Source organism: Oreochromis aureus, linkage group 6 (genome assembly GCF_013358895.1).
Source record: "Oreochromis aureus strain Israel breed Guangdong linkage group 6, ZZ_aureus, whole genome shotgun sequence".
NCBI lineage: Eukaryota > Metazoa > Chordata > Actinopteri > Cichliformes > Cichlidae > Oreochromis > Oreochromis aureus.
In genome coordinates this window covers 3,135,119-3,275,522 of record NC_052947.1, presented here as the reverse complement: position 1 = coordinate 3,275,522, position 140,404 = coordinate 3,135,119, and the positions used below count along the sequence as shown (strand labels likewise).

General features: G+C 43.2%; 5 protein-coding genes across 12 annotated transcripts in view; 4 read left to right on the top strand and 1 right to left on the bottom strand.

Moving 5' to 3' along the window:
- Positions 1-5,640, top strand: part of si:dkey-28b4.8 (sarcoplasmic/endoplasmic reticulum calcium ATPase 2) — a 20,281-nt gene extending 14,641 nt beyond the window's left edge. For all 3 annotated transcript variants that reach the window (XM_031751518.2, XM_039613575.1, XM_039613574.1), the window contains 12 exons: positions 27-158; positions 451-576; positions 651-872; positions 977-1,088; positions 1,408-1,646; positions 1,722-1,942; positions 2,029-2,231; positions 2,384-2,469; positions 2,976-3,109; positions 3,181-3,298; positions 3,396-3,530; positions 3,622-5,640. In XM_031751518.2, the coding sequence (XP_031607378.1) occupies positions 27-158; positions 451-576; positions 651-872; positions 977-1,088; positions 1,408-1,646; positions 1,722-1,942; positions 2,029-2,231; positions 2,384-2,469; positions 2,976-3,109; positions 3,181-3,298; positions 3,396-3,530; positions 3,622-3,804 (1,911 nt within the window). In that variant the 3' untranslated portion in view covers positions 3,805-5,640. The remainder of the gene's footprint in view (positions 1-26; positions 159-450; positions 577-650; positions 873-976; positions 1,089-1,407; positions 1,647-1,721; positions 1,943-2,028; positions 2,232-2,383; positions 2,470-2,975; positions 3,110-3,180; positions 3,299-3,395; positions 3,531-3,621) is intronic.
- A 23,165-nt stretch (positions 5,641-28,805) lies between these two features.
- slc43a1b (solute carrier family 43 member 1b) lies at positions 28,806-54,504 on the top strand. 3 transcript variants are annotated; one of them, XM_031751522.2, is made up of 15 exons: positions 28,806-28,963; positions 30,317-30,475; positions 30,657-30,840; positions 31,550-31,605; positions 31,830-31,906; positions 35,626-35,718; positions 36,105-36,238; positions 38,584-38,726; positions 39,964-40,110; positions 40,642-40,677; positions 48,341-48,473; positions 50,373-50,502; positions 50,585-50,658; positions 51,296-51,419; positions 51,514-54,504. In XM_031751522.2, exons 2-15 carry the CDS (start codon positions 30,322-30,324, stop codon positions 51,733-51,735), a joined length of 1,707 nt encoding a protein of 568 aa, XP_031607382.1. In that variant the 5' UTR covers positions 28,806-28,963; positions 30,317-30,321; the 3' UTR covers positions 51,736-54,504. The 3 variants fall into 3 exon arrangements, with proteins under 3 accessions (XP_031607382.1, XP_039469325.1, XP_039469324.1); XM_039613391.1 differs by having other exon boundaries at positions 50,585-50,662; positions 51,514-51,754; XM_039613390.1 differs by having other exon boundaries at positions 28,824-28,963; positions 30,244-30,475.
- Positions 54,505-64,813: 10,309 nt separating this feature from the next.
- On the top strand, positions 64,814-95,797 carry zdhhc5a (zinc finger DHHC-type palmitoyltransferase 5a). Of its 3 annotated transcripts, none has more exons than XR_005613395.1 (12): positions 64,814-65,279; positions 71,085-72,929; positions 78,377-78,498; positions 81,023-81,180; positions 82,959-83,131; positions 83,511-83,613; positions 83,964-84,055; positions 85,768-85,894; positions 87,563-87,671; positions 88,691-88,800; positions 91,472-92,743; positions 93,698-93,826. XR_005613395.1 is itself a non-coding variant. In XM_031751519.2 (12 exons), the coding sequence occupies exons 2-12, from the start codon at positions 72,766-72,768 to the stop codon at positions 93,936-93,938; spliced, it is 2,517 nt and encodes an 838-aa protein (XP_031607379.1). In that variant the 5' UTR covers positions 64,815-65,279; positions 71,085-72,765; the 3' UTR covers positions 93,939-95,797. The 3 variants fall into 3 exon arrangements, 2 of the variants coding, with proteins under 2 accessions (XP_031607379.1, XP_039469346.1); XM_031751519.2 differs by having other exon boundaries at positions 64,815-65,279; positions 91,472-92,589; positions 93,698-95,797; XM_039613412.1 differs by lacking the exon at positions 71,085-72,929 and having other exon boundaries at positions 64,815-65,279; positions 91,472-92,589; positions 93,698-95,797.
- Positions 95,798-99,633: 3,836 nt separating this feature from the next.
- On the bottom strand, positions 99,634-106,659 carry tmx2b (thioredoxin-related transmembrane protein 2b). Its single transcript, XM_031751520.2, has 8 exons — positions 106,267-106,659; positions 104,479-104,539; positions 104,101-104,214; positions 103,328-103,404; positions 103,115-103,221; positions 102,960-103,025; positions 102,749-102,878; positions 99,634-101,873 (listed from the first exon to the last, which is right to left on the bottom strand). The coding sequence occupies exons 1-8, from the start codon at positions 106,453-106,455 to the stop codon at positions 101,694-101,696; spliced, it is 924 nt and encodes a 307-aa protein (XP_031607380.1). The 5' UTR covers positions 106,456-106,659; the 3' UTR covers positions 99,634-101,693.
- A 5,051-nt stretch (positions 106,660-111,710) lies between these two features.
- LOC116316864 (dual specificity testis-specific protein kinase 1-like) overlaps positions 111,711-140,404 on the top strand; it is a 30,869-nt gene continuing 2,175 nt past the window's right edge. The window contains exons 1-11 of one of the 2 annotated variants that reach the window (XM_039613761.1): positions 111,711-111,840; positions 112,212-113,093; positions 131,208-131,329; positions 131,989-132,037; positions 132,561-132,707; positions 132,901-132,983; positions 133,508-133,598; positions 135,244-135,327; positions 135,637-135,723; positions 135,836-135,929; positions 137,256-140,404. The exon at positions 137,256-140,404 is cut by the window's right edge and continues 2,175 nt beyond it. In XM_039613761.1, the coding sequence (XP_039469695.1) occupies positions 112,887-113,093; positions 131,208-131,329; positions 131,989-132,037; positions 132,561-132,707; positions 132,901-132,983; positions 133,508-133,598; positions 135,244-135,327; positions 135,637-135,723; positions 135,836-135,929; positions 137,256-138,493 (2,202 nt within the window). In that variant the 5' untranslated portion in view covers positions 111,711-111,840; positions 112,212-112,886 and the 3' untranslated portion in view covers positions 138,494-140,404. Of the gene's footprint in view, positions 112,121-112,211; positions 113,094-131,207; positions 131,330-131,988; positions 132,038-132,560; positions 132,708-132,900; positions 132,984-133,507; positions 133,599-135,243; positions 135,328-135,636; positions 135,724-135,835; positions 135,930-137,255 lie in introns of both variants that reach the window. The other variant, XM_039613762.1, reaches the window with a different exon arrangement.

The window sequence follows — 140,404 nt, the reverse complement described above, 5'->3', positions numbered from 1 at the left end:
ATCCTGTCTCTTTGTGTGTAATCCAGGCCAAGGGTGCGTATGAGAAGGTCGGGGAGGCAACAGAGACTGCCCTCTGCTGTCTGGTGGAGAAAATGAACGTGTTTGAGACTGACCTGAGAGGACTGAGCCCTGCTGAGCGAGCCACCGCCTGCTGCTCTGTGAGTGCACGGCTGAAGGCTGACATGGAAACAGAAACTCTGCCCCAGTCTGAAGCCCTTTAAGCAGGACGTGGGGTCTGTTTTCATGCTCTCCCTTCTGTCTTACACATCATTACCCAGTAAGCAAACAGGGAATCGTGTAATGTGAAGGTGGTCTGCTGAAGAACGCCACAAACAGCAAAGAAAAAACTGTAGAGACCTGAAAGAAAAGAGAAACGTTTGTTCTTAACATCGCTGTGCTGATGACAGTGGGGCGGAGTCTTACTAAACATGTGCACGTGTTTGTTTTCAGGTGATTAAGCAGCTTATGAAGAAAGAGCTGACTTTAGAGTTTTCCAGAGACAGGAAGTCCATGTCTGTGTTCTGTTCATCCAACAAACTCACCAGATCTGCTACAGGAGCCAAGATGTTTGTCAAGGTCGGTGCACACACCTGGTTCTCCACTTTTATGAAGGAACAGCCGATACTGAGCGCTCTAATCCTTGTACTCAGGGAGCTCCGGAGAGCGTCCTGGAACGCTGCAGCTACGTCAGAGTCAGCGGCTCTGCTCGCGTGCCTTTGAGCCCGGTGGTTCGAGAGCAGCTCCTGTCCGTCGTACGGGAGTGGGCGACGGGCCGAGACACGCTGCGATGTCTCGCCATGGCGACGAGGGACGCACCTCCTGACATCCACCGCCTCAACCTGGAGAACTCGGCGGCCTTTGCTGACTACGAGGTGAGAGCTGGGCCTTGTTAGATTACACGCGTGGTCAGATCGAGGGATTATCACGCTGTAGAGGAGACAGACACGTAAAGGTTTCTGTCGTCTGTTCTTCCCAGTCGGACCTGACTTTTGTGGGCTGTGTGGGGATGTTGGATCCCCCGAGAAAAGAAGTGCTTAACGCGGTGCGAATGTGTCGGCAGGCTGGAATACGAGTCATCATGATCACAGGTACTCACTCACACCTCTAAGTATCACTTGTTCTTCCGTCCTTCTCTCTGTGCCTATATGTAAATACAGGCAGCACTATAATGGTCTCCACTGTTAGCGTGGATCAGTCATGTAGAAATGTCGGCTATTTGTTTCTCACTGATGATGCTCATTGTTGAGGACGCACATCAGATGAACTTGATGCGGCCCGTGACCTTACACGGAGTCACTGAGCCTATGCCGGTTTGATGTTGAAAGCATGTGTAGGAGAGCAACACAGCAACAACCTAAACGAGACAAAGCTTGACTCTGACAACTCGTTGCTCTTCTTCTTCTGCAGGGGACAACAAAGGAACAGCGCTCTCCATCTGCAGGCGAGTGGGCATCATCACAGAGCAGGAGGAAGAGCAGGAGGGCGCGGGGGTCATCGGGGGTCTAACGGGGCGGGAGTTTGACGAGCTCCCCCCCCACCTGCAGCGTCAGGCCTGCCAGACGGCCCGTTGCTTCGCCCGGGTGGAACCGGCTCACAAGAGTCGGATCGTGGAGTACCTGCAGAGCCTGAACGACATAACGGCCATGGTGAGAGAGGGAGCGTGTGCTCATCACCTGCTCCAGCTGTCTGCTGTTGTCACTTAATGGTTCTCAACGGTTTAGACAGGTGACGGGGTGAATGATGCGCCGGCGCTGAAGAAGGCAGAGATCGGCATCGCCATGGGCAGCGGCACAGCGGTGGCCAAGTCTGCCTCCGAGATGATCCTAGCTGACGATAACTTCTCCACTATCGTAGCTGCCGTGGAGGAGGGCAGAGCCATCTACAACAACATGAAGCAGTTCATCCGATACCTGATATCCTCCAACATAGGAGAGGTGGTCTGGTTAGTAGGAAGAAGCGGCGTTATCACCTGTGCTTGTGATAAACCAGACGCGTTCTCTCTGATCACTCCTCTCCGTCTGTCCGCAGTATTTTTCTAACAGCAGCACTGGGCATGCCTGAAGCTCTGATCCCCGTCCAGCTGCTGTGGGTCAACCTGGTCACTGACGGATTCCCAGCAACCGCTCTGGGCTTCAACCCTCCAGACCTGGACATCATGTCCCGTCCTCCTCGCTCCCCAAAGGAGCCGCTCATCTCCAGCTGGTTGTTCTGCCGCTACCTCATCATCGGATGTGAGTCGCTCACCTCCCGCCATACTGGGAGCATCGTCCCTTTCACGTTTGAACCAGGATAAAGCTAAATTACATGCACAGCACAGGATTCCTGTGTTCTATGTGTTTAAATGCTTTGAAAGTGCACCGCAGTTGCTTGTGTTTGTCCACAGGTTATGTGGGAGCTGCCACAGTGGGAGCTGCTGCCTGGTGGTTCATGGCAGCCCACGATGGACCCAAACTGAGCTTCTATCAGCTGGTAAGCATCTTACATCTTCCCAAATATTAAAGAGCACCTTATTTCTAACGTGAGCACAACGGGAAACCTGAGGAGACAGGTTTTGGTGCTTTTATGGAGAAGCTCCAATCACAGGCTTTGTTTGTCTGCCTTACAGTATCATGTTATTGTGATTTGGTGCTGTATGAATAAAACTGAACTGACTGTTTGTTGATGCTTCAAAAGGTCAAAGGTGAGCTCTATGTACAGAGCGCTCATTGTAAGGGTTTGACCACAGCCCTTCATCACATCAAATGATCTGTGATACAGCGTAAATGTCCTCATGAAGCACTCTGACTCCCTCGTTTCTGTGCGTTCACACACCAGTGAATGCAGCAGAGAGTAACCTGGGGTTCAGTATCTTGCCCATTTGGCATACAGAGTGAAGGGATCCAACTACCAACCTTAGCAGAGGACCTGCTCCACCTCGTGAGCCGTACGCCCTCTGCAGGGTGTAGTAATGCTGTTTTGGCTTTTTCCCACCACAGTCCCATTATCTGCAGTGCAGCGAAGGCCACGCTGAGTTTGCTGGAGTGCAGTGTTCGGTCTTTGAGTCTCCTTATCCTATGACTATGGCTCTGTCTGTGCTGGTCACCATAGAGATGTGCAACGCCTTGAACAGGTAAGAAAAGACAGTCAGGTGAGAGGTGACGACGGCAGAGGAAAGTAATTAGCTTTTTTTGGACTGTCCAGTCTCTCCGAGAACCAGTCCCTGCTAAAGATGCCCCCGTGGTCAAACCCCTGGTTGGTGGGGGCTATCTGCCTGTCCATGGCCCTGCACTTCCTCATTTTATATGTGGACCCCCTGCCGGTAAGCACCGTGTCAGAGGACAGTCCTGGACGTTCAGTCCTTCTCTATGACTGCAGGAGAGCAGATCGAGCTGAACCACTGATGCTTCTGTCTCCAGGTGATATTTCAGATACGCCCACTGTCCTGGACCCAGTGGGTGGTGGTTTTGAAGCTGTCCCTTCCTGTCATCTTGATGGACGAGGCCCTCAAGTTACTGGCCCGCAACTATATCGAGCCAGGAAGCCACATCCAGGTCAGAACAAGTGATGTCAGCAGGTTGTCTCACCATAACACAAATCATCTCTTTTCTAACGCTTCTCTGTTGAAATCCACATGTCCCAAAGACTTTAGAAGAGGAAGAGGAGCAGCAGAGGGCGAGGGCCAACGTGGGGTCAGTTGGTGCTGTGGTGACGAGGCTCCATCAGTCGCTTAAGGGCGTGTCCTGGTCCTTTGTACTGATCTCTGCGCCGCTGGTGATCTGGATCTTCAGTCTGGACTCTGACATCACCAACATCTTCTGGGAGTGACAGGGGGATGTGGGTGGGCTGCCGGGGACGCACAAACACGGTGAAAGAAGGGAGAAGAGGTGTGATAGGTGTAAGGGTGGGGCGTGGGGAAACGAGCCACGAGCAAAGGTGATGGATGTGACGAAGGAAACATGTGACCCTCAGACAATCAGAGAAAGTGTGTGTATGTGACAGCCTCACTGATAACGGTGGTGTGTGCAGCTGATCTGCTTTGAGTTCACACTTCCACGTTCCTGCTGTGTCGCCACGTCACACCCACAGACACGTCACAGCTCATCGGTGGTTTCTTTACATTCTTCCAAAGAGTGCTGTTGGTTTGTGTGAACTTGGATATGATTTTTTCTTTCATGTACATGGAAATAGAGAGAAATGTTAGTGTTTGAGGTTTGGTGCATGTGTGTAGTTTACAGTGTGTGTTGGTGTTTTCCATATTTCTCCTGACATTCCCGGGTCCCTGCTGTGTCGATGCCACGATGCTTCACACAGCGCTTTTATGAGGAAACGAGTGGATTAGAAACACACACAGGCTCTCCATCCACACTGTTGTTCACATAGTAATAATGTGTGCTCTGCGATAAGTCCGTCTGCCTCTGGAACAGCAGAGTCCACCAGCCGGCTGCTTTCATAGTCTTGAAGCTGCACTGTTGTTTGGACGTCCTCACGTGAGCCTAATCCGAGCCGTGAGGACGGCTAGCGTTTTAAATGCATGTGAGTGCACGTCACACACTTCTGGCTTTGAGTTTTAAAGTTGATCCTGCAGACGCGCGCCGTCTCCCTGCAGCCGGAAGTGAAAGTGGGACGAATCTGATGAGGATGCACAGATTTATCAGAGGCTAACCCTTCTAGCATTTAAGACCTTGATTCTGATGGCCGACTGTCCTCTGCTGTCTTTTCTGTTGATCGATGCTGACACTGCTGACTGTCTTAAAGTTGACGTGGCGTTCGCTGGCTCTTCTCAGACAGACTGAGGGCAGAATGAGTTTGTCAGTTTACAAATACTGGTGTTCAGCACGGTTGTGCTGCCAGTCAGCCTCTACCTGACGCCCTTTCCCTGCTTTGTGTGTGATTGATTCGGTTCTGGATGTCAGGGATTCAAAGTCAGCACATCATGTGTTTCTTTCAGTTCGGTCCTCCCTTCCTCCTCACAGAAGCCATGTCTGCGTCGTTGGACTGAACGCACATCACACAGAGCGTTTCAGTTTGATGTAAACACAGATTTGAACGAGGGTCTGCCTTTTTGTCCAGCAATGCCATGAAGTCTTGAACTTAGCTGTCATTATGTAACACATGCAGCCTTCATTAGGAGGAATATCATTACTGAACAGACAGGGAGAGTTAGAAAGTAGCCCTAATGTTCTGACATCAAGTCATTTTGTAGAGAAATAAATCATTAAGATTCACACTAAAAGCTGATTTAAGGGAGTTTTGTATTTAAGTTGTTGTGTTTTTCATGGTATAACTGATTTTCTCAGAAGTGTGAAGCTGTTGGAGGTTTTGTTGTTTGGCACAGAATCTTTTTTTTCTCATTTCAATTTGTAGTTTTTCTCACAACAGACTAAAAGCTGGTTTAAAATAAAGACTGAGATTGTAATTGCTCCTTCTGTTCTTTTCAAATCAGTGCAGCAGGAAACAAACATGCTGATGTGGGATGAATATTTATGAACAGGTTTTCTGCAGATGCCACCCCATCTCTTTAAAACAACAACATTGCATCAACTGTGTTTACTCTGTACTTTGTTATTATTGCTGTTTCCTCCGCTGCTCCCATGCTCCACAGCAGAAGAAGTGAAAGGAAGGTTTCGACACACCTGAAATAAAGGTTGAATTAGAAAAAGATCACAGTGTCTTTCAGGTCATTGCATCTCAAAGTACTGTCGGCCTTCTGCTTGACCATCACTAAGATGTTACGGTACAAAGTTTGTGTGTGTGTTTGTCAGTGTTGGGTAAGTTACTTTAAATTAGTAACTTAGTTACATTACTAGTTACTTCTATCAAATGTAACTCAGTTACTTCAAGTTACTCGCTACTTTCAAAGTAACTAGTTACTAGAGAAAGTAAGTTTTACTCAGAATTCTCTTGTTAACGTGTTGCTTCCGTAACTGGATACCCAGCAAGATTGCCAGTCTTCTAGCTTGCTTACTTGCCACAAGTGCACTTTGCCACCTACCAATAGAAAGGAAAAAATAATGTGCACATTTCCACGAGAGAAATCCCACGCCTTGACCATCATCGACTGCCGCCATGATTCTAGCCTACGTCACAGCTTCACGTGCGCTTTTTACATCCAACACGAAAACTGCAGTCGTGGTGCTTTCGATTGTACTCAGAACTTGGAAATTCTGCCTTAATTATTCATTAAAAGCTTGATATTTTAAATGAAATAAGAAAGAAAAGTATTTCTTTGTGCTCCTTTCCCTGTTAATGCCCTACCTGGCCCCCTGGCAAAACTTTGCTAGACCCGCCCCTGCAGAGTTACCAGCTGTCAGCTACACAGAAAAGGATCCTGGTGTTATTTGTCTCTCAGAAACAGTTCATAACTTCAACTCATCCATGTCACCTAAAAGGTAAACCTGTTTCTCCATCACCTGTTCAGCTCTGATGATTCAGTAAGAACATCTCCTGGTTTCATCTTCATGTTTCCCTCTCACCACATATCCAAACTTTTTATTGACCCAAAAATATAAAAATATATTTAACGAAGCCAAAACATAAACAGGCAGACCAGTAAAAGCGGTCAACTCAATAGACTAAACTCAAAATAATAATTAACAAAACCTCAAACAAACATATGATAAACTGACCTGCTGAAATGACACACGGGGAACTTAAATACTGGTTTAGCTAAACCAAATGACACACACGGGGGAAAACAAAATGGCTGCCATATAACCAACTAATACAAAACAATTAAACAAACATGAAACATCCCCCAGGCAATGAAGCATGTGGGTCTGTCCAATTAGGCTGTCAGTGGTATTTCAGCTCTCCCAGCCCTTTGCCACACCTTTTGCCAGACAGAAGGAGAAGCCAAACCCCAGGTAACTCAAAGAAAGAAAGATGTATTAATATAACATAAAACAGAACTTTGACCTTGCAAGGTTAATATGTGTGCACGCCATATAAACATTGGAAGGTGTGATGGAAAAATAAATACATTTAATAAAGAAACAATATTGAACAATAAGTAGGATATTTTAAAGTAGTGACTGTAAATTAAACTAAAGTGAATCAACTGGTGGTGAGGTGTGGAGCTTACCATGTGTGGCATGCCATCACAGCTACCGTTTGTCTGCAGGCTTTATCAAATGGAAACTTCCACAACACCAGGAAACAAATATTTATATACGGTTCATGCAGTACAACATTCTGTACATAATATTACCAGTGTTTCATGAGAAACACACACACACACACACACAGGAGTGCCATTTTGAAGTTTATTTTTTTTATTCAGTAAAAAGGACTAGATGTTACAGTCCCTGATAATGCATTGCTTTAAATGGAGAAAATCTTGAGGGATGGCTGTTATGAGGAAAGGCAGCCCAGAAACTTTGCCAGTTTGGGACACATCGTCAGTAGTGGACCTTGGATTCATCGGGTGTTTCGGCCATTATCACTAGACACCCTCATCCAAGGGGGCCCTGCCAGGGTTGATCAGGCCCCGGAGTGTGTCACTGGTTTATGTTAAATTGTTATTTCTCTTCTTCTTTCTTCTGTTTAGTTTCCTACAGTTTATTTTCACTATTCACTGCAACTGAGAAATAATACTTACCTCTTTAGCATTTATGGGGCCTCACTTCTTCAAATGGATAGAAATGGTGATAGAGAGAAGTAAGACAAAAGGGACAAGATAGGAGAGAGCAGAGAAGAGAGGTGGAAGGGGGGCGCCCGATCTGGCTTCCCACACCTCCCCGCCGGATCAGGCTGTACGCTCTACCGCCCCGCTGCCTCCCAGAAAAGGGAAGAAGAGCAGAGGGGAGAAGAGCGGAATATTTCTTTTCTCTCGCGGTTAGCTGACTACCTTAGATACCCAAGTGATGTCTGCCCTTTTTAACCATAGCCAGTGACTGGTCCTCTCAGCAGTGTTAACTAGTTCTCTCATAGCCTGCCGTTGCGCCTGTCCTCTGATCCCAATCTCTCTAAGCAGCTGTGCTGGTGTGCTGGCAACAAAGCCCCTGCACCCCACTTCCACCAGGCACACATTGATCTTCCAGCCTCTGTCCTCTGCCTCAGCTGCCAAGTTGGCATACCGCAGCTTCTTACACTCAAACGCTTCCTCAATGGTACCGTCAGGTCAATGACATACGCAAGTTTTGGGGAGTTAGACCAAAGGAAGAGTTCTGGTCGCAAAGTTGTTGTTACAATCTCAGTGGGAAAAATTAGCCTCTGATCCAAGTCCACCTGCATCTGCCAATCCCTGGCAATCTTTAGCGGGCCCAGGTCTGGGGTTGAGGGGCTTGTCCTCGGCTTGTCTCCTTCCTGGATAAATGTTGATGAAAACTGACGCTCCTCTTGGTTCGTGAAAGGTTGAGCGTTCATGGATTTTCTTTTGCACTCAACTTTCTCGGCTAGACACCTGAGGACCTGGTTGTGTCTCCATGTGTATCTGCCCTGAGTAAGGCTAGTCCTACAACCAACCAAGATATGCTTGAGTGTTGCTGGGACTGTACACAGGGGGCAGGATGGGTCCTTTCCAGACCACAGCTGCAGATTTATTGGGGAAGGTAGCACATCGTATGTCGCTCGGATGATGAAACATTCCCCAGATTTCACTCCATGAGAGTTTCCTCTTTTCCACACTCTCCCAATTCACCCAGCGACCCTGTTTGGCCAGTGCCACAGCTCTGGCATGTCTGGCTGCTTCCTCCTGTCGACGCACCTCCTCCACCACCATTTTTCGACGTTCGGTTACAGATGCCTGTTGCCACCGAGGTGTTACTGCACCAAGACCAAATCCTCCTCTGCCCTGTTGGACGTGGCCAATGCCAAAGAGCGGATTTCACCTGTAGCACAGATGTGGCTGGGGTCCACTTACTCCCCGTTGCTAGGGTGGGACCAGTGCCTCTCACTATGGGGTCCCGGGAGTCCGTGAGTGACACCTCAAGCCGCACTTTTACACATTTGTTACGACCCCCTCTGCTAGGCGACAGGAGGGGAGAAACATACACAAGCCCTCTCACGAAATCTGAGTTAATAAAGGGTTTTATTACAAACATTAAACTAAAACCGACGGGCTGTTCAACAGACCACCGGGAAACAATTAATACACAATGAAAAGAACAGGCAAGAATAAAACTAAGGATTAACTAAGGTAAGCTGGCGGCACACAAAATAAAAGCTAAGGGTTAACTAAGGTGAGCCAGCAAACACAAGACAAGACTCTTATAAAACTAAGGTCGGCTGAATATCAGAGGTTACAAACACAGTTCAAATCAAACAAGACTCTAGTAAAACTAGTGTCAGCTGTATATCAGGTGTAACACAGCAAACAGGTTTAACCAACAACATTAACATGCAACGCAGACGAGGAGGACACTGCATGTTCACTTCAGAGCAGCAGTTCCCCATAGTGTGAAGGATCATCAGCCTTTTATCCTCCCAGGTGCAGACAATCAGCCAGTCAATTAGTCTTGGAGTGGTCATGGGATCTCCAGGCAGCCAATCGTCCGTGAGGTCTGGCACACTGCGATCTGCATAAAAGAAGGCTGGCACAGGACTCCCAGCAGCCAATCGCCCACAAGTCATGGCACACTTGGATTTGCATGAACACAAAAGGCAGTCACACTCCCTCCAAGGCCCAGGGCCGTAACAACATTTAAACTCCTCAACCAGGCTAGGGATAGACAATGCCAGTATCCTGTCGCTGTAGAGTCCAATGCTGCTGAGGCATTTGGGAAGTCCGAGCCACTTCTTAACGTAGGAGCTCACTAGCCTTTCTAGTCGATTGGCATGATTGAGTGAGACCTCGTACATTGTCAACAGCCACAGTAGTCTGGGTAATAACCCAAACTGGAAGCACCAGAGCTTCAGTTTCCCTGGGAGTGCAGTTTTGTAATCCGTTTGAGGTCATCAGCCAAGTTCAATTCAATTGAATTCAATTTTATTTATATAGTGCCAAATCACAACAAAAGTCGCCTCAAGGCGCTTCATAGGTACAGAGAAAAATCCAACAATCATATGACCCCCTATGAGCAAGCACTTTGGCGACAGTGGGAAGGAAAAACTCCCTTTAACAGGAAGAAACCTCCGCAGAACCAGGCTCAGGAGGGCGGGGCCATCTGCTGTGACCGGTTGGGGTGAGAGAAGGAAGACAGGATAAAGACATGCTGTGGAAGAGAGACAGAGGTTAATAAGTATGATTCGATGCAGAGAGGTCTATTAACACATAGTGAGTGAGAAAGGTGACTGGAAAGGAAAAACTCAATGCATCATGGGAATCCCCGGCAGCCTACGTCTATTGCAGCATAACTAAGGGAGGATTCAGGGTCACCTGGTCCAGCCCTAACTATATGCTTTAGCAAAAGGAAAGTTTGAAGCCTAATCTTGAAAGTAGAGATAGTGTCTGTCTCCTGAATCCAAACTGGAAGCTGGTTCCACAGAAGAGGGGCCTGAAAACTGAAGGCTCTGCCTCCCATTCTACTTTTAAACACTCTAGGAACAACAAGTAGGCCTGCAGTGTGAGAGCGAAGTGCTCTAATAGGGTGATATGGTACTACAAGGTCATTAAGATAAGATGGGGCCTGATTATTTAAGACCTTGTATGTGAGGAGCAGGATTTTGAATTCAATTCTGGATTTAACAGGAAGCCAATGAAGGGAAGCCAATACAGGAGAAATCTGCTCTCGCTTTCTAGTCCCTGTCAGGACTCTTGCTGCAGCATTTTGGATCAGCTGAAGGCTTTTCAGGGAGTTTTTAGGACATCCTGATAATAAAGAATTACAGTAGTCCAGCCTGGAAGTAATAAATGCATGAACTAGTTTTTCAGCATCACTCTGAGACAGGATATTTCTAATTTTAAAGATGTTGCGTAAATGGAAGAAAGCAGTCTTACATATTTGTTTAATATGTGCGTTGAAGGACATGTCCTGGTCAAAAATGACTCCAAGGTTCCTCACAGCATTACTGGAGGCCAAGGTAATGCCATCCAGAGTAAGAATCTGCTTAGATACCATATTTCTAAGATTTTCAGGGCCGAGTACAATAACCTCAGTTTGATCTGAATTAAGAAGCAGAAAGTTAGCGGCCATCCAGGTCTTTATGTCTTTAAGACATTCCTGCAGTTTAACTAATTGGTGTGTGTTACCTGGCTTCATGGATAGATAGAGCTGCGTGTCATCAGCATAGCAGTGAAAATTTATGCTATGTCTTCTAATGATGCTGCCTAAGGGAAGCATGTATAATGTAAACAGAATTGGTCCTAGCACTGAACCCTGTGGAACACCATAATTGACCTTAGTGTGTGAAGAGGACTCTCCATTTACATGTACAAATTGGAGTCTATTAGATAGATATGATACAAACCACTGCAGTGCAGTACCTGTAATACCTACAGCATGTTCTAATCGCTCTAATAGGATATTATGGTCAACAGTATCGAACGCTGCACTAAGGTCCAGCAGGACAAGCACAGAGATGAGTCCACTGTCAGAGGCCATAAGAAGATCATTTGTAACCTTCACTAAAGCTGTTTCTGTGCTGTGATGAGCTCTGAAACCTGACTGAAACTCTTCAAATAAGCCATTCCTCTGCAGATGATCTGTTAGCTGTTTGACAACTACTCTTTCAAGGATGTTTGATATGAAAGGAAGGTTGGAGATTGGCCTATAATTAGCTAAGACAGCTGGGTCTAGAGATGCTTTTTAAGTAAAGGTTTAACTACAGCCAGCTTGAAGGCCTGTGGTACATAGCCGATTATTAGAGATAGGTTGATCATATTTAAGATTGAAGCATTAATTAATTAATGGCAGCACTTCTTTGAGCAGTTTTGTAGGACTGGGGTCTAAAAGACACGTTGATGGTTTGGAGGAATTAATTATTGAAGTTAACTCAGAAAGATCAATTGGAGAAAAAGAGTCTAACTTAACATCGATGGTACTAAAAGTAGCTGTAGATAATGTTACATCTGTGGGATGATTATTGGTAATTTTTTCTCTAATGATAAAAATTTTATTTGTGAAGAAGTTCATGAAGTCATTACTAGTTAACGTTAAAGGGATGGTTGGCTCAGTAGAGCTCTGACTGTTTGTCAGCCTGGCTACAGTGCTGAAGAGAAACCTGGGGTTGTTCTTATTTTCTGCAATCAGTGACGAATAGTAAGATGTTCTGGCTTTATGGAGGGCTTTCTTATAAAGCAGCAAACTATTTCTCCAGGCTAAATGATGATCCTCTAAATTTGTGACACGCCATTTCCTCTCCAGCTTACGAGTTATCTGCTTTAGGCTACGTGTTTGAGAATTATACCACGGAGTCAGGTACTTCGGATTTGAGGCCTTAGTTTTCACAGGAGCTACAGTATCCAGAGTCGTACGTAGTGAGGAGGTAAAATTATTAACAAGATAATCGACCTCTGTTGGAGTAGTGTTCAGATAGCTGCTCTGCTCTATGTTGGTACAGGGCATTGAAGATGATAACAGTGGGTGGATTATATTCTTAAACTTAGTTACAGCACTTTCAGAAAGACATCTACGTTGATAAAGTCTACTCTCCACTGCTGTGTAATCAATTATTATAAATGTAAATGTTATCAGGAAATGATCAGACAGCAGAGGGTTTTCAGGAAACACTGTTAAATGTTCAGTTTCTATGCCATATGTTAAAACAAGATCTAGAGTGTGATTAAAGTGGTGGGTGGGTTCTTTTACATTTTGAGAGAAGCCAATTGAGTCTAATAACAGATTAAATGCCATGTTGAGGCTGTCATTTTTAGCATCTACATGGATGTTAAAATCACCCACAATAATTATTTTATCTGAGCTGAGCACTAAATCAGATAAAAAGTCTGAGAAATCAGAGAGAAACTCTGTGTAAGGCCCAGGTGGACGATAGATGATAACAAGTAAGACTGGTTTCTGAGTTTTACAGCTGGGGTGGACGAGGCTAAGCATCAGGCTTTCAAATGAATTAAAAGTCTGTCTTGGTCTTTGGTTGATTAATAGGCTGGTGTGAAAAATTGCTGCCACACCGCCCCCTCGGCCTGTGCTTCGAGATTTCTGGTAGTTAGAATGACTCGGGGGTGTTGATTCATTTAAACTAACATAATCATCCTGCTGCAACCAGGTTTCTGTAAGGCAGAGTAAATCGATTTGTTGATCAATTATTAAGTCATGTACTAACAGAGACTTGGAGGAGAGAGACCTAATATTTAATAATCCACATTTCACTGTTTTACTCTTTGGTTCAGATGTGGATACTGTATTGTTCTTTCTTTGTGATTTTTTTATGTTTAAGTTGTTTATTGCTGGTTTTTAGTTTGTTTTTTGTCTGTTTGGGAGCTGACACAGTCTCTGTGGAGATGGGTTTTTGGGGGGTAGCAGGAGGAGAGAAGCTGCAGAGAGGCGTGTAAGACTGCAACTCTGCTTCCTGGTCCCAACTCTGGATAGTCATATTTTGGGGGGTTTAATAAATTTCCTGTGCCTTTAAGAGCCTCTGAAGGTCCTTCCTGATTGGACAACTGGCACCTGCTGATTGGTTCCATCATCAAGTAGCTGTTTTAAAAACCCTCTCCTGCAGTTGTCCCCCGGCAGCAACTGACAGGAGCAGCAGACCCGTCCTTGGCGTCCAAACCATCTACGACAAATTTGTGTATGTGATTTCAGAGAATTGCTAAGCTTTGTGTAACACCTGCTTACTGTACTTCGAGAGGAGTAAAAGGAATTTACTTAAAAGGAAGTGCACTAAATAAGATGTACAACTAAAAGAAAAGTGCAGTTGCATTATTTTGGTCCATTTGTGAAAGTGCTTAATTGAATAGGCAGTAAAATAAAAAAAAAATCTAACACTCCATTTCACACACAGTTCAAGTACTCTGGCTGGTTTTAGCTTTTTTTTTTTTTAGACAATACCAAGTTCACACTGTTGCAGTGGTTACCACGTGTAAAATTAGCATATAGCTAACTTTTTAGTAACTCACCAGAGTTTCCAAGAAACAAAAGCAGGTCCACCTGGTTTGGTTGAGAGCAAAACACATAAAAGACTCTGAAAAGTACATAACAACTTTAAATTAGACATTGTTAAAAGCACATTTTAACACTTGATTTATATCGAAAGACTCACTGTATAGCTTGTTGATTGCTCTCCGTGTTTTGCTCTGCCTTGTCTAGCTTAAAGCAGGCAGTGTGTGCTTATGTTGCATTGACAGGACTATGAAAAATCACGGGGTGTTCAAGATGAGTTGGAAATAATGATATAAGGTGAAAAAATACAAGTAGCCATGTTTATACGGGTTACATTTGTATATAGTGTGTAGATACTTTCACTTGCAAATAGCTACTGAAGCAGAAGGGGTGAACTGCCTTATTATTTTCAGTACTTTTTTCTCTTGTTTATTCAGTTAGGGAGTTAGGGGTAGCACTTGTCTATTGTTTGGTGTTGTTTCACCTAGGGTTTAGGTAGCACCTCCTTTTTTGGAATAGCTTGTTTTGTTTGACATTTTGGCCTGTGATTACCCATAGTTAAAGCCTTCAGTTTGGTAATAAAATCACCTTAATCCCAAAGGTTGATTCTGTTCATCTGGACGTTTTCAGTGGGAGAAACATTTCTTCACTCATCCAAGTGACTTCTTCAGTCTCAGCTGACTGCAGGTTTCCCACCTTATAAACAGGACATTTGCATAATGACAGAAACTAGCACCACTGAAGGAACAATGGGCTGGGAGGTCAGTTTATGATCATTAATATGCAAATTCTCATGGCCATTGATCAACAACCACTGATCAATGGCCATGAGTCCCATTCACAGAGAGTTGGGGAATGGCTGCAATCACAGCATTGTAAGATGGTGACTGATGTACCCTTAGGCCGCCTCCTCGATTCAGAGATGGTCTTTCACTACAGATTTTCGCTTGGGCAGCGGTTGTCCTTCTCTCCTGGATCGGCTGGAGCTTTCTTTTGGGGCCTTCCCAGCTTTGACAAAAGTCCAGCTGGGATAACCACATTTACTCAGGGCCTTCTTGATGTGCTGTTCTTCTGCCTCCCTGGCTGCTGTGTCTGTGAGGATGGTGTTCGCTCTGTGTTGTAGCGTCCTGATGACACCCAGTTTGTGCTCCAGTGGATGATGAGAGTCAAACCTTAAACACATCAGCTTTTAAATGTCCCCCAGTACTGATGGAAGTCACTTGGATGAGTGATGAAACGTTTCTCTCACTGAAAACGTCCACATGAACAGAATCAACCTTTTGGGATTTACTTACCTGGATGACTGAGTATGCATCAAGACAAAATCACCTTAAACTGAAAATTGGCTTCTTGGTATGGCTTTGGGGACAGGGGCGGGGTCACCTTCCTTTTAACCCTTATGTTGCACTCCTGTACCCCTTGACCGGGACGTAACACTATTTCTTTTATGTATTTATTTATTTCACATTATTCTGCCATTTTTAGCTCCTTTTGTGTCGTTAGCTCAAAAAAGTTTAAAATCCAGATGAATGGTTTTATTTTCACAGCTGTCAGAGATAATTACAGCTTAATTACAGATGAAGTATAAACCGGAGATGAAACCTGTAATTAAGCTGTTTAACATCAGTTTAAATGGGTGAGCGGCACAGGGACAGTTAGCTCACCTCCGTGTCCTGCTGCGTGTTCACGGCGCTCTCTGTAACAAACACAAACACGCAGAGTTTCCGTGAACTCACATTTCTCAGTTTTTATTGTTAAATGTCTCTGGACCCGCTGCTCTGCTGCTGCTCAAAAACAAGGCTGCGTTACCATGGCGACAGGGGGGAACCCACCAGGGACAAAACGGGCGAGCGTGAAAACAAAGCGTCCGCTTACAGGTGAGCTCACCGTTTGTTCACAGCTTTATTAAAAACCTATTCTTTTGTCATGATTGGAAAGTTTGTTTCTGTTGTACAAATGTGACTGATTATGAAACAGTCACATTTGTGTTTGTGGCTAACTGGGCTGGACTGGTAATCTGACATACCGTCCCAACGCACTTCTGGCTCGATGAGCCAGCCTGAAGGGGCCTACAAGCGCTGAGAGCGACCCATTGGTTCATTTTCATTACTGACACTAGATAGCCCAATCAAATCTCTTAATGCCACTGGCCCCTCCCCTGCCATCGCTTTGCACTCATGCAGCCTGTAGAACAAGCTTAGTGTGGAGAAGGTGGAGCTGAAAATCTGAGGGAAAACAATAAATGTTAGCTGTCGGGGCTGTGATCAGCAGCAGCAGCAACAACTGGTCACCAGGCCTCTGGTATCTCACTCTCTTTATATGTATATATTAATTTCCATCCGCTTCCGCTTATCCTTTCCAGGGTCGCGGGGGGCGCTGGAGCCTATCCCAGCTGTCATAGGGCGAGAGGCGGGGTACACCCTGGACAGGTCGCCAGTCTGTCGCAGGGCCAACACACAGGGACAGACAACCATTCACACTCACATTCACTCTCACATTCACTCTCACATTCACACCTAGTGACAATTTGGATTATCCAATTAACCTATCCCCTCAAACTGCATGTCTTTGGACGGTGGGAGGAAGCCGGAGTACCCGGAGGGAACCCACGCAAACACGGGGAGAACATGCAAACTCCACACAGAAAGACCCCGGCCTGATGGTGGAATTGAACTCAGGACCTTCTTGCTGTGCGGCAACAGTGCTAACCACCGTGCCACCGTGCTGCCCTATATTAATTTATTTTAGTTTTTGGAGCGATCATGGTGGGCGCCTGGACCAAATAGAGATTGAAAATGTGATGTCATTCTGGAGTAAAACCGCAAAGGATTCTGGGAACGCGTGGCAAGCGGTACTAGCGCACGCAGGCTTTCACATGAAAACAGTCACACAGCGATAAAAAGAAACAAAGAATGGCAAGAAGCTGTTGTATTATTAACTGCAATAGCCGGTCGCATGACAGCCACGGGAAGCCTAACGGGTAAAGAGATCGTTTTTTATCGGATTACGTCGTAGAAGAGGAATTGTTCAAGCCGTGTTTCCGAAGTAACAAAGAGCCGACGGATGACCTGGATTGCAGCCATTCGAAGACCAAATATAACGTCCCAGAACACTCCAGCTCACATGTTAGTCTGCTCCAAGCATTTCCACAAAGGTACGTCTTCTGTTGTAGTTATTACGTAATTTATCATAACATAATTGTTGATGTAGGTTACAAATAAGTCTTATATTGATTTGGATTGAATTCATTGCGCTATGCCGCTTTGTTCACTGTGGCTTTGCGGGCTAATGTTTGTTGTGTTTTGTAGGAAAACCAGCCTACAAAATGCAGGAATGTGATCCAGACTGGGCAACTCTATCAGCCTGGGTCAGACCGAGTTTAAAGCTGCTACCACAGCCAGATTTGATTGGTTAAGAGAGAGAGCGACATCAAAACAGCCACGAAACGTCCTGCATATATGTGCCCAAGGGTTGTATTGAAGCAATCAAGTGATGAATAACTGTTTTCCAGTATGTTGTTTTGCAATGTTTTTTTTTTTTTGCATTGTTGATTTGTTTTTCACCGAAGCAGCTAATAAAGCATGATGGAATACAATTTTGCCTCTTTCTTGTAAGATTCTACAGCTGTGTCCCAAAACGTCGGCTGCATCCTTCGGAGGACCCGGCCTTCGCGGTCTACATGGGCCGGGTCCTTCAAAGACTGAGAAGGCCGGAAGTGCGAGGCTGTGAAATGGGACAGTCTAGCCTTCAGATTTGCATCACCGCTGTGTCGGTGGAGTTTAATAAACTCGGCCGTCTGCTCCTTGCTATCTAAAATATAACAGGACACTGGCGTAAATTCTCGACCGTCTCACACTTCTGTTTAATCAGTTTTCTGTTTAACGTTTATTCAGCTGTGTGAAAATCCCGGAGGAACCCACCCGATGGATTAATAAAGTTTTATTTAATCTAATGATCTAATAACTTTGATCTCAGCCAAACCGATTTACTCACGAACAAATAAAACACCGAAATAAGGCAAACAATTACATTTTTAAGTTATCCGAGTGACTTTGACAGGGGATTTCTTTAAATCACCCTGCCGTTCTTTGTTCAGCTGAGACACCTGAGTTAGAAAACACACAAACACTGCAGATTTTCTTTAACTCGCGAGGGCAGCCATGAAACAGGATCTGTGCCTCATCTCTGTCTGCGTTTTTTATTTATACTTTTCTGTGTGTGTGTAAAGATAACAGAGTTATTCTCAGAACTCAGAGCTGAGGTTCCCCTTTTCTAAGTCTGTATCTTCCAAAACAGAAAGAGGAAGCTGCAAGTTGTTTATCACAGAAGAGTTCATGTCAAAAGTTATTAGGTGAAAAGTCACGTAGACATGTGCTTAATGATAAAATAAAAAGATACATTTCATATAGCTGATCACATTATACAATATTCTCTTTTAACATTCCCTCCTGTTGATCACGAAATGAAATGTACAATTCATCAGTGAGTAACTACTTGTCTTTCACATTCTCAGTTACTACATCATTAGTTACACTTCATCTTCATCTAACAAATAGGAAAAGAAGTCTTCATGATCTTCATCGGTTTTGGTACATCTGCATATGCTGTGAGTGACAAACTTATCATCTGTGAAATTACAGCTTTAAACAAGGAATAACTCAAAGAAAAATAAAATCAGGAAAAGTCCAACGACAATCAACAGTCTCTTTAAAACTTGTTAAAGTTGAGGGCTTCTTCCTGGATGAGGATGTTGATGTTGTTGTGCACTTTACAAAAGTCATTCTCAGGGTGTTTCCCATATATGGTTGTGTTAATACGCTCGGCATGTGCGAGCAAACATAACAGTCTTTCTCTGCAGTTCTGTTAAACACATATCTGTACCAGGCATCTCTTTTCTCGGCTCGTGTATTGTTGTCTTCCTTCTTCCTGGGTGGATAGTGTGATGAGCAGAGCCGTTGCCAGTAGTGAGACGCCAGTTACCACCTGAGAACACTACATTTTACTTAAGGCATTTAGGTCATTTCTATTTTTTCAAAGAACTCACACATCTTACATATTTCAAACTTTTAAGTTAGGAAAAAACTTTGCATTGCTCACAGCTCATAGCTCACAGCTCTAAAACCAGACATTAGTAAATCATGTGCCTAATCATTATGTGTCATTGTGATCCACAAGTATGATCACAAATTTGTTTTTCAAGCCAACAAAACAAACAAACAAAACCAAAAACAAATTGCCTATGGCATCAAGGCTTTGCGTTCATGTTAATTGAGTGTAAGCTGCTTTCTTCATTGCAAGTGTTTGTTACAATAAGGTTTAATTCATGCATCTTATCACTGAGTTCTAAATTCAAACTATCTCACTTCTGACTCTTTCCAAAAATAATTTCACATATAACAATTTGTGTATGTGTGTTTTCTATTCATTAATATAGTTGTCAGTTATTTCTGTCATTATTTTTACCTTCTTTTGTTTGTGATGTGGTGGACATCTCTAAACAATCATGAGTTCAGCCTTCAATTTCAATCCAATTATATCCTGTATTCTCGCACTCGAACGTCTCCTGGCTTCACCTCCCATCAGTCCTCGTCCCTTTTTTTCCACAGTGTTCTTGTGTGGCCTTCAAAGCTCCAACAAACACAGTCTGTTTCTTCTCTGTTTTGATCTTTCAGTATTCTTCTTTTAAGTTAGGTTCCAGCCTGGCAAAATATCATGTTCAGTGCCTTCGAACAGTCATGTCACACTGTTCTTTACCAGCCACTGTGCATGTTGCATCACGTGCTTTTCATGCTGCTGCTGCAGTTGTCAGTCAGTCTTGTTTCATTTGCTCTGTCTTTTGCCTGCTGTTAATTCTTCAAGTCCACGATGTTCTGTCGGTCTTCATCATGAGATTAACTGTCCTTTGAGCTTCTTCTCAGGGTCGAGGACAAAGTGAGAGGTCAAGCTATAAAATTTTAGCCAAAAAGTGGCTTATTTTCCCAATTATTACTCTATCCTTTTTGTCGCTGTACTCAAGGTTCCAGGTCGAGAGAAATCCACCTGTACTGACACACTAAAGCATACAATTAATATCATTTTCATTACTTTTCTTAAAACATTCATTCACTTCATCCACCTAGAGTTTAACTGGTCTCTCTCTCTGGGTTCTCCCTGACACAGTCAGTTCCTTTTATGGGCATGCAGTTCCTGTCACACACACGATTTCCTGTCACAGACACACCACAGGCACACATTTCCTGTTTCTGCAGACTAATCGAACTCTTTTGTTTTTCTTTGTATTCATAGTCTATAAACCCTCTTTAGTTCTACTAAATCTTCATCTAAAAACAATACACCCTTGTTCCACGCACACTTTTAAATATTCTAAGCTCTTTCAGACATTATGAATCATCCCACACACACTGCCTTTTCTCTCAAACTTCCACTTTTTCACTCACTCTACTATCAACCTTCGTAGTGTTATTATTACCTATTTATTATTTGGTACAAGTCACACAGAGTCACTCAAATCAAATACTGACAGCATTCACACAGTTAAAATCACTCAAAATATGCTTTCATACGAGTATTTTGGACATGCTTTCCATAATCAGAAAGAGCAAGTCAAAGAAAAACAACTGAAACCTCAAATCATTCTCACAGCTTCTCACAGCACACACATAACTAGAAGAAAACTAAAACACACCAGCATTTATGGCTCAAAAGAGGTTACTACTTAACGTAATATGTTGGTCTTAGGTCCTGTACACTGCACTCAATATATATATCAAACTCAGTCAATTACTATACATCCACAGTAATGAATTCAAACTCTATTTATACAATTGTAGTGAGCAAAACCAGCATCTCAGTCACAGGCATTTAGCAACATTTGCAAACAATAGTTATAAAGCTCAACAACACTCTAAACCGAAAGCAACAATCTCCATGTGCGTCACCGCTCCTCATTTGCATTCACACACACACACACACACCATCTAAAAATAGAAGTCAACAGGCAGTGCACTGCTGACACAGAGACTCCTTTTACACAAAGATCTCTTATTTTATATTACACAGACGTCTTTTATTTACAATCGCTCTCAGGCCTGACAGCTTCTCAAACCTGTAGCTTTAGCTGTTGTATTCAGGGTTTGGCTTATTAGTTGTTAGTGTAGGTTTGCTCTTCATCTCAACAATGTCTCATCTAAGATTACAGGTTTACAAGCAGGTCAAGTGTCTCTATGCACCTGATTAGTTTAGTTATTTTCCTTATTTTCTTCATCTCCTATATCATTGTACTGAGTTTGAGCAAACCTTAAGCTTGAATCAGACTACTTTCAACAATTATCCACCTCACATCATAACTGACTGAGGTGCCTCTTCTTATTAATATTATGTCATTATTAATGTTATTATTGTTTTGTTTTGTTTTTATAACAGCAAGAGTATATTACAATATTTATTAGTATATTACAATATACTACTGTACTACTAATATACAATAGTTTATTATTTTATATTTCACTGTGTATCCATCATGGGCCTGTGTGATCTGCAGTTTCACACCTTCCCAAGCTGGAGACATTTGCTTTTTCACACTCTTTCCTTGGCTGAACAATGACACAGCCTTAATAAAACTTATGCGTTTCTCTAATTTATTTAATATATTTTGTGTGAATTATCTGCTTTCATTCATTCTATTCATTCTGGGCATGGTTATCTACCCAATTTTGTTTCATTAGTACCAATTTACAGGTTGTTATCCTTCCTATTATTAGTTTGAATATAGTAGACATAAGCTCTACTTTAATTTAACCTTTTGTTTATTCCACTATGCATTCCTCTTGTATTTATGTGTATTCAGTCTGGTCTGTATCCAGCCCTTTTTAAAAAAAACAAAAAACTTTGATCTCTAATCTTTTACTTGATGAGGGATTATTATGTTCTTCCTGATATGGGTGAATGTATAGTGGGACGGTTTGTTTTCTTAGGCTTTCTCCATCTACAAGCACTAATTTGTCCGGCGCCTGGACATTTCTTTTCTAACCACTGCTCGTCAGCAGTGAGTTTGGTGGGCTGATTCCCCATTATCACAGAACTGCAAAGCTTTCTCTGGTACTAGACTCGGGGGTGGTTGCTGACACGCCCTTCTACTCCGGGCTATTCCTGGAGCGGTGTCAGTTTTATGAGACAAAGCCCAACCAATAAAACAATAAAAAACAATGGAAGTAGTTCAGCAGCTTTTTGTGCTGTAAAATCAACTTACTTCCAAAACATATATACACAAAACACATATACATACACACAGATAGACATTTGCGCGCTAATTTGTCACGTATTTCACGGTCACTTCTGAAACCAGTCTAAACACAGTTCCTTGTGGCGAACTTAAACCTTATTTGTCCCGAAGTATTTGACGGCTACCTCTAAAACCAACCTAAACTTAGTTCCTTCCGGCGAACTCAAACCTATTTTACGCATATCATGAAGTAGTTCCGGCTACAACAAACCTTTGCACATTTCACGAAGTAATTCCGGCTAAAACAAACCTTTATGCGCATTCTTCTAAACCCTTCCGCGGTTTTAAAACCAAAAAGTGTTTTCTCACCCTCAGTCGTCTTTTGCTGGTTGTTCAGGTCATCTGGATCCCAACGTCGTGGACCAGAACTAAATCACCGGCCTGGACCCGAATTCAACGTTCCAGGACTCTCACCTCTACCTGGAGAGGGCTGTCGACAGACTTTGGTGCTGGTTTATCACGACATCAGGATGCAGCAGTCAGACCTTATTGGAGTCACAGAAACGTGTCTGTTGTTTCCATCGCTAGGCCATCATTTAAATGACAGGGGATTTCTTTAAATCACCCTGCCGTTCTTTGTTCAGCTGAGACACCTGAGTTAGAAAACACACAAACACTGCAGATTTTCTTTAACTCGCGAGGGCAGCCATGAACGCAGGATCTGCGCCTCATCTCTGTCTGCATTTTTTATTTATACTTTTCTGTGTGTGTGTAAAGATAACAGAGTTATTCTCAGAACTCAGAGCTGAGGTTCCCCTTTTCTAAGTCTGTATCTTCCAAAACAGAAAGAGGAAGCTGCAAGTTGTTTATCACAGAAGAGTTCATGTCAAAAGTTATTAGGTGAAAAGTCACGTAGACATGTGCTTAATGATAAAATAAAAAGATACATTTCATATAGCTGATCACATTATACAATATTCTCTTTTGACAGACTTATATATCATGTTTAACCTGAGTAGCGAAAGAGCGGGGGTCTGAAAACGATGAAGCCGGGAGTCCGCTGCTCTCGCTGGCTCGAGCGACCAATTGAACCCCCCGGTTTGCTATCGAGCGGGTGGGTAACAGACGTCTCCGAAAACGTCGGCGCACTTTTGCAAATATGTGATGTCTTGATAAACCAAGCAGATATTTGTAATTTGCACAGCCACTTTCTCGCCTGAAAATATGTTAAAAGTTTATTTTGTGACCCAGAAAGATTAATAAGACTAATTTTAAAACTTAGTAGCGGCCGCCATTGTTGGCAGCTGAAATTTGGCTGGACCGCGCTATGAATTCTGGGATACGGTGGGCCACGAAGGACACACCCGACCCATCCTTCAAATTCGGGGAAATGAAGGACGCATTTGTCGGCCGCATTTGAAGGAGTCGACAAATTGGGACAGCCTTCGTCGCCGGGCTGTGACGTAATCGGCCTTCAAATGCGGCCTCCGGAGGATGCAGCCGACGTTTTGGGACACAGCTTATAATAGAATGAAACAATAATGCCAGTTATAAATAAAGACAATAAATTGAATGAATTACGAAACACTCATTTTATTTCTATTAGATCTGAAAATGTTGTGTAATACTACAACCTGAAACGACAAATAGATGCATTTGCCTGTACAGGAGATAAAGGAAAGAAACAGCTGTGAAATGGAATAGTCCAAATCACCAAAGTAAACTGGACCTGGGCTTGTTGCAGGGATCTGAAGTTAATAAACGTGAAGTGCATACACTCACACTTAGGACCATATAATAATAAATATGTGCGTGATGAAAGTTGGGCAGCTCGCTAACGTCCTTACTCCACTCTGTATGCTCGTACGGGTCTGACCCTTTCAATCCTTTGAGTTTTTCCTCGTACTTTTTTTTTGGCCTTTTCGTCAAGTCTGTCTTTGTACGGACCTGCCGTGTTCTCCCTCGTTTTGTACATAACTGTTTTTGGGGCAAATAAAATTCAAGTAGGGATTAAAACCGCAGAAATAATGACTACCGGTGCTGGAAATGCTAGCGCTTGATGCAGTGTTTTGATTTTGTTGCCATGGGTACCCACAAAGCAATGCACGAAAGTCACGTGGTCTGTCAGTCTCGTTATGCCAGGGCAGATTTTGTTGTCCAGCCCTGGTGAGTAACAGGAAATAAAAAGCTGTTTTATTGTGATAACACGCCTCTGTATCTGTAAGCTGGGTCAAAGGGGGAGGGATGGTTTGAATAAAAGCGTAAAGAGCCTGACTGATGTTAAAATGAGGGAAAAAATCATTTTAAAGACCAAAGATCAATCTGAAATATAGCATTTATTACTTATGGGATCACATCCCTGCTCCTTTCACGGTGCAGTTATAGAGGAGTTCACATAGTTGAAGCACTGAAATCAATAACTTATCCTTTAAAATTTTTTTTAATATTGTCATCATTCATTCACAACATACTACACACTCATTTAATGTAAAAGATCATGTTTGTTTTTTAATTATGTATTTATTTTTTTTATTTTCAGTTGTTACAGACGGGACAGACATGACTGGGGGATAGGACAGGGAGAAAGAAAGAGAGGGAGAAAAAGACGAAATAAAGGGGAGAAAAGATAGTGAGAAAGGGGGGAAGAAAAAGAGAAAAGCAAACAAACAAACACAAAAGAAAAAAAACAGAAGAGAAAACAAACAAAAAAGAGCAACATAATAAATACAACACCATCACAATAAACTAGCTAACAGTAGATAACAGTAGATACTAAATATTAAATGTTATTGTGCAGCACGCAGGACCGACAGTGCACAATGTGCTTTGAGGTAGCAGCCAAGAAAGGTGTAGTTTGTGTCTGTGCACACCTGTGTGGATCAGCACGCTTGTATTCAAAAGGTTTCTCCATGTAACAATCTGCTAGGGAGTGTGGGGAGCCACAGCCCCGTCCCCCAGGGCATGAAGCAGGTATGGAGGAGATCCAGGCCCCAGACATCCAGAGGGCCCAGAGTACGAGGACCCAAGGAGGACCAACAAAGGGACAACCATGCCACCCACCTGGGAAGAGCTGAGAAGAGCCCCAGGCGAGGGGTCACCCAGCAGCCACAGAGCAGAGGCCTGAGGGCGCCCCAACCCCCAGAAGGGGCCCAGCCAGGCCACAGGCGCCAGGCCCCGCCAAGCGGCCACCGGGAGTGAGCCGGTACATACATGAGTGCCCAGCCCCAGACACCAAGAACCACCAAGCACGGATGCCTAAGGGCATCAGCCACCGGCAGGGAGTGTGGTGAGGGGAGATAGGCCTCCATACCTTGGAGAGTCTGATGTTCCCAGAGAGGTGGAGTCTGAGACCCGACCTGACATATAGACAGAGATGAACAGGCGCACACAGACACAAACGTGTATTCCCACCACCATATACACATAAGTAAATATTCTGCACTCATGGAGACAGACAGAAATAGACACTGTACACACAATCACACTCCCCAAACATACTCTATATCCCAGGTCCAGGTACCCTCGCCCCCAGAGGGGCAAACCGTACCTAGATCCAGGAGATGTAACCCTTCTCTCTGGGGTGGAGGCAAGCAGACCGCCACCTTATCTGCAGTAGCAGGGTGGCCCCGCATCCCAGACCCCAATCTGACGGCTAACAGAACGGGGGTGAGTGAAGACCCCAAACCTCCCTCCGCCAGCTCATATGTAGTGTTGCTGCGTGTTGTACTAAAGTGCATTTAAAACACAGGAGGGCATGGTGCTTCCTGCCAGAGAGCAGCATGGCTCCTCCCGAAAACCCTCAGTGTCTATATGCATTTAAAATTGAGGGTTGGGCACCAGCACCAGAGGTGGGTTTGAATACACAGACCATCCTCTGGACGCTGTATAACGTGCCCACCCCCAAGGCCCTATATGTATGTGTTATGAGAGTATGAGTAATGCGGATGTCTAGGTCGCGGAATAAAACTGAGGCACAGGCGGCCAGAAGGGGACAGAGGGGGAGTGCCTGCCCTGCACCCCAAGTCCTGCGTGTGTGTGGGTGTGGTGGAGCGAGAAGAGGGAGGCAGCTGAGGATGGGGAGGGGGAAAAAAGGGAGGGGCAAGTGGCCTCCCTGGGGCCAGCTCCCCCTCTGACCCCAGTAGGCATCCCCACACCCTGGAACCCACTGGGGCAAGGGGGCCCAGGCCCATCCGGACCGGGGCCCACAGCAGCAGCACCGCCCAGCCCCACAGAGTCCAGGGCAGCCCACCCGACCCCACCGCAGAGAAAACTGCACCCACCCCATCATCCACTCATCTCCCAGACTACACAAGACAATAGACACCCAGGTTGAGTTCATTCTCCACCTCTCCTTTATCTCTCCCCCACCTGCAGAGTGAGCTCCTGGAGAGAGGAGACCTCCTGCAAAGATGTAACAGCCTCCCCACAAGTTGGGCCGATCCACCAGAGGTCCCCCGCACCAGGGCTGAGCCTCCGTGCACCCACCCACCCACCCACAACCCTGGTAACACAATAATCAGGACCCAAGCCCTGAAGGCCCTGCCAGAGCCCCAGCCCGGGGGAAGAGTACCCCCAGACCCCCAAGCCCCCACGCCCGTCCCGGACCCACCCCGGGGCAGCCAGGCTACCAGGCCAGTAACCAACGTCTGCCAGCACAGACCCTCCCCCATCTCCGCTGTACGCAGCCACAAGGAAAACACCATCTAAGAGCCACCAGAGCCCCTAACCAGGTCATGGCAACAAACCCTGGGTTAGGCCCTGCAGGGAAAACGTCCCTAGGGAATCCCCAGACGCCCTAAGCCCGTCCCTACCCCCATATCAACCACAATAGCGAAGGCAGGACCAAACCATGATCCCCCACCCCCCTAGGTGATGAAGCCGATCAAAGAAGCCCAGAGGGATTGATCAAATGTGATGACAGAGGCTGTATCAAGACTATCAGATGGCTTTTAAATTGGTTAGAATTAAGATTAGTTTTATTTTTCCAGTTAATGAGGACCGTTTTCTTGGCAATGCATAGAGCCGTAAAAACAATGTGGGCTGTGTTTGTTTCTGCAGTTACCTCATCCAAGTTGCCCAGCAAGCACACTAAAGGGGAGGCTGGAATGTTACATTTCAGACACTTTGATAAGTCTTCACATATCTCGTGCCAAAACTTCTGCACTGGTGGACAGAACCAAAGAGCGTGGATGTAATTGTCTGGTGTATTGCCTTGACAGTGTGAGCAGTTGTTGGAAGACGTAAAGCCCATCTGGAACATCCTATGACCTGTATAGCGCACTCTATGTAGTGTTTTGTATTGTATTAATTGCAAACTGGGATTTCTGATCCATTGAAAGGTTTTTAAGCATATCTGAGACCAAAGGTTTTGGTCTAAGCTGATCGATAAACCCACTTCCCATTTTGCAATAGGTAGGGATGTTGATTCCTCTATTTTAGAAAGTCCTCTGTATATTTTAGACAATAATTTGGGGGGTTTTAGATTAAAAAAATGTACCACACTTGGTGGTATTTGTAATTCAGCTTCACTGGGCTTAAATTTCTTTTTTTACTATGGATTCAATTTGTTGATATTCCAAAAATCGTAAATCGTAAAAGATCATCTTTAATGATAATTGACTAATTGGCTTTTTGACTGGAGAATGACTTACATTCCCTTCACTGGCCACTTTATTATGTACACTGTGCCAGTACTTGGTTGGTTTTCATGGGGAGAGGAGGGGGAACATCAGTGACAGAGAATCAACTAAAGCACCAGTGGTGATGAATTCTTTACTCACTATGTGTTTATACATCTCTCTGCATTTGATTATTAGTTATTATTAATCTCGGACTCTCTTCCACAGCGTGTCTTCGTCTGTCTTCCTCCCCTCACTCACAGCCAGTCCAAGCAGATGGCCCCGCCCCTCCCTGAGCCTGGTTCTGCTTGAGGTTTCTTCCTGTCAAAAGGGAGTTTTTCCTTCCCACTGTTGCCAAAGTGCTTGCTCATAGGGGGTCATGTGATTGTTGGGGATTCTCTTTAATATTGTAGGGTTTATGTCTTACAATAATAAGTGTTGTTACTCACTGGTAGATCCAGTTTGTTGTCAGACATGAAAGCATTGTTCCAGGAAACAAATATCTATATGAATGTTTCCTGGAATCCAACATTTATTACATAATGTTACCATTAAAGTGTTTTATAAGAACCAGTGTCAAAAAACCCTCCTTCATACTCATGTGCACACACACACACACACACACACACACACACACACACACACACACACACATGCACACACATACACACACACACACACACACACACACACACACACACACACACACACACACACACACACACACACACGACTTCTGCCTATGGTTCCCTCACAGGTGTCAGATTTCAACAGTGTTATAGTTCACCACAAGGTGGGTCCAGTGAGTAAGCTGCCAGTACACCCTGTACTGAAATCAGAGTGAAACTGTCAAATCTAAACCCCTGATTGTTTTTAAGTAAGAATTTCACTGAAAGTGGAAAAATGCATCAGCTGACAGACAGCAGACTTTATCTGCTTTCATTCAGATCAAACCACAAATCATGGCCGGGCTAACCGAGCAAGCCCAAAAGTGCGTGCTGTGTTAAGGTCAGGGAAGAGGGTGGGTGAGACTTGAGCTCCATTTATAGAGAGAGAAAGAGTCCATGTGAGCGCACACATGTGCCACCAAATACTGCTGCCACAGTGGGACGAACATCACGAGAGTTTGAACATTCTCCTGTCAGGAAGAGGAGGAGCAGAGCAGAAGTGTGAAACAGATCAACTTCAGGTGGAGAGCAGCTTGTAAAGTAAGTCATTCTAAGGTGTGTTTTCACCTCATGCTGCCACGTGCAGTGGAGGTTGTGCTTGATGAATGTGGACCATTTCTTTGTTTTAACTATTAATATTAGTATTATTGTGCAGTCGTGCCCACGTGTCCTCTCTGTGTCCTCATTTTAAAACTGCTGACAGAAAAGAGATTTTTGTTGGCCAATCAGAAAGGTCTAACACCATTAAAAGAAACACCTCTGATAGTGATCAGAAACATCACATCGAGTGGAAACCACGGTGGACACAGCACCAAGTTACTCATTCATTTTCCAAAACCATGGCGGTTATATAATGCTGGGCTCGTCTTACTGACCACTCAAGGTCCTTTAAGTACCACGCTAACCAGTGTACAAGCTAGAGTACCACACAGGCACACTGGGACTATGCAAACCCCACACAGAAAGGCTTCCAGCCAGGAATCTTCTTCGTGTGAGGAAACAATTCAAACAACGCACCACCGTTCTGCCACGTCACCCTGTGAAGCTGCCTCATGTGGTTAGCTTATTTTTGCTCTTTTCCAGTCACGCAGTCTAATTACTGCACATTACAGTAGCTCTGCAGGTCATCATCTGTCTGAAAAATGCTGGTTTAGCTCTTCGTCTCCTTTAAGGACCCCTTTCTTCTGATTGGCTGCCCCTCAAAAACACAAGGTTTGAACAGCAGTGTGCTAATTTGACCATATCAGGGATATCCCCACTCTGTGACTTCATAAAGATCTGAGGCTGATCTGAGGCCACACAGACACATCTTCATGTTGACACATGAATTATTACTTGCACTATTGTCAGGGTTAACGTTAGTCCCAGGGTCAGTCTCTATGAAGTTAAAGTAAGTCAGTGTAATGCCCTCTAACGTGATGACACACGATAGCTCCTGTTACGGGTCATTTGAGGTCAAAGTCCTCTCTCTGCAGTCTCATCTTCCTACCCCCTCAATAATTCCTTTTGTGATTTGGCGCTATATAAATAAAATTGAAGTGAAGCCCCACCTGCTTTTTTATAAATAATAACACAAATATAGTGACCCTCAAATAGGAAAGCATCCTCGCACGTCCTCACTACCACGTGGAACTGAACACAACAGCTCGCACACTGCAGAACTCCCAGTTTGTTTAGTGCTTGATGTTTCATGGCCACTTTCAGCTGTGAATCAAGAACTCCACTAGATCAGGTTCATACATAGACTCTGGGTTAATGACTTGTTTGGCCTGAGAAGTTGATTGAATCAGTGATCTGAAAGAGTCCAATGCTGCGTTTAGGGACACTGTGCAGGAGAGACAGCAAAACACACACTCGATGCTGTTTGTTTCAACGTCTTCCTCGTATCTCCAGCCGTCATGGCTCCCAGCTTGTCACAGGCCTACAGGAGGAGATGGTGGATGGCCATCACAGCCATCATAGAGAACCTGCTGTTCTCTGCTGTGCTGCTGGGCTGGGCCTCGCTGCTCATCATGCTAAAGAAGGAAGGCTTCTATTCTCACCTTTGCCCTGGTAAGACCGCCGTAAAATGACATCTGCATGCACTGCAGTAATCATCCACAAGCAGGATCGTGCAGGATCCAGGATTACAGTATTTAACCTTTCTAGAAATGAGGTGCTTTCAGTAACTGAAGCAATTTCTCAGGGTCTTTATTTGGTCATCCTGATTTGCTTCTTCTATGACCCGTTCCAGGAAACGAGACTGCTGACACCAACGTGACTTTCATGCAGAGCAGCGATTGGAAGAGTTGTGTGGAACAAGACGAGATACTGAATCTCGGTTTCACCATCGGATCCTTCCTCTTGAGCGCAGCCACATTACCCCTGGGGATCTTGATGGACAAATATGGGCCACGACCCCTGAGACTCATTGGCAGGTATGGCAGCCTGTTTGTCATTTTCAGCATATCACAGTTTTTAATCTAGAGAAGGCATATGATAAGTATGCCCAGAGAAACTGTAGTGATCTTTTAGTACCGCAGTTAATAAGTATATGAAGGCAGTGAAGGATATGTCATTTATGAGGTGTGCTGTAGGAGTGACATGTGGGCTCCAGGTGAAGCTGGGATTATGGACAGGTTAACAAAATGATGTCAGACAGGAGTCTCCATAGACTATGATGTTAGAGAGGTGAGACTTGGATGGTCTAAAGATGTGCACAGGTTGGACAGTAGATGTACTGAACAGAGGACATTGAAGATGAAGCTGCAGGAAGACAAGAGGACGACCTCAGAGAAGGTTCATGGATGCAGTAAAGATGGGGTGAAATGGAGGCAGATGATCCAGCTGAAAGAAGAGCTCTGTGTATGCTCCTCTTTTCAGTCTTTTTCTGATCTGACGTGCCTTTGTGAAAATTGTAACTGAGTTGTTAGAACTGCGTTAAAGAACAGATTGGGTGGTTTATTCATGCTAAATGAACCAATCAGAGACACTTTAAACTTTAGTTCGTGTTCTAAGTGAAAAGGTTTGGCAGCTCCACATGTGAGTTTATCTGTTGGGCTGAGCAGCTTGGCAGGGATGCCTGATTTAGTGTCAAACAGAGTGAAATATGAGGTAATCAGACTTCTGTGTCTTTATATATTTCAGTTCATGTTTCACAGCCTCCTGTGCCATAATAGCTGCTGCTGCCTACAACCCTGAAGGTGAGGCAACACATCAACTCTCAGTCAAAACACACAGGCTTGGATTCAAAGGCAAATTCTAGCAGAGACATATTTGTAGTTTTGGAGTTACTTTTGCTATTTCACCCTCCCTCTTCATTATGATATGACAATGCCACTTGTTTACACCTCTGGTCAGGGAAAGTAGACAGGAAGTGACACTTTGTTTCATCACAGCTGAAGGTATTTCTCATTTGGTCCATCAGTCCTGTCTGGCCTCATCTTCTTGGCTGTCTCCTTGAATGGTTTTGGAGGAATCTGCCTGACCTTCACTTCACTCACAGTACGATTTCCACTCACACACACACACACACACACACACACACACACACACACACACACACACACACACACACACACACACACACACACACACACACACACACACACACACACACACACACAGACACACACACAGACACACACACAGACACACACACACTAATTTCTGGCATTTTAAACCTCTGGGAGGAGAATCATCAGTCGCTGTACTGGTGTCTGTGGTAAAGAGAGAGATGAGTGTGAACGCACAGCTGCTGATTTCACAGATTTGGAACATAAACATAAAGCCAGATGAAGCATTACATCTGCATTCTATCTTATGACCACCAGATGGCGATAGCTGTGACTGCAGAAGTCTATGGTAAATGGCATATTCTGTTTTTTGCAGCCAGAATGGAGGCACCAGAAACATTTATCACGAGGGGTCAATCGAGTTAAAGTCAGTTATAACAAGTTCACTCATCAGTGATGGGAAGCAGAGACTTGCAAAAAGTTCTCTTGAGCCTGCGACTTCACAGCAGTATGATGCAATATATACACTGCTGGGCATCAGACTGCCCCATATCCCTACTTTTCCATCTGCCCCAGGTCCAAACTCCAACCACCTGTCCACACCGTCAGATGCAAAACATGCTTGGAGAGTTGTGTGTGTGTGTCTGTGTCTGTGTGTGTTTTCAAAAACTTGTTCTAAATTCTGCAGCAGTCCTTCAACCAATCACAAAGCTGGGTGGTCAACACACCCTCCCACGCCCCTGTCAGCCCTATTTTCTGTCTCCGTCTCTTGGCCCTCACTCTGTTGGTCTCTCTCCTGCAGACCTAAAATAACATGAGCCTGAGTGGGTGTGTGTAGGTGTGTGTATGGTTAGTTAAGGGTTCAGGTCAGGGTGGGGCAACAAGTAGATATGTTAGGGTTAAAAACAGTGTCTACGTGAATGCTCCAAAGGTAATGCTGACTGAAGTTATTGAGACACAATTTTGTGTGTGTGTGTTTGTGTGGGTGGGTTTCTGTGTTATCTTGTTGATAAGCTCTTACATAAGTACCTGATATATATAGCCAGTAACACTTATTTAACTTTGATAAAGCTGCCGTACATTAAATGGTTCCCAGCTCTTCCAGCGTCCACATGTCAAAGTGTCCTCGGCCAAAACACTGACCACAAATCCAATGATGATGTGAGCTAGTTAGAAACAGTTATAAACAGCACCAGGTGACATGGAGTAACGTGTTGGGTGGCTTGCAGTAAAACACTTTGAGTGCTCAGCTAGAATAGAAAAGGAATAAATCAGACATGAAACCAAGTGTGTGTTAGTTTATGTAAAACAGAATATTCAGTAGAAATTTGAGAAACCAGCTCACTGCAGCCGGCCAAGATCCAGAGTGGCTTCAGCATGTTGCTGTGAAACAACAATGACCTTTTTTTGCATATATATATATATATATATATATATATATATATATGATTCATTTTACATGTAATTTACATATTAAATTGACACAAAAAACTCATTGGTGTCATTCTATGGACGTGATCTGCATGTGCAGCTCGTTTTTTCATATTTGTGGTTGGAACTTTTTAAGTTTGTGTGTGCACAGAGGCAGGACAGTGATGGAAAAGAGGGGAGGACTGATAAGAATGGAGAGCCAAGGGTGGAGGCAAACCTACGACAACATGGAAACATTACTCTGGGAAGGCATGACATTAGCTGAACCTGAGGCTGTAGACAGACAAATAAAACGCAGTGATATTTACACTGGGGCGAATGAGGGCAATGTACAAACAAAGAAACAGACGGCCTGTTGCACACTGTAACTGAATTCTCTGACATTATAGGTTTCATTTCAGTTAATTTATGTAAACAAAGAGTGTTTCTCATGACACCTTCAGCGTGAACACTTATGACACCATAGTTACAACCCCAATTCAAAAAAAAGAAGAAAAAAGAAGAAGACACAGCGTAGATAAAAACAGAATGCAAGGGTTTGTAACTCTCATAAAGCCATATTTTGTTTCCACAGTATAACATAAAAATGATATTAAATGTTTAAACTGAGACATTGTACCATTAGATTTAAAATAATGGTTTATTTTGATTAATGAGGCCAACAAAAGGCCAGAAAGGTAAATGATACTAAAAAGAAACAGTTAGAGGACGACACAGTGACTCGTCAGGTTAACTGACACAGGTCAGTAACAGTTTCTCAGAAGTGAGGATGGGAGGGGTTCACACATCTACAAAATACATAGATAACCCTGCATCTAGATATTGTTCAGGTATTTCAGAATAATGTTTGTCAGTGTGAAACTGTGAAGACCGTGTCATCGTAAACCGTACGTAACGTCAAATGATTCTGAGAATGTGGAGAAAGCTCTGTGCTCGAACCTGGAACTGATGGGCGTGTGTGCATTAAGAACAGGCACGATGGTGTCGTTAAATCACTGAGTGGGCTCAGAAACATCTCCAGAAGTGATGGTCAGTGAATACCAGGCAGCACACAAGTGCAGCTCAAACATCAACAAGTCAAATATATTCTGCTCTTCTTTGAATGAAGGTGTGTTATTCATATCTGTGACACAAATATGTAACACAGCAGCAGCTGCTTATGACCACTGCTGCTATAACAGTACAAGTGTAATGATCAGAGCAGGACAGCACTGATCCACAGGAAATGACATGAGCAGAGCCTTTGAGATAAAACAGAGACGCTTCCTCTTCATACTGTCATAGTTAATATAGTAACTTAACACAGGACATGTTGATTAATGGCAGATTCAAAGTCTCTCCTGACATGCACTGTGCAGTTTGTTAAAATAAGATGATGTTAGTCAGTGAAAACCAAAAGGATCAACCTTTGGCTGGATCCAAACTCACACCAAACCTCAGAGTTATAGACAGAGTGAACTCTGAGTAAATGCAGTCATGACTAGAATTATGATCTGCTGTGTGGATTTGACACCAGCTTTCCAATGCTTCAAAACAACATTTGAAACCATATTACAGTGCAGTTCATGCTGTCACAGTGGCTCTGTCTTATACAGCTTTACAGTTTACACCTAAACCACCCACTGAAGATCTTCCTGTAGAGAAAAAATATTTTCACATTTACACTTCATGTGTCCCTCCACTCTCTGACCCTTACACTAATTTGTTGTTTACTTAATGAATGAATTTAACTATAGAGTTACAATGTACCCACTTGGTGGCTACATAAGTAATGTTTAAATAAATTAAGACGAATGATGTATTAAATCTAATTAAGTAATTCTCCAAATATGTGAAACTGATGTAAGTGCAAACTTTCAGCTGAGTATTAAAGCCTGTAGTGTAACTGAGCCACATTCATGAGGCAGCAGCGTTCCACGTGTGTCTATAGTTAGAGTGAACGCCTTCTGACACACACACACACACACACACACACACACACACACACACACACACACACACACACACACACACACACACACACACACACACACTTTTTTCCCCATAACTAAACATCTGTGTTAGAGGTCCTCACAGTGTGTCCTCTAGCACACTGTGTTTGTACAAAGCTTTTAAGAGCGCCACCTGCTGGTTACTTATTAAAATGTATAACTGTAGAGAAAATGTTGAAAGGTCTGAAGGTTTTGTCCTTGGACAGAAACTCAGAGTGTTGGTCTGAGTGTTTGCAAAGCTTCGTACAGCCATGTGACAGAACGATCGTTTCTCTCTCTCATCTAGCTGCCGAACATGTTTGGGAACTTTCGATCAACCATCCTCTCCCTGATGATTGGCTCCTATGCTTCTTCAGCTGTCACCTTCCCTGGTGTCAAGGTACAGACACATACACTCACACACCTTGTTGAATGGTGGAAAATCTTAGCTGAAAGCTAAAAGATATTGCTTGTTAAACTGTAGTAGAAGGGTTGTAAACTGTAGGAAACATGAAAGAAAGCAAAGGGGGCAGAATGACCAAAAAGCTGATGACAGAGAGGACAGTGGACAGGAAACGGGAGTAAAAGAACAGGAAGAAGAATAAACAAGACACAACACTGGGGAGAAATAAAAGGGAGGATACTGCAGTGAGATTTCACATTAACAATAACTAAAGGTCAAGTTTGCAGCATCATGCACACTTTTTACCTTTCCTTTATTCACCTCAACCCTTAAATCTCTTCCCTCATGCTTCTCTGTGTCCTACTCTTCCTCCTCCTCTCCAGGTAATATATGACCTTGGCGTCTCTTTCCGGGTCATCATGTGGGTCTGGACTGGAATGGCCTGCACTGTGATCCTAAACTGCTTCCTGAACTGGCCCATTGAATCTTTCCCTGCACCCGAAGACATCAGATACATGTCAGTTTTAACAGAATAGACAGATTAACACTGGAAACTGTCAGACGTTTAAAAGTAGAACAAAAGTCTGATGATGAGACAGTTGTGATCAGTATGGTCACTCCTACAGAGTGTAGTGATCATATTTGAACTCTAGCTCCTTGGATTCCCACAGAGGTACCAGTTTAGGGTGATTCCATTCTCCCTGAGAGATTTTGCAATTTCTCCAGGGAAGACACAAAAACCTGACTGCAGGATGGATGCAGAACAGAGAGTGCCGAGAGTCGACAAACCCTCACAATGGAAAGAGACATGAACAAAACACAGAGAACAGAAGAGTGACAACAACACCTAGGACAGCTCTGCACAGACTGATCAGAGTGCGGCACTGAGAGGTGCCTTGTCATTGCAGTGGGTTAGGCTTTCCATCTGTTCGAATGCTAGAGAGGAGGCTACAGTGGCTTGCAAAAGTATTCGGCCCCCTTGAACTTTCCCACATTTTGTCACATTACAGCCACAAACATGAATCAATGTTATTGGAATTCCAGGTGAAAGACCAATACAAAGTGGTGTACACGTGAGAAGTGGAACGAAAATCATACATGATTCCAAACATTTTTTACAAATAAATAACTGCAAAGTGGGGTGTGTGTAATTATTCAGCCCCCTGAGTCAATACTTTGTAGAACCACCTTTTGCTGCAGTTACAGCTGCCAGTCTTTTAGGGTATGTCTCTACCAGCTTTGCACATCTACAGACTGAAATCTTTGCCCATTCTTCTTTGCAAAACAGCTCCAGCTCAGTCAGATTAGATGGACAGCGTTTGTGAACAGCAGTTTTCAGATCTTGCCACAGATTCTGGATTGGATTTAGATCTGGACTTTGACTGGGCCATTCTAACACATGGATATGTTTTGTTTTAAACCGTTCCATTGTTGCCCTGGCTTTATGTTTAGGGTGGTTGTCCTGCTGGAAGGTGAACCTCCGCCCCAGTCTCAAGTCTTTGCAGACTCCAAGAGGTTTTCTTCCAAGATTGCCCTGTATTTGGCTCCATCCATCTTCCCATCAACTCTGACCAGCTTCCTGTCCCTGCTGAAGAGAAGCACCCCCAGAGCATGATGCTGCCACCACCATATGTGACAGTGGGGATGGTGTGTTCAGAGTGATGTGCAGTGTTAGTTTTCCGCCACACATAGCGTTTTGCATTTTGGCCAAAAAGTTCCATTTTGGTCTCATCTGACCAGAGCACCTTCTTCCACATGTTTGCTGTGTCCCCCACATGGCTTGTGGCAAACTGCAAACGGGACTTCTTATGGTTTTCTGTTAACAATGGCTTTCTTCTTGCCACTCTTCCATAAAGGCCAACTTTGTGCAGTGCACGACTAATAGTTGTCCTATGGACAGATTCCCCCACCTGAGCTGTAGATCTCTGCAGCTCGTCCAGAGTCACCATGGGCCTCTTGGCTGCATTTCTGATCAGCGCTCTCCTTGTTCGGCCTGTGAGTTTAGGTGGACGGCCTTGTCTTGGTAGGTTTACAGTTGTGCCATACTCCTTCCATTTCTGAATGATGGCTTGAACAGTGCTCCGTGGGATGTTCAAGGCTTGGGAAATCTTTTGTAGCCTAAGCCTGCTTTAAATTTCTCAATAACTTTATCCCTGACCTGTCTGGTGTGTTCTTTGGACTTCATGGTGTTGTTGCTCCCAATATTCTCTGAGACAACCTCTGAGGCCGTCACAGAGCAGCTGTATTTGTACTGACATTAGATTACACACAGGTGCACTCTATTTAGTCATTAGCACTCATCAGGCAATGTCTATGGGCAACTGACTGCACTCAGACCAAAGGGGGCTGAATAATTACGCACACCCCACTTTGCAGTTATTTATTTGTAAAAAATGTTTGGAATCATGTATGATTTTCGTTCCACTTCTCACGTGTACACCACTTTGTATTGGTCTTTCACCTGGAATTCCAATAACATTGATTCATGTTTGTGGCTGTAATGTGACAAAATGTGGGAAAGTTCAAGGGGGCCGAATACTTTTGCAAGCCACTGTATAAATCACTGCCTTCAGACTGATTTAAATATTGACAAGTTTTAGGGAATCACTCCTCATGATGTGACTTCATGGCCTTACCTGTTATCTGACCCACTCATGTCAAATTGAAAGAGTCAGCTGTCACGAGATTTTTAATGATAAACCTTTCTCATGTGTTCTGACAGATTCAGTAAAGTGATCTGTGATTTCGGGCACTTTTTATGAGTGTTTCCAAAAGTCTTCAGCTTAAAACATCTTTGAGATAGTGGGAATTGCACATTATGACTTTTCCCATTACATTGTGTTTTTTTTTTCCTCTTAACAGTAAAAGGGTGAAGATAAGTGGGGTTGTAACAGAGGACAGCCTGACTGGGGACAGGAATATCACCCACATGACTGCAATGGAAGACACAGTGGGATCCAAACAGACAGTACCTGAGCACACAGACCCCCACAGCACAGCCCAAGGTATTTGTTTTTTGGCTTTAGGTTTACTGGTTAAGTTGAGCTTGCTGCCGACACTCTCAGTGATTTTACTCTCAAAAAAATCAAGGCATCACTCAACCAGCATGGCTGCCACAGCACTCTGCAGCCATTCTGTCTGGTTGAATGTTAGTGGATATAAATCGTATGGATTTGTACCCACCTCTGTGCTGTGTGAGGGCTATTTGACCAAGAAGCAGAATAATAAAGTACACTGTCTGATTGCCTGCCTTCTCTTGAACTAATACCCAACTCAGTTGGTTTTGGATGAGCACTAGTTGTATTTCAGGGGAGGGATAATTGCTCCCTTACCTTTGATGACGGTTAAGTGTTGCCCCGAGTCCAGATTAAATTGATTTAAGTCCAGAAAAACACCATCTGGGTCTTGTTCACAATGAGGGGAGACTGGTCCAGTCTGGGGGGTCTGGGCTTTTCTGCTTAGACTGCTGCCCTCCCAACTTGAACTTGGAAAAGTACGGATGGATGGATGGATGGATGGATGGATGGATGGATGGATGGATGGATGGATGGATGCATGCATGGATGGATGCATGGAGAGATGGATGGTGCTGTATAAATTTACATGGGTTATTTTATAGTTTTTATGTCATCAGTATAATTCTAATAGACTAATAAAGGAAAAGTACTTTGTCTAGCATTTGGATACACACCCCAGTGGATGCATTGGGGCAACTCAGGTTTCAGTATTTTGCCCAAGAATACTGGGACATGCAGAATGGAAGAGTCGGGAAGTCAATCACCAAACTTCAGATTTGGTAGATGACCTACTCTACCTTCCGAACCATAGCTGCCCCACTTCCACTGTGTCCTCGTTTAAACACTTTTCCTACAGTCAGATGGTTTCTTTCAGTGTGGGATAAGAGAGTGTCATTAGTGGTCTTTATTATGTCTGTGGGAGTGTTGCAAAGTGACTCCCAGGTCAGCTGCTGGTAGAATGGGATACTGCTTTTTGTGTATGTTAGACGTCAGCATGAACCTCTGAGGTTTTCTAGTCTTTAAAGACTTTTGTGCACTGTAAACTACAATGAACAGAAAAATGAACTGTGCGAGAATCTGCGATGGACCTGAACTCTCAGTGAACTGAAAGAGTTTTGGTAAACTTTCCAACTGGCTGGAACCTGCATGGCTCCTAGGGCTGTATCTGCTGAACCAAAGGCTAAATGTACATTCATACATTTTCTCTCTTTGTCTCCTTCTTCAGCTTCTGTGCCGCTCTGTAATTCTGTGTGTTCTCCCATATTCCTGTGGAGTCTTATTACCATGGCGATGACACAACTGAGGCTCATCTTCTTCATGGGTGCTATGAATAAGATGATGGAGTTCCTAGTCACCCATGGCGACCCCAACCGTAAGAATAATGGTCCATTTTACATTTTTGAAATCTAAATGCTCCATAGTGTTTTTCATTAAACAGAACCATTTCCAAAATCATTATAATGAAAAAAGAAAAACCCACAGGATGTTTCTAAACACAAGAAGCCAGAACAGTTTTGGTATTCCTTATGTGGTTTTAAAAAAAACTCTATAACAAGTTTTTAGTGTTCTGCTGGGTGAGAGTTAAGGTTATGGCACAGAATTCACATCATTTTTATTCTCATCAAACCATTTAGTAAAACCTCTCACCACATGAATGCAGGAAATCTGGAAAAGACTACTTTACCATAGTTTCACCATAGGATAAAGGCAATCACTCAGATTTGCAATGAGTTTCCTTTTAAGGTGCACATGTGGACCCAAATCATCAAATCAAAGGGAACATGGGTTCAATTTTTTTAAAATTTGTTACTTGTTGGTAGGGCCAAAGTGAGTGCGCTGCTAATGAGAATAATTAGTGTTAAACCATCTCTGGTAATCCCTGACCTGCTGCTGTCTCTTTCAGCCTCTGAAGAGCTACAGAAGGAGGCAGAAAAACAAGGTATAAACCAAAACAGTTCTAATGGTGCACACACATGACTGCTGTCCACTGAGACTCGACCCAGGACCAAGACCTGTTTGGGTCCTGGCTTCAGATTCAGATTGCTTTTGCTCTATGAAAGGAACATGTAGACTTACAATTTCAAACGACTTCAAAAAGGCACCTTTAACACTGAGTTAAACAGATTTCATGGGAACTTTTGTGATTAATTTTCTAGAGATGAACCAAATGCAATTTTCATGGCCAATTCAAAATTCCAACTGTTTTGTAAAAAGCCAATACCTGCTTTGATCGGCTCTGAGCTCTTGTTGGTTTTAGCCAGTTTGTCTTTCCTAGCTTCGTTAAAATGTCTTCTTCTTCTTCTTCTTCTTCTTCTTTGTTTTTAACGGCGGTTGGCAACCAACGTAAAAGGAGCATTACCGCCTCCTACTGTTCCGGAGTATGGATCAGACAGTGAGCTTACAATCTGTATCAAAAAAAAAAAAAAAAAAAAAAAACCCCTCACACTCTTTCATACACACCTATAGCCTTCAAAAACCCCACCAAGTCCCTCACCTGTGCCCTACTACCCTCCAACACACTCTTCAGATTAAATTCCCCGATTCCCCGCTCCCTCAATCTATTCTGCAGAACTTTTCTCTCACATCATAACCCTTGCACCGCAGTATTACATGCTCTACTGTCTCCTCCTCCTCCTGGCACACCCCACAAAGCCCGTCTCATGTTCTCCTATCATCTGTAGTGTTTTATTTAACGCACAATGTCCCAGTCTAAGCCTGGTAATGACCACCTCTTCTCTCCTATCACCCCATACAACCTACACCCTGCCACCTCCTTCTTAAAATGATACAAGTGCCTGCCCTTACTCCCTGAATCCCACCGCTCCTGCCACTCCCGAACAACCTGCCTCCAAACAATACCCTTTGCTTCAGATCCGCTGCTTTTAATTTCCATCTCAGTCCTATGTTTAGTCAATGCTCCTTTTGCCAACCTATCCACCTTTTCATTTCCACTGATTCCTACATGAGCTGGCACCCAAAGAAAGTGAATATTGCCACCACAACACCTTATTCTGCTTATAGTCTCCAGAATAGTAAACAGCATACCCTGCCTTGTCTTCGAACAAAATGATTGTAGACTTGAAAGAACAGCTGCTGAGTCAGAACATACTACTACCTGCCTGAGTTTTGAACACTCTATCCATTTCAATGCTACCAAAATTGCTACCATTTCAACTGTGTACACTGAAAGGCCATCCGAAGTGCGTCTGTTTATTTCAATATTTTTGGATGGAACTGCTATTCCAAACCCTGTAATCCCAGTATCTGGACTTTTAGCACCATCCGTGAACACATGAATATACCCAGGGTATTCATTCGAGCTGTGAAAATGAAATGCTGACACAAGATCGACTTTTCCTTTCAATTTCCTCTTCAGATCCAGCAAGTACCAGTCCACAGGAGGGGTCTCCAATAACCATGGAGGAACCACAGGGAACACAACTGCAGGACATATTTTAAGTTCATACACATGACACTCCTTAGCCCACTGATTCCCCACCTTTCCAAAATGAACCTTCTGACTTTTTCCATACTCCCAGCACTCCAAAAGTACCTCCTTTGTAGGATGTGCATCACCATGACCACCAAGATGAACCCAGTAATTCACTGATACTTGCTTCCTCCTAAGATCCAGGGGCATTTCTCCCATCTCCACCTGTAGGGCACTGACTGGAGACGTTTTAAAAGCTCCACAGCACACTCTAAGGGCTTCCGATTGCAAAACATCCAAACGTCCCAACACAGAACGAGCTGCTGAACCATATGCCACACACCCATAATCGAAGACAGATCTAATCAATGCCTGGTAAAGTCTTTTCAAAGCAGAAGAGCTTGCTCCCCAACCCCTCCCAGCTACACACCTCATAACATTAACAACTTTTTACATTTGGTTTCAATCCGGTCAATATGCTCCTCCATGTCAGTCTTGAATCAAACACAACACCTAAGTACTTAAAAGAGCTCACTTTCCCAATTCCCTCATCATACAGTTTCAATGTCAAAGTCTCACTCACTTGTCTTTTGGTAAAGAACATCATTTTTGTTTTTTCCACCGAAAACCTGAATCCCCAGTCAAATCCCCACGCAACCACCATATTTACAGCCTCCTGAACCTTGCCCACTAGGTGCTCAATATTTCTTCCTTTTTCCATAACACACCATCATCAGCGAATAAAGACCTCCCAATACCCTCAGGAACATCAGAAAAACATCATTGATCATTATAACAAAAAGCAGGGGACTAATCGCACTGCCCTGTGGCGTCCCATTCACAACCGTGCACTGACTAGAAATTGTAGACCCAATTCGCACTTGGATCTTCCTACCAGATAAAAAGTCTTGGATCCAATTAAATGTCCTGCCACCAATACCCAACTTATGCAACTTGATTAAAAGCCCATCCCTCCACAACATATCATATGCCTTTTCTATGTCAAAAACACTGCCAAAACAGATTCTTTATTGGCCTGCGCTTTCCTAACAACATTCTCAAGTCTAACAATAGCATCAGTCGTGTTCCGAGCTGTCCTGAAACCACTTTGGTAATTGGCTAAAGCCCCTTTTCTTTCCAGTTCAAAGGACAGTCTTGCCATTATCATACGTTCCATTAACTTGCACACATTTGATGTAAGAGCGATTGGTCTGTAGCTATCTGGTTTAGATGGATCCTTCCCGGGTTTTCTTATTGGCACAATAACAGCCTCCTTCCAAGTACTTGGGAGCTCACCTTAATCCAAACTGTGTTAACCAAACACAGCAGTTTATTAAGCGCTTTACGTACCAAGGTGCTTCAACATTAAATAACAAATTTGATCCTTTCCCGGGGCTGTGGGCTTTGTTTTTTGAAGCGCTCTCACCATTTCCTCCCAAGAAAACACCGCATCCAGACTACTGTCCATGTGCGCCTTTCTTACTAGACCCTCCGAATATCGTGCTTTAGTTTGGCACATTCTGTCCTTTCCCAACACTGAGATGTTATCAGAGCTATGAATCTTAGCAAAAGTTTTCACCATAACCTCCACTTTTTCCTGAGCTGTTACAAAGTTCTGTTGGCCCGAAGATAGAACTGGGTAATCCCATTCCCGCCGGTCACCTCCCATTCTTCTGACCATGCCCCAGACCTCCCCCACTGGAGTGGTTCTTCCTATTTTAGAACAGAACAACCTCCAACTGCTCCGCTTAGCTTGTCTCACTGTTCTCCTGACCACTGCCACTGCTTTTCTGTATGCAATCAGAGCCTGCGTGTTAAGGGTTCTTCGGAGAAATTTAAATGCCTTGTTCCTTTCCTTCACAGCAATTCGACATTCCTCTGTCCACCATGGCACCAAAGTCCTACTTGCCATGCCTTTACTGGTCGGGATTGAGGCCTTGGCGGCTACCATAAGCACTTCAATAAACTGATTATTCATTTGTTCAACGCTACCAGACTCATCAACCGTGCCGATCGTGTCCTCACATAGTTTTGGAATTTTGTCCAGTCAGCCCTATGAAAACTCCACTTCTTATGCACCTCTCCTAGAGACACCCGTATCTGCCCTCCAACATCACAGAAAACAGGATAATGGTCACTTCCTACGGTAGTGTCTGTTCTGATGGTCCACTGACTTATTCCTGCAAGGACAGTTGAGACTAGAGTTAAATCCAAAACTGACTCTGTTCCATTAACAACATTACACGGGTCCCCTACCATCATTCAGGCACACCAAATTGCATGTATCCATCAATTCCTCAATTACCTTACCATTTTTATCCGTGCGTGTACCTCCCCACACTCTGCTATGGGCATTAAAATCCCCACACCAAATAACTCTACGACAGTCACTTCCTTCAATCGAACGAAGACGCGGCAGCTCCAATCTGGCACAAGGATTGTAGAAATTCACGATAACATTTGGGTCATTCCTATCCCAAACCTCAATAGCAATATACTCCAAATCATTGCCTTTACCCAGGAGTCTATATGGAATGTCTTGCTTGACAAACGTTGCACACCCTCCCCCTCCACCACGGTCCCTGTCATTTCTTATTATCTTGTACCCACACAACACAAAATCCAAAGAAGATTTAAGCCAAGTTTCCTGTACACAAATGACATCCGGTTTAACATCAAGGAGTTTGATGAAATGCTTCAACTCCTGGCCATTGACCAACAGACTCCTTGCATTCCATTGAAGAATAAGTACCATGATTACATAAAAGAACATCATGTTTCCTGACTTGACTGATAATTGAGGTTGTCCTCACTTCTTCCCATGTCAGTCCTACTAACCCCAAGTGGTTAATTGCCGCCTTAACAATGAGCCGAATTTTCTCCTGCTTAGATCTCACATCAGCTGTGGTGTTTATCACTCCTGCAATGAATGTAACCAATGCCATCTTATCAATAACCATAGTATTCGTGTTGAGCCGGGTAACTCCTTGATCCTGAGATGCACCCTGTCCTGGGTTAACGTTGACCTGTTCACTCACTCTCATCACCCTCACTGCTTCAGCATAGGAGATCTTCTTCTCCACCCTCACTTTTTGAATATGATTTTCTTGTTTCATCCTCTCACATCCAGCATACGCAACACTGTGACTTCCACCACAACTACAACACTTTGGTTGAACTCCATCTCCACATTTCCCATATTCGTGATCCCCACCACACCGAGCACATCTCCTCTTTTCCTTACAGTTCTTCGCTAGGTGTCCAAACCTTTGACAGTTAAAGCACCTCAGAGGTTTTGGAACATAGGCTCGTACTGGATAACTAATGAAACCCAAAAACACTTTCCTTGGCAGATTTGCTCCTTCAAAGTGTATCAGGACACTCTCACTGTCTACCTTAAGTCCTTCTGTTGTTGCTTTCAGTCTGACCACAGAAATCACATTTCCTCCTTTGATTTTGCTTTTCAGATCATCCATTTTCACACTAATGGGCACCCCAGAAATTACCCCTTGCATCCACCCCCGTCTGTGCACCCACTTGCCCAGCATTTTCTACTTTAAACTTCCCCAATTGTTTTAAGTTCAAAGCCTTTTGAGCTGCTCTTCATTCACACACTGCACAAGAAGATTACCATCTGAGAGTACTTTAGCAGAAGCTATATCACCCACTTTACTGTTAAGTTCAGCTGTCAACACAAATGGACTCAATTTTTTAATAAGGACTTGTGTTCTGTCATTGAATCTCAGAACAACAAATATTCTCGTTCCTCTCTAGCTTCTAAAGAACCATCCCTACCACCACTGCTCCCACCTCTTTTCGCTTTTCCTCCTCTGCTCACCTTGCACTTGCTCCAGAGGCATTTCCTCCTCTTCATCAAAATCACCATAGTCTTCCCAGCTGCCCACAGCTGACCCACTCACGGAACAGTCGTGCTCAACCGCCACCACAGGTGGACTGCCAACCAGGTTCGAATTTTTGGCAGTGCTCCAACCAAGTTTGCCAGCAGACGCCGCTGCCATCCGTCCTCTCTCCTCCTTCTTCTCCAGCGTTTTTTCGAAAAACACTTCGCTTGTATGAGCTGAAGACCCAATACCGCGACCTCGTTAAAATGTCCATGCTCAGCTGGTGATTTAAGTGTGTGGTGTCTACAGGGAGTGCAGAATTATTAGGCAAATGAGTATTTTGTCCACATCATCCTCTTCATGCATGTTGTCTTACTCCAAGCTGTATAGGCTCGAAAGCCTACTACCAATTAAGCACATTAGGTGATGTGCATCTCTGTAATGAGAAGGGGTGTGGTCTAATGACATCAACACCCTATATCAGGTGTGCATAATTATTAGGCAACTTCCTTTCCTTTGGCAAATGGGTCAAAAGAAGGACTTGACAGGCTCAGAAAAGTCAAAAATAGTGAGATATCTTGCAGAGGATGCAGCAGTCTTAAAATTGCAAAGCTTCTGAAGCGTGATCATCGAACAATCAAGGTTTCATTCAAAATAGTCAACAGGGTCGCAAGAAGCGTGTGGAAAAACCAAGGCGCAAAATAACTGCCCATGAACTGAGAAAAGTCAAGCGGCAGCTGCCAAGATGCCACTTGCCACCAGTTTGGCCATATTTCAGAGCTGCAACATCACTGGAGTGCCCAAAAGCACAAGGTGTGCAATACTCAGAGACATGGCCAAGGTAAGAAAGGCTGAAAGACGACCACCACTGAACAAGACACACAAGCTGAAACGTCAAGACTGGGCCAAGAAATATCTCAAGACTGATTTTTCTAAGGTTTTATGGACTGATGAAATGAGAGTGAGTCTTGATGGGCCAGATGGATGGGCCCGTGGCTGGATTGGTAAAGGGCAGAGAGCTCCAGTCCCACTCAGACGCCAGCAAGGTGGAGGTGGAGTACTGGTTTGGGCTGGTATCATCAAAGATGAGCTTGTGGGGCCTTTTTCGGGTTGAGGATGGAATCAAGCTCAACTCCCAGTCCTACTGCCAGTTTCTGGAAGACACCTTCTTCAAGCAGTGGTACAGGAAGAAGTCTGCATCCTTCAAGAAAAACATGATTTTCATGCAGGACAATGCTCCATCACACGCGTCCAAGTACTCCACAGCGTGGCTGGCAAGAAAGGGTATAAAAGAAGAAAAACTAATGACATGGCCTCCTTGTTCACCTGATCTGAACCCCATTGAGAACCTGTGGTCCATCATCAAATGTGAGATTTACAAGGAGGAAAACAGTACACCTCTCTGAACAGTGTCTGGGAGGTTGTGGTTGCTGCTGCACGCAATGTTGATGGTGAACAGATCAAAACACTGACAGAATCCATGGATGGCAGGCTTTTGAGTGTCCTTGCAAAGAAAGGTGGCTATATTGGTCGCTGATTTGTTTTTGTTTTGTTTTGAATGTCAGAAATGTATATTTGTCAATGTGGAGATGTTATATTGGTTTCACTGGTAAAAATAAATAATTGAAATGGGTATATATTTGTTTTTTGTTAAGTTGCCTAATAATTATGCACAGTAATAGTCACCTGCACACACAGATATCCCCCTAAAATAGCTAAAACTAAAAACTACTTCCAAAAACATTCAGCTTTGATATTAATGAGTTTTTTGGGTTCATTGAGAACATGGTTGTTGTTCAGTAATAAAATTATTCCTCAAAAATACAACTTGCCTAATAATTCTGCACTCCCTGTAGTTACAAACTTTTTGTGGTAGTCCACCTGCAGTTTACTTCAGTGAGCTGTGTCTTCCCTCCTAGTGTTAGCATGAGGCACATAGCATGTCCACGTGTTGGAAATGCATGAAATGCACAGGCATGTAATCGGACATGTGGGAAGCTGACATCCCGGTTACCTGTCTAGGTCGCAAGCATGAAAAATTCCAATTCCAGGCCCTGTCCAGTCAATGAAAGAGTCTGCAACATTTAAAGATATTGCAGGATGACATCCTCTCAGCCCACAGCGTTTGTTAGACTGGAATAAAAGCTGTGATACTAGTGGTATAGAAAAGTAATACAGCCCAGAGATATGGCTTGTGCCAAACACTTAATGTTAACGTTGATGGTTTTTATTGTGAAGGTTCAAGTTGTGTTTAGCCATGGGAGCAAATGACATTATCCATGTAAATCACTTTTTTATTGACTCTCCCTCTCTATAAATGTCCTCTCCAGTTGGATTCTACTCATCTATCTTCGGTACGATGCAGCTGCTGTGTCTACTGACCTGTCCGTTGATTGGCTACATCATGGACTGGAGGATGAAGGACTGTGAAGAGGAAAGTCCAAACACCCAAACAGACAATTGGTATGAAAAGTGTTCAGGATAAGATATATATACAGGGTGGGCCATTTATATGGATACACCGTAATAACATGGGAATGGTTGGTGATATTAAAGTCCTGTTTGTGGCACATTAGTATATGTGAGGGGGCAAACTCCTCAAGATGGGTGGTGACCATGGTGGCCATTTAGAAGTCGGCCATCTTGGATACAACTTTTGTTTTTTCAATAGGAAGAGGGCCATGTGACACATCAAACTTATTGGTAATGTCACAAGAAAAACAATGGTGTGCTTGGTTTCAACGTAACTTTATTCTTTCATGAGTTATTTACAAGTTTCTGACCACTTATAAAATGTGTTCAATGTGCTGCCCGTTGTGTTGGATTGTCAATGCAACCCTCTTCTCCCACTCTTCACACACTCATAGCAACACCGCAGGAGAAATGCCAGCACAGGCATCCAGTATCCGTAGTTTCAGGTGCTGCACATCTCGTATCTTCACACCATAGACAATTGCCTTCAGATGACCCCAAAGATAAAAGTCTAAGGGGTCAGATCGGGAGGCCTTGGGGGCCATTCAACTGGCCCACGACGACCAATCCACTTTCCAGGAAACTGTTCATCTAGGAATGCTGGGACCTGGCACCCATAATGTGGTGGTGCACCATCTTGCTGGAAAAACTCAGGGAACGTGCCAGCTTCAGTGCATAAAGAGGGAAACACATCATCATGTAGCAATTTCAAATATCCAGTGGCCTTGAGGTTTCCATTGATGAAGAATGGACCCACTATCGTTGTACCCCATATACCACACCAAACCATCACTTTTGTTGTTCCAACAGTCTTGGAGGATCCATCCAATGTGGGTTAGTGTCAGACCAATAGCGGTGGTTTTGTTTGTTAACTTCACCATTCACATAAAAGTTTGCCTCATCACTGAACAAAATCTTCTGCGTGAACTGAGGGTCCTGTTCCAATTTTTGTTTTGCCCATTCTGCAAATTCTGTGCGCCAATCTGGGTCATCCTCGTTGAGATGCTGCAGTAGCTGGAGTTTGTAAGGGTGCCATTTGTGAGTAGCTAATATCTGCCGAAGGGATGTTCGACTAATGCCACTCTCCAGTGACATGCGGCGAGTGCTACGCTGTGGGCTCTTGCTGAATGAAGCTAGGACAGCCGCTGATGTTTCTTCATTAGTGGCAGTTTTCTTGCGTCCACATTTTGGCAAATCCAACACTGAACCAGTTTCACGACACTTAGCAAGCAGTTTGCTAACTGTAGCATGGGAGATGGGTGGTCTTGTAGGGTGTCTTGCATTGAAATCTGCTGCAATGACCCGGTTACTGCGTTCACCAGATATCAACACAATTTCGATCCACTCCTCACGTGTTAACCTCTTCGACATGTCAATGGCTGTGAACAAAGAGAAACTTGTAAATAACTCATGAAAGAATAAAGTTACGTTGAAACCAAGCACACCATTGTTTTTCTTGTGACATTACCAATAAGTTTGATGTGTCACATGGCCCTCTTCCTATTGACAAAACAAAAGTTGTATCCAAGATGGCCGACTTCTAAATGGCCACCATGGTCACCACCCATCTTGAGGAGTTTGCCCCCTCACATATACTAATGTGCCACAAACAGGACTTTAATATCACCAATCATTCCCATGTTATTACAGTGTATCCATATAAATGGCCCACCCTGTACTACAGACAGACAGACACAAAGGCCGGTGTTTAGTACATAGGATGGGTTTAATGTTAGCTCTAAGTTGAACTTCCTGGATTGCTATATAAAAGAGGAGAAGCCTGGTGCTGTCACTAACATCACAGTGTACCTCTGCATCTTTATTTCACCACATTCTAACTTTTTGTGTAGCCATGAGCCTCTTTTGACGTTTGAACTTTGTCCTTCCCAGCCAACTGAATGCCTCAAAGACAAACAGAAAAATCCAGAAACTCACCAATGCCATGAGAGCTTTCATCTTCACCAACCTCCTGTTGGTCACCTTTGGCATTACATCCCTCATAGACAACTTGCCCTTACAGGTTAGCAAAATACTGAGCTTCAGAAGTTCTCACTGACACATTCGAGTATCACTTTTAACATCTGACTTTGCTTCTCTAATAGATGGTGTCATTCATTCTGCACACAATAGTAAGAGGATTTGTTCACTCCTGCTGTGGAGGTCTCTATGCTGCTGTGTGGGTAACAACAGGGCTTTAATAAAGCTACAGTATTTATATATTAACATATGTAATGTGAGAGATTTTGCTTACAGTTAGAAACCTGTAAGGAAGGCATGGGCAAAGAAATCAGAGTTTTAGATTTGAAATATAAAAATATTGATTTTCAGCCCTTGATTTTCAGCCACAGGGCTGCCCTTACGGGCCCTTACGAGCAGCCCTGTGGCCTCGTATAGACCATACAGCTACATGGAAAATGACCACACTGGCACCTGAACTTCGTTTTATATTGTTAAACTGCATCACCGAATGCTGTGACAAGTATGGGGATTCTTTACTTAAGTAAAAGACAAATGTTTTTCCATCAAAACATACTTAAAATGCCAAAACTTTCCAGGGTTTATGGTTGAGATAGGCTGTAACCATCCCCCAACCCTGAAACTCAAAAGCAATATAAAAAAACGGATAAATACATGACCGTATGATAGTGAAAAGGGCCAGAGTCAGCCAGAGTTCATGGGCTCTGAGCTCTCTGTGTAATACAAAGTTACATGAGAGTCCCTTGGGTTGGGTTTGGTGTACTTTAACAGTAATTTAAGAATGAAGGAATACGAATGAACAAGATAAAAAAAAGCTCGTCTACCTCTCTTTCTAGATATCCAGCCAACCACTTTGGGACACTGACAGGTATGCAGTCAATGATCAGTGCTGCATTTGCCTTACTTCAACAACCACTGTTCATATTGATGGTGGGACCCCTCAGTGGAAATCCTTACTGGGTAGGACACGTGCACACCGAGAGGAGTTTTTCACCAACAGGTTTTGGAAGAGCTTTGGTTTCAAACACGTACTGACACTGTCTCCTTACCACAGATCAATCTGGGCCTTCTCATCTTCTCCCTTGCTGGCTTCCTGTTGCCAGGCTACCTGTTCTATCACCGGAGAAACCTGATCAGGGCAAAGGCAGAACACGATAGGACAGCTGCCAGCCAATCGAAGACTGAAAATATTGCTCTAACCCAGTCATTGGGTGGAACTGCTAAGACCCTAGCCAATGGGGATGCAGCTAATGAACTCATACCAAATGGTGTTTAAGGTGAATGATTAACTTAGTAAATAGTTTGCTCATTTTTGAGGGCATAAATCAAACTTGATTATGAAAATGATAACACTCACAAACCAAAGAAAACATATATTTTAAAAAATAACAGCCTGTATTGCTCCGTGAGTGAGAATAGGAGTTGGCTGTGACGAACCGTGTGTTCAGAGGAGCTTCAATCCCATATGACCCTGGAAATATGTGGGAAACATCCTGTATCCTTTCATCCTGTTCACCACATGCAGCAGTTTTATTAGAACATTTCCAGCTGTAGTTTAAACTGTGACTGTGGTCAGTGGGCTTGTGTTTACAGAGCAATGCAAGTGTAGAAATTAAAGCAAGCATGCATATGTAATATGCTTGTTACACAAGTTATGAGCTTGTTTGGTTTGTTTAAATATACTAGTTGTTTAAAATGGGTTTAAAGTCACTTATTTGCTGGTAACTGAGGACAATTATGGACAATATTGTTATGATCCTGAGAAAATCATTTATGTTAATGGTAATATTATGAGTTTATTGTGGAAAAATAACTGTTGAGTTGTAGTCAACAAACTTTATTTTCAGAATTATAAACGTCTGATCCTGCCACTGTGTAACTTGGTTTGACACAGTAAACTGCACCTGTCCATTACAGATCCTGTGACCAATCACTTTAGAGCACCTGTTCCTCTGAGGTCCCGCCCTCCAAACTTTTAGTCGGGATGATTTGAGTGAGCAGAATTCAGTTTCAACTTCCGAGAGCGTGAATTTACTGCAGCATTCGCAGGCATGATGGCGTCTTTGTGTGTGTGGCTGCTGACTCTCTGCACGCAGACTGCTGAACTTATGCACAAAAAATATAATTTCATCGGTGTCAGTGAGTACCTGTGCCCATGAAAGGAAATTATTTCCTGGTGATTAAGGTTGGGTTCCCCCTCCCACGCATGATTTTTGACATAAGTATAACTCCACACTTTACTTCCTTTCGCTTTCCTTGATAGCACTTTTCTGATTGGAGTAAACACAGGTGGGTGGTGCTTTCATGCTCAGAGCCAAACATGTGTGCTTGAGATGATTGAGATGATCATATTACGGATCTGCCCTCTCTGTGACATCATACAGGTTTGAGAGTAGAAAAAACTGTAGAAGAAAAGTGTTTAGAGCATTCTGCAGTCCAAGCTTTTGGCTTACAGAGATTACTTGTGCATATGCTGAGCCCATTATTTGAAACATTAGCCAGGTTTAGCATGAGCATGCACATTTCATTGTCTCCTAAGGCTAGGAAGCTTTGGAGGAAGTCAGTACCACTGCAAAGAACAGGGTCTAATTAAATTCCAGAGAAATTATTTTTGAAGACATAAATATCTGTGCTCTGGGCTTTAGTTATATTTAAAATACAGACATCTGAGGCTATGGCTTGCAGCACTTAAGGTTAGTCATGGCCGAAGTACTTCTGTGCTAACATTACATGCTGGAAACAATTATGATTTACAAAATGTCACATGCCAGATGACTAATCTGGTGAATCTTTACAATTGTTTGTCTGTAACATCTAAATGGAAAAGCTCTTCACACAAAGCCAACCCTCGCCCTGTGCCGACGCACAGGGCTAACCTGGTGAGTCCCCAAGTGCTAAGACCTTGGGGACTCACCAGGTGCTAAGACCTTGGGGACTTGGCAGTTCTTTTGTTCCATCAGCTTGGAGAACTTCCTTCGGTTCTTCTATGCATTTGTTAGTGTCTTATTTTTATGAAGACAGAATTCATGAAAATAACTTTCATGCTGTTAGAAGATCATCTTCAGCATAATTAAGTCATTTTTTATAGACAAGTTTTTGCTTGAAGTGGAGAAATAGTTCTCTCAGCTGATGTTTCCTGAATGAATCGAGGACTGATCAGTCGGCACTTCCTTATGTTGAAGTAGCTACTGCTGGCGCTAACATAAAAGCAGCAGGAGTAAGTAATGTGCATGAATCACTGACAATTATCCCACGGTGGGTATAAAAGTAATAGCTTGTCACTGACAGCCAGGTTGCAGCTTGTAACTAGGATGGCTTCATCTTACCTTTTAAACATGAGTGAAGTTTATGTTCTTTACTTTAAGCACACACAGGTTTGGAAATGTGTGAAACCTGAATATTTTTGTTTCAGCATGTTCACTTCATGAAATCCTAGTACCATGACCAAGTCTAACTGTAATGTCGGTTTGGTTAACTGAAGCAGGTACGGGGATTTGCTTTCCCCTTGTTTCCTCATCGTAGTTCATATTCGACGTAGGTTAGGTTAAGATGTTACACTTGCCGTTGGGTTTATTTGCTGTTTTTATTCTATGACAGATAAATTCTTAATGACCACCAGTTCTCCTAATTTCAGGATGCGCGCACACACAGAGAAATAAATGCTGCCTAATCCTTAAATGCGGACAGATTGCTAACACGTTGCCATTAGTGAATAAGTCTTTGTCAATGAGCACAACTCCAAGGGACTCGACTGGCTGCCAGTTTGTTGTATATTTCTGTGGAACATGAAGGCTGTTGAGTGCAAATGTAATAACTGAATGTGAACTTCCATCCATGTAAACAGCAGCAGGTGTGTGATCTTCAACAATTTACCACGGTTAATTGCTCTATTATCATAAACTGTTATTGTAATACTCAGCATGCCACAAAAACTTATCCTAACTATATCCTGAGAATAATTTTCAACCCAGTTGGTGTTATGATTTCCTGCTGCAAAGATAAAGGTTGTGGGGAGAAATAAACTGTTAACTGTTGTACCTTGTTACATTGTATACATGTGATTTATTGCTGACATTTTAAAAGAGACAAGCACACAAGTATTTAAAACCTTGGGAATTAGGACTGTACTGTGCTTTTCCGGTCAGATTGGCTTTCCCATTGTTGGTGGTTTGTTTTTGCTGTACTTTATCCCAGTTTGAGGATATTTATAACAGATTACTCTGTTCAGGCCAGTGTTTCTTAGGAGGAAAAAGAAAAGGAGGACTAAGTTTATTTGTTTCTGTGCACAGTCAGGATCCCCACCACCATCAGAACACCCAGCCAGTTGTAGAGCAGATCAGCCACTGACTGGAAGGTTGGTGGTTCGATCCTTGGCTTCCCCAGTCTGCATGCCCAAGTATCCTTGGTCAAGATACTAACCCCAAGTTGCCCTCCGATGCATCCATCGGAGTGTGAATGTGTATGAATGTTGGTTAGATTGCACTTAAGTATAGAAGGAAGTGCTTGTATGAGTTGCTGTGAATGGGTGAATGTGGCATGTTGTATAGAGCGCTTTGAGTACTCTGGGAGTGTAGAAAAGCGCTATATAAGAATCAGTCCATTTACCATTACCAAATAAACAGGAATCAAAAGAAACAATAATCAATATGTGCATCTGTCATAACTGAGGAGATGTGTAGGACTAAAGAGGTGAACTCAGGAGGTTAAGTTCAGTGCATTTATTTACAGTGAATGTTAAAAATGTTAATAAATGCCATAATGCAAAGTGAATGGGAAGTAGTCAGAGGATTCCTCGACACCAGCTCAGGCAAAGAGTCTCTTTCCACAGGAAAATCTTTTCTCTCTGTCAGTAACTGACACCAGGAGGAGATCCAGGAATCCTAAGCAGACGAGAACATAGAGGTGCATAGAGGAGCCAACAAAACTGACTGTTTCCTGCTTGACGATTCAGTGTCAAATGAAGGTCTGCCTTCTCCCTAAACAGCAGCCAGGCCTATCACGGGATTGTCAGCAGGTAAGTTAATTAACACAGGTGTGCTGGACTAAAGGAAGGGAAACCGGAGGACCAGACCCTACAACAGAAGGTGTGAATAATGCAAACACACACTCACACAGACAGAGGGGAACATCACCATGTTGAACATTCATAATCTCCTGGCCTGTAAAGGCTGGCTCACTGGGTAGGCTGGACCAACAGTGAGTGGGTTTGATCTGAGATACCTGGAAAATGTTATTGATTCTCATATTTTGAGCTGACAGACTGTTTGGAGATGGGGTTTTTTCCTTACTTAGAGGAATGTGCTTTGTTAATAACCAAACCTTTTGTCACGGCATGTAACTTGGAGTTTAACACGACGGTGGTCTGGCAGACCATTATTTCGATCCTTGGTCCAGTGCTGCCCGAGCTGCCTTCCAGATCCGCTGACACCAGCGGAGATGATTTGGCATTGCTGGAAACAGTGGAGGTTGATACCCAAGGAATGATTCAAACTGAAAGAGACCAGGGGCTGATGATATCATAGTGGTGTGTGCATACTCCATCCAGGTGAGTTGCATGCTCCAGGTGGACTGATTAAGGGAAGTGATGTAATTCTGTGAATGGAAACCAGAAGAAGAAAGACTCACCAAGGCACCAAGGATGGTCAGAATTCTTTCAGACAAGTGCTGTAAATTGAGGACCCTGGATTGAAACTATGTCCAGTCAAATTCCATAAACACATGGTCCACCAGGAGCTGAAGCAAGTTTAGGGAGAACAACAAAGTGTGCAGCTTTTGAAAAATGTTCAACAATAGTGAGGATTACTGTGTTACCAGAGCAAGGCAAGCCAGTGAGAAAACACACTTCAATGTGGGACCAAGGACTTCCTGGAGTTGGAAGTGGGTGGAGCAAACGGACTGGAGGAGAACTGGAAGATTTGTTCTGAGCACACACTATACAGGCAGCAATGTACTTTTTGTTATCTTTTATCAAGATATCAAAGAGCATTTAGGGTCCATCTACGTCCCTACCCTCACCTATGGTTACGAGCTGTGGGCAGTGACTGAAAGAACGAGATCTCAGATACAAGCGGCGGAACTGGGCTTGAAGGGTGGCTGGCCTAGGGAGAGGAGTTAGGCCATCCAGGAGGGGCTCAGAGTAGAGGTGATGCTCCTTCACATCAAAAGGAGACAGTGTAGGTGGTTCGGGCATCTGCCTCCTGTTTGCCTCCTGGGTGAGGTGTTCCAGGCATATCTCACTGGGAGGAGGCCCCGGGGCAGGTCCAGGACATGCTGGAGACATTATATCTGTCAGCTGGCCTTGGAACACCTTGGTCTTTCCCCGGATAAGCTGGAGGAGGTGGCTGAGGAGAGGGAAGTCTGACCTTCTCTGCATGGGCTGCTGCCCCCGCGACCCGGCCCCAGATAAGCAGAAGAAGACGGACGGACGGACGGACGGACGGACGGACGGATGGGTCTTTTATCGAGAATTAGATTCTCACTGGGATGATATGCAAACTCGGAGGTATGAGCTCAGTGGATGACCTGGGAATGGACACAAGAGGGCACAAAAAGAGGTGGCCCATTACGGGGCCTATATGTCTCCTTCTCTGATTCACACCAAGTGATTTGCATCATATAAATCAAGTTTTGAAAAGATTGTGAGTTGCTACAACAGTTCAAATGCTGACGATAACAGAGGCGATGGATATTTGTTTTTAACTGTGAGGGATGTGTTCGCTCAGCCAAGGGTATCCTAACACTAGCACTGCAAAAGTATACTTGGATCTGTTCTGAGTGGGCACTGGATTTATAGAGAGAGATGATTTCCAGGAGACATGTCCAGTCCAACAGTGAAACTTGAAGAAGTTTTGTTAATTCTTCCAGGGGAATGTTGAGTTTGGCGAGATGGTTCTAGTCAAGAAAATTCTGTTCTGCTACAGAATTAATTAAGGCTTGGACAGAATGTGAAATAGACTGGGAAACAAGTTTATCTGGCAACAATAATCTTCGCAGGGAATCTTTATTTAACTTGCCCACCTTTCCTGTGAGATGTTGTCTTTTAACTGCCGTGGACATGTTTCAAAAAACTCACCTTCTCTGATCATTCTGTGTCTCTCAAATGGAGAGAGACACACCTGGCCAACTTCTGTCACACCTTTCAGGAAGTGCTCCGGGCAAACTCCACCAGAACTTGGGGTTATTCAAACCAGGGAAGCAGATCGTGCTGGTGATATGGCAGTGGAAACAGACTTACCTCAACATTCTGATATCTTCTGAAGACTGGCATCTTGTTGGCCAGAGACATGGTGGAGCAGATCCCTGTGTATATCCAGCTCGGCTTTTTGGAGGACAGGGGAGCAGCGAATTCAGGTCTGGGTCGGGATTTGGCTAAATCATTCTGTCATAACTAAGGAGATCTGAGGACTCAAGATGTGGGAGGTTACGTTCAGTGCGTTTATTTACAGTGATTGTTCGATAGTAATGCAAAGTTAAGGTACTTGAATGATTCTTTGTCTCCAGCTCGGGCAAACCCAGAGAGTCTCTCTCTCTGATCTCTTAGGCCAGGGGTAGGCACCTCCAGGCCTCGAGTGCCGCTGTGCTGCAGGTTTTCGATGTGTGCTTGATCCAACACAGCAGATTCAAATTGCTAAATGATCTCCTCAGCATGTCTTGTAGTTCTCCAGAGGCGTGAAATTGAATATGAACTAATGATAACTAATCATTTAATTTAGGTGTGTTGACCCAGGGTGATATCTAAAACCTGCAGGACTCTTAAATGACATGACCCACACTTGTTGAACATCAAAGCCTTGTTTCCTCTTCCCTAGCTTCCAAAGGACTCACTTTTAAGAGGGGTCTGTTACTAGTGTCGATGACGCCGTGCAGTTTGATTACCTCGTTCTGTAATCGCGTCTTAAGAATACTCTTTTCATGTTAGCCTTTCTAAGCACTCAAGGCCTGGAGTTGCCTACCCCTGTCTTAGGCTAACAAAGCAGCTTCATTCTCAAATGAAGGATTCATAAGATGATAAAAAGATGTGGCTTTTTTCTTTATTTACCCCATATTTGGGAAAATTTGTTACAGAAATTGAACTGATGATGGTAAATGGTATCTTGCCCAAGGATATTTGGCATGCAGACTGGGATCAAACCACCAAGTTTTGGATCAGTAGGTTACCTGCTATACCACCTGAGCTACAGCCACATATGACAAAATGCTAATAATCAGAAGCCAGTGCCATAAATAGTATTTTACGATTTGGTTTAGCTGTAAGTAAAACATCAGCAAGAGCTCCTCCTCCTTTTCTCATTCTCTCCTTCTTTAATGTTTATTCTGTGCAGGCACAGACAAATGTGACAGGATTTAAATACAGTGGAAAATATAGTAAACAACACTCAGAACACAACAGCACCGATATTAGAGCGTATAAGCTGAAATATAGCTGGTAATGATTTCATGAATTACTTGAAACTAGTAGAGTCAGTAGGACAGGAGAGCACAGTATCATGTCTGGCAAAGTCTAGAGAGCTCGTACAGTGTGAACAGAAAATGTGATAACACTGCAAAGATAAGATGTGTTAAGTACGTATGTATATTTGTGTATGTGAGACATGCTTCAGCGAGTGTTAGGGCCTTAGACTAAACTCTCGAAAGTGTCTTTATTTTAGGCAGCATACATGCTGTATAATCCAATCGAATACACAACACCCACAAATACCTTCATATGGCATAGTCTATATTTAATATGACATTGTAGACAGTGAGAATGTTGTAGTTATGGTGTAGCCAGCCTATTGTATCCACCTGTTGTGTGTTATTATGACATTGTTCAGCAGTTGTGATTAAGGCCTGCTGCTTACTTTCACTTATCATTTCCTTAGTGATGAACATAGAGCCTTTGTTACTGCCTGTAAATATTTTTCTTCATAGGAGGGTGTACATTGTTTTACATTTGTGTGCAGTTTCTAGCTTGACTGCAATGCTGCTTTGATTTGTTGTAGAATTATATGAATAAATAAAGGTCCCTGAAAATGTTATATCAAACAGTTGTGTTTCTGTTAAAGCAATATCCCAGCTGATACTGGGTTGAGGTGTTTGTTTATTTGTTTATTTATGAGGAACCCCATTAGCTTCCACAACAGTGGTTGCTAGTCTTCCTGGGGCCCAAACCATCAAATACCATTGAATAAAATGTTACACAATGAATTGGATGCAAAATATCCACATAATTTGGCTCTTACATCCACAATAAAGTTTTACAATTCTGAAAATATAAACATGTTAATATAAAAAAATATATGAAACACTCAAACAAAGTACACAATTTCTATTACAAGTGACATTACCCTCTTACAATATTTACAAATAAAGTAAAAACTGCCTAAATAGGCTTTTAGGTGATTTTTAAAAGTATGAATAGAAGCCAATTTTCCAAAAAGTGTGGTGTGTTTACCAGTATTGCTTTCTTTAAAAATACAAGTAAGCCATAGTATAATTTAGAAAGTTTATCGTGCATTTTATCGATGTTTGTATAATATGAACACCTTAACACTAATCTGGCCGCCCTGTTTTGGACTAACTGAAGTCTGTTCAGATCTGTCTTATTAGCTGCTGACCAAATGATTGAGCAGTACTCTAGATGAGATAATACTAGTGCATTAATGACACCTTTCATAATTGAAGAAGTAATATAAAAGGAGCATTTCCTAGCTATAGCTATGCCCTGTCCCATTTTCTTAATAACAGACTTGATGTGCTGAGACCATGAAAGGTGGTGGTTTATGGTAACACCAAGTAGTTTAATCTGGGTGACCTGTTCTAATACCGATCCAGCTATGGAAAGATTTAGTTGTGGGCTGTTGACTAAGCGTACTCTACATCCTATTAACATGGAGTTTGATTTAGACACGTTTAAAATCATGTTGTTTTTACTTATCCAGTCAAACACATTCAGCAAATCTTGTTGTAATACACTGGTCAATTCAGAGTAGCTACTGGCTGAATAAAACATGGTGGAATCATCAGCGTACATTACAAGACGGGATTTATCCAGGACGTACAGCAGATCGTTCGTGAAGACTGAATAGAGAAGTGGACCGAGGCAGCTGCCTTGGGGTAGACCACAGTTCATTTCACAGCCCTCCGAGAAATAACCATTATAATAAACCTTTTGCCTTCTTCCAGACAAATAACTTTCCATCCAGCACAAAGCAGCTGGTGAAAATCTGTAACATTTTAGTTTATCTATCAAAAGATCATGATTTATCAAATCAAATGCAGCAGTAAAGTCCAAAAATACCACCCCGGCCAAATTCCCATTATCTAGATATTTATACCAGTTATCTGTCGTGTGAATGAGAGCTGAACTGGTGGAATAACCAGGTTTGTAAGCATGTTGAAACTGAGTGAGTAACTGATTTTCTGTTAGGTAATGTTGAATTTGTTCATAGACAATCCTCTCCATAATTTTACTTAGAACGGGGAGTAGACTAATAGTCTGCTATTGACACCATTAAAAACGTCATTCTTGTTTTTAGGAATGGGAATTATTTTTGATTCTTTCCACTGCAATGGAAACAAGCTGCATGCCAAAGATCTATTAAATATGTGACATATAGGAAGGGACACAAACTTGGCTGCAACTTTGAGCAGTTTACTGTCTGTGTTATCAGAGCCAGAGGATGTATCGTCAGGAAGTGATATCAATAAGCGCTCTACCATCTCACTGCCTCAAACTTAAATTGGCATTGCTTATTATTCATGATAACATCCTGTATAAGACGACGTGAAGGTGGGATCGCCTCTGCTCATATTAGATTTTAAATTTGTTATTTTATTGCTGTAGTAATTCACAAAATAATTGGCTGTATCCTTAGCTTTACTTATAAACGTACCACCCGTGTAGATGTGAGACACCACTGGATCTCTACCCATTATATTATTTAAAACTTTCCACACCTTCTTGCTGTCCTTGTTGGCCTCCTTGAGCTTAAGTTGATAATATTCTTTCTTCTTGCGCCTATTCACTTTAGTTACTTGATTTCTTAACTCGCGATATCTTGCCCACTCTTGTGGACTGACAGACTTATGTGCTTTTGCTTTTGCTATATCCCTTTCTGACATTGCAGCCTTAAGTTCATTATCTAGCCAGGGTGCGTAGTTCTTTTTAACAGTAAATCTTTTTAAGGGGGCATGTTTGTCAGCCAGGTAGCAAAGGTTTTCAATAAACATAGATAATGCCATATCAGGGTCACGCTCGAGGCAGATGTCAGTCCAGTGAATTTCTTTTACATCATTAATATACTTACCTGCATTGAAATTTTTGTATGATCCATGAAAAATAATCTTTTGTGCAGTTTTCAGTGGTTTCATTTTCTTGGTCAAACCTACAAGATTATGGTCACTAAAACCAACTGGAATAGAAACAATATTAGAGCAATGCTCAGGAACATTTGTATATATGTGATCAATACATGATGATGACCTATGACCTCCTGCGTTGACCGTAACCCGGGTGGGAATGGTGATCATCTGAGACAGGCAACAAGCCGACGCTGATGAACATATCTTTTTCCTTAAAGGACAAGAAGGAGCTGACCAATTGATATTAAAGTCTCCTAATAAGAACATGTCTTTGTTTTCCCCAGTTACTCTTTCCAGCATTTCACAGATTCGTTCTACATACAACGTATTACTACTTGGGGGTCTATAGCAGCAACCAACTGATACAGGCCTGCCATAGAGCGGGTGTAACTGAACCCACACAATTTCCAGATCATCAAACATTAAGTCCATTCGTAGTTTGCTTGCTATATTATCATTAATGTACAAATCTGTTCCTGTCCTTCCTATACAACTTATAACCGTTTATTTCAAATTCATTATTCTCAAAGGCATCATCTAAATGAGTCTCGGAAATAGCCAGCACACTTATCGTATTTGTTGACAACAGTAACTGAATTTCCTGAATCTTATATTTAAAGCTACAAATATTGACATGAGCTACTGAAAGATCTTTACCGGAGAGTCCGGGAATAAGTATAGGGTCAGACATTTGCAGACCGATCGATCTCAACAGCTACAAATGACAACATTGCTGAAGTCTAAATATTAATTCCGGCGTTCTGTGACCTCGGTTTAACAATTAATTTGTCATATTTCAGGACGGCAATATCACCTCTGTCTCTGGCCGCTCTCAGCTGTGGTAACAGTTCTTTCCTCTTCTTCCTGATGGACTCTGAAAAGTCCTCGTTGATGTAAAGACTGGTACCTTTCAGTTTTTTTGGCAGATGACAAAATTAATTGTTTATCTTTAAATCTTTGTAGTCTGACCACAATCTGCCTGGCTCGTCCATTTTCCTTGTATGGACCGACTCTGTGAGCGCATTCAATTTGAATGCTGTCACTATCCAGGCCCAGCTTGTTCTTCAGCATGTGTCGGACTTTCTCCTCTGATCCTTCCCACGTTTCTGCTTTTTCATCTATTAATCCATCCACCACAATGTTGTTCCTTCTCGATTGATTTTCTAAATAATCCATCTTGATTGTTAATTCTCTGTGTTCCTCGCGTATGCTGCTGACCGCCGATTCAAACTCTTTTAGTTTGCAGCTCGGTGACGACCCCATCCGTGAATTGCAGGCTGGATTTAACATCCCGTACATCCCTTAGAATGCTGTCCAACCTTTTGTTAGTTCCATCCATGATTAATTGGACAAATGTCTTGAAGTTATCTTGCTGTTGGTGAATCAGATCTTTGTAAAACTCCCGTTGCTGTTCCAGCATAGCGTTCAGCGTGCTAACACTGACATAGCTGTCATCCTCTGCCGGTAGCGCCTTAACGGCCTTCGGGGGCATATCGACCAGATCGTTTTGCCCCCCCACCCGTGAAGATCGCTTCGTGTACAATGGAGTTCACAAAAACGTATATGTGAATCAAATTATACGTGATACGGTGCGACGTTCTTTCCACGCTCCGTGTGAGAAAAAGGTGAGAAAAATCAACACACCACATTTGCCACAAAAAAACAAACAAACAAACAAAAAAAAAACCTGGGTACAATACCAGAGCTGTAGAGTCTTTAAAGTTGAGCAAAAAGTATATAAGAACCAGTCCATTTACCATTTCCCTTAATGTATAAAGCTCCTCGAGGCAGCTCTTGTTGTGATTTGGTACTCTATAAATGAAAATACACTGAACTAACACAAAGACATGTTTATGGGCTGTGTGGGAAGGCCAGAGTACCCAGAGGAGGCACAAAAAACTACAACAAAAAATAAATCAGAGTATGTTACACCCAACACAGGTGATCACCACTGATACCCACTGTCAGGTGTGTTCTTGAGAATAGTGCTTATCGTTTTGAATGAAGAAAAATTAAACCACCATCAGTTAGAATAACTCTCTATGTTCACTTTTTTGTTTTCTGTTATCCCTGCTTTGCATCCTGGCTAATTAGAACAGTGTGATGCTCTTGGCAGTGGCCTGATGTTGATAGCTTGGTCAAGGCAGAAAGAAGTGGTGCTAAAAAACACAAAGTACACAAAAACAACAGCACATGATGTGCTACACTGAGTCATTACGTATTTAACAAAACCGCAGAGGCATTGTGTGTTACAGTTAGGAAAGGTGTAGTCAGTCATTCTGTTAAATAACTGAGACTACAATATTCACCTGTACTGAGCATGAATGTTGTTATGACTGATTGGGCTACATGAAGTGGTAAGCAGTGGAAAAATGTAAGCTATTCTTTACTAATCAGCTTTTTAGACTGAAGTGCACATAATGACCCCCGTTAGAAGTGGGTCATCACAAAATCCTTGGTTTTTGTTTTCAATTCTATGATTGCCTCTTTACCAACTGTCCAGTCTTTCAAGAAGCACACGCACGCACACACACACACTGTGCCATAATACAGACGCATTTATGTTTTTCCTGTGGAAGGATTTTAGATTTAATATTAGCGATTTTGTGTATGTGTGTGTGGCTGCTGGTGGGGGACTTGCTTGTGCGCTTATCCTCACAGCGCCGGCTGTCCATTTAATCTCTCCTTTGTGTTGTTGGTGTATGCGTGTGCGTGTGTTGGCCCTATAACGAGAATAAACGCGCACATACACATATAACAAACATACGTTACTGTGTCAGTGTGTCACATGAAAGGATTAAACCCTCAGCTTATGTAGCATCCAGCCTCAGTGACAATGACGTTCAGCTGCAAGGCTTTTAACACGTGTGGGTGCTGCTCAATCAATTTTATCACGATAAAGAGCAATCATGACGCTCGGCGTTCAGGGGGCGGGGACCGGGGAGGGCTTGCAGGTGCAGGAGGAATACAATACGCTTGTAGGGTGATTGACAGTCCTGTTGTCCAATCACTGTTATTTTTATTGCGACAATTCTGCTGTTGGACGCTGGCATCAGAGTTTAACAGTACTGACAAATATGTCGGTCTCTGAGAGTCTGTTACTCAGTAATACTATGGATATGTGAGAAGAACACATAATTATCGTGGGATTACGTTTATTTGGCGGCCTCTCGGCGTTGTACAGGCCTGGATAAGTTACAAACCGAGCAGCCTCTTCTCCGAACAGTTGGTCAAGCTAGCTGCCTGTAGTAAAATAACGGAAGACGCATCGGTGGTCTGCTAGCTGATTATTTATCTGTGAATTAGCCAGGAACTGGGATAGCTAGCTACCAAGACAAGACCCCATCACCGCTGAAAGGCTGGAGTATGAATTTTTGACGGATACAACGACTTTTCTTTCATTCTAACCGCAGGATGAAAAAACATGACCAACAGTGAAACATCGGATTTACTGTGTTTGGAACCCGAACCTCGCAGGTGAGGTGAACTGTTAGCTATCTGCTAGCCAGGGTTAAGCAGTACAGACCTAGGTAGCTCACGGTTGGCTAATGTTAATGCTTACTCGGGCAGCAGCGTTAGACTGAGCTTTAGCAGTCACACCGTGTGTCGGTGGAGTGCCTGTATGAATGGTAATTTTGGATGTCCAGATAGCTCACAGTAGCAAGGCAGAGCCTGTGGCTGTCGCGTCCTGTGACTCGGCTTTGTTTTCTCCATCCCACACATTTTATGAAGATGGGCTTGCCCGTGTAAGCTATCAGCTATCACCGGAATTTAAATCTTAGCGAAATTTTCTCCGATCCCTTTAACGTTAGCACCATTCTCAGTGGCTAATGCTCTGCGTCCCCACCCCGGCTTCAGCGTGGGCTGTGTGTCGCTTACTCGGAGGCTCAGAACATTCCGTCAGCTTCTGCTTCCTGAGTATTGGCAGTGAAGCCCTGACACCACTGCACAGTGCCTCTGAAAGGATGGTAATGATAACGACCACCATGTTAACACTGGCAGCTTCACAGAGCCGTTTAGCGTGACACCCTGTCCGTCTGTAAAGACCAGCCTGGCAGGGCCGAGTCTGGTCCGCTGCTTGCTTCCTTCATGTAAATCAGGCAGCCGCCTGGCTCTGCGGGATCAGCCGAACATCCGCGGGCTACACTTGACACGTTATTGGGGGTTTTTCTTTTTCAGCGCGATTAAAATGGCAATCCACAGTCAGTGTTCGGAGATTATAATCTTTGAGTAAAAGCCATCTTTTTTCCACAATGCATATACCAAGGCTCTATCTGCTGCTGCTGGGACTGCAGCAGGATATACACACCCAGTATTTGTGTGTGCATAGGTGCTGACAGCGCTGTAGGCTCCTTCAGATGTAAGGTGGTGCCATTGTGCTTGTAGATTTTCTGGAAGGGTGGAGATTCTGCCTGATGGGAGCATGAATGCACTGTGAAGTACTGACTAGTTTACATAAGACCCACTGCTGAAAAGAGGGAAAATTTGTTAGAATTGTACAGGGTCTGTCTGTGGGTTATATGAAGCATTTCCATATGTGTTTCCACATGTTTAAATCTGCACCCATTTCCCATTTTGCTCAGAAAATGTAAAGAAATGAGTGGTGGCTCAAGAACTTTGCAGAGTACTCTTGGTGCTTTTGGATCCAACAGTTTTGAATGCTCCCTCAGGGTGACCACATACTGCAGTCCTGACATACAGTGCCTTGCAAAAGTATTCGGCCCCCTTGAACTTTCCCACATTTTGTCACATTACAGCCACAAACATGAATCAATTTTATTGGAATTTCAGGTGAAAGACCAACACAAAGTGGTGTACACGTGAGAAGTGGAACAAAAATCATACATGATTCCAAACATTTTTTACAAATAAATAAGTGAAAAGTGGAGTGTGCGTAATTATTCAGCCCCCTGAGTCAATACTTTGTAGAACCACCTTTTGCTGCAGTTACAGCTGCCAGTCTTTTAGGGTATGTCTCTACCAGCTTTGCACATCTAGAGACTGAAATTCTTGCCCATTCTTCTTTGCAAAACAGCTCCACAGCTGCCCTGTGACGGCCTCAGAGGTTGTCTAAGAGAATATTGGGAGCAACAACACCATGAAGTCCAAAGAACACACCAGACAGGTCAGGGATAAAGTTATTGAGAATTTTAAAGCAGGCTTAGGCTACAAAAAGATTTCCCAAGCCTTGAACATCCCACGGAGCACTGTTCAAGCCATCATTCAGAAATGGAAGGAGTATGGCACAACTGTAAACCTACCAAGACAAGGCCGTCCACCTAAACTCACAGGCTGAACAAGGAGAGCGCTGATCAGAAATGCAGCCAAGAGGCCCATGGTGACTCTGGACGAGCTGCAGAGATCTACAGCTCAGGTGGGGGAATCTGTCCATAGGACAACTATTAGTCGTGCACTGCACAAAGTTGGCCTTTATGGAAGAGTGGCAAGAAGAAAGCCATTGTTAACAGAAAATCATAAGAAGTCCCGTTTGCAGTTTGCCACAAGCCATGTGGGGGACACAGCAAACATGTGGAAGAAGGTGCTCTGGTCAGATGAGACCAAAATGGAACTTTTTGGCCAAAATGCAAAACGCTATGTGTGGCGGAAAACTAACACTGCACATCACTCTGAACACACCATCCCCACTGTCAAATATGGTGGTGGCAGCATCATGCTCTGGGGGTGCTTCTCTTCAGCAGGGACAGGGAAGCTGGTCAGAGTTGATGGGAAGATGGATGGAGCCAAATACAGGGCAGTCTTGGAAGAAAACCTCTTGGAGTCTGCTAAAGACTTGAGACTGGGGCGGAGGTTCACCTTCCAGCAGGACAACGACCCTAAACATAAAGCCAGGGCAACAATGGAATGGTTTAAAACAAAACATATCCATGTGTTAGAATGGCCCAGTCAAAGTCCAGATCTAAATCCAATCCAGAATCTGTGGCAAGATCTGAAAACTGCTGTTCACAAACGCTGTCCATCTAATCTGACTGAGCTGGAGCTGTTTTGCAAAGAAGAATGGGCAAGGATTTCAGTCTGTAGATGTGCAAAGCTGGTAGAGACATACCCTAAAAGACTGGCAGCTGTAACTGCAGCAAAAGGTGGTTCTACAAAGTATTGACTCAGGGGCTGAATAATTACGCACACCCCACTTTGCAGTTATTTATTTGTAAAAAATGTTTGGAATCATGTATGATTTTCGTTCCACTTCTCACGTGTACACCACTTTGTATTGGTCTTTCACCTGGAATTCCAATAACATTGATTCATGTTTGTGGCTGTAATGTGACAAAATGTGGAAAAGTTCAAGGGGGCCGAATACTTTTGCAAGCCACTGTACATACTTTCATTTATTTAGTTTTTGTACTTTATTTTGTTTATTTTGTTTGTGTTCCCCCCCGGCCAATTAATCCGTAATAGAAACGGACTGATCCAGGCTTTAAGTGATTTGTTAAATTTTCGTAGCTAATGTTTGTTCACAGCAGAGTTATTGTAGTTTTGTCATTTCTAGATAGTCAAAGGAGTTTGCAAAGAAAAGCGTCTGGACTTCTTTAAGTTGCTTGAAGACGTTTCACCTCTCATCCGAGAAGCTTCTTCAGTTCTAAGGTCAAATGGCCGAGAGTCCCAGAGGCCGAGGAGTGAAAGAGGCCATCTATGTCCACTGTGAGCGACCATCTTTGAACAGAGGCGGTGGTTTACGACACCAACTGTCTGCCATCTATAATCCAGTTTTGAGTTCCCTCCCCAGACGCCTTAACGCCCACTCACATCCTGGGCCATCTGACCTCAGGAATTCACATGACAAGGTGGGGCCAGGTTTCACAATGAGCTCACCCGAAACCCTGGCTGATTAGGTCCCACACCCGCTTTCACACCTTGGCGCATGTGATTAGAGGATCACCAGGGGGTCCTTTGTCCCTCCTTGGGGGGATACTCCCACTGGGTTTAAATCTGGGACTCTCGGCCATTTGACCTTAGAACTGAAGAAGCTTCTCGGATGAGAGGTGAAACGTCTTCAAGCAACTTAAAGAAGTCCAGACGCTTTTCTTTGCAAACTCCTTTGACTACGATGACCTGGATGACTGAGAACCTTCACGTCATTTCTAGATAGTTTTTAGACTTTTTGTTTTGAATTCAGTTTGGTTTTAGTTTCCAGAGTGGATTGTCTTACTTTCTCTTAGTTTTTATTGTTTGAAGATTAGTTTCAGTTAGTTTTAGTCTTTTTAATCATTACTGTATGGAGGCCATGTGTCAGAGGAAAGTTTTTAAGAAACTTAGTATAGATGGTACAATTAAAAACATAATTTTTGAAAGCAGATGACTCGTAGTGCAATTGTAGACATCAAGAGTCTCAAACATGTCTTTCAACTCGTTGTGTAAGTTTATTTTATTACCAAACTAATGGATACGAATACTAAGAATATTTCTTTTAGACATTTATTAGTTTGTTTGTTTTTTAGATCAGAAAACCATTTCAGTTTTTTTTTTAAGTCAAAAGTCTGGTTTTTATTTTTGTATAACTAAAATGTTTTTCACCTCAAGTAGCTGGTTCCTCGTACTTTGGTCTGAGAATCATAAAACATTGTCAGTCTTATGGACATTGAAATATAACTGACTCAGGCCTTAGTGGACCCTGGCAGACTGGCTGGCTTTACTCAGTTTCCAGAAATCTGGATTTACTCTGGTAACCACTGGGCATCTTGTATGGGAGCTGTAGTCTACTACAAAGCCTACAACTCATCACCCCACGTGCTTTAACCTGACGTCCACCCTAAAGGTCAGCTTACAGTTAAGAGCCCACACAAAAGACTGAGTGTGCCAGTGAGGGCACAGTCCCACTGAGGCAGTAAACTAACAACTGTATGTGGAGATGCCCAAGTAGCTGCTGCACTGATGTCCTCCACAGAAACACTCAAGATGGGTCCGTGAGGTCGACATTCCTCCGGTGTGACGTGCACACAGGAAGTTGCAGTCCTGGTACTCGTATGCCATCACTGTAGCCTCCGCCAACACCTGATGTGCCAGTCAGTGATGGGGCATAAGCTTCCCTTCATGAGATGAGTCCAGGATACAGAGCTGGTTGCCTCTTCCTAAACCCTGTTAAGGGGATTCCCACTTTCCCGGTCTGTGCACCAGTAAGTGTGTTGTGCATAATGAGGGGAGGTCCTTGCTGCTCCACATGATCAGACTGTAAGCTAACCTGTGCAGTGTCACAGAGCAAGTGCGTCCCACTGTTGACTCGTCTGTCCTGACCAAGATATGAATATATTTCAGGAATGGCAGGAAATGCCTGTAAACCAAAAAAACTGCCGTGAGCTTCAAGTGACAGCAGCTTTCACGTGTGTGATGAAGGAGCTGGTTGGAGAGAGGATCAAATTCAGCCTCATGTCCCTATACAAAGTTTCCCAGTTTGTTACTGGGCTCTGTTGCAGTATCGGAAAGGCAGGGATTGGCCTTTGATGCTGCCAGTCAACATCGGTTCCACTCAATGTTCTGCCAGCAAAGCACATGTTCAGCACACATGCAGGCTGTGCAGAGGGCGACGGTCTGTCCCCAAGACCCTTACTTTTAGGTTTTGACTGTTCTCATCAAATTACCAGTAACGCTTTGGGAAACGAACATGTTAAGACAAAAGTCGCATACATAAACTAACCTGTAAAGGCAAAGGCAAGCTACAGAGGTTTGGCCTGTGAGGTAGAATTACTCTTTGGTAGCACAGTCTGACAGCTTATCACAAGACAAAGCATCGTCAGCCCTGGAAACACCAACTGCAGTCCTTAGGCAAACTTTGAAGTTGACTATAAAATGATTTTCTGTTTTTGCCATTATACTTCCCATTTGAAGTTTCAGTGTGCACTTAAACACTGAGATTCACACTCTGTTAGATTAGTTCCCTCATTGTCTTTTTCATAGATTTTTACACTTGCAGCATAAGATGGACATTCTTGCTGCCTTCCCTCATCCAAATGCAGGATTACTTTGCAAGTCCCTGAAAAGGTTCTTGGTCCCCTGGGAAAATCCCTGCTGTGAAACTTAAAACATTTCTTCTCATTATTTGATTTGTAAGCAGCGCTGCTAATCAGAACAGTCTGAGGAAGTAATGTTTCCAGCACCAGTGACTGTAGCACCTTGATTTACTGTTTTCTTAATAAAAGTGAATGCAGTCAGTCAGTAATTGCATAGCAGCAGCGTTTGATCCTATTGATCGGTGACAGTGGATCAGTGAATGTAGCTCCCAAAGGTTGATGAAAATAATAGTTTGTCTTCCTGTTCTTACCACTATAGGAGCATCCTAACCTACCGTGGGACTGGATTCAGCGGTTTGTGACTCTGGACAGAATTGTACTGTTCCAGTGTTTCATCTGTTTACCCATCAGAAGAGGAAACGTGTTTGCATCCTGAGGAATACTCAGTACACAGCTGGCCTTTGGAATCTCTATGTTCTACATATTAAAGGCACTACTTTTCCCTTTTTGTTGAGGTTGTTTTTAGGGCACGGCTCTGGAGAGACTGTAACCTCCACGGGATTGTTGTGGGGAGGGTGTTATCAAAGCCTCAGTGCCCTGCTAGGGAAGGAAGTGGAGGAAGGTCCCTGGAGGTCCCTGAAGCTGGGATGCCCGACATTTCTGTTGCATAACTGACACCCATGAAACCAGAGGAGGAACAGAGTAGGTCCGTGTTGCCATGGCTGGCTGATTTGATACCACTACCTGTTTACACATAGCCCAGGCCTCCCTGTTTGGCTCTTTCTCAACACTTTCAGTACTAATGAAAGGGATACTAATGGATGGTCCACTGGATTTTCCCCCAGTTGTTTTGGAAAGTGTTACCCACTCACAAACTGCCTTCTGTCTTGCGATCACATCTACAGTGCAGCTTGCAGGTGTGGTGGTTTAAATCAGCCACCAGTGGGGTCTAGGGATGCCACGACACAAGAAAACCAGGCTACTCCATTGGCCCGCTTACAGACTGCTGTTTCTAATACAAGTCCTGGACTGAAGGCTAGTCGGGGTTGATGCTTTTTTAAATTTAAAGCCTGTCCTTGGATTGTTTCCCTGACCTGAGAACATTTTGCTAGTGTGGACAAGCTTGTTACTGATGTGAAGGACTCTGCTTTAAAAAAGCACAAAGCAGTGACATTTTCATCCAGTGCTTTATTTTTCATTCACGTTTTTTTTCTTTTTAAGCCTCATCGCATTTCTCACTGCTTGCTACCCAAACAGCTCCACCTCTGCGCTCACCCTTCTCCCATTTGAGGACCAATCAGGCTGCAAAGTTCAGGCTGCAGGGTTCTGTTACAGTTTGAGTTTTTTCACAGCACCAAAGTACTAAATGGTTTTTGTTTTTCACAATCAGCCATTCTCCATTTAAAACTGTACTCTTATCATTTTGCCAATTTTTGTTGTTGTTGACGTTTGCGGACCGATTGTTCTGGAACCTTTGGGAAAGACCACCTTCTGTCGTATTCCTACTTGAGTGACTCGTTGGAATAAACAGAGTAGAACTTTAGTGTATTAGCTCGTGGCACACGGTGGATCAGGCACCTTCCTCTTTACATTCACTGGCTTATTTGTGCAGCCTGTCTTCCCACCTGTTTTTTAGGCAGACGGGGAAACGAGGCTTTCACAGCACAGACCTGTAAGCTTATTTTGATCTGTCACAGTTGATCAGGATTGACCTAAGAACCTGAGAAAACAAGCATCCACCCCTCCTCCCATCGTTGTGATGCAGTAAAGCATTTTTCTCTTTTCCATCTCAGAAGTGAAACCTTCCAACTACTATCAACAGTTCCACTATTTCTCTTCTTTAAAATTTTTTAAAATCTCCTTTTCCTCACCTTTGTTCCCAATATTAAAGTCCCTGCACACCAAACCCACTCTGTACACCTGGGGGAAGATTTAAGGCTGATGATAAATGACTTTGGATAGCAGTTAGTGGACACACACATCACTGCTAACAGGAAGTGATGCCAGGCAGTAGTAGTAAGAGCGGAGGGCGGGGTCCATCCTCGTCCCCCCTCCCTCATGCTGTAGTCCCGTCCAGCAGACCCCTGCGACCCTCACGCTACGTTCCTGTGTCAGCAGCAGCGTTCTTCCTCGTCGGCTCCACCACGCTCTTCTTCTGTTTCACGTGAGTGCAAACACTGCGCACACACACACACACACACAGAGTTCATGGACTGTGATCATTTCCACTGTTTTATTGCTCCGTTTGGTTAGTGATATTTTACAGTCAGCGTTGTATGTTTGGGTAGCTAATGTCACTGGGGCCTCTCACTTACCTGGATGAGCTCAGACATGGATATCTGTCCCTGTGAGGACATTCGCTCACACTCAGAGTGTAACTGTCACAGCTAACCCTTCCTCCAGTGTTTCCCATAGAAATATGTGTTATGCAAAATGAGGTGCACCTAAATATATTACTGAAGTTTCCCTTTGTCACATTAATATATGTTATAATATATTATTATGATGAAAATATCAGATATAATCATTACATTTGGTTTTGGCTGCGCATACAGGACATAGAGATTTATTTATTTATGACCAAACATGAGGTTTAAAACTCATGTTTGGCCCAAAAATCTATGGCTGATTTGACTTCAGCACTCTGATTGTGCCACATATGTCACTCTCTCTGACAGTGGAGACGAATTAAAAGTTGACAGGAACTGGTTGCTGGTAATGACTGTAGAGCTACAATAAAGATTTTCTTTAGTCATAATGAATTGGCAGCCACTCGATGTGTTTGGTGCTAACAGACAAACGAGTGCACGCAAACTGAGCATGAATGTTTCATGCAGTAACCTGTGAGCCAAAAGTCATTGTTTTTCTTGAACTAAGGAACGTTTTCAAAGTCGTTTTTCCACCTGTACGTGAGTAATTAAGTAAAATTTGACTATTACAAAACCTGACGTAAAACATGTAAACTGAGTGCATACCTGTAGCATTTCATGTTCCAAAAAGCGACCGCGTTGTTCTGCTTCAGTAGGATTACCAACCATTTCACGCGCTCATGCTCGTGCTCATGTGTTCCTCCCTAATGTTTTACATATAAAACCAGAGTCGCTCCTCTTCTTATGAATGTTTGGAGTACTCACTTTGATCTTTGCTGACACGTCACCTGCTTCCTCTGCTCTTCATTCAGGTGGTCACTTAATAAGGGGCGGGTTTAAAAAATCAATTTCCTGATTCAAATCGATGTTAGATTGAATAAAGCGATTCATTAAATCCTGAACCGGTTTTTAAATATAAATGTATTTTGCCAGAAACACCAGAATCTCAGCTTAAAGCTCACAAAACTATTTCAACAACCATCAAACAGCTAAAACAGTAAATGAGAGCAGGTAAACAGAAGGGGTGTCCAAATTCAGGGGCTGCATCCTCCTGAGGACCCGGCCTTCGCGGTCTACGTGGGCCGGGTCCTCCGAAGGCTGGGTAGGCCGAAAATACAGGGCTGTGAAATGGGACGTTCTAGCCTTCAGATCTGCGTCACCGCCGTCTCGGTGGACTTTAATAAACTCGGCCGTCTGCTCCTTGCTATCTAAAATATAACAGGACACTGGCGTAAACTCTCGACCGTCTCACACTTCTGTTTAATCAGTTTTCTGTTTGATGTTTATTCAGCTGTGTGAAAACTATAACTTTAATCTCAGCCAAACCGATTTACTCAGGAACAAATAAAACACTGAAAAAAGCCAAAATAACATTTTTAAGTTATCTGAGTGATTATATATCATGTTTAACCTGAGCAGCCAAAGACCGCAGGGGTCTGAAAACGATGTGCGGGGAGTTCGCTGTTCTCGCCCCGGCTACCTATCGAGCTGGTGGGTAACAGACATCTCCGAAAACGTTGGAGCACTTTTGCAAATATGTCATGTCTTGATAAGAGTAATATTAAAACTAGTTAGTGGGCGCCATTCATAGCGGCCGCGCTATGAAGTCTGGGATATGGTGGCCACGAAGGATACACCTGACCCATCCTTCAAATTCAGGGAAAAGGAGGACGCATTTGTTGGCTGCATTCAGAGGAGTCTACAGACAGCCTTTGTTGCATTGCTGTGATGTAATCGGTCTACAAATGCGGCCTCAGCAGGATGCAGCCCAAGAATTTGGACACCCCCGGAGTCCACACAAAGAAGTAAACACACAGCGTGGATCGTAGACATGTCGGGTACTTAACACAGACATCTCACAGATTCTGATCAGGGCTCGCAAAATTTCAAAATCCCTGGTAGCCCTTCGGGCAGGCACTCTTCAGGTTTTGGTAGCCCAAAATAAATTTAACTAGCCCAAATTAAGAAAAGAGAGCTTTTTTTTTTGATGTTTTGCTTCCTGTTTTGTTTCCGTTACGTAACAAAACATTAATCAAAATATTGTTAAAACACAAATCACAACAACTGTATAAAAATTACAATCATCAACTCAAATACTTGGTTCTAATTGAACAGAAATTTCTATGAACTTGCAAGAACTGTGTAGAACATGAATCAGTCTGTGTCAGATCCTGAATCTGAAATTTCCACTGAAGTCAAGGGTCAGAGGTGAGTGGAACCAAGATCGAGGCCATTTGCTTTTTGAAGTTTGCAAAGACTGCTACATTTTGCCAATGGTAGTTCACTCTTTGCAACATAGTACGCTGTTCTAAACAGCTTCTTCAGGACTTCTGCTTGTGCTTGGTTTATTTTTAGTATGTTTTTTGCAATTGCTGTTTGTTCTGGGAAAGATATTGCAGACTGGGCAACAATGCATTTCTTGCATTTCTCATGGGTTCTGATGGGGTCTTTCTTAAAATTACTGGTCCCAGTTACAAAGGCGCTTGTCGACTCAAATGAAATGAAACTCACGACACACCCGGCAGAACATCATGTTATTTAGCTCGTCATATTCCAGCCACAGAAATTCTTTTGTCCATGAAACCAAAAAAGCTGAGCTTTCTTTTTCCTTCATAGTCTGATTTGTCATAACTTTTCCGTTTTGTGGTCGGCTTTTCTTTGGCTGTGCCTTCTTCACCCTGACCTGTCTTATTTGGCTCAGCAGAACTAAAATATATATCCTGCTGCTTTTACACACGTACTTACATAACGGTCAGCGATTCTCTGCGCAATCAACCTCTCACATGTTTAAGCTTGCTGTGGGAGATTTCACTTGTCACGTTTGAATAGTAAGCTAATGAGTGATAAGACGATGTCAGAGGAATTGGTGCGCAACTAATCGTCACTCACCAATCAGTGCTGCCGCTCTCTACACACCGTTCGCACGATCACAAAGTGAAAGTGAAAGCAAAAAACAAGCACAAATTCAAACGTGATTTCAATATGTCACATATTGGCAGTGGCTCATCGATGCCAATGACATAATTACCCAGCTACATTTTCAAAAGAATGCAAAAGCATTGACATATATTTTTCCTTCCTATGATAGCCCGACGGGCAGGGCTGAGATAGATTTTGGTAGCCCGACTGGAAGCTAGCCCCGGGACGTCGGGCTAGCGATTTTACGAGCCCTGCTGATGCTGCAGGTTTTGTCACTCCAACTAAAATTGACTGAACCAGCAGCAAAAGAAGATCCAAACTACACTTCATGTTTGATAAACATCGTCATTAATTCTCTCTGACTGTTGCTGTTTTGCATCCACCACGATAAAATCACACTTCCTGCACAGCTCTCTCTCTCTCTGTACTTCAAGAACAGTTTCCCATCAAATCTGTTTTCTGCATTTTTTGCTTGCTTATTAAGCATCAGTCTACCGTTGTGTTCATTGCTGTGTTTTGTTTTGTTTTTTAAATGACCTGTGACAAGAAAGCCTTATGTTTGCTGTTCAATATCCAAGAAATTGAAGCTTTTTAAAATGATGCCAAATTGCAAAACTCTTAGCTGGGTCTCTAGTAAAACCTCTGTAACTTTGCTCTGCTTCACTTCAGCAGCATCGGCTAATGTTCATCTGTTGATTCATGGTTTTATTATCTGCTATAAAAAGCCTGTGAGTGTGAGAATGCTAACCCAATGAGGTTATAGACTATTATCAGTAATCTTGTAAACGCCTCGCTGTGGCGTGCACGTGTGTCAGGAGGTGTGAGAAGAGGGAAGAAAAAATAGTGGGCATCTGTGAAGTAGCCTCTGTAGGAGAAGCATGAGTATGTCAGATTGACGTGTGGGGGGGGGGCTCAGTATGGTGGTCAGTCAGCTCTGTGCATCAGATTAGTGAAGAGAAAATAGGCCAACATCTGTCACCCTGACAAAGGCTCGTCATCTGGTCTGCCACTCTTTGTTCCTCCTGCTGTATTCTCTGTCGTGTTGCCATGTATGACAGTTTTGTTTTTCCTTGTTTTGTGGGGGGAGGGGGGATTTCATTGCTTGTCTTTTTATGATCCCAGTGTCTAATAATAAAAACAAAAACAAAAAACATCCCACACAAGTTTAGGAATCATGATTGTTACCATCCAGGACCACTCGGATCCAGACGAAAAAATAACAAGATTACTAAATCCACATTATCATTCAGTTTTTTTCCCTTATATATCCTGTGTTTATGTCTAATTATGGCAAACATTTCAGGAGCACACCGAGGTCCAATAGATCCAAGAATGCATTCTTGTTCTAACACACCTGAATCAAATGAGTGGCTTGTTACCAGGCCTTTGCCAAACTTGATGGCATGCTGAAGAGGTAATCCAACCATCTGATTCAGCTGTGTTGGAGTAGGGATGCACTTAAAGCTGCAGGACAGCAAATCTGGAGGACTGGAGTTGCACACCTCTGCTGTACAGGGATAAGCTGTTTGAAGCTCTGCTTTTATGACTCTGCTGTGCTGTAGCAGACACATGTGAGCTTTCATTTTACCATACTGAAAGGTATACCAGGTAGCCTCTGATTAGTCTGTTTATTGGTAATCAGTACATATATACATTGTGTGTGTTGTGTTACTTTTAAAGTTCATTTGTTCATACAGTTCAACCTCTATCCAATCTTCTGCTGGAATGAGGATGATCCCAATTACTTAGGATCAAAAGCATCACTGTGTAGTCCTCGAAACCAACACTGAACATTTAAGATGTTGTCCAATCCAATAAGCCCTGAAGTCTCAGACACTCGTGCTGCCAAAATCTTGCTTTGGGTTAAAGGTCCTTTTCATAATACCCACTCAGCTAACAGACACTGTCTTATTCCACCGTGCCGGAGAGTGCAATGATCACAGTCCCATATCGTTGTGCTAATTCACACGTGGCTTCATTACTTTGAACACATCAAATATTATTTCAGTATGTATTATTTGCTCCCATCTCCATCTGAAGGATCACACTGCCTCCAATGTTAACCTTTAAAGAGCTCACTCAGTGATTTGGCTTACTTTGAATCATGTGACACTTTTGCAGCTTTAAGTCTGGGGACATGTTGTTTACATATAACTTCAAAATCCTTCATTATGAAATCAAACCATCTGAGTATAATGGAGTAAACATGGTGCTGCAGCTTTGCTACAAAGTCCGCAGCCTCACGTTTAACAACAGCCAGCTCTAACAGTTCTGTAATGTATTTGTTTGGACATCTCCAACATGAGGCTTGGTCTTGTTTCAGGTGTCCGTGGCTTTCAGAGCGTTTCTCAGTGGCCGTCCCCATCTACAATGGCATCATCTTCCTCTTTGTTTTGGCTAACTTCTGTATGGCCACATTCATGGACCCTGGCATCTTCCCCCGAGGTGAGCGCATGGATGGTTGAATGAACGCCTTTAATGCTGGGCAGTAGTGGTTTTTGATACGGGCGACATCGTGGTGGGGGGCGGCATCACGGACATCGGCAAAAAAAAAAAAAAAAAATTGCTCGTACTCATGCTGCCCCGACGTCATGCCAGCGCATATCGGGAATGTTACAGGCACCGATCAGTTTACTATCGCCCATTTGCTGGGAGTAAGGGCGTCCTGCGTTTGCGAGGTGCGCCTGCTGCTTGCGGCACAGGGAGGAATGATAAATGGTAAATGGACTGATTCTTATATAGTGCTTTTCTACTCTCTCGGAGTACTCAAAGCGCTCTATACAACATGCCACATTCACCCAATCACACCCATTCTCACAAGCACTTTATCTATACTTAGATTGCACTAACGACATTCACACACATTCATACTCCGATGGATGCATCAGAGAGCAACTTGGGGTTAGTATCTTGCCCAAGGATACTTGACATGCAGACTGGAGGAGCCAGGGATCGAACCACCAACCTTCCAATCAGTAGGTGACCTGCTCTACCTCCTGAGCTACAGCCACCCCGAGGGCGGGGCGGCGGGGGATTCTCTGGCTGGCTGGAGCAGCATCTAATAACCAACTGGCAAAATAAAACAAAATAAAAACAAACCAACAAACATGAAAACACCAGACATTATTATACAGACTTATAATTTGCACCGATGTTTTTTTCGAAATTCTATGAGTGAGCGCAAGAGCCCTCGGTGCGCCTGCTCGCTGCTGAAGTCAAAGTAAACTTTATTGTCATCTCCGCTACATACAGTCCAGTATATAGAGAGACGAGACGATGAGGCTGCAGTTACAGAAGGGCAAGTAAACAAACAATAAATATAAGAAGAGTAAAAAAACAAATATACACTTTAGGACTCGGGGTAAAGGGATCAATGACAATTTAAAATTTTAATCATCAAACTGTAAAATATAAAGTCTCACACACAACCTGTCGAAAGGGGAGGGGCCTGCTGCTTCCAAATAGAGCACATTTCATTCATAATGATGTAAATCCAAGCCCATTATGTAGATGATTTGAATCCTGGGTTGTGCAAAATCCCAGAAATAAACCCTCGCCAAAGTGAATCTGTGAACTAAGGTGTAGGTCGCCACTGATGCTGGGTGTCACCAAATAGGTAACTAACTTGTGTCAAACAGGCAGCACTTGGATAAAGTGATGGATTAAAGCTGCAGACAGCAGTGACAGCAGCACCTCAGTGAGGCGCGCTGCACAGGAAGTGTGCCGGGGCTCAGTCGTTGGTCTTGCGTCCTTCTAATTTGATTTTGTTTAAAACAAAATTACATCTAAAATTCAAAAGGGCCGTCCGCCCATCCATCACCACCAGGGTGTACCTACAAATGAGAACTCAAACGTTGAACAGAAAAGCCTCATCATGGTGTTAGGTCTGTTCAGACTACTATTGAGATGGATACAGTGGAGCTGTGAAGAGGAGTTTAGCAGCAGGCATCATTTTGACCTCCTCATTTTAGTTAGCTTGTTCATTTTAATCAGATTTCTCTAATGTAAAGTAAGCTTTGACACTGTTTTTAGGTTTGTGATTAGTTGTTATCATTTAGGTCATTTCATTTCCAATGGTAAACAATAACCAACAACAGCTAACAGGGAAAAAAAGGAATTTTTACAGAACAAAAACATGAGTTTTGGATAAGATGTGTCGTTAGTTATGCTAAAATACAGATGGTATAAGACATTTTAAAACTGGCCTCCCAGCTGCCTACAAAACCCGTTCATCATCTCGTCCACATCTGCGTCCGATCGCCTCGGCCTGTCGTCCACCGTCCACGCTGCTGTGTTCTGGATTTGACTCTTTATTTGGTGGGATTAGCTCTCCACACTGTGGATTCTCTGCTAGGATCCCCCACAGCTCAGAACGGCCGGTGGTCCATGTGTTCAGTCACACGCTCTGCTTCGGCTCATCTTTTATTGAACTACAGTCCTCTGTGTATTTAGCTAGCTAGCTCTGGCTCATGTCAGAGCAGCCTCTTATCAAAATGTGTGTTCCTAGGCAACCCAACATCAGTGAATTTACATTGTATTTTACATTAATTTCTGTGGAGTCAAAACAACGTCATAAACATGTTGTTTTTGTTTTATTTCTTTTGATCTGAGTCTGAGGTGAAAAGTCTGGCATGAAATATGAGATGATGCGGTTTCAGTTTAGTCACAGGATTGTTAAAATACCAAGCGGTCAGAGGGCCCTTTGTTTGAACGGCACAGACATGGTGGAGAGGCGACCCGTGACCCTTTCCACACGACTGGCTTGGTTAAGACAACATAAAAACAGTTGCTATGAAAGAGTAAATAGTTTTTACAGACTGAAAACTTCTTTGTAGTCCCTCATTTTAACATGGAGGCCTACGGTCAAACTGAGTGGACAGCTGCGAGCTTTGGCACTTTCACCGCCTCACTTTTGACCTCGTGCCTTAATAGATCATCAGTTTTAGGATTGTGTGTGTTGTCTCTGCAGCCGAGGAGGACGAGGACAAAGAAGACGATTTCCGTGCTCCTCTGTACAAGACGGTGGAGATCAGAGGGATCCAGGTCAGGATGAAGTGGTGTTCAACCTGCCGCTTCTACAGGCCGCCACGCTGCTCCCACTGTTCTGTCTGCGACAACTGTGTTGAGGTGTGCCCAAACTCACATGTTTGACTTTATACATTTACTCATTTATTCTTCATGTGAACAGTCTCTGAATGTTGCACGCTGAGTAAGCCTGCACTATGAAGTTCACTGGCCACACACAGCCCAGTTTGATCTGAAACAGTCTTTAACAGTAAATCATTGTATGCGTCTGTGTTTAGTGAACCGTGTCTTTGTAAGTTAGCTGGTCTAAAACACACGTGCTCTGTGATTTTTCACACTTGGGCGGCTGGTTTTGGCATGTCATTATCATCATTGTTATAATTCTTTACATGTGTTTAGAAGACGTAACTGAAGGAAATGTCTGTTGGTCTGCAGCTCTCCTGTTAGTTTATGATGGAAGGAGGAGTATCAGTGTTGATGGGTGCAAACGAGTTGGACAGCCTGTAGTCATCCTTTGAATAACACAGTACTCCAGCTCAAGTACAACCTGTAACAGGACTTTACTGCAGTTTTGAACCTGAGCATGTTTCTGTATCTACTCCTTACTTACACTCATGTGTAGCCTAACTGTAGCTGATGCTAATCCAGTGAAAATGGTCTTGATGGGCCTCTAAGGCTACATGCATATTTGCTAATGGTTTCCACAGAATGGCTGCCTCGTGTCCATCATCAGGCAAGACGGCAGCGACGCACCTATATCTGTTCGATGTCTCAGAGGCATGACTCTAAACTCGGTGTAAAATCTTAAATGGCCTGACATGTTCACACTGCAGCCTTCTACTGCAGAGGACAAGCTGAAGATGATGATGATGGCACCTCTCATCCCGATTGCAGTTTAAATATTTAGAGGTATCATTGCAGGTGTGTCGACATGTCGTTTGAGCTGAAGTTCTTAAGTAACTGTGTGTGGAACAGAACCTGACGATGAATCGCTTGTTAAAAGCCAGGAAACAGTATTTGGGCACACCAGTGTGTTGTGGTGTGCTGACTTCCTAAATCCACTGATCGACTCATGTCTGAGTGTCAGCTGCATGTTTTTCCCCTGTTGGCAGAGAGCTGCAGTGAAACATGCAGCTAGCAGCGTTCCACGTTAAGCCAGCACTCGCTGTCTCTTTCTCCAGTTACAATGACAAACAGGAGAAAATCACACTGTCCTTAATTCAGTAAAGAACTGGTTGCCAGGCTAAAATCAAATATGGCTGACCTTGGGATTGTGTGCTCTGTGCAAGTGTGTATGTGTAACCCCACCCAGGAAATGGCATGCTGTCAGATGCCAACACACAGTTACCACACAGTCTTTTACAGGGTTTCCATGATAGAACACTGCAGACCGTCCCAGGCTGTTCTTCACTGTACATTTGTCTGAATCCCTGGATGAAAATACTGTGTGACAAATAAGGAGGCGACATGTTTTATTTTAATGTTTCAGATACAAAGGATAATCTACGCTGCTCATCTGCAGCAGTCCAGGTGTTGGATCCGTGTCTGTATCAGCAGATGACCAAAGATCTCTGATCTCAGGACTACACAGTTGTTGATATTGTGACCTTCCTCTAAACATGCAGCTGTACAATATTTCAAGCCTCTTCTCTTGGGATCACTCGGGAGAGTTGTAATCAGAGTATTCTGTTGAAAGTATGTCACATTCCCAACCTGCACCATGCTGCTAACTCAGACTGCAGATGACACTTCTGTATATCTGTTGAGGACTTAATGAGGTTAGACTGGAAAGGTGGTGCATGGAAATGATGCTTCTTAATGGCTGCATTCATATTTCAGCCTCCTCTGACAGTATCTTAAATGTACCCCTCACTCTGCAGGACTTCGACCATCACTGTCCGTGGGTGAACAACTGCATCGGCAGGAGAAACTACCGCTACTTCTTTCTCTTCCTGCTGTCTCTGACAGCCCACATCATGGCTGTGTTTGGCTTTGGGCTGCTCTTCATCCTCTACCATCGGCAGAACATTGACCGCCTGCACGCCATTGTCACGTATCCTTTCATGTCCCGTGGATCTGGTACTCTGTTTTACAAGTTACTGTCAAGTTGTTTAAATGAGGGACTCCTTTTTTTCCCCACTGTGGTGTGGGAAGATTTCTAAGAAAAGATGGCTCCAACCCCACCCAATCTAATCTTTGAATTTTAAGGGGTTGTTTGAGAATAAAAACGCACGATATAAACGCATTAATCTGCATAAACAGGCCTAGGACAAGAGTACATTCTGGCTTTGCTCTCCCCACACGTCACATGTTGTTTTGCACCACCTGCTGTCATGGTGGCATGTCCAGCAGTGATGGACATCACTTCAACATCACATCTGTTGAAAGTGATGTTTAAGATGCTAAGATCCTTGACTCCCCCGTGCTCTCAGGCTCGCTGTAATGTGTGTCGCAGGCCTGTTCTTCATCCCTGTCGCTGGTCTCACTGGCTTCCACATAGTCCTTGTGGCTAGAGGCAGGACGACCAATGAACAAGTAAGTAGAAGTCAGTGTTCCACACATGTACACCAGGGAACCCAGGAGTTTGCTGATTCAGTTCAGGTCAGTGTTATTTATATAGTGCCAATTTCTAACAACAGTTGTTTAAAGACACCTTATATTAGGTACAGATCACAGACAGAGAACCCCAAATATTAGACAACCCCACAGTGACAGTGGGAAGAAAAAACATCCTCTTTGGTTATCCTTCAAATGGTCCTCACATCCTACTGAATGTGTTGATTTGAAAGTGGTTACATGTTAACAGCCATTTAATACACACACGCACACTTTGCATTCTACGCTTATATTCTCTATGTAAGTTTTTGTGATGCGTCTGTCTCCAGGTAACGGGCAAGTTCAGAGGAGGTGTTAACCCTTTCACCAGTGGCTGTTGGAAGAATGTCTCTCATGTCCTCTGCAGCTCACAGGCACCCAGGTACGTTTGCTTCCCCCTTTTATTTGACTCTGTCAGGTGTCGAGAGGATTACACTCCCTTTAACTCAGTGGTTCCCAAACTTTTTTTGCCAGGCCCCCCTTTGTTTAACAAGAAAAATGTTATGGATGTTATGGAGGATGGAACAAACCATCCTCCAACCACACACACCCATATTTTGCTCCATTGCGGTTTATTTCACACCTCAAACATTTAGTAAACAATTAAGCAAATAAGTAAACGGCAATAAATTACAGGTAGTAATAAAATACACTACTAACTCTTTTACGCTACGTCCACACCTACACGGGTATTTTTGAAAACGCAGCTGTTTCTATGCGTTTGGGCCTTTCGTCAACACGTAAACGGCGTTTTGATTCACCGAAAACGGAGATTATTTAAAACTCCTTTTTTGCGTTTACGTGTGGACGAGGAATACAGAGTTCGTCACGCGATGACAAAGGTATGTGCCTCTTTTCACGTCACGCTGTGCGCCACGTTATTGTTTACATGAGATGAATTGCAGAATGGCAGATAGAGACAAAATACTGTTACTCTTAATCTATCTGCAGGTTTTACACGCTTACATATACACACGCGGTTACTGTCCCTCCATTTAGAAAGGCAGAGGCGTCACGGTGTGATTATTTTACGTGTAGTTGTTTTTTTTCCTGTGTAATAATATTCAACATTGCTGTCAATACATTTTTCAAAAAATGTCTCTCTGTGCAAAATGGGTTTAAACACATAAACAGCTGTGGGATACTGTTTGTCTGTGATTTGGAGAGCCCAGCGCTGCTCCCGACTCAGGGAAACTAATTCTGCAGGGGAGACCTACCTTGGCACTTGTGCAGGTGAAGCCAAAGGGAAGATATGCTTCACCATATTTTCCTGTCTTTGGCTTGGAAGGAAGTTGGTTTGGAAACATATTTGGCGATGCTTCATCTCCTGCTTTGTGTTTGTGTGGGAGCCCCGTCAACAACCTGTCCACAGTGTCCAAGCGCTCTTTTTTTTTTTTTCTTTTCATACCGCGCCCCCCCTGCAATGGCTCTGCCCCACACTTTGGAAACCTCTGCTTTAACACATCACACTTCCTGGTTTTAAAAATAATTTCTTAAAACTTGACACTGAATAGTGTAATAACAGAAACAGCTGGTGAGAAACTAAACAATGTGTGAGTTGTTGTTTTGGTGTTAGTGTTGAACACTAAAGTGATCAGATGAGGGATTAAGAAGAATTTGGATTTGATACTAATCAATTTTATACAATAGAATAAAAATAGAATACAAATGCTTCAGTTGTATATAGCATTTGTATTCTATTTTTATCCTATTGTATATTTTATTCTATTTATTCTACTGTATATAGTATTTTATTCTATTCTGTACAGTTGTGTACAGTATTTTATTCTTATTGTATTCTTTTTGCTTCATAACTTTTGCACTGTCCACTTCCTGCTGTGACAAAACAAATTTCCCACGTGTGGGACTAATAAAGGTTATCTTATCTTATCTTATCTTATCTTAGCACTGTGCTGTATTTAGGAGAACAAACAAATAAATCTTTGATATATATATATATACGTATACATACATATACATATATATGTGTGTATATAAAAAAAAGTGTGCTGCTCACTTAATGTGTCACTGCATTGGAAATGGCTTGGACTGTTTAATAGTGGGAGGAGTTACTGATGTGAATACTCTCTGCAGGTATCTGGGCAGGAAAAAGTGTGCACAGAGTGTGAGTTTGCAGCCTCCTTTTCTTCGGCCACAGCTGACAGAGGCCCAGCTGGCTGCAAAGATACTGGACAATGGCATACAGGGAGATCTGCACAGGGTAAGAGGCACAGGAAGGGTGCTTGTGAAGCTTTGCTAAACTGCCACAAACTGCGCTGTGCTGGCTGGCTGCTTCAGCCTGCCACTAATAAACAAGTGTTATGCAAGGGCGTTGTGCTTCTCATTCAAATCTGCACTTGATAAGTTTGCATATAGGCAGGTCCAGATGGCAGCGAGAGCTTTAAAAGCTGTTTGAAATTCAACAGGCAGAAATCCTGTAAGGTCACAGCAGTAAAAACCCAACCACATCCATCAGCCCAACAGCCTGCGTGCTGCAGAGCTAAGGATGCAAAAACGGGATCCCATTTATTGAGTTGGGGGTTTTTATCGTTTGCTACACCTTCTTCTGGGTGTCTTTTGTATTTTATCTTATCTGTTTTTTTTGTTTTGTTTTGTTTTTTTGTTGCTGTAAGAATCGGAGCAATCGTGCATCTCGTACCGCCACGAGAAGCACGATTGTTGGTGGCGGTAGTCCCAGGACCAGATGGTGAATACTGGAGGTGGAGGGAGCTGTCAGGCTGAGTGAGGAATCTTATTGGGTTTGTTAGCCTGTGGGAGTCCACAGGCAGCTGACAGGTACTGGCAGGCCAAGTGGAGTGTGGCTCTGGCAGTGGCTGAAGCCAGTTGTCATGAGCCATTCAACAAGCCATTGTCACAGACTCTCTTCATAGTTTTTATGGAGAGCCTGGGCGTAGTCAAGTGGTGAAGGATCTCTACAATGTTGGCCTCAAGATGTTATCTTTGCTTTTAGTGGATGATGAGGTTCTTTTGGCTGGTGGTGACCTCCAGTTTGCACTGGAGTAGTTTGTTGCTGAGTGTAAAGCGGAGGGAATGACAACAGGAACCCCCAAGTCCATGACCATGGTTCTCAGCCTGGAACACCCACTCCGGGTCAGCGATGAGTTACTGCCCCAAGTGGAGGAGTTCAAGTATCTCGAGTCCACAAGTGAGGAGAGAGTGCAACACAAGATTTACAGACAGATTGGGGCGGTGTCTTCAGTGATGGAGATGCTGTACAAATCTGTTGTGGTGAAGCGAGAGATGAGCATGAAAGGGAAGCTGTCAATTTACCACAGCCTCTGTTTAGTGACCGCAGGAATGAGGTTGTGGATCTGAGTGTCAGAAATGAGTTTCCCGTCAAGAGTCGCTGCTCCACTACATGGAAAGGAGCCAGCTGAGGTTGTTCGGACTTCTGACTAGGATGCCCCCTAGGTGAGGTATTCCAGGCATGTCCTACTAGAGGAGGCCTCGCTGTAGAGATTATATCACTTGGCTGGCTTGGGAACATCTCGGTGTCCCCCTGGATGAGCTAGAGGAGGTGGCTGGGGTGAGGGAAGTCTGAGTTTCTCTGCTGCGACTGTTGCCCCTGTGACCCGAACCACAGCAGGTAATGGATGGATGGATAATTTGTTCTTTCACTTAGTCTTTGACCTTTGTCTCTGCCTGTGTTACAGTCGGGAACATTTTCATTTAAGTTGGACATGGACAAACTTTATGTAAAGTTTCTTACAGCCTCACACCACCCAGCAAAAGTCCATCTGGGTCTGACCCCAGGCTTCTTTCTAATTTTAATTTCGGATTAGGTTACAAAATGTCTATATCTCAGCAACGGATGGGTAATTCTGTGACTTTCTTTCTCCAATTCTTGCATGTTGTTTCTTCTTTCCAGTCAAAGTCCAGTCTGGAAATGATGGAGAGCCAGTCCTGTGATGCTGAGCCACCACCACCTCCTAAACCAGAGCTCCGCTACCCAGGAATTACCAGAGGAAACACAGAGGGTGATTTGCTCTTACTCTGTCTGCTGCACTTCAGTTTGTCTGCTTCCTGTTCAACATATAGTTGCATACAAAGGTTTGAGAACCCATCCTCAAATAATTTAATGTTTATCGTCATCGGGAGGCTTGTGATTAGTACTGTCGCCTCACACCACGAGGGTCCTGGGTTCAAATCCCTGCGGCTGCGTGGATACGCTGTCATGTGTGAGATTACGTTAATTAGTGATTTTGGGTGTGGAGATGAGTAGCTGTCTGTCTCTGTTGACAGCTGGGATAGGCTCCAGTATCCCCACCTCCCTGCCAGTACTCTGAACAGTCCCACAAGCAGCAGTTGTAAGATGGCATGTCTTACTTCATAGTGTCATTAAAAACAGCAGCTGTGTTGCAGCCACACCTGCACTAATATGATGGAGTCTCTAAATTCATTGTCAGAGGTTTGCGCTTTGAAACGAGCCCTGGTGACTGATGCAGTTAAAATACTGAATAAACAAAAATGCCCGTGGAGTTTGATCCAAAGAACACAAATGTAACTTATAGGGCCAAAGTACAATCCATCCAAGCTCATCAGGCTTTGTGTTGCAGACACTGGCACACTGATAGACGAAAGGTTCAGTTGAATCCTTGTGAACAGCAGAAGCAGACGTCACAGCATCTCTGTAAATGAATAGAAGGTTAAAAACAAGAGGAGAAGGATCCTAAACGCACCTCAAGAAGACCTCACACACCTCTGATCTAAGAATATTGGAAAGTCTTTGGCCAGACTTCAAAGCAGTGCATGCAGGACACCCCAAGACCCTTTTGCAGGAAGGATGGACTAAAGTCTCACAAAACCTGAGAGACTCTTAGCTGTCAGAAGAAGCTGTGCTAGTATGAATCATGCAGGGTGTCCAAACATAAAGAGCATGTTGGAAACGTTGTATCTCTGCATTAGCTCACCTATTGCTCTTCTATGCTAACGGTGCTCAGTGCACATAAAGAGATTCTGTGCTCATTTTGTTTCTGTTTCTCTTCCCACCTCCCAGAGTGCAGTTTGCTAAATAAGGCCCCTCCCACTCCCACTATGTACAAATACAGGCCCACGTACAGCCCTGGCAAGAACCACACGGCGCTCACACATGCTTACGCCAACCAGGTAATGCACGCAGAATACAAGAGTATGTGCTATGTGTCAGGTTGGACTTCCATTTGTCCCTGCTTCTGCTTCTTTGATCATTTTTTAATCTAACATCTCCATTTCTGTTTTGTTTTTTATTTTTGTTTCTCCTTTTGATTTCCTGTCGGCCATCTTGGTTTGGTTTCTCAGTGGCTTTCTGTTGATCAGTAAGTGATTGTGCTGAAAGCAGTTTCCTCCTCTTATCTTCCTTTTAACTTGGTTTCCTGTCTCCTTCAATTTGCACTGGACGTGGCTGAAATACTGTAATGAAACCACTGAAAACAGCCTTCATGACTCAGTCTCAGCGGCGTTCTTTGACCGGTCTTCACTCCAACCAATCACAGCAGATGGCCCCGCCCCTCCCTGAGCCTGGTTCTGCCGGAGGTTTCTTCCTGTTAAAAGGGAGTTTTTCCTTCCCACTGTCGCCAAAGTGCTTGCTCATAGGGGGTCATATGATTGTTGGGTTTTTCTCTGTATTTATTATTGTGCTATCTACTGTACAATATAAAGCGCCTTGAGGCGCCTTTTGTTGTGATTTGGCGCTATATAAATAAAATTGAATTAAATTGAATTGAATTGAACACAGTCAGATATAAACGTGAAGCAATCAGGACTGCTATAAATACACTGGTTCTACTCAGTATTTGTGCCCATGTCTGGTTCATGTCACTCCACTCCTCAGTTTGTTTTCTTTGTTAGTTCTCCTTCCTGGTTAGAACTGTCTTGTAGCCCTTTTCCATTACTTGGGGTTCCAAGTGATCCGAAAATGTGATGTCACCAGACTGCATGCCAACGATTGGCCAGTCAGGGACATCACTGGATGCGTCATGCGAGCAACTCCTGCCATTTTTAAAACACAGTAGTGGGGACATGCAGAGTGTGACACAAAGCCACACACTCGAGCTGTGTCCCAAAACGTAGGCTGCATCCTCCGGAGGCCGCATTTGTAGACCGATTACGTCACAGCGACGCGCCGAAGGCTGTCCAAATTCGTTGACTCCTCCGAATGCAGCCCACAAATGCGTCCTCCTTTTCCAAAGATTTGAAGGATGGGTCGGGTGTGTCCTTCGTGGCCCACCATATCCCAGAATTCATAGCGTGGCCCAGCCAATTCCAGCTGCCAACAATGGCGGCCGCTACTAAGTTTTAAAATTACTCTTATTAATCTTTCTGGGTCACAAAATAAACTTTTAACATATTTTCAGGCGAGGATGTAGCTGTGTAAACTTCAAATATCTGCTCGGTTTATCAAGATATCGCATATTTGCAAAAGTGCTCCGACATTTTCGGAGACGTCTGTTACCCACCAGCTCGATAGCTAGCCGAGAGCTTGAGGGTCACTAGAGCCGCCGAGAACGGCGGACTCCCGGCTTCATCATCAGACCCCCACGGTCTTTCGCTACTCAGGTTAATCGTAATATATAAGTCACTCGGATAACTTCAAATGTTATTGTTTGGCTTTTTCAGTGTTTTATTTGTTCCGGAGTAAATCGGGTTGGCTGAGATCAAAGTTATTATATTAGACTAGATTAAATAAAACTTTATTTATCCCCCGGGTGGGTTCCTCTGGGATTTTCACACAGCTGAATAAACGTCAAACAACAAAACTGAAAACTGATTAAACAGTGAGACGGTCGAGAGTTTACTCCAGTGTCCTGTTATGTTTTAGACAGCAAGGAGCAGACGGCCGAGTTTATTAAACTCCACCGACACAGCGGTGACGCAGATCTGAAGGCTAGACCGTCCCATTTCACAGCCTCGCACTTTAGGCCTTCTCGGTCTTTGAAGGATGCGGCCTAGGTTTTGGGACACAGCTTGAGCCTTGACGTGTTCCTTTGTTGTGGTGTTGATGTCGCATACAAATGACATCACAAGATCTTTGGCTGCGTCGTTATACCGACCCCCCCGCCCGTTGGGTGGCAGTCGTAATAGTTCGAGTCACATCGAGACGATCCAAGTAGGTACTAATGGAAAAAGGGTTTGAGTGACTATGGTTGTAGCTCTGTACGATTCCCCTTTAGTGTTTAAATATCAGAGTAAATACAGCGAACGCCATCATTTGACCATCTCAGAAATTATTATGGAAGACGATCTGAAACGTTACTGAAACATGCCGAGTCAGCAGTTTAAAGCTGTATGTGTACAAACCAAAGCACAGCGCAGGAAGCTCCAAATACAGTGCACAATAGAAGGATCCAGAAAGTCTGATGAACACTGGCATCATTATAATAATGAACATTATGATGATGGAGCTGTCGCCAAGTTGATCGTCTGGAAAATCAGGGTTGCTACTGCTGCAAAGAGCAGTTTGATAAATGGGCTGGTTCTTTTAATAACTGTGCTTTTTCACTCTGAGTACTTAGAGCACTCTCCTATTAAGTGCTCTTAACCTAACATGCACACACACACACTGATGGATACACTGGGGGATACTTGTGAAAGCAGACTAGAGTCAAACCACCGGCCTTCCACTTAGATGACCCACCCCTGACTAATCACCATTAGTTAGGGGTGGCTGTTGTGTCAGGCTGTCACCACTAGAGTGCAGTATGACTTTAATCTTCCCTCATGTGCTCAGCTTCTTCTTGTTTCTTTTTCCTCCCTCTGCCTCCCTTCACCTTCCCTCTTCTCTCTCCTCTGGCTCCTCCAGTTAAGTCGAGGGGAGAGCGTCGGCAGTGCCAGGGACTCTTCCTCCTCCACCTCTTCCCTCCTCCAGGCCAGCCAGCAGCCTGGTTTCCGCTCGCAGCCCAGCCTTGATCGGAGGGAAACGTCGTCTGAAAGAGTGGGGGGGGGAGGAGGAGGAGAGAGGAGGGAGGTGGGGCGAGAGGGGGGAGGAGGAGGAGGGGGCATTCCTGGCTATTCTCTGGGCGGGCGCTCCTACCCCTCCTTCTCCGACCCCACCGTCCTGTCTGGAGTGGCGTCGCGATCTTCCAGCTCCACGCACACCTCGGCGGGCACCGTCCACATCTCCGAGGCCACCACCGCCTCCGCCAGCTTCAAGAGCTTAGCCAATCAGACACCCCCGCCCCACCACCCATCTCGCAACGGGAGCCTGTCTTATGACAGCTTGCTAGCAGGCGGCGATGAGTTTGACAAAGGAGTGGGCGTGAGCTCGGCGGCCCCCGACGTCTCCGGTGGGAGACCCTGCACGCCAGCGGCGGGTGGTGGCTACAGCTCCCCCTTCCTGTCGTCACAGCAGAGAGAGGCTGAGATGCAGTCCCAGTCAAGCCAGTCACCCCACCACCACCACCGTTCTTCTCACCACCACCACCCCTTCCTCCATCACTCCTCATCCTCCACGTCTTCCTCCCCACCACCTCCACCAGAGAGGGAGCGCCTGCTGGGCGAGCCCCACCTACCTGTCGCGCCTGCCGGTCAAACCTCCTCTGCTCCACCGCCCTCACACCACCACCACCATCACCACCACCACCACCATTCCCACCACCACCATCACCACTCCTCGTCCTCTTCCTCCACCTCTCGTCCTCCACGCTTTGCTGCCCCTCACGCAGCTCCCCACCACGCCTACCCCTATCGCACCCGTTCGACTGACACGCCTCTGGGCTCCTCCTCCACCACGCATCCTCCCCGCTCCCCACACCCCCCACCTCTGGGCAAGTCGCTCTCTTATTCAAGTGCAGCTGCCGCCGAAATGCAGTACCGGCTGGTCCGCAAGGCCTCGGCGTCGGCCGGAGCAAACGCAGCAGGGGTAGGAGGAGGTGGAGGAGGAGGCGGAGGGATGGGAGGAGGAGGAATCCAAGTGCCGAAGTGAGTATGAGTTTCAGCTTTTGTCGGGACGATTGGTTTGACACTGAAAAAGCGCCTGCTCGCCTGAAACCTGACTACCTGATTGACTGCTCCTCCTGCTCCTGCTCCTCCTCTTCCCTTCTCTCTTCCTCCTCCTCATCCTGCCAGACTTCCTGTGAGTTTCTCATTCTTCTCCCTTTGCTCGTCTTCCATCCATCTGTTGTGCGTTGTTTGTTGTCTTGTGCGTTATTGCCACCATCTGTTTGGTCACTATGATTTGACGTGCAGTGATGATGATTTTAATCAAACTGAGGAGCCCAGTGTTTGTGGGAGAAGTTTGGCTCGAGCTTTTTACTGCTCCTCTCCTCGGTTTAACCACACAGGAAGTGAAACCTGAAGTAAAAGGAGAGGTGAAACTTTTCCTCCCACAGTCCTGACGAGTGAGCAGCAGCACAGTGTTGCTGTTAAACTGAGGCTCAGTCTGACCTTTGCATGATGACGTTTTCAGTTTTTCTGTCGCGTCTCTCATTCCTGTTCTCTTCCATCCTGCTCGCTGTGTTGTGTACACGTACTCCACCCCTGTATACTGCCAAGGTGTTTCTGTAACTATACGATTATTAAAGAAAGTGAAAAGCATGATTCACCGTTTGTAAACTACTGAACTCTGTGTACATACCAGTATACTAAAGCTAGCTTGTGTAGCCCTGGTTTGGGTTGACTTGATGTGAACTGTAGCGTCGACATGACTGGAGAACATGGCTGAGGGTAGCACCGCCCACCGCCAGTATTTTCATACACAGGGCCAATCAGCATAAACACTTGTTATTGTCACCAACGGCAACGCAACAGCCCAACTGTGTGTCCATGTTCACTCAACGCACGCCGTAACTACACCCACTTCTACTCTGACTTGACAGATTCTTTTCCACCGATCAAAACGATCCAATCATTCCTTCATCTCCAATGTTTAAGACAAAATGTGTTAAAATCGAAATGTAGTAAATGGTGACATCCATCCAAATGTAGACGAGCTTCAGTGATAAAATTAGCAGGAGAGCTAACATGGCTAACACGGTGCAGCTCGCAGTTTTCAGTAAAATTGTCCTTTTCTGTCTTTTCCTAAAATCAGGGATGAGCTGATGCAGATGAAATCTCTGAGTCGGATTAATGGAGGTCAGCCCTTCTCCTCAACTTCCACCTCCTCCTGCTCCGCCCCTTCCTCTCCCTCTCACCCAGTCAACGCGTCTGCCCCGCCCAGAGTAGCCTGTCCCAGCCCAGCACTGATGCGGAGTCCTGCCCACAAGCCCCAAGGCAGCGGGGTGAAGAAGGTGACAGGTGTCGGGGGCACCACCTATGAGATTTCAGTCTGACTGGCAGTCAGCCTCCAGCTCCAGGACCAGTGACACTAAGTGGACGTAGCACTACGTCTTTATGCCCGCTAAGGAACAAATTCAGATTTTACCCAACAAAACAGCTTCCTGCTGTGGACCTGGACACCTGGACCTTACTTCTCATTGGCTGTGTGACTGAGCAGCCCCTCCAGTAGAAACCTGGACTAAAGTGAGGCAGAATCAGAGGCGCTGCGCTAGAAAAGACTAGTTCTTGGTCCAAACAGACCCCACGTTGCTCACTTCTGCTTAGGTCTGTGTGTGGCATTGTACAAGCATAGCAGCGAAAAGGCGTTAGCACTGCCAGGGATAGGGGCTGGATCCCCGCGGGGTCCACTCTGGAACAGGTCTGGACTCGAGCTGTGTTTACCTGACGTTTGTTGCCTCTCTCTTTTTAGACCTCATCAGTTTCACACTTGTATTCAGATCATGAAACTGTGGAACCCAGAGGGCTCCCTTTAGGACAGGTGATGAGTCACACCAGGGGGGAGTGCAGGTAAACCATGCTTTTACCAGCAGCATCCACCTGATGGAGCACAGTCAGATGGCACTGGACCACAGGAGGGGGTGTGTGTGTGTGTGTGTGTGTGTAATCCTGAACCCAGTGAAAGGGAGCTGTTAGCGGCCCTGTACCATTCTGCTTCGATGATGATGAACTCTGACTTCATTCCTGTTGGAGGAAAGAAAAGTGTAAGATTTGAAGGGGGAGGGGGAACGAGCAGACTTCTCTCTCTGCTGCATTTGTTGATTTATTCCTAGATGTGAATATGATTCCATGTTTGTACAGGATGATGTGATTTTTAAATGTGGTTTCCTGTTTTTAAAAAAAAAAAAAAAAAAAAATGTGGACTGCAGCATGCACTACTCCAACACGCCCCTGTAGGCCGCCATGTTTGGCTGCAGACGCACAGGTCATTCCATCTGAAGTCATCACATTTGATTGGCTTAAAAATGGTTTAAAATGGGAAACATGTACTGATTGTAAATGCAGTCTGCAAATAATCATGTGGATATTTCATTTAAAGCAAAGGCCCATCCGTTCACTTTCAGACCTTTTTTTTACTCTCACTGTCAGATGTGAGTCAGCGTTTGAACGTGAATCTCTCCAAAGTGTCGAAAGAAAACAGTCTGACCATGAAACTGAATCAGGATCAATCTGTACCTTCAGGTGACTGCTGATGTGATTTGGTGCTGTAGAAATAAAACTGGACTGAGCTGAAACACCAGGAAGCTCTCAGTGTGTAGTTGGAAAAACTGCAGAAGACTAGTGACAGTTTGACAGTAATGCAAAATAAAACATGTAGAATACTTTGGACAAAAAGATCAGCAGATGCGCTGATACAAATTTAACCAGTTACCATATGGTACTCAAATTATAACCTTTCTTTTTAATATCAGCATATGTTTCTCGTCCCAAAGTCTCACAGCTGAAGACAATTTTTCAAGCTACAGAAAAATGTAGCAAAGGGAGAGGAATGAAAACAGGACGTATACACATTAGAGTGTGTGAGTGTGTGTGTGTGTGTGGTGATTTCAGATGGAACGACCACGTGTTGTGTTCTCTGAACAAACGAAAGCGAATCTGGAAACTGTTTTAACTTGTCGTTGTTAAAGGTGGGACAGGATTTTGTGGAAAATGAGCGAATGCCTTGAAAATGCAAGTGTTGTCCTTTTTTTTTATTTCACCTATTTAAATTGACCTTGTTTTATATGAATTTCTATGGAAATCTAGCTATTGATAAATATTGCAGAGTTTTTAATATTGACCCAGAAGAGGTTGTGTTTGCCATTGTGTCAGTTTGAGCCTCTGGATAAAACCATTAAAGCAGCACCTCCCATTGCTTCAGGCTGATGCTTCACAAACATGTTCCAGTTCACAGGATCGCCTCTCGCTGCAGCACGACTCTCTGAGATGACAAAGTACACACATTCTGTATTCAGGTAGAACAGTAGTACAGATACTTCTGTAAAAAAATGTACTGGCTGAACGTCTTTAGTCGAGTACAAGGGAAAAAGTACTCGCAGTAAGAAAGGATCTCCTTGAAGGAAAATTCAAGGAGATCCTTTTTATGCACAGATAACTGGACCTGCTGCTATATTGATATTGATCACTACACACTTTATACACTTTTCTCAGACAGGCATGAACATTTTCACACTTTTGTCTTTTGTTTAAACACTCAAAGTTAAAACCTTCGTAGAAAAATAAGTCCAGTATTACAGAATGAAACCAAAGTCTCCGGCAGGAGCCTTTGACGGTGCAAAATGTTTCGTCGATATTGTTGTTTGTTGGGAAGAAAACTTACAAACATACAGTACAGCACAGAGTCACACTGCTAGGATCGAAGATTTATGTAAATTTGACAAGCTGAACGTATTCTGTACTGTACAGGAGACACGGCACCAGATTGATTGACAATGGTCTACAGCCAATCAGGACGCAGAACACAATGCGCTATAAATAAATAAATAAAGAAGCATGCAAAACTGCACAAGAAAAATCCGCAAAACAGCGAGGGCGAACCGCGTTACAGTGAGGGACCACTGTACTTAGTTTTTCAGGACAGTTTTTCAAAATATAAAACGACATAATTTATCAAAATGTATCATATACAGATTAAATAAGTGATTAATGCATCAAATGTAACCTCTACATCTGTTTTTGTGCAGTTTGTGGCAGGATGTGTTGCTAGCTAAAGCTCCAGCTGATGAATTTCCAGGGAGAGAAAAGAGTGTACGCTAACTTCATTTACAAACATGGATTAGCACTGCTCGGTCACAGTAATTTGATAAACCGCCCACTTTACCCCCTGAGCATAAAGGCATAAAACCTAAAGTGATGAGCCTGTTTTAAAAACGTAAGGAGTACAAAGTGCAGATATTTGACTTAAATACAGGAACTAAGTATTTGTACTTAAGTACTTTAGTACAAATACTTCAAAATACTAGTTCCCACCTCTGTGATTTATGTCCCAGTGATATTATATTTGGTGTTTTCTGCAGGTGCTTTATTGCAGCTGTTAGCTACTATACGTAGGAAATTATGTTAATGAGATCTCACACCAGAACGCTAAAGTTGCAGAACAAACAGGTGGACATGGATCACTACGAGTTCATCACTGAGACCAAGAACTTTCATACATAAAGTCTGTGAAGGTTCTCAGTCATCCAGCTCATTGTAGTCCAAGGAGCTGGGAAAGAAAAGCATCTGGACTTTTTAAAGTTTCCTTGAAGACGTTTTATCCAAGAAGCTTCTTCAGCTCTACGAGTAATTGGTGGGAGTGTCCCCAAGAGGGACATGGACCCCCTGTTGATCCTCTGCCTAATCACACGAGCCAAGGTGTGAAAACAGGTGTGGGTCACAATCAGCCAAGGTTTCAAGTGAACTCAGGTTTTCAGACATTCAGTCCTGGTCAACGAGCACTGAAATCCTTTATCAAATCCAACAGTGTGGTCTGACAGAGGGAATGGAGGCAACCAAAGGAAGTAGCATATAAGCAGTAATAGCAGGAAGTAACTGTGTGAACATGAAGGTTTTACCTGCATGGTGACTCTTCATTTGCTTTCTTGGAAGCAAAAACAAAACTGCTCTCTGCTCCTGGAAACTGGGTTTAGTCAGCCATCTGAATGAAGCAGCAGAAGAAGAGTGAGACGAGGCAGGAAGGATGGAGAGCAGGGCCAGCTGCCTGGAACAGTCCTACTGGTACAATGCATATTGAGGACACATGGACTAATACTGAACTCCACACTTCATACACTTTCTAACTTGTATACACCTGTGCTCACCAACGATTACCTGAGCAATGGGCATGACACGAAAAATCACCTGGAAACATGCTGAGGCAAAACAGAGCACGTATTAAAGTCAGCAGGAGGGTCTTCTGATGTGAGGCCACTTCAGAACGATTTCTTACCTACAACTGCAGCTGCTGACAGTTTGAACCAAAGATTTGTTGCATTTAAGTCAGTAATGTTGGGGATTTTATTGAAACTGGAGTTATTTTGAACACAGGATCAGATTTTGATCCATCATGCAATCCCATCTAGAAGGAATCTGATTGGTACGAGTTTCATTTTGCAGCATGAAAATGATCCCAAACACACTGCCCATGCAGCAAAAGTATATCTGGATAGAAAAACACCATATTACAGCAGGACCTGAACATTATTGAACCAGTGTGGGATCAGCTTGACAAAGAACAGAACAAAAGATTCATTCAAAGAGCTTTGAAGACCCCTGAAAGAAAGCTGCCTCAGAGATTTCAAAGTTGAACAATAAAGGTGGTAACATCATTTGAAGGCACTGCTATGCAGATGATACCCATCTCTATCCATCTGTCCATGAAGTCAGAAAACACATATCAGTTAGTTCAACGGCACAAATGTCTTAAAGACATAAAGATCTGGATAAATCCTGCTCCTCACATACAAGGTCTTAAATAATCAGGCCCCATCTTCTCTTAATGACCTTGTAGTACCATATCACCCTATTAGAGCACTTCGCTCTCGCTCTGCAGGCCTACTTGTTGTTCCTAGAGTATTTAAAAGTAGAATGGGAGGCAGAGCCTTCAGTTTTCAGGCCCCTCTTCTGTGGAACCAGCTTCCAGTTTGGATTCAGGAGACAGACACCCATGATGCACTGAGAGTTTCTTCTTCACTCACTATGTGTTAATAGACCTCTCTGCATCGAATCATATCTGTTATTAATCTCTGTCTCTCTTCCACAGCATGTCTTTATCCTGTTTTCCTTCTCTCACCCCAACCGGTCGCAGCAGATGGCCCCGCCCCTCCCTGAGCCTGGTTCTGCCGGAGGTTTCTTCCTGTTAAAAGGGAGTTTTTCCTTCCCACTGTCGCCAAAGTGCTTGCTCATAGGGGGCCATATGATTGTTGGGTTTTTCTCTTTATGTATTATTGTAGGGTCGACCTTACAATATAAAGCGCCTTGAGGCGACTGTTGTTGTGATTTGGGGCTGTGTAAATAAAATTGAATTCCTAATTTTTTCAGTGAATGTTCATAAATACTGTTACAAAGTTTACCTGTTTCACATTTCATTGCTCAATTCTAACATCTACCCTAACCAGAATTTCAGCAGAATTTTTAATTTAATTAAAACATTTTAAATTTCAATTTCAGCAGTATTAACTTCAGCTTATTGTGCAGCTCTCCACAACAGTCCCATTTTCTCATTTTGCCCCCATTAGCAATGTAACTGCCCCTGCCTGATGTCGCCTACACTGTAGAGGTCACCTGACTAAAACATGATCCACTAGCTAATCGTTAAGAATGACACATCCGCACCTTAATATGTGTGTATACATCCAACAAGCGTGGCTTGTGAACAGATTTTTTAAAGCTAGAGAACTTATAAAATCAATGAAGGCAACTCAGCCCAAAGTAGCTGAAAAGTTCAATATGAGTCTTTCTAATGGACATGGTTAATTGGTTTTTCTCATTCATCTTAATTTTCTATAAGCTTAATTAGCTATATTCATTTAACCACAGACGAAACATCTTCTGCAGATAATTGGGCTACACAAAGACACCCTGGCACAGAGTTCCAGATCAAAACTATCAGCAACTTAATTTGTCAGTATGTCACTGTGAGGGTGGTGACCAAAATCCGAGCTAAAAGTCCGACTCGTGTTTACAGGAAGGAGGACGACAGCACTACAGCGCTTCATGTGCACATGGTCTTTACTGCATGAACAGCAAACAAGCCAGACTTTTCTGAATGAAATGTAACACGCCACAGAGATGAAACATGGACATGTATCATAAACCAAGCAGGTTTTGTAACAACAGGTTGAATCAGGAACGAACGTCTGTAAAACTACAGTGTGCTTACTGAATGTAAAAAAGGAAAAACATCAAACGTGTCAAAAAATTGGTTCACTATGTAACAAATAACAAGGTTTGTAACAAAGACATGAATGCAGCGATGTTGGTAACCCAGATGATCCTCAGTCTGCGGAAACACGCTCATTTTATCACCATGGAGTCCAGGGCTCGGCCAATCAAAGTGTAGGACACATCTGACATCATCTGGGTGAGAAGTGCAGAGGTTCCTGGATCCACCAGCTGTGTTTCCACACTCTGTTAGTCACTGTGTGCAGTTTCTCAACTCGGGGCTCAACACCCCCGCTGAGACCCGTAGATATGAAGTTTGTGGACAAGATGGATATAATCCACACTTTCCTCACGGATGAGACTGGCCAAACAAGTGACTCTCCCCTCCATGGAGCATCCCAATTATTGATCATTATTAGATTTTTGTTTTTAGAAAAGAAAATGTATTTGAGGCTCTCCACAGACTTATCACATGGCTCTTCGTTTATCAGAATGTTTAAGTCATCAATTACATGTTAAGACAGAAACCGAAGCCTTCTCTGTTTGAAAGTAAAATTCAATGATGGGTGGATAAAACACAGCAGGGTTTATAAACCTACATTCAATGGCAACTACACACAAATAACACAATGAAGGAGGAAGAAAGAAATGAAACTCCTGTTGAACGAACCCCAAACTTTAGCTTGACTCTGCTACTTTCTTTGCAGTGGTTCAATCATCAGCTACTTATAGTCTACAGCAGTGCTGAGATGGAAGCTCACTGCTCAGGTCAGTGTCAGCAGTGAGCTGTGTTCGTGTGCACCGCCCGGTGTCCTGGTGTTAGAGCAGCAAACAGTGCTGCCACACTGCTGCAAGCCTCTTATTGCTGCTGCATGGTTCTTAGGGGGTTACTGCAGTTCACACAGGATTCTACATCAATGCCTCATTTTCATGTTTCTGCACAAACGGGAACCAAGCACAGCCGAGAAGCCTGAAACTACCTCACTGATCCCAAGTCAGCAATTATTTGATGTATTATTTAGTCTATCAGATTATTCATTGAAACTTTAAAATGTAAACTTACACATGCATTTAGTCAAGTTTAAGAAAAAAGTCCTTTGACTTCATAAAACTGTAAATGCAAACTAAAACCAAAGGTGGGCTCGTCAGGTAGGGAGTTACACCCGGACTACGACGTGTTTTACACCATCTGTTAAAGGCAACTGTAGAACACTGGTCATACACAGCAGACTGGAGACCAGGTGAGAAACTGGGGTGAGGCATAGGATCACTGACTCACCGCTACTTTAAATCAACCTGACTACTAACTGCTGCCAGTCAGGGTCTGTAAGGTGTGTCCAAAGAAAGAAACAGCTGACTGGGAACTGCACACAGTCATGGTCAGCAGGTGAAAACAATAAAAGCAGAAAACTAAACAGAAGCTGATGGAATGTGTGTGACGGACAAAGCTGCTGATTGGTCCACATCAGTAACTAACTAACTGCATTTAAATTATTAAAGATTAAAATAAGTCATTAGTACCATAAAACTGTAACATGTACTGCTCCTGTGTTGGACGTCTCTTAGATGCATGTCTGAATTACATCATCAGCTCCCACCAGCCAAGCTCCTCCACCACAGAGTGACCTCTGGTTCTTTACTTTCTTCACACAAAGAGAACTGGGATGGTTTACTGCAGTGGCACCACTGAGTGCGTGCAGTCTGCTTTGATACTCTGCTAAATTACATATTAGGGATGTTCAGGGAAAGGGGGCGGGGCCTGATTCACAAGTAAACAAACAGAACACTCTGAAGAGGAGCATGAAGACAATGGTGGAGGAGGAGCTAGCTGACCCACAGTGGACCCACAGATTCCATTAACAAGTCCAGTGTGAGTAATACAAATGGTCCTATTTGTCCTTCTTGGATTCAGACTCCGCCCCCTGGGCTTCAGCTCCCTGCTGCTCTGGTTCCTCCTCCTCGGGCACTGGGGGGAACTGGGATTGGCTGACCTTGTCTCCTCTGGTCTTGCTGAGCTTCTTGGATTTCTGGTAGAGTTCGTTCAGATTGAACTCTCGGATGATGTTCTCCTGACGGAAACAAACCAAGCATACACAGTCTTAAATATCGTTAGCTTCATAGCATAAGTGCCTAACACAAAAACATGACTTAGGCAATTATGCTATGAAGCTAACGATATAAAGACTCTTCTGTGGAACAAGGTATCAAGTATATGGATCAGGAGGGGAACAGCTGACACTATATAACTGAACTGATGTGCAAGTTTCTGGAGCTCACAGCTCTACATAAGCTCTGCCTTTCCCCTCAGCCCCAACCAGTCAACCCTGACCCTGGTTAGAATGAAGGGATCTCCCTGTGAAACGGGAGTTTTTCCTCTCCACTGTGGCCAAGTGCTTACTCACAGAGGACTGTGTTAATATTGGGCTTCTGTCACTTATTGAAGATAATAACAACTCATCAGTTTTTAAAGAAACATATTTCTTATCCCATGTCAACCCTGCAAAGAAGAAGACACAAAGTGACTTTTTCATGCACATATGTCAGATGTAAATATTTGTAAAAACCAAACATTATAAATGTTCTGATTAACACCACTTACGTTCAGCATTTCAGATATTTCCTTATTTTCTATAATTGGAGTAAATGTAAATAGGATTCTGTGTAACAATCGCACACTCTGATGGAACAAACGGTGACATCAGGGTGAGACGACGCACTGCGGGGTAGTATGGCTTTTTCAGACAGTGGATGGACTTGTTTTCTCTTTTTTAGATTACTTTGCACATCGTTCGCTCCACTGACCACGTTCTAACTGACAAACAGGATGCTACAGTGCCATGCGACCAAGTCCAGGTGTTACTGTGGTTGCCGTGGTTACTGAGAAAAAGAACATCTTTGATATTACAGGTGTCCACCTTTAGCACACTGCCAGCAGCAGTCTCACCTCAGTGAAGCTCCACGACACAGCCCTGCCCTTCTTGTCCACCTGAGGGCGCCGCATAACTTCCTTCCCTCCTTGGAACAGCACCAAAGATGGAAGCTGCTTGGAGAGTGGAGATGCTGACACCTTGTACCTGCAGAACAGGAACAGAGAGTGCTCATATGTATGTGGGGAACCAAACGTCATGGAGAAAACTGATTCAAAAGGGTCTTACTTTTTGGAAACCTCTCCATAGCGTCCAATGTCCACTTTGCCAAACTTTAGGCCAGCACAGTTATACCTATTCCACAGAACAGAAGGCACTGAAGTTACTCCTGAATGCAGATGAAGACACGCCACAATTTCACCAGAGGATGGTCTCAGCCTTACTTGAGAGAGAGATCAGCGTACACAGACGCGAAGGACTGGCACTCTGGAGACCAGTTGGCAAAAAACTCGACGATCCACGTCACGCGGCTGTCTCTCGCCAGTTCATCCTGGACACACATGGTAAACACACAATTTTAAAAAAAAGAACTGGACATAACTGTGTATTTCACCAACATCCAAACCTCTACCACCAACTTTTCCACTTGTACTCACATCAATAGTTTTGTCACTGAAGTATTTGATGTACTCGGGTCCCATGTACAGAGGAGGCTTACAGGTCATCAAAAACACTGAAACACACAGAAGATCATAGCAGATGGATCTCTCCCTCACACACACTCAGTCTGCTGCTTTTTCAGCCGACTCGAGTAAACTGTGCTGCTCTCAGCAGGATGTTACATATTAGTGAACTTACTGTGTCTTTGTATGTTAACATACATACATCCATGACCGATGGCAGCTGACCCAAACTAAACATCAACTCATGACAACTCTAAAGGCTGTAGTAGAGACACTACTGATGCAAACGGGTTTACACAGAACCTTTGATCCGTTAACACACCACAATCTTAGAACGCTTACATAAATCCATATTGTTTATGCGAGGCAACAACTGGACAAGTAGATGACTTTCAAACTTCACACCAAACCCATAAAAATCAAATGAGGGAGTAAATGTCTTATTTAAACCTCTGTTCTGTGTGTTCATGTCAACATTTAAAGCCGTCACAACATCCTCACTTTCATGTTTTTAGCTACCTTGATGTTTATTTTTCGTCACTGTTGCATATATACATGTTTGCACTCTTTAAGGCCTGTGGCACTCTTACTTTAAGTATTTAGATTTTTTTATCCTACTGCGGTAACAAACTCCCTTGTGGGATGAATAAATGATCTTTAGCCTTCTCTCTCCTGTAGTTTGTTTGGGCCTGTGGGACCTGACGGTTTCTGTGAGGTGCTACTGTCTAAACACTGAGCTGACAGACCTATGCAGAGCGTCAGGTAGAGCAGCCCCATCCTGATGTCCAGTCTGAAGAACAGGATCACATTGGCCACTTTGCTGAACAGGATGATGTTGCCCACATGTTGCTCCACAGTTACTGACACAAACGACACAGAAACACTTTCATGTTTTAGTCAATGCTATAAAACAGATTAGCAGCAGATAATAAACAATCCTAATGAACATGATGATGCAACATCCTTCAAATTCACTACTAAATGTGAAACAGAGCTCAGACTGTAACGGGCTGAATCTTGAGGAATTCACTGAACAGCCAATTAAAAAGCCCCTTGACAAAGAACATCACAGAGCGCTGGATAGCACACAACTCATCCACACTATGAAAAAGACATTTACTCACTCGCCCGGCGGTTCTTCATCATCACGATGGCACTGAGGAACATGAGGATCTCCACCTCTCTCTGAGAACACAAACATTGTTACCCTGCCGTCTCTGCTCCACTCTGACAGCCTCTACAGCTCTGACACGATTTGCTAACACTTCATTTTAACCCAGCATTTCCTATTTGACTGGTTGTTGTTTACACCTTTCTTACTCAGCTGATTGCAGAAACAAAAACAAAACTGTGAGATGAGCAGAGAGAACACTAAGATGATTTTCATTTTAGCTCTGGACAGATTTTAAAGCCCTGTTCTGATACTTGCACAGGTGTTGTATCTCTTCTGTCAAAACAGCAACTGCAAATAAAGCACCACATCTGCCAAATAAGTCATTTACAGTGATGTACAACAGTCAGATTGTGAGGAAACAAAGGCATGAACAGTTGTTTCTAATTCCAATTTGGACACATTGTTCTTGTAGATGTAAAACACAGGATTGCATGAGGCTAGATTATCAGTACAAACAGTTGTGCCCAAGTACAAGTTACTCAGATATGTCACCACTTTGGCAAGATCTGCGAGAAGACCAATCTGTCTCCCACAGATGAGAGGAAACAACCCAGAAACCAGCAGGGCTCAAGCCTCATGACCTGGAAACTGCTAGAACACCAGTGTCTGTCTTTGCTGTGGTGGGGCTTCACCCTCTCCACAGCAAGCTCCACTGAATTTTGCAGCTTCCCATTTGGACAAGCCGAAGGCTTCTTGAGAAAGGTTTTATGCCCGGACATGACGAAGATTGAGCTCTTTGGCTATAATAACAAGAGCCATGTTTGGAGGAGTAAAGTTGAGGGAAACCTAAGAACACCGTACCAACTGTCAGGCATGGCGGCAGTAGCATCATGCTCTAGGGCTGTTGCTGCCAGTGGTACTGGTACCCTGTACAATGTGGATGGAATAATGAAGACAGAGGAGGACGACTACGTGCAACTTCTTCAACTTCACCTCAGATCAGTGGCTAGACGGTTGAAACTTAGAAGCCCAGGATCCCAGGAACATCACAACTGGTTTTGCAGACTAATGTTAAGACCCAAATTTGTGGACTATGCTTAAAAGCCTGGTCTGGGCTAAGAAACCAACCAATTTAAATGAACTCTTCCAGTTTTGCAAAGCAAAGTGGTCAAATATCCAGACAAGATTATACCAGAAGCTTATTAATGACTACCAAGTGTCTGGTTGGGGTGCAACTTTTTAAGAGACATATATTCTTTTTTTTTTGTTAAAGGTCACTACAGATTTATGCAGTACACAAAACAACAGTTCAAAGAAATCATTAAAAGCCCAACATCACCACGACATTCATGTCCATGATGAGTGTAAGAGCTCTAACGAGACATTAAATTCGGTTCCATTTGGCTTTTGTTATTAGTACTATTATTATTATTACTACAACCCTCATTCTCTGTGATACCCTGATTTTGCCTCCCCTCCTGCAACCTCCAGGACCAACACAGTAACACTGACACCCCATGTTTATTCTTGTATTTTAACAGACCTTCATTTATATCCCGTAAGTAATAAAACACATTCATCAACAGCGGAAAACTACAAATGACTCGTTTTCACTTGTGTATCTTAGTCAACAAGTCCAAGAACATAAATGAGTTGCTTTTTGGCCGCTGTTTGGCCTGACAGCTAAAGTCATCTAGCCCTCGTTATCATAGCCTGTGCATTGGTCCAGCATTGACTGACCGGCTAGCTGCTAACACATTCGGGAAAACGACCAGACTTTCTGGCTTTTTCTACGGACCCAGTCGAAGTCGCAGGAGTTGCCGTCTTCTCGCTGTGTGGCCAGACGGTCACAGATGCCGGGCGTTTTGCGGACAGCTAGAAATGCTATAGACATGAAGAGGGATGCTACATAATACGGCTTCAGTAGCCACTTGTACACCTGCGGTAGATGGTACAGAAAAGCGAATAATGGCGTCAACAAAGCCATCTTGAAGCTAACTGTCGTACTACAACTAACCCGGGAAATAAACCCCGTAAAGACGGAGGTCAGCTGTGCTAAACCGTTAGCTTAGTATAAATGGCTCTGCGCTAGCAGAGCGACGTGAAGGGGGTCCGAACCACTGCTTCCGACATAGATGTTAAAAATAAAAGCATCGACTTTTGTATTATGGATCGTTACTTTTAAGTTCAAACTTTTTGTATATCTTTGTAGTCATTTAATTGAAAAAAATAACGGTTCGATAGATATTTAAACGCACTGTCGCTGTTTCTTGGCCTAAAATGACTAATGTCGCCTTTTATTTTGAAGCTGGCAGGAGTAACGTCCTGTGTAAGTTGGAAGATGCTACACGTTCAGTTTTACGGAGCACGCGCAGAAACGGTGTTTCACGTTTTTTGCGCGCGTGCGATTCTTTTGTTTACAGCTGTGAATTATCTACGTTTTTTGTTTTGTTTTTTTGTGTGAATTATCTAAATTCTGCATTCTAGGTATACCCTATTACGTCAGTAGATAGTGCTCACGGGCTCAACGCATGCGCAACTCAGAAATAAATACCTCTGACCTGGGCACGATGACGTGTCTACACATGACAGAAAACTTAAACAACCAGTGTTGGGCAAATTACTTGAAAAAAGTAATCAGTAACTAATTACTGATTACTTCCCCCCAAAAGTAATCCCGTTACTTTACTGATTACTTATTTTCAAAAGTAATTAATTACTTAGTTACTTTTTAAAAACACAATTTACAACCTGAATAGGTGATAAAGCGATAGATCTTTCAGCCCAATTCTACTTTTTCTGCATAATCCATCATACAAAATGTAATCAATTGGAAAAGTCTCTTTTTAAAACTTGTTTTATTAGTTTTAATCTTTTAACTTTATGCATCAAGCAAAAACTTAATTGTGTGCAACATTCTCTGACTGGAAGAAATTTGTTTAACATTTAAACCTATTTTCTGCACATTCCAGCACATAAAATAAAATATGTTTTTGTGTTTACACTCACTCTTTCAAATAGATGCAAGTAAAACACAGCAGAAAATAAATAAAGTCAAAGGCTAGTTGCTCTATTTTCACCTGTAAAGCAGGACGGGGGTAGGCGGAGGTTTAGCCTGGTGCAGGTGTGCCGCAGCGGTCAGTTGAAGACTCCGCGAGTTTCTCTGTGAATTTCCCATTACAGTCGTAGCGCACTCGCTGCTTGCTTGGAAGTTAAGGGGTTTTTTTTCGCTGTAAAAAGAAGTTTTCTTCCCACGCACAACGGACGCTAATGTTTTTGTCACTTTTTATGGAATCAAACTCAAAATAAGGTCAGTACTTCCACGCTTTAAACGCTGCACGCTCATACTCTCTCCCGTACTTGATATATTATCCATTGTTGATCTGCAGACAGCTGTTGTCACGAACGTCGCACTCGCTTACGTCACTGTCATGAGACATTCTCGCAAAAAACTCACGGTTTTAGTAACGCAGTAACGCAGCGTTCCTACGGGAAAGTAACTGTAATCTAATTACCGTTTTTGCAATGGTAATCCCTTACATTACTCGTTACTTGAAAAAAGTAATCGGATTACAGTAACGCGTTACAAGTAACACGTTACTGCCCATCTCTGCAAACAACCAATTTGAAATAGCATCTTCAGGCATTTTGTTGCTAACAGCCTGTTGCAGTTATGTGTTAGGATTTCTTTTATTGAATCTATGTATATTGCCCTAACAAAGGGGTTCCCAAAGTGCTGTCACCAGGCTGAGCATTCTCCAAAAAGTTGATTCTGTTCCTCTGGACGTAGCGTTTTGTGGGAGAAACGTTTCGTCAGCCCACTGAAGGAACAATGGGCTGGGAGGCTGGTTTCAGTCAGTATGCAAATGTACTGTTTATAAGATTGGGGAATCCTGCAGTCAGCTGAGACTGAACAAGTCACTTGGATGAGTGACGAAACGTTTCTCCCACAAAACGCTACGTTCAGAGGAACAGATTCAACTTTTTGGAGATTTACTTTTCTGCATGATTGAGAATGCATCAAGACATGCTGAGCATTGTGTCCTTAAAATATTTGAAGGAAACTGGAGAAAAAGAGAAGAGAAAGAATTGACAGGCCTCAAAAACTTCATCTACAACAGATAAACAGTATCATGTCCAGGACCTGAGGTGAACGTAAATGTTGCACTGAGCTCCTGGTTAAAAGCCATGAATGAGAACCCAGAAGGGAAACATCTAGAAAAACAAGGAACAGAAAATTTCACAATATGTGAAGTTACAGCACAATTTCTCCAAATGTATTAGAAAAACAGATCAGTCATAAACTCCTTGATATGCTGATGTTATGTCAGTAATTGATGCAGATATCATATGTTAAGCCTGTACACACTTTGTCATGGATGTAAGAGGACTGATAAGAAAAGGTTTAATAATAAATCAATCAAAAATGTTAATCGAGTCATTTGATTTATTCTAAATCGGAAAATAATTTTCTGTCCACCATTTGTGTGACTAACAGTCTTACCTTCAGGTGGCTGTTGTTGTAATTTGGTGACATATAGATAAAACTGGATTCAAACTTCTGCTGTACAGATAGTAAGGAGTCCTGTCATGGGCAGTGTGCAGTCACACAACCCTTACTGGAGAAAAGGCAGTTTGGAAATTTCAGTGACATTACAATTGTTGTACATTACTGTAAAATCAGTGCCGTGAGAGTGACTTTAACGCAGCTCTGAAATATTAAGACAGTGAGATCACAGGATGGCCAAAAATGTACTTTGAAATGAGATCTTCTTGTTTCATTGGAACAGTAAAGTACGATAACAAAGAATAAGTGCACCTATGTAAGAACGAGTATCACTGCTATGGAGGTTAATGTTTTACATGCAGACTCGGGGCTGCTTCTCCTATTGGCATTTTCTTATTTAAACATTGGGAGCTGAAAATTTAGCAGCACAACACTGTGTTTCCTTTTCCCATCAAACATTTCTTTAAGTCATCTGTTTATCAGTGTGATATGTGACTAATATTTTTTTTAGTAAAAACCAATAACCACAAAGTACACAAATACAAGACTGAATATTTTATTTACAAAGATACATGATTACTCATACAATGAGCAAGGTTTCTATAAAAATTACACACGGTGTAAAAAAAACATTATAACATAGTCAAAAATGTTTTATGAAACTCTGACACTTTCAAAGCATAAGAACAAAAGTTTTATAAAAATCATGTTCTTTGATGGTCACATTACATGTGTCACATGTTAAAAGCATAATATACATAATAAACATAATATACTTGTCTAAAAAGTAAACTTTTTGGCTTAAAATGACAAAAGCACACCATTATGAATCATTCCATAGTCATCATACTAGTCCATTGCCATATTTTTATGATCATATTTTTTTGTCATGTGATTATTGATTTTTACCGAGGTATATATCATCACTTTTACTTCAGTTTACACCCTATCCTATCATAAGTCCTTCTTTACAACTCGCTACATATATTTGATTTTGTAATATAAACAGTGAACAGTATTGGGTCCATTACAGACCCCTGGGGGACATCACAAGAAATGTCCAAGCATAATGAGGAATTTTCTCTCAACTTCCTGTCATTTCCTGTCACAGTGTTTCTGGTCGGGTCCCCCCCCCTCTAGAAATACTCAGGCTGCATACTGTTTCCAATCTATAGTACCTGTAATCTCACTGAGTCAGTTAATGCTGGCGATGTGTAACTGTGTGATCTGAATCTGTATTGATTGTCGGAGAGTAATTTATGTTTATCTCAGAACTTTTCTAATAACTTATTTCAAGTTTTTCTCTCCATGATGTGATGTGTATCTCCAGTTTTCTACAGTGGCCCAATATGACTTATTTCCCATTGATGCGATGCAAATGTTGGTTAGTGGTTCTGAGATCTCTTCTATGACCTGCTCAGTACTTAACAATTGTTATATTGATATCATTACAATCAGTAGATATTTTCTATTCACACCTGTTTACAATACAGTTATTTCCATATTTATTATTATTTTTTCCAAATATATCTGCTCACTCCATCATGTCATAGAAAGAGGGAAACATTGCCTCTGTTGATGAATCCAAACCCATGATGTCATCCTCGTAGCTGACGTCATTTTTAAGCCTTTGCTTATTTTATTTAAAAAAAATCTTTTATTATTATTTATTTATTTTGTTATTTTATTCTTATTTCACAGCCTTATATCAAACATAGTCGCCATATTTCAAGCATTGAATTTATACTATAATGATGTGTTTGTTTGATGGTGCAGTAGCTGCAGATAGTTCCCTCATCACTTCCGCCAACGTGAACAGGAAAAACATGTCAGTAGGACACAGGGGGAGTGGGGGGTAGGGGTGGGGGGTGGGGGGTCGTCACTCCTATGAATATGGTGGTATAAGTGTTTGATTCAGAAATTATCCTCCAAAGTAAATGATGTCATGTTACAGCAGCTGCTGTGTTTCATTTTTATTTTATACTTATTTCATCTGTTCATGTATTTTTCTTCATCGGTTTGTTCATTTATTTATTTTAATTTCAAAATGTGTGTCATTGCCACAGTGCTCCACTTCCGGCTCAACTGCTGGTTCGGGATCGGTTTCCTGTAGTAAATCGCAAGTGTTCCCGCCGCAGACTGACCTCAGATCAGCTGTTGGGGTTAGCCTCTGCCTCCCCATCTTCTCCAATCACAGCTCCGTCCTGTCTGTGCCAAGTGTTGAGCTCGACAGAGGTGGGGGAGGGAGGTTTAAAGGAAGTTGTACCACTTGGTCTTCAAAATAAAAGTCTGGGACTGAAAACTCAGGGTAACCTTACAAAAATAGAGAAAAAAGAAATAATTAAAAACAACTAATATTTACCAAATAAAACATGATGATGTATTAACTCTTTCAATAATATTCTTGCTAATAACCTGTTGTGTGATTTGTGCAACTGTTTAGGTTTATGCAGTCCCGTCCTGACTGTGAACATGTTCCATACATGCATCACGTAGAAAGCATTTTCCCAGTAAACACTCCTGTTTTGTAGCGTTAGTTAGGACCTCTGTCTCTGCAAACCTTCCGTTTGTATTGTTGGTCGCAGAACTCAGTTACTTAGCTCAGGATTTGTTGCTGTATATTCAATCTAATCCATCAAAAACAAACAAAACACCCCCTGAAGAAATACACGATTAAGAGTTTTGCTATGAAGTTTCGAGCAGGAAGCAGTTCGAGTGCCTCTCGGGCGCTTGGTTCGGCCACTTTCGTTTGTGGTATCCGTCCCAGCCTGCTCCCGGTGAAGCACGGAGACACACGGGATTAGGAGCAGCAGACGCTCCGGTCCTCGGAGTGCAGGACGTCCCCGGTCACATCGTGGGACAGAGGTGAGCCGTCTACGTGTGCCTGTGCCTGTGGAAGCTCCCGTTATCAGCATCGAGGGAGGCGCATTACAGGGAGGATCAGGACGCTGCATCAGCGGGACTCTTTATTCTAAAGCAGCAGGTTTAATGGGGCCTGTCAGTCTTAGTTAGCCTGGCAGTCCGGTGGAGCCAGCCCGATGTGTTTGGGTGGAGGTGGTGGTCACTCTGGCTGCTGGTGTCATGGTTCCAGTCGGGGATGGGCCCGAGCTTCTGTTCTGCGGAGCAAACAGCGCAGTGATACGCGGTGATGCGGACCGTGCTCTCTTACTGTAAATCCACCTGCAGCCACAGTAAAGGGTGCTGTTCCTAATAATGTGTCTTTAATGCTTCCGCAGGGATCTGCGTGTTTGGCCGGCTCCCGATGCCGTGGAACTGCGGCATCCATCAAGCTTGCGGGATGACGGAGGGAACCGAGCCTCCTCTCTCCCCCACACGCTGAGGAGGCGTTCATGGGCAGCGGGAATTCTAAAGACTGCGTGACTTGGAAGAGTTAATGTATGTATACTTCATTGATCCCCGTGGGGAAATTCCTCTCTGCATTTAACCCATTCACTCAGTGAAGCAGTGGGCAGCCACTGGGCGCCCGGGGAGCAGTGTGTAGGGACGGTACCTTGCTCAGGGGTACCTTGGGGTAGCCGTTCAGTCGATTTGAACCCCCGACCTTCCGATCATGGGGCCACCACTCTACCTACTCAGCTATCCCTGCCCTCCAAGAGTTGAAACTTTGTCAGCCAGGAGCTGTTGGGGACTTGGCCAGGGACAGCATGGGGGGGATGATGAACAGGTGAGATGTTTGGCTCAGTAATGGAAGAAGGACATGAACTGAGCAGTAACCTACAGCACACATCGGGGTGATGCCTGCAACAAAGATGCGACCACAGCAGTGCCGTGGTTAAACAATACTGTCCCCTCATTGGTCTTTGTGACACTATGATGGTGGGAGGCACCATCACCTCGTACACGAGGACTGCGGTGGTCTGAGAAACAGCATCTGGAGAACTGTCAGCACTATGGACTACCACTCCGAGTGCTGCTTCTGCGACCCAGAGGAGGGTCACGGCAGCCTAGATGAGCCAGCTCTTCATAGCATCCACGCACCCAACCGGCTCCGGCCCTCCTCGTACCGAGCCTTGAGGAGTGCTGTGTCCAGCCTGGCCCGCATCGATGACTTCTTCTGTGAGAAGATCGGTTCAGGCTTCTTCTCGGAGGTCTTCAAGGTATGTGACCTCACCTTCTGAGTCTACTACAGCGTCAGAGTAGTTCTCTGCTGGTGTGCCCATAATCCTCCAGTGAAGAAGATATTTTCCTTCATCTTCCCACACATTCAGATACACAGACAGTGGCTGGTGCCTGACACTTTATAGCAGGTGTGGGGACCTCCAGGCCTCGAGGGCCGGTGTCCTGCAGGTTTTACAGCTCCAACACTTGGGACAGGGCTGTGGTTCCCACTGTGTAGCATCCCCCCTCTAGAGGAATATGGGCCCACTGTCTAATAGCAGATTCTATCTGCTCAATAGTCCTGGGTCGTCTTTATTGTATTTTTCTAATGTTTTCCGTTGCTCGGTGACAGTCTGGAGTGCAGACAGGTCAGTTCACCATCTTGACTCTTGTACTACCAAGCCGTGCTGTTGGAATAGATAGAGTATGTGATCTGAGCTGCTGCAGCCAGTTTCTCACTCTGGATTATTTTTAACCTTTTACTTCTGTTTTTTTTTGGTTTGTTTGGGGGTTTTTTAGGCATTTTTCAGTCACATACTCTTAAGTTATATTAATTTATTAGACATCAGACAGTTAAGATGTTCTACCTGCAGAGAGTTTGTAGTTGTTATTAATAATGCTTTGTTGTCAGCTAATAAGCTATTGATTTCTTATTTATGCCATGATCCACAAGCTGAAAAGAAAATGTGACGGCACATAAAGCCACCCTTGGTGACAGTCATGTATCTCTGCACTGTAGTGTTTGTGAGACTAAATGAAATATGAACTCGTGCAGTTTAACCCTCTATACCTGATTAGTATTCCCATAGAGTGATTCCCAAGAACTTTGAGGGAAACACTTGAATATATCAAATAAACCACTGAAAAGTGTTAATTCATATTTTCTATCACCGTACGATGGGATTTTAAATGGGTGGGGTGTACGGATGGGAGAAGTGTTCACCCCAACCGGTCGCAGCAGATGGCCCCGCCCCTCCCTGAGCCTGGTTCTGCCGGAGGTTTCTTCCTGTTAAAAGGGAGTTTTTCCTTCCCACTGTCGCCAAAGTGCTTGCTCATAGGGGGTCATATGACTATTGGGTTTCTCTCTGTATGTGTTATTGTAGGGTCTACCTTACAATATAAAGCACCTTGAGGTGACTGTTGTTGTGATTTGTTGTGATTTGTGACTGTTGTTGTGTATAAATAAAACTGAATTGTATATGAGCTGAATAATAAACTTAGTCATCAGCATAAGACAATAATAAAATGAATGACCATGTAGTTTGGAGCTGGCTCAACAGCATGGCTGGATGGCATTAGAAGTAAGCCTCTGCTTCATCACACTCCTCCTCCACTGCTCCCTCGTCACCTCATTCTCTTCCTCCTGACCTGAGCCCTTACCTCCTTAGCTGAAGTCAGAGCTCTAACATAGGAAACTGTGCATAAACATGCAGAAATTATTTAGTCATGATATGTTTGCAGTTATTGCCAGCAGACTAGATGTGCAACCCTTCTCTAACGAGAAAATAAAGTATTCTCTAAAAAAGTGACAGCTAGCCACCTATGATGTGATGCTAGGACCACAGATGCAGCCCACAGTGTTTTTAAAAAGCCACATTTCCTTGTGATAAAGGGTCTGATTACGTTGATACATCATCTGAGAGTTTATTTGCTGATGATGTCAGAGTGATGATGCTCAAAGCTTCAGTAAGACCAGTTTAACCCCTTGCTTATCGTTGCAGCAGACACTCTCTGACCTGTTTCTGGCTCTTTTCACAACATTTCACAGCCTCCTCTGGAGCACACAGACATGGATACTTCACACTGGGCATGTTGACAGCGGAGCTAAACAGCCTTCTGACAGGATACAAACTACAGCCAGTGTGTTTTGATTTGCCATCAAAACATGGAAACTATTTGATGCACATATATCGGTTTTTAATCCTAATTTATGATTAAGTGTCTCTAGTCTGTGGTACACACTTGCCGACCAGTGGCAGTTGTTATTAGTCAACAGTGGGACACAGAAGGTTAAACAGAGCATAAGTGCGTGGGCGGAGTCACAGGCCCATTTTGGCAGTTTGGATTTGATTGATCAAAGTGTTCCTGAGATAGGATTTCATTTCCTGTTATGGAGTTTTTCCCACTTGTCCAACTCTGAGTTATTAGTGGCACCAACTGTGCTTGAGGCACAAGCTTGGACCCGTTTTACGGCTCTGGTACCCACTCATGTACCAGATTTACATCAACAGGTGCCAGTTGATCTGTGGCTATGGGAAGCGCTACCCCAATAAATTCACTGATGACTGCAGGACAGTTTTTGCCAGCGATACAATTTCACTGTACTTCACTCAAGATACAATATTATGGCAATTTTCACCTTTTTTAAAGTACAAATTGTGTCCTCAAAATTAAACTTTGTCAGTTTCTGTTTTATCAACACGACAAAGTTGTCGTGTTGTCAAGCGCTGTCACTGAAACCTGGTGTAAACGTTGCCATAAAAAAGAGTTGGTCTGATATCAGACTGTAACTGAATGGGATCCAATTGCAATTACATGGAATCTGTTTCAGATAGTACGAGCACTCACTACCACCAGAGACTCGCTGTCTTTTAAAAAGGGAGTTCTTCCTCCCCACAGTCATTGTAGGAAATCATCTGATTTCAGTGCTAAATGAGTAAACCATTATGAACCATTATGAACCATTATGGACTGGGGATATACAAATGAGATCGTATTGAACTGAGAAGAGGAGACAAAGGAAAACCAAACATGTGCAAAGCTTTTAAGACTTGTTTTCTTCTTCCTTTCCAGGAATAGAAAACATTATCACCAAGCTATTCAGCAAACTGCTCACAGCAGGGTCTTCACTCCTATTTATCAATGTTTGTGTTAATGTTCAGAATGAAAACAGATGATGAGTGATTCCACTCTCACTGACACTCACTCCTCTCTTTTTAAAAAACAGGGAAAGTTTTTGTTTAAAGCCTTCAGTCAAAGTAAATTAGCATGTTTCGTCAGTCATTGGAAACAATTTTCAAATTGGTCACCATTTTCCAAGACGGCCACCACTTCCTGTACAGGAAACAGCTGTTCTACAGAATTCCAGCTACTCAGTCAGTTTTAGAGCTTTTACTCTTATTTCTTTTTGGCTGTACAGAAGTCAGACTGACATCTTAGCAAACTTCTCCGCAGCTCCTTTCAACAAAGACACAACTTGACAATTTCCCAAAAGAAAAAATATTAGTCAGAAATACATGCGTAAACTTGTAAAAACATTAATTTTAATCTACATTTTACATTTCTGATTTTAGCCTCATATAGAAACAGAAACTTTCCTGTGGTTGGATTTAGTGAATCATATGTGTCCCATTTAAAATTCCAGGGGGCGGAGCAACAAATACCTCCAGTCCTGGATGTTGTCTCATCCATGGATTCATGTACACTTCATCAGCTGCTGACATCTCTCAGGACACATCCACACTCAGTATTAGAGGCTGACACGACTGCCTCGGTTAGTGCCTGATGATGATGTAGCTTCCTTAAACCTTGCATAGCAGTTACACTGCAGTAGGTAAGCAAGTGCAGGGTCTGTCACTGATTTACCAAACATTAAGTAGTATTTGATACTGGACCTACAGTACTGATGCATTCATTCATCAAAGGGTCCATGAAATATTAACTATGATGGCTCAGCAGTCTGAGGTCAAGCTGAAGGCTACCAGCATCTTTCTTTATTTTTCCAAAGACTGTTTCAGCTCTCATCCAAACAGCTTCATAATTACTAAACTGCTGATGTGAAGTTCCAGATATTTTACCCCCTAGTGAGGTTGTCACCTTGTCCTAATAGTAGTCGATCCACCCTGTCAAAACGCTAAATCGCATCCTTCATACTGTAAGCTAGAAGTCTTAAAATGACTGAGAGAACCCCAGCGACCTCCTACGAGCGAGCACCATGAACCCGTGACCTTAATGACTCAACCGATGGCTCATGTGACCATGTGCATTTGACTTTTATTTTATGCTCAGCAGGAAAGAAGAAGCTGCTGTTGTCGTCTGTTGTGTAGTTGAAGATAACCACTCGGATGCTCCTGGTCCAACATGCACATTGCTCCATCCAGAGCAATGTGCATGTTGGCAAGAGCGTGAAATAGACCAGCATATGTTGCAGTCACGGTGGAGCCGTGCAGCAGTGTCAGTACCAACAGTTACGCAACTTGGCTGGTTCAGGTTTAATTATTGCTGTACATTAGTGGTCTCTTATCATTACCATAGCACTTATGACTAATAATAAAACAGTAATGCTAATGTGGGAGCTAGGCAGCAAATGCTGTTAGTCCTATCCATCTGTATTAATGGACAGTGTTCATTTAACAGGCTAATGCATCTGTGTGTCGTTTCAGTTTGAAGAAACAGTAGCAGCATAAAAAAACAGCTCTACCTAAAAGACTGTTTATTATTATTATTTATACCTTTAAAGTTATGTTACTCTCATTTTCAGAATTGTCACTGTTGGTATTGTTTGTATTACATGTGTTGCCGTACAGGTGCATCACCCTGTTGGTGGGTTACCCTGCTGTTACCTTGATTTAGCCATATGTAGCTGTGTATTCATGTGTGAGCTACAACTACCTTCCAACATCAACTATTTCCCCATATTCTTGTTATCACATTATGTATGCGTATAAGACATTTGCCTTACATGCAAAAGAGCACTGGTTAGAGGTCGAGAGGAGACACAAGCCCAGCCGAGGGTGGTCACAAGTTTCTGTAGTCCTAGCCTGGGTAAATGGGACGGTTGCAACCCAAAAAGTCTGAAGTTCCTTTATATGTGGTACAAAGAAACTTCAGATTTGTGTGGTCAACTTTCACACATGTGGTTTGATACCAGGATTATTCAAAAAGGCCAAGTCGTGTTAACTCTGTCTCGGGTGTGGTTGGGTTTCCAGAGCTCATCAAGCAGCTCCATTTTAAAATGTAAACTGGCTAAAGACAGAATAGTTACGAGCATGTGTGTCATTATTGTAAACAGCTGCACCTGTAGTGTGAAGTTTTCTGCTGCACTGCATCACTTCCCCCAAAGTAGAGCAGCTCAATCGCATTAAGTAAAGCTGCTGTGTGACTACAGTGTAGAGCTTTGTGTCTGCTGCTCGCATGCCTGCAAACTTGGTGCTGTTACACAAAAAGCAGAATGAAACCTTCTTTCTTTATTTTCTTCCTTCTTTTTTTTAATACCTCTTTTTGTAATAAATAACAACTAGAAAAATTTGCATTTCCTGCGAAAATGCTGTGTGGATGCCTTAATGCTGAAGCTGTCTGCTGAAAAGCTGAAAAAGATGAAAAGTTGCAAAAAGTTGTATGGTGGTGAAAAAAAAAATGTCACCCTGAGCAGGATTCGAACCTGGCCCTCCTGGTCTCAAGGCGACTATCCATTTCCCTGAGCCAAAGTCATTCTTACGAAGAAGAGGTGGACAGACTGACAATTCTGCTGAAATGAGCAGAAGCTGCTGAGAATTGTGCTGATAAGAGGTGAAAAGGCTGAAAATTTTGCAGAAAAGAGATGAATCAGCAGAGTTTCTGCTGATAAGAGTTCTTTTTTTCTGAAAACAGCCAAAAAAGCTGGAATTTGTGCTGAGAAAAATGAAAATTTTGCTGAAAAGGGGTGAAGAAGCTAAAGTATACCAAATCAAAGTATTTGTGCCAAAACATAGTGTTTCTGCCATATTGTGGTATTTGTACCATAAAAGTTACTACATTACAACATGAATACGGATTAAAGATGAAAGAAACTGGCAACAAATTCCTCCACTACAAACCAGTCTGATACCACTTCTTTGCAGTGTTCACGTTTACTAAGGCACTACCCAAAAGGTGCCACAAGAGGGCACTCCAACACAACAGATGACCTATGTACACTGATGCACTTAGTAACAGTCAGCCTCCTACCTAGCCACTACGTAATACAGCAGAAATACAGTAGCAGAAATACAATGTTTTTGCAGAAAAACTGTAATTTCACTCAAATACTATGAAATAGCAGTAATTCTATGATTTGGCAGAAATACTGTACTTCGTACAAATACAGTGCTTTGGTACAAATACTATATTTTGATTTGAACTCTATGATTTGAAAAAAGATGAAAGCATTGAAAAAGGTGAAAAGGCTGAAAATTTTGCAGAAAAGAGATGAATCAGCAGAATTTCTGCAGAAAAGAGGCAAAGAAGCAGAACGTTGCGCTGAAAAGAGGTGAATGAGCAGAATTTCTGCTGAAAAGAGGCAGAACAACCTGGTTCTGCTCAAATTCACCAATCAGAGCTACTGCCTCTGTCTGCTTCATTAGGCTGTGTACTTGTATGTATTTCGGTCCATATTAGAAAAGCTGCTAAAATCATAAAACTTTGCAGAATTGTAATAAATGATCAATATAAATCACGTCTTGGATAGTGTATAAATGTGTAGTGAAAAAAAAAAAAGTTGAACAAGGTGGGATTGAACCCACGACCTTTGAGCTGCAGAGCCGTGTCATTACTGATTGCGCCACCTGGGAAGGGAGCGGTCGGCTCAAAAACATAGACATGACCAGTCAGAAAATAGATCGCGGTGAGAGGCGGCGCGCCGTTTTGGAGTTACAAAGCGTCGTGTAACTCAAAAACTAGGAGGGCTAGCAGCATAATTCTTGTAGTGGGTGAATCAGCGGACTTTGGTGTATTTTGACTGCGATTTTCACTGCTCTTTGTACCTCCGTCGCGGAGATATGACGAGAGAAGAAACGGCTTCATTTTCAGAGTGTGAAAACTGAGAGGAGGACAGATTTCCACCCCTCAAACAAACGTAATTTATGGCTCAACGGTAAGATAATTGTAAAAACTGCTTCCACTGTGAGTGTCAGCAGTGTCTGAAGATATATTGGCACAAGCCTCATGTCCTAACTTTGCTTTGTTAAGGAGATATGGCGATTTGAAAATGCCTCCCGTTACAGAATTTCAGCTCTGAATTTCAAAACCTCCCCATAGACTTTGAATGGGGAGTAACCAGACCATGTGTCACTTCGAGGCAAATTGCGAAAAAACGGTAAATCTCACAATAAAGATAGTAACATTGTCTGAAAGCCAGCAAAAATACCTACATTTTGATGTATAATTTGTGGGGGTTGAGTGGAAATTGAGCGAGTAGCAAGAAGTTGTTCGGACATGAAGAGAAAATTCAGAACAGACCAGCGCTCACTGTGAGTTAATTGCATAGCAACCATAGCAACGCATGTATTTTCTGAAAAATCACAAAGCTGCAACTGAAAACTTAAAGAGGCATTAAATTAAAACGGTAGAAGGTCTGAAAAAGCTGAATCACACAGGAATAGCCCAATAATCTGAGAACATTTTAAAGTTTGAATGGAGTTTCTAGGTGAAAGTGTGAGGAAGTAGTTAAGTTTCAAAAACAAGCAAGTTTTAGCAGAAGAGTGGAAGTTTTCCATTCATTTCAATGGGACACAAAAAGTGTAATATTTTAATAACTATAATAGTAATAAACACCAAAAGATATAGCTGGAATTAGCAGAAATAGCAGAACAGTTTAGAGTTTGAACGGAGAAAATCGGCTGAAAACTGAGGGAGTAGTTAAGCGGCAAAAAACGGGGGAGCAACTTGAAGAATAAAGTTTAAAGAGAAACAGGATCTCAATAGTGTGGATGCCTCCAGCATCCACACAAATATGCAGAAGATGGATGGGAGCACATTTAGGGACATCAACAACTTTCCTCTTTTGCACCACAGTCCACTTTTCTTCCAGGTAACTGTGTGCACGAGTGATCACCTCCTGAGCGGAGGCTGTGCAGCGCTCGAGAAGATGTGAAGGCAAGCAAAGCAGCACGCCTTATTATTTGCTCAGGGAGAGGTTTACACAAAGTGGAGATTTTTCTTCTCATAAGCCAAAGCTTTACCCCCCCAGAGCCAAAGAAAGAGCAAAAACTTTTATTGTCAGTGTGAAAGTGCAGACGTGAGTGTGGAAACGTCACCTTATTTCTGACCATTTTAATTGTCTCACACATAAATGAATGAATGCTTTTGGTGTTTCCCACACTTAAACTTGGATAGCTTGTTCTTAGAATTGTCTGGTTTGCTCACCAGAAAAATCAGTTTGTACATGTTTTCATTCTCTAAAATGGAAAAAAATAAAGATGATTTCAAGATTTTTATTTGCTATTTGCGCACAGGACCAACAGTTCATGCACATTTTAATTCTTGTGCAGAGCTCTCCAGGTCAAGTCACATTTTAAAAGGTAAAAGCAAAGCAATTAAAGTAGAGAGAAAGTAGAGAATTGTTGCTAACTAGCTAGCCTTCATCTTGAAACAGCTAGCTGCTGCTTTTTTTTTTTTTTTTTTTTTTTTTTTTTTTTTTAACCTGTCCCGTTTGGTTCTTTTGCCATCAGAATTATTGTCTAAAGGCGAAGAAAGATGCCCAACGGATTTACTTTACCAAAGCTAGCTGCTTCTGCAGAGAGGATCTTGTCTCAGGGTCACACGGCACAGTCTTCGACTGTAGCCAGCAGAGGTCATTCTGGAGATCCTCTGAGGTCCAATCTAATTACAGGGAGTGCAGAATTATTAGGCAAGTTGTATTTTTGAGGAATAATTTTATTATTGAACAACAACCATGTTCTCAATGAACCCAAAAAACTCATTAATATCAAAGCTGAATGTTTTTGGAAGTAGTTTTTAGTTTGTTTTTAGTTTTAGCTATTTTAGGGGGATATCTGTGTGTGCAGGTGACTATTACTGTGCACAATTATTAGGCAACTTAACAAAAAACAAATATATACCCATTTCAATTATTTATTTTTACCAGTGAAACCAATATAACATCTCCACATTGACAAATATACATTTCTGACATTCAAAAACAAAACAAAAACAAATCAGCGACCAATATAGCCACCTTTCTTTGCAAGGACACTCAAAAGCCTGCCATCCATGGATTCTGTCAGTGTTTTGATCTGTTCACCATCAACATTAGTGCAGCAGCAACCACAGCCTCCCAGACACTGTTCAGAGAGGTGTACTGTTTTCCCTCCTTGTAAATCTCACATTTGATGATGGACCACAGGTTCTCAATGGGGTTCAGATCAGGTGAACAAGGAGGCCATGTCATTAGTTTTTCTTCTTTTATACCCTTTCTTGCCAGCCACGCCGTGGAGTACTTGGGCAGCGCTGTGATGGAGCATTGTCCTGCATGAAAATCCTGTTTTCTTGAAGGATGCAGACTTCTTCCTGTACCACTGCTTGAAGAAGGTGTCTTCCAGAAACTGGCAGTAGGACTGGGAGTTGAGCTTGACTCCATCCTCAACCCGAAAAGGCCCCACAAGCTCATCTTTGATGATACCAGCCCAAACCAGTACTCCACCTCCACCTTGCTGGCGTCTGAGTGGGACTGGAGCTCTCTGCCCTTTACCAATCCAGCCACGGGCCCATCCATCTGGCCCATCAAGACTCACTCTCATTTCATCAGTCCATAAAACCTTAGAAAAATCAGTCTTGAGATATTTCTTGGCCCAGTCTTGACGTTTCAGCTTGTGTGTCTTGTTCAGTGGTGGTCGTCTTTCAGCCTTTCTTACCTTGGCCATGTCTCTGAGTATTGCACACCTTGTGCTTTTGGGCACTCCAGTGATGTTGCAGCACTGAAATATGGCCAAACTGGTGGCAAGTGGCATCTTGGCAGCTGCACGCTTGACTTTTCTCAGTTCATGGGCAGTTATTTTGCGCCTTGGTTTTTCCACACGCTTCTTGCGACCCTGTTGACTATTTTGAATGAAACGCTTGATTGTTCGATGATCACGCTTCAGAAGCTTTGCAATTTTAAGACTGCTGCATCCCTCTGCAAGATATCTCACTATTTTTGACTTTTCTGAGCCTGTCAAGTCCTTCTTTTGACCCATTTTGCCAAAGGAAAGGAAGTTGCCTAATAATTATGCACACCTGATATAGGGTGTTGATGTCATTAGACCACACCCCTTCTCATTACAGAGATGCACATCACCTAATATGCTTAATTGGTAGTAGGCTTTCGAGCCTATACAGCTTGGAGTAAGACAACATGCATGAAGAGAATGATGTGGACAAAATACTCATTTGCCTAATAATTCTGCACTCCCTGTAGAACCTGCTGCAGATGAAGAAGTTAGTGTGGTGGTCTGGGGCTGGTTCAACACCTGGAAGACTTGCTGTGGTAAATGGAAGCATGAATTCTGCTGTTTACCAAAACATCCTGATGGAGAATGTCCGCATATCTGGTCATGACCTCAAGCTGAAGCTCACCTGGTTCTGCAGCAGGAAAATGACCCAAAACACAGCAGAATATCTACCTCTGCATGGCTTAGGAAAAACAAGATGACAGGGCCGTTGCTAGCCATTTGGGTGCCCTAAGCACAAATGCTTTATGGTGCCCCCCCCCCCGCCACTGAAAAAAAAAAAAAAAAAACATTAATACTTTTGAATTTCTCAGTGGAATTTGTTTAATTAAATAACAACAAACATGACAGTTAAACAAATAAATAAGGTTAAAGGAGGTTAAAAATACTGTTACAAATAAATACTGAAACAAAAATTGAACATTGGAACAAGAACAAAGAGCCTGGCAATAATGTGTAATTTTTTTTATAAAAAAATAATATATATAATATAATAGTATTATTATTAATATATTTACAAATAGTTTCACAATAGAATTTAAATAAGAAACTTAAATAAGAAAAATAAGAATTTGAACACAAAAGCCACATTCCTTAAGTAACTATGTTAAACATTTTTACAATTAGTTGTCAGAGTATGCCCTAGAGAGGCACACGCCTGCATTTTCTGGTTGCAAAATCAGCTATAAGGTCATCATATGATAGCTTCTGAGCCACGTCACCATTGATGCTGATAACAGCCAGACCACTTAAACGTTCCTGCCCCATTGATGAACGCAGAGTGCGTTTTAATGAGTTTGAGCTTTGAAAAGCTTCGCTCAGCAGAGGCAACTGTGACAGGCAGGGTCAGTGCAATCGCAGAGCAATCCACAGATTGGGATATACCTCTTGAAGCTGATTGTCATGTAAAAATGACAGCATTTCCAAAGCAGACGTCTGTGGTGGCAGCTGAGGAAGGTTGATTCAATTCAATTCAATTCAATTTTATTTATATAGCGCCAAATCACAACAAAAGTCGCCTCAAGGCGCTTTATATTGTACAGTAGATAGCACAATAATAAATACAGAGAAAAACCCAACAATCATATGACCCCCTATGAGCAAGCACTTTGGCGACAGTGGGAAGGAAAAACTCCTTTAACAGGAAGAAACCCCGGCAGAACCAGGCTCAGGGAGGGGCGGCCATCTGCTGCGACCGGTTGGGGTGAAAGAAGGAAAACAGGATGAAAGACATGCTGTGGAAGAGAGACAGAGATTAATAACAGATATGATTCGATGCAGAGGGTCTATTAGCACATAGTGAGTGAGAAAGGTGACTGGAAAGGAAAAACTCAATGCATCATGGGAATCCCCGGCAGCCTACGTCTATTGCAGCATAACTAAGGGAGGATTCAGGGTCACCTGGTCCAGCCCTAACTATATGCTTTAGCAAAAGGAAAGTTTTAAGCCTAATCTTGAAAGTAGAGATAGTGTCTGTCTCCCGAATCCAAACTGGAAGTTGGTTCCACAGAAGAGGGGCCTGAAAACTGAAGGCTCTGCCTCCCATTCTACTTTTAAATACTCTAGGAACAACAAGTAGGCCTGCAGTGCAAGAGCGAAGTGCTCTAATAGGGTGATATGGTACTACAAGGTCATTAAGATAAGATGGGGCCTGATTATTTAAGACCTTGTATGTGAGGAGCAGGATTTTGAAATCAATTCTGGATTTAACAGGAAGCCAATGAAGGGAAGCCAAAACAGGAGAAATATGCTCTCTCTTTCTAGTCCCTGTCAGTACTCTTGCTGCAGCATTTTGGATTAGCTGAAGGCTTTTCAGCGAGTTTTAGGACATCCTGATAATAAAGAATTACAGTAGTCCAGCCTGGAAGTAATAAATGCATGAACTAGTTTTTCAGCATCACTCTGAGACAGGATATTTCTAATTTTAGAGATGTTAAGCAAAATGAAGAAAGCAGTCTTACATATTTGTTTAATATGTGCATTGAAGGACATGTCCTGGTCAAAAATGACTCAAGGTTTCTCACAGTGTTACTGGAGGCCAAGGTAATGCCATCCAGAGTAAGAATCTGCTTAGATACCATATTTCTAAGATTTTCAGGGCCGAGTACAATAACCTCAGTTTTATCTGAATTAAGAAGCAGAAAGTTAGCGGCCATCCAGGTCTTTATGTCTTTAAGACATTCCTGCAGTTTAACTAATTGGTGTGTGTTACCTGGCTTCATGGATAGATAGAGCTGCGTGTCATCTGCATAGCAGTGAAAATTTATGCTATGTCTTCTAATGATGCTGCCTAAGGGAAGCATGTATAATGTAAATAGAATTGGTCCTAGCACTGAACCCTGTGGAACACCATAATTGACCTTAGTGTCTGAAGAGGACTCTCCATTTACATGTACAAACTGGAGTCTATTAGATAGATATGATACAAACCACTGCAGTGCAGTACCTGTAATACCTACAGCATGTTCTAATCACTCTAATAGGATATTATGGTCAACAGTATCGAACGCAGCACTGAGGTCTAGCAGGACAAGCACAGAGATGAGTCCACTGTCAGAGGCCATAAGAAGATCATTTGTAACCTTCACTAAAGCTGTTTCTGTGCTGTGATGAGCTCTGAAACCTGACTGAAACTCTTCAAATAAGCCATTCCTCTGCAGATGATCTGTTAGCTGTTTGACAACTACTCTTTCAAGGATTTTTGATATGAAAGGAAGGTTGGAGATTGGCCTATAATTAGCTAAGACAGCTGGGTCTAGAGATGGCTTTTTAAGTAAAGGTTTAACTACAGCCAGCTTGAAGGCCTGTGGTACATAGCCGATTATTAGAGAGAGGTTGATCATATTTAAGATCGAAGAATTAATTAATGGCAGGACTTCTTTGAGCAGTTTTGTAGGAATGGGGTCTAAAAGACACGTTGATGGTTTGGAGGAATTAATTATTGAAGTTAACTCAGAAAGATCAATTGGAGAAAAAGAGTCTAACTTAACATCGATGGTACTAAGAGTAGCTGTAGATAATATTACATCTGTGGGATGATTATTGGTAATTTTTTCTCTAATGATAAAAATTTTATTTGTGAAGAAGTTCATGAAGTCATTACTAGTTAACGTTAAAGGGATGGTTGGCTCAGTAGAGCTCTGACTTTTTGTCAGCCTGGCTACAGTGCTGAAGAGAAACCTGGGGTTGTTCTTATTTTCTTCAATCAGTGACGAATAGTAAGATGTTCTGGCTTTGCGGAGGGCTTTCTTATAAAGCAGCAAACTATTTCTCCAGGCTAAATGATGATCCTCTAAATTTGTGAGACGCCATTTCCTCTCCAGCTTACGAGTTATCTGCTTTAGGCTACTTGATGATTTCCTGCATCATCTCAGGTCCATCAATGTCAGCTACTCCCTTATCTGTCAGTGTCTTCTGTACTTCAGTGCAGTGTTTTTTTAAATCCTCCTTGGACATCCCATTCACTTTGCTGAAATCAAGCAGCACTCCATATTTCTCCTTCACTTGATTCATGGTCTCAAACCTCTCCTGTAGGGACATTAAAGCAGAGTCCACAACACAATTGAAAAATGTGACCTCAAGCTTTTAAGGGCATCATGGAGGGGCTCATCAACAGCTTCATATGCAAACTGCCTTTTGTGCTCCTGAGCCTTTTCTCCTTCAACTGTGGTTCTATGTTCAGGGCCTCACAGAGTTCTTTGGCAGCTGACACAGCCTCATCAAACCCAGACTGTCTGTATTTAGAGAGGTTACTTTTGGCAGTGTCAATGAGCCTGACAGCAACATCGAGCTGCATGGAGCTGGACTGTAGTAACTTGTTCACCTGGTTTGTGATTGTAAGAAGTTCACACCACACGATGGAGCAAATCAAAAATCGAAATGAGGCTACTTCCTCAGCAAGCACTTGAGCCTCCACCTTTGCGACTGCATCACTTACAGCTTCTCTGGCCTCCAGGAGAGCATCCCTCACTTCTTTTGTCTGACTCCGACAGCAGTTACACTTTGAAGCCTGCTTTCCCATCTAACGTCACTCCAAGATTTAAGTGTCAATTTCACATGTTTTGTTAAAATGGCCCATCGCTGGGTGGCACTGGAAAAGAAATTGAACAACTTCTGCAGATACCCAAAGTAGCCAGTTGCATCTGGAGAGGACTTGGCAGCATCAGCTATGACCAGATTCATCGTGTGAGCTCCACAAGGCACAAACAATGCTCTCGGGTTTAATTGTAGCAGTCTGGCCTGAACACCTTGCTTCTTCCCCTTCATGTTGGCCCCATTGTCATAGGCCTGTCCTCGACAGTTTTCAAATGGAATGCCAAGCTCCTTCAACTTGTCAAGGACAACATTGGACAGGTTAAGGCCAGTTGTTTGCTCCACATTTATATAGCCAAGAAAGTATTCTTTAATATCTGGTTGTGCTTGAAACAAACAATGCGTACTATGACTGACATTTGTTCAGTGTGACTCACATCTGGAGTACAGTCAAGAATGATGGAGAAGTATTTTGCCAACTGGATTTGCTTCACAATGGCGCTGGAATGTTTCTGAAGAGATAATCTGAATTAGTTCGTTCTGTGTCTCAGGGCTGAGGTAATGTGTGTGGGAACCTTCATCTTTTATGTTGGCCAAGTGATTTGCCATTACAAGGTCATATGTTGCCATAAGCTCTACTTCCTTCAAGAAGTTGCCATTGTCCGGCTCATAAAGACGGTCAGAAGAGCCCCTAAAGACAAATTTCTGGAAGCCAGTGAGAGAGTTATTGAGAGTAATCGTTTGAGAATCTCTCGCCACTTTTTCCTTTCTGCCTCTAGTAAGGTCAACTCCTGTTGATCTATTGCCATGCTTTTCTTTAGCCGTGTGTCCAGTTCTCTCCACTTAAGCATGCACTGTATGTGGTCTTGGCTACACTCATGACCCCTCAAACGGATGTTGATGTTCGACCAGTCACTGAAGCCCTCTGTACTCAGCTTTATATCCTTCACACTGAAAAGCTTACATGCAAAGCAGAACACAGCATTGTTCTGCGGTGAGTACACTAACCAGCTCCGGTGAACCTTTTCTCCATTGGGAAGAATTTTGAACTTAAGGCTAGTGTGAAATGCTCTTCCATCAGGCCCCTTTGGAAAATTAAAATCAGAGCTGACATTAAAGGACCTCTCCGCACAATTTCAACACGATCAGCATCTACAATGTGAGCTGGCCAAAGAGCAGGATCGGTTGAAGGGGCACACATGTCTCCACAGTGTCACTTTCTGATAGTCTCTCAGTGACAGGACTCTCAGTGGTACTTGTGTATGGAACTGTACCTGAACTGGTGGTTGATGGTTCTTGTTCTTCTTGGCTAGGGATTGTTGCAGGGTCTACAATGGCTGGTGGTTGATGTCCAGGGATGGCACTACTACTGGATGGTTCATCCTGTCCTTGAGATCCTCCTTGAACATATTTAAGCATTGACCCTGCATACAAGAGAAAATATTCAGGGATTTTACAGAAATACAATTTTGAATCTACAGTAGGCCTCACTAAAAAAATTGCATTATAAGACTAATAAATTAAGTAAGTCACTGGTACATTTAAAAATTACTAACTATATTTTACATGTATAGATTTTCATAATGGCAAATGGCAATATAAACATGCTGTACATAATTTGATATAAATGCGCATAGTAGGAAATCTATATTACTGGAAGATATAGGTTTCATATTACACTGTAATATGAAACCTATATCTTATTTATGCCGCATAAATAAGATATGCGTCTTTATAGATATCCTGAAATGCAGCAACATACAAAGTAATCTTGTCTAATCTGATAATAATACTTGACTGCATCACTGACCTATCCCAAAGTTAAGGTTAATCAGTAGCATGCATGACGTTAGCCAGCTAGCAACCTGAGGAGGAAATGCTAGTCTCACGATTGCTAACGTTATCTGAAAACCGTCAATTGAGTGACCATGATGAGTTGCTTTTAGTAGTCCATTCTATATTCATATCCACAACGTAAACAAACTACCCAACATCAATCATTTGCAACATTTGTTAACACAGTATGAACACTGCTAACAGGAGCTATCACAGAGTTGACGGACATGAGCGTGCAAGCAAGGGCTACAATAATGAACTTTTTTATTATTATTATTTAAACATTGCCTTACCGGCAAGCGACGCCTGAGTTTCATCACGCTTCCTCTTCTTCTTTCTTTTCTCCGCTCCCGACTCCTGTTGCCGTTTCGAGGCCATGTTCAAACAGGTGTTTACCAATACCGAATTGAGGCATTATAGAACAGACCACCGGGAGTGAGTGGGGGGCACCAGGAGGAGACTGGAGACAGGGCACAAAGCAGATTCACCCCTTTTCTCGGGAAAATTGTTTTATGTTGCTTTTGTATTGTTTAACCATATTAATGCATATGATATTTATAGTATTAATATGGTTTACTTTTTTTTTTTTTTACGACCCTGATTTTTTTGGTGCCCTACCGGCCATTTGGTGCCCTACGCAGTGTGCGTTATGTGCGTTTGCGGAGCTACGGCACTGCAAGATGAAGACTTTGGAGTGGGCGGGTCAAACTCCTGACCTGCATCCGATTGAGATGCTGTGGCACGACCTTATAAAGGTGGTTCATGCTTGAAAACCCTGCAATGTGGCTGAATTACAACAAACCTGCAAAGAGGAGTGGGCCAACAGCGCGGTAAAAGACTCATTAACAGTTACTGCAAATGCTTGATTGCAGTTTTTTCTGCTAAGGGTGGCCCAACCAGTTATTAGGTTTGGAAGGCAATCGCTCTTTAACACACGGCTAAACACCTTCATCTGGAAACTGCATTTAGTGTTTACTTGTGTTATCTTTGTCTGATATTTAAATTTATTTGATGGTCTGACGCATTTAAGTGTGACAAACATACAAAAAAGGAATTTGGGAAAACACTGTTTAAACCACAGTAATAACATGTTTACTAACTAATTTCACCCGCTAAAACTACAGTAGAGTGTTCTTTGATTTTCTGTGTCACACAGCAGAGCATATTATTCGTGTAATAATTCTATTACAATGCACAATAAGCAACAACAGCACAAAGACCACAGAAAATGCAACCAGAGAAGCAGAGACAGCTGCTACAGTGTTACATGTTCTGTTAGTATTGGGACTTAAGTCTCCTTCTTGTCAGTTTGAAGGTCCAATCACAGCACCCAACACAACAGTAGCCCTCCATCTCTGATGGAGATGAGACGGTGTACCACCTGAAGCTGAACGTCCTTAAAGCCAAAGAACTCATAATGGACTTCAGGAGGCACAGACAGGTCCACTCCCCTCTCATTATAAGTGGAGAACGGGTGGAATCAGGGCCATCACATGTGACCCCTCGCACCCCGCCCACCAACTGTTTGACCCGCTGCCCCCTGGTTGGTTTTAGGTCAATAAGGTCCCACACCTCCAGACTCCTGGGCCATTCAGACTGTTAACAAGCACTGTGTGTGTGTGTGTGTGTGTGTGTGTGTGTGTGTGTGTGTGTGTGTGTGTGTGCACATGCGCTCTGCTCAGTAACAGCCCAGTGGATTTGTGCAGATCAGGAGGAGTGATGGGAAATCCAGAAAGCCTATTAGCTTGTCTATTAATATACACACACAAACACAAATGCATGTGAGTGCTTGGAGGTGCAGACACTGTATCAACTTTGCAAGCACCAGTCAGTGACCCTGATGACCACATGAGCTACTGTAGCTGCAGTAGCTGACTACATACCAATATAAGGCGAGGGAGACAGCGTTTATGGCCTGGTGTTAAGATGTCCAACGTTACAGGATTGTGTTACATGCTGGTCTAAAATTTCACAACTTGAGGTTTTGTGACAGACTTTGTTGAAGCAGAGGTGGAGAGAAGTTCACACTGTGTTAGTCTGTGAACAGTCATTCTCTGCCTTTGGCGTTCTCTTTCTCTGTACCAGGTGCAGCACAGGATCACAGGGCAGGTGATGGCACTGAAAATGAACACGCTGGCTAGCAACAAAGCTAACATGCTACGAGAAGTCCAGCTTATGAACAGGCTGTGTCATCCCAACATTCTTAGGTAGGTGTAAATGTTTTGATTAAAAACTCACCGTTCAATGTTTGATTTTGATTACAGTGAGATTTGAAGAACATTTTTCCCTTTAATAAATAAAATCATCCTTTAAAAACTGCTTTTTGCATTTACTCTGCTGATCTTTGTCTAATATTAACACTTGTTCAATAATCTGAAATATGTAAGTGTGACATATACCAAAAAGATACAAATGAGCAAAGGGGCAAAAACCGTTTAAAAGCACTGTGTATATGTTATACATTAATGTTTGTTCTATATTTATTGCATGAATAAGATCTTTGTCAGATATAACTTAAGCATATTTTAACAGGTTCATTCAAAAAAAATTCAAAAAAACTTTTTTTACACTTTATTTTTTGTAGAGTTTAAAATGGAAATCCCATTTCCCCTCATAAAAGTACGATCAAAAACAAATCATATTGAAGTCTAAAATGTGTAATAATAACAATTTATAATTTACAAAGTTGTCCTGTTTTAACGGCTGAGTCTAAAGTTTTAAAGTTGTGACACAAATGTTCTGTCGTTCCTCTGAGGGACACAAGGGGGGGCCATATCAACACATTCCAAGCTGTCCATGGCTTGCTGGGCGTCATGGTTACTGACTTGTAGAAGTGATTAAATCGTGTTTCTTGACTTCCTGTCAGGTTTCTCGGGGTTTGTGTGCATGAAGGTCAGCTGCACGCTTTGACTGAGGTAAGACTTTTACTTTGTCCTCTTCATGCTGACAACATTTCCAGGTTTCCACAGCTACACCTTATTCTCATTTGTCTCTCCTCCTATATTCATTTAGAAGTAATGCAAAAACGACATTCAAACATTCAAAAGCAAGAAGTGTCCCATTTAGAGTGGCCCATCGGGGTCACTGGAGGACCAGGGGATTAAACCACCAGACTTCAAATTAGTGAGCAGTCTGTTCAAACGTCTGAGTCCCTCTTTTAACAGCTCTGTATGTGTTTGGGCAGCTTTCCTGCTTCATATATTTTCCTTAATGCAGTGAATACTCACACTGGGTAACAGGTCTGAGGTTGGGCCACATGTTTTAAACTGTGCTGGGAAGAATCCCCTGACTGGTTTAGAGTGGGAGACATGGCACCTGTGATTTGAATTGGTCAGACCACAGGACAGCTTCCCTTTCGAGATAAATGATCTTGCAGCATTTCTGGATCTTGCTTATATCTGTTTGTGTTGGCTCACCCTATCGTCTCTTTCTGTGCAGTACATAAACGGGGGTAACCTTGAGCAGCTGTTGGACAGTGACCTGTATCTGTCGTGGGGAGTCAGGATGGCTCTGTCTCTGGATATCGCCCGAGGGCTCCAGTACCTGCACAGTAAGGGCATATTCCACAGGGACCTCACATCCAAGGTACAGCACACGAGTCGCATACCTGCACTGATGAATGCAAAGACAAATGAGAAACTTTTTCAATTGTACTTCTGTCTCTCTCATCGTTCTTTGTTGTTGTTCAAGTTGGAATGAGAGTCTTTGAGGTGGTTTAAACTGTTTTTACCAGCTGTTGTTTGCATATATTCATTTCTCGACTGTTCTTCTGTTGCAGAATTGTCTGGTTCGCTGTGAAAATGGCACGTTCACTGCTGTGGTGGGAGACTTTGGCCTGGCAGAGAAGATCCCTGATTACAGGTCCAGAACGAATCTTTTCTCTCCTGAGCTTCTATAAACTTAATAAAAACAGCTGTTTTGTCTTTGTTAGAGAGCATGGTCTGTTTGTGCACAGGTACCAGAATGTGTCCCAGACATTAAAAGGAAAATGGAAACATCGTAACCTGACAGCTGAATACTTTCTATTAAAAAAAATCAAATCCAGTGATTCTCCACTCCAGCTCTGATCGTTCTCACATTAAATTAAATGGGACTTAATATTCAAACGTTATGATGCATTCTCAATCATCCAGGAAAGTAAATCTCCAAAAGTTGATTCTGTTCATCTGGACGTAGCGTTTTGTGGGAGAAACGTTTCGTCACTCATCCACGCTACGTCCAGATGAACAGAATCAACTTTTGGAGATTCAAACATTATATATACTTTTTTCATGTATGATCTACAAAGTGATTATTGGCAGGATTTTTTTAAGTGTGATTAGATAGATCATGAAGAACATTCACATTAGGTTCCTAATGACGGACTGGCCTTGGTTTCTTTACAGTGATGGTTCAGAGAAACAGCCTCTGGCCATTGTGGGCTCTCCGTACTGGATGGCCCCTGAGGTTCTGAGAGGAGAACTTTACAATGAGAAGGTGAGCGTCTTTGGTTCTGTAAAACTGGAGTAGAGTATTAGAGTGTAATCTCAGACACATGTTGTAACCCTTCTTGCTTTTATTCCATTATGAGCAAAGAACTCTTTACTCGGTACGGGCCAGTGGCTAATGTTAGCTGATGTTAACAAACTGTCTTGATTCCTCGTGCTTGTCTTTCCCTGTTTTCTCTTCTTTTTTATTTGAACTTGTTACTTTGAATATGTTGCTATTTGTGTTGTCTTTGTGTGTTTGTAGAATTGACAAACACAGGATACTAAGTGACCAGTATCCTTTCACACAGTTACATATGATGGGATAGCTTGGGGCTAGCTTACAACTGTGCTAACTGGTATAACTAGCAGCTGCTACAACAGCAACATTTCTCAGTACAAGCAGCCGAGAAAAGCCACGCAATGTTGTGGCAAATCCACTTAGCCAAGAAAAATGGACCAGACATCAGTCTTTATATAAGACTTCAAAAAAGGGGTGTACAACACAAAAACTGACCAACATCAGAGCAACATATCATAATGGCTTCCCGCAAAACTTTTAGTTAAACATGAGTAACTTCCATCTCTATAACAAAGGATTCTGGGAAATGAGGTCTTCTAATGAAAATAAGTATTAAATGCTCTTTTTTTGGCAGAAAATGAAATCTATAATTAACAGCTCTCACTAAATATGTGGCTGGCAATAAATCATTTACCAAATAACCAAAATGCTGTTATCAAAATGATAAACTGCAATAAAGTTACAACAAGTAATGGATTCAGAATTCCCCTGACGCTGTATAAATAACATTTATACAGCCCTTTGCCGTCATGCCATCTTAGCTCTCCATGTCAGAATCAATGCACACATCCTAGCACGTCATCAAAGACCTGATCAGTTCTTGTAAGTCAGGATCACAGATATCGATCCAAACGTGAGACTGGGGAAACCTTAAAAGGGGTTACATTGAATGGATACTTCTACTTAACATTAACTGTACCAAACCAAACCAGCCTAACAACTTTCCCAGACAAAACTACTGTAAAATGAAATCTACCACAGTGTAACTCTGTCAATCGTAAGGCCATGTTTGTGTAATTGCATTTAAAGTTACCAACCATTAGACTCTGCCCCCAAATTCTCCAGGTTGGGGTTTTTGTGTGTTTGTCTTTGGTCTTTCCAGACTTCACAGAGCTCATTTAAATGAGTTGGTTTCCTGGCAAAGTCCTGGCTTTTAAGCTTAGTCCACACGTTTCCAATAAGGTTGATTTCAGGGCTTTGGGAATGCTGTTCCAGAAGCTCAGTCTCAGCCTGTTTTACCAATTCCAAAAGTAGCTTTGGTGTATGTTTCTTATTCATGTTTCAACTGGTGAAGAACAATTTGATATTACCAGTTTGTTTACAGTACAACTGGCAGCAAACCAGCTCCAGGGCATGATGCTGCCACCACCATGCTCGACCTGTATGAGTCAATACCTGCCTGTGTGGAAACATCACCTGTTTCAGAGCACTGATCAAAGACGTCATGTTCATCCGATGATGTTTTAGAGCCTTAAAGTAGTTTCATTCGTCTGGTTTTGAATTTTACTTCTGTATGAAGTCTAGTTGGAGCCCTAACACACTGCCAGGACTAACGGGACCTCCTCTCTCTTAGGTGGATGTGTTTGCTTATGGCATCATCCTGTGTGAGATCATTGCCCGGATTGAAGCTGATCCTGATTTTTTACCAAGGACAGAGGTGGGAAATAAATCTGTCCACACAGTCACACACATTCAGACAGCACTTTGCTCTGTACCTTATCTAACATTCACACTCTGAGGAATGCACTGGGGCAACTGGAGGTTCAGTGTCCTGTGACATGCAGGCTGAACACCAACCTGCCAATTAGTAGTCGGCCCACCTGAGCTAGAGACACTCAGGGTTAGCTCACGTTTAACCGAAACCAATCATATGGCGTGGGACATGTAAGACCTAATCCAGGCTAAAGATTTGAGCTGAAACACTTTGAAGCTGTTCTAACTCTCCCAGCTGTGTGTTTGTCTCTAGGACTTTGGTTTGGATGTGGATGCATTTGAGAACATGGTCGGGGACTGCCCACCAGCATTCTTTAATCTCGCCGTGACCTGCTGTAACGTAAGTATACGCACACTCAGTGTCTCATTGGTCACAACCCAAACATGACCAGGAGCTACTGAAGCTTTGTCTGCATCCTAAGACTGTGGCTCTGTTCCTCTGTGTCGTTCAGATGAATGCAGAGAGTCGACCCTCGTTCTCTGACATCGTCTTCATGTTGGAGCCCCTGGAGAGGGAGGAGCAGGGAGACACGCCTGTTGCACTTGGTAAAAGGATCATTTTGATTTAATTACTTGTATTTTTACTGTTCTGAATGTTTCACTCTCTCTGGGTCCTAGAGCAGGTTAAAGCCCGACCCACTGATGTGTCCCTGCGATGCTTTGAAGCATGTTCAGACACAGGCTGGCTACAGCTGCCATCACTGCCACAGCTAACCTTGTTTCATCCTCTTGCTGCATTGTTGTTCTCATGTTTTAATCAACAAAGATGTATAACACAGAACTACACGTGCTTTTACCACTTGAGCCCAGCTGCCATGCTGCTGCTGACAACAGCACTGCATTGGAACGAGGCTGCTGAAGATGTTAGGGATGCTAACATGTGCTAGCAAAAACGAGCTCAAATCAAAAGTAAAACTGTAGTTTTGTGCAAACTGAGCTTCTACTTAGTTTTATTTACTACAGCTGGATCCTGAACAAGGAGAAAAAACCTCCACCTGCTGCCTTTGATTAAATTAAAGCCTTAACATGCGTATTGTTAGTCTTAAAGGATGTTTAAGGGTGTTTGCAGCACATAAATAAGTCACATCTATATTTGTTGAGTTCTGGCTGTCTGAAACATGCCTGAAACTATGAACTAAAATGATGGCTCATGTTTTTTTCCACATTGAGAAAAGACATTACAGAATAATAAACATCACAATTTGTTCTTCGGTGTGCCTCCTCAAACCTTTGTGATGGTCCGAATACCTTGAGACACAGATTAAAAACAGGCCTCAGGGTGTTCTGACCAATGAAGCTGATGGATCAGCTTTGCAGGATGGAGCCTTGTCAGGTCTTTACACTGCAGACTGTTTTTCATATTCATGTATTTTTCATTTGCATCTACTTTACTGTACTTTTTGCCTCACTTTTGAAGCCGGCTCATTGGCCCTCAATGGAGCTGCAGCTTTGGGCACTGTAGAAGAGGCAGGTAAAGATCAGTTACAGTGAGATGATAACAGAAGACAACACACTCTTTTATTTGGAAGTATTATTTTCCATTTTATCTATCTCTTGTCAAAAATAAAAAAAGAACCCAACGATGTGACGTTACCCTGTGAGTGACTGGAGGAATAATGATACCAGCTTAATAATAATGAGCTCCGGCAGAACGAGGCTGAGGACAGAGCAGCCATTCACTGCAGCTGGTAGGAGGTGAGGGCAAAGAGAAGACAGGGGAGCATAGCGAGACCTTTTCACGGGGTGATCCTGCCTTGCCACCAGTGAAAAGAATGTTCTTACATTCTATGATGTCTTTGTATTTTCTGTGGTTTGTGACCTATTGTGTTCTCTGACTCTTGTTCCGTCTTCCGCCTTCTTTCCCTTGGTTAGAGCCTGTGGCAGCAGACGTCAGCCCGTACCGATGCCGGAGCTCTCCCTATCACCCTGCAGACCACAGTCAGCTATGGCAAGGCTTGGCCAGGAGCCAGTCAGACACGATACCTCCAGGAAGCCTGCCTTCTCCTTTACTCGGGACCCCAGCAAGGGTCAACCCATTCTCTCTCAGACAGGACCTAAACGGAGGACGGTGCAAACTGTTGGACACTCCCAGCAAGTCCGTCATCTCGCTGACCTTTACCCTACCTGCACTTCCTGACATGTGCACCTCCCCCCACCTTCTTAAAAAAGCGTCAGCGATGAGAGTGCCTCCGAGAAGGTGCCAGTCTCTGCCCTGCACCCCAGAGCTCAGCCGGACTGTGGCTCTGCCCAGACACGCAGCGGGGGAGGAAGAAAAAAAGGATGAGGATGCTCGAGAGGTGGCGATGAAGCATAGGACGTGGGAGGATACGAAGGATGACACAATGAAGGGGACAAAGCTTTCAGAGAGAATACAAGGAAGGCTGCAGGTTGGCCATGCAGACATGAGACATGAGCCAAGTGTGAGGAGAGAGTCTTTTGGAAAGGATAGGCGGGTGGCAGAGGATCCTGGTTTTCCTGTAGAATTGGAAATGGTGTCTCTGGAGCGATTGGAAGAGGAAGATGACGAAGAAGAGGAGGAGAGCACAAGTTTTACAGAACCCATGGACTGCACCAAATCTCCCGAGGCAACAGAGAGTGTCCTGAACTCTACACCCGAAAGACCTTTGCTCACCTCTACCTCCTGCAACTCCATACGGACCAAGGGCTGGCGGCTTCCCTTCTCACCGTCTGCCTTGCCTCCTCTGCCACGACTGAACAACAACAACGGCTCAGGCCTTGTAATCAGTCAGCAAGTGCAGTGGGGTCGAGGAGGCCGCTCAAGTGACTACAGTGGAGCCCTGTCCTCGGACCCAAGGGAGCCCTCTGAGCAGGAGGAGGCAATTTCCTGTCCAGGCTGCTGCCTGGTAGGCCTGAGTTTCCCTTCGCTGTGCCTCCGTGGTTCAGCTGCCATACCTGCCCCCCGCAGAAGGGCTTCGTTACCACGGCAGCGGCCCTACCGGAACCTCAACGGTACCATAACTGGTGGCAGCGCTTCCTCGTCAGCAGTCGCAACCAAAACATTGCTGTGTCACAACACAAATGGATTAGTGGGGGCGGGGCCCTCTGTGTCGTGTGAGCCCGGCCGCTCCCTGCCAGAAGCCCAGTCGTAAGAATCCTTGAAGGTGCTTGTTTTGAACTCGTGGCAAAATGAAGTGGACAAAGTGGGTACTCAATGCTTAATACTGACTCTAGCAGCTGTGCAGTCACTGTAGCCTGTGCTAACATACTGCTGATTAGAGCGCCATCTATTGGGATGGAGGATTAAACATAACAATCTGTCACAGTGAGAAGCATGGTGGCATAAAGTAAGAGGTGGCCAGGGTTCAGCTGCTTACTTTATTACTTCCAACATTGTATGCTGAGCAGATCTATACATCTAACCAGTCAGGGTCAACATTACTGCCTCTGGGATGGTGCTCATTCAGACAGAGCAGCTAGTCTGGCTTACACTGAACTCCTATCTCCACTGAAGCAAACACGCTCTATGTAGAACTGGTTTCCAGACACATGTGACAAAGAGGGGCAGGCCTGACTGAATCCACTTGCCAATTGGGCAGTCATTAGCCAGTGAGCAAGAGGAAAACGCCACAGCTAACACTCCTCTTTGAAACGTGGCGTAATCATCTTTACAAATCGATTCCATTTTTTATTCAGTATGTCGTAAAATCGAGTGACTGAACTCGGCAGCAAAGTGCCTCCAGAGGACTGGAAATCTTTTTGCAACCACAGCTATCATCATCTGGTCCCCTGAGATAAATGCAGGTTTACAGGCACTTCCACATTGGCTTCATTTTTCTTAACAGAAAGCTACATCCATATTTTGTACTGTGTTCTCAGTGATGAGTAACGAGAGCTAAATTATTTAATTATTTATTTACATCTCTGTATAGACAATTTCTAGATTTTTTAGTTTTTACAAAAATGGTGTCAAAAATAAATTTGAATTGGGAAAAAATTTCCTAATAAAATAAATGTAAATTAGCTAACTGTGTTTATGAGTATAAATAATCAGTAAATGATTTATAACTTGGCATACTCCCTTGATAACACGTGTATCCTAACCAATTGGTAATTAGAAACTTGAAATTTCCATATGCAAGCCACTGGTGTCACTACTTGTAAGACTGTAACGTCCCCAATGCAAAAAAAAAGCTTAATTTTGGTTAGCCATCCATTCTCTTATCCTTGTCAGGGTCACTGGAGCCTATCCCAGCTGTCTTAGGGCAAAGGGCAGGGTACACCCTGGACAGGTCGCCAGTTTGTCACAGAGCAACCACATAGAGACAGACAACCACTCACATTCACACCTATGAGCAATTTAGAGTTACCAGTTAAACTAACCCCACAAACTGCATGTCTGTGGAAGGAAGCCGGAGTACCCGGGGAGAACGCAGGCAGAAAGACCCCGGCCTGATGGTGGAATTGAACTCAGGACCTTCTTGCTGTGAGGCAACAGTGCTAACCACAGTGCTGCCAATTTTGATAATAACATTATTAAAATTACCTTCTTTTTTTTTTTTTAAAAATCCAGAACTCAATTTTCTGCAGAAGTCCAAAAGATGAGATGCTTATGCTCCAAAGTGCCTTGCTTGTTTTCCCTTCCTAGTGCCAACACTAGCTAAGGGTAGCTTTGAAGAAACAGCTCCTGTTTGCTGCTCCCTTATTAACCAGGGGTCGCCACAGCAGATGGCTCTGTGTTTCTGATTTGGCAGAATTGTATACCCTTTATGAGACAGAGATAGACTGTACTCTTGGTCTCATACCAACAACCATTCACGTGTTAGGCAAATGTGTAAACCACTATCTATAGAGCTGCTAGTGCTAGCTTAGAAGTCAAATCCAGGAATGTCAACAAACATCAAGGTCTTCATAAACTCCACATAAAGACAAAAAAACCAACATTGATGTAACTTCTCATAGTATTTTGCTAGTGACAATAGCAAATCAGCTGAGGCTAAACAAATAGCTTTTATACTTGGTAACAAGAAAATTGCCCATGTTGGCAGATATGCTAACATGAG

What these genes read in the sequence shown, in the direction of transcription:
- slc43a1b (XM_031751522.2), top strand. Translation starts at nt 30,322, where the DNA reads ATGGCTCCCAGCTTGTCACAGGCCTACAGGAGGAGATGGTGGATGGCC. An exon ending in TGCTGCCTACAACCCTGAAG is followed by an intron (nt 31,606 to 31,829) that starts GTGAGGCAACAC and finishes TTGGTCCATCAG; the next exon opens with TCCTGTCTGGCCTCATCTTC. An exon ending in GGAGGTCTCTATGCTGCTGT is followed by an intron (nt 50,659 to 51,295) that starts GTGGGTAACAAC and finishes CTCTCTTTCTAG; the next exon opens with ATATCCAGCCAACCACTTTG.
- zdhhc5a (XM_031751519.2), top strand. Translation starts at nt 72,766, where the DNA reads ATGCCAGGCAGTAGTAGTAAGAGCGGAGGGCGGGGTCCATCCTCGTCC. An exon ending in CGCCTGCACGCCATTGTCAC is followed by an intron (nt 83,132 to 83,510) that starts GTATCCTTTCAT and finishes CCGTGCTCTCAG; the next exon opens with GCTCGCTGTAATGTGTGTCG. An exon ending in TACAGGGAGATCTGCACAGG is followed by an intron (nt 85,895 to 87,562) that starts GTAAGAGGCACA and finishes TCTTCTTTCCAG; the next exon opens with TCAAAGTCCAGTCTGGAAAT.
- tmx2b (XM_031751520.2), bottom strand. Translation starts at nt 106,455, where the DNA reads ATGGCTTTGTTGACGCCATTATTCGCTTTTCTGTACCATCTACCGCAG. An exon ending in CTACCTGACGCTCTGCATAG is followed by an intron (nt 103,405 to 104,100) that starts GTCTGTCAGCTC and finishes TGTGTGTTTCAG; the next exon opens with TGTTTTTGATGACCTGTAAG. An exon ending in TCAGTGACAAAACTATTGAT is followed by an intron (nt 103,222 to 103,327) that starts GTGAGTACAAGT and finishes ATGTGTGTCCAG; the next exon opens with GATGAACTGGCGAGAGACAG.